The sequence below is a fragment of the Heloderma suspectum genome, chromosome W, assembly GCF_057233095.1.
Source record: "Heloderma suspectum isolate Gila_16-S chromosome W, 16-S_ref, whole genome shotgun sequence".
Taxonomy (NCBI): Eukaryota; Metazoa; Chordata; class Lepidosauria; order Squamata; family Helodermatidae; genus Heloderma; species Heloderma suspectum.
Window position 1 is genome coordinate 56916716 of NC_139475.1, and position 143271 is coordinate 57059986.

Sequence of the window (143271 nt, forward strand, 5' to 3'; positions counted from 1 at the left end):
ATTGGTTGCTGTTTTAAGCTCTTTGGGAAATGGGTGGGGCACAAGTGTTAAACACACACATGCCTATGAGATGTAGCGGAAGTTAAGGAACGCAGGTATAGCTGGGAAGGAGAACCAGCACATCATTAAACCAGCAAGATACAGCAGTACAGGCTCCAGAGCAGCTCCCTGAGGGAACCTAGTTCAGAAATCCCTGAAGCTGGAAAATGAGATTCTAGGTTTGCTTTCCCCCAAAATAAAAATTCCCTTATATTCTGTTTTGAGGCTACAGAAAGGTATAGGGTGGGAACAGCAAGATAAACAGCAATGAGAGGTGCCTGCCTGGTTTGTTTCTCTGGAGATCAACCTCCAGGTGTGAACCACCTTCCTTCATACTAAAATCTAGATTGGAAGGTCCTCTGGGCAGAGACCAGGAACCTGGGTTTGTTCTAGACTGTGGTGGTGCAGTGTAAAGAACCAATAACCGCTAGATAACAGGAGAAGCCATGTCTGGAGATCTATGAGCTCTGTAGAACTGCTGGCAGAACCAAAATCAAAGCTGGCTTGGATAACCTTTCAGGACATTTACAAGTGATGATCAAAACATAAGAGACAGTTGAAGTACCTCAATTAAAGCATGGTAAATGAGCATTTTTGCTCATCTGCTCTCCAGCAAAGCAGATCAACTCCACAAAAGATAAAAACAGTGACCTAAAATCAGGCTGCAGTGTCTGAAACCTCTAGAGCTGGTAACTGCAGGAACTTTGGTTTCAATTGATAGAACTGAACTTACTTAGCATTCCTACTGAACTTTTTTTCTGTAAATGGCAGTTCAACCCTTATTCCTATTGAAGTATATTAATGGAAATGTATTATTAGCCCCATGTTGTATTTTCCTAGAGCAGGGGTGATTTAAGTTTAAAACGAGCTTCTGATCTGAGCCCAGGATACACTCTAGTTATGTCACAGAATGTTCGCAAACATTCAAGGGGAAAGGGTTCAATGCAGAACACAAACTGACTCACTGCAGCTGCTGAGTGGGAACTGGAAGTGAATCATGGCTGAAATGTAATCCTGCTATCTGGCACATGCTGATGTTAAGACAGCTCGCTTGGGTAGCCCTCCCAAGAGATTCTGCCTGGTGTCAGCAATTCCTAATGGAGGCTACTTGGAGAATGCACAATTTTCATTCCCTTGTTAGCAGCAGGGAGTGGTCAACTAGGTGTCAAAATATTTATATTTGCACCATCCCTCCCTTTTAATTCCCTTTTAGTAAACACATTGGGCAAAGTTTCCAGCTAGACAAAAGGACACCCTGAGCTGGTCTGCCAACTTCGTGGTGCTGTGTATGAGCTGGAAAGGGCCCCAACTGGAAGACATCCTGGCGAAAGTTGGGGGGGGGGGAAGCAGGGAGCTTCTCTTTGTTAATAACAAATGAAAGATGAAGGTATGGAAAACACAAGCTTTGTTGTTCCCTCACCACAGACATCCTGGAGGGCCCAAATTGGAAGCCTTCCCTTTAATCTGATCCCTTGTTTTATGCCAGTCCAATGCCGATTTGACCAGTGGAAGCAGGTGGTTCTGATGTCAGTGGGGCAGTTAATCCACTCAGTTTCAAGTTAGAACCAGTCAGAACTCTAAAGGAGCTATCCAAGATGCAGAGCTAGAGTTCTGGCTGGCTCTAACTGAAACCTGGAGCAGATTTACCACTCCACTGACATTGGAGCCACCAGCCTCACTGTCTAGGACCTTTTCCTTCTAGAAGATCCATTCTTTTGCCTGGGGCTTCTGCATCAAGACATTTTGTTTCAAAAACTGAATGGATCATTTTTGTTAAGACTTCTGGCAGGCAAAGCTGGGGGTGGGGTGGGTTCCCCTCTCCAAGAAGAAGGGTTTGGATATGGCAGGCCTGCCATACCCCACCCCGGAAGACGTTCTTCTCATATGCACTACGGAAGTTTGAGAAAAATAAAACTAGTGTTGGATTGGACGAAAGGTCGTGGTGGGGGTATGAAGCTATATATACTGCCTCTCTCAGAATCGCCTGAGTCACTGCAAAGGGCGGGGGGTGGGGTTGCGAGGATGGGTGGAGGCAGGCACGCAGCATCACGCAAAAACACACACCAGCACTTGCAACAACAGGTTTTTAAAAAAGGAGAAAGACTGAGGGGGAGAGATGGACCCCCCCCCCCGCTAAGAGGAAAAATGGACCAACCCTTCTCATTTCTCTCCCTCTCCCATCAGGGGTGAGCAGAATTCTGGTAGGGGTCTTTTGGATCCCATGTCCAGGATACTAGTGCAGGATGCTGAGGGTGGGGTGAAAGAAAATATGAATCCCGCACTGCCACCAACAACAACCAAGATAGACCAAAAATACTGGAACTGAGCCACAGCCAAGATGCCACCACGCAGAAGATGAAATAACAACCCGGATAGATTTGGACACAGAAATGTACGAGACAGATATGAAATCAGAGTCGAGAGGAAAGGGGGGAGGGATAAATAAACATATCTATATACTTACTCCATTTTTCCAGATTCAACGATGCTTCCCTCGGTTCACCCTACGGTTGGGCAACCTTGCATGGTGCAAGGGAGGGGAGGGGGAGAGCCGGTTTGGCTGGATTAATCTTTCTCTCCTTCTCCTACTCTTCAAGATCTGTGATTTCCAGAGGCCGCGAGAGAAGGTGGTGGCCGCTCACGGCTCAACATCCCATCCGTTGGTTATTATTGTCCTATGCTGACGGATTGTGCGAGCTGAGGATGTGAAGGCTTCTGCTTCACCCCGCCGCTGCCTCCCCGTTTTCCAGTATTGCAAGAGCACCTCCTGCTGGCCGCCTCCAGTCATTACCAGTCTTTTCGCCAAAGCCAAAGGCAGCAACGGAGACCGTCTGTGTGAGTGCAAGGCCTGTCCGATAGGAGACGATGTGCAGCCGCTGCGCTGCGCTTTTGCCCGGGCGCAGCTGCGGCCGGACGGACGCTACCTGCTTCGAGACGAATTCATGCATTGTGCGCCCAGACTGGACGCCAGGAGCCAGGCCACGGTTCGCAGGGAGAATCTCACAGGATTTGCGCGAGGCTGCAAAACCAGCTTTGCCCTGAGCCTCTATTCGGGGATCCTGGAAGGGACATGGAAAAGTCTGTTCCTCAGAGGCCCAAATGTCAAACGCTTAGCCAGAAATCTTTAGGCAGGGCCAGGGTAGGGAAGATGTGACCCTCCAGATGTTGTTGGACTGCAAGTCCCATCAGCCCTAGACAGCATAGCCTAGAGTGAGGGATGCTGGGACTTGCAGTACAATTTCAGGCAGTTACATCATCCCTCACTCTGGGCTATGCTGTCTAGGGCTGATGGGACTTGCGGTCCAACATGTGGAGGTCACATCAACCCTCACTCTAGGCTATACTGTCTAGGGCTGATGGGACTTGCAGTCCAACAGCATCTGGAGGGCCACATATCCCCTATCCCTTCCTTCAGCAAATTGCTTGTTTTTTTAAAATGAAGGCCAAATTCTGCCACCATGGGGGAACACCTGTCAGCAGGCACAGAGTACATTTTCCTTGAGTCAGAGGGGGAGGCTGAACCGCCTCACAGCCCCAGGGAGCCTAGAAAGTGCAGGCTCAGGCGGCATCTTGGCAAAGGAGCACACAGCTGAAAGCTCAATGTAAGAGCTCAACACATGAGTAGGGAGCTCCTTGGGTGTAAAAGGTCCTTGGAGAGCAGAATGAAGTGCTTGCAGCTGGAATTAGACAGAGTCCAGGAGACCGAACTTTAGAAGCCAGGGGTAGGCCACCTGGCATCAGCAGAGGCTGATGGCTCCGATGTGAGTGGGGCAGTGAGTCTGCTCTGGGTTTCAGTCAGAAGCTATAGAGTTCTGACTGGTTGTGACTGAAACCTGGAGCAGATCCACCACCCCACTGACATCAGACCCACCAGCCTCCACTGCCTGGTGTCCTCCAGACGTTTTGGGCTACTAACTCCCATGATTCCTAATCATTGGCCATGCTGGTAGGGGCTTATGGGAGTTGCAGGCCAACAAACAGGGAAGGCACCAGGTTGCCTACTCCGATATAAACCCTCAGGAGAGGTCTGGTAGCTGCTGAAACAACACATGTTTTTCAGCTCCCAGACTCTTGCTGATTGGCTTACTTGACTGCCCTAATTGTTTGTTTGTTCATTTAAAGTATTTTTATCCTGTTCCTCAGCCAAAATGTCTTTTGGCCCAGCTTATACGCAATCAGTAAAACAAGGCAGTCCCTGCCCACAGGCCTACAATCAAAAAAGATGTGACATGTAAGGAAAAAGGGATAGGAAGCGAAGAGGAAAAAAGTGACCTCCTGTGCTGATGAGTCCTGGTCTCTTGCTTAAGACCCTGCTTTTGGGACAACTCTTCCTTCTGGATTACTTCTATGTGTGTTTGACCCTGTCTTCACCTAGGATCTTGCTGTTTGCAATACCCTTGGCCTTCTCTCAACCATGTTGTATGGATTTACCCCACCCTCTGAATTTTGACCCTGTTTTGGAAGGACAGCAGGGTGGGGTCAGGCCTCGTCTCATGGCAGGCTCTGGCATAGTGCTGTTAGAGAAGCATCTTCTTACAAAATGGGCAGTACAGGCCATGACTGAGCATATGAAGCTACTTTAGGGTTGGAAGGGACCTCAGAAGTCATCTAGTCCAACCCCCAACCAATGCAGGAAATTCACTGCTAATTAGAGTTCAAAACTCTAATGAAGGAGAGTCCAGTAGGGGCAACCTGTACCATCAGGATGTTCTTTCTAATGTTTAGCTCAGGGGTGCATCAGAGGTGCATTAGATCAGAGGTGCATTAGATCAGACCTGCATTAGATCAGGCCCAGGGGCCAAATTCAGCTCACCTGGGATCCCAATCTAGCCCTCTTGAGTTCCCCAGATGGCCATGCCCACTTCCCTGGCCCCACCCCTTCCCCCAACTGCGGATCATTTGGGGGGGGGGTTCCCAGCTTTTGTGTCATCCCCCCCCCCCTTCTAAAAGGTTGAAATGCCTCTCCTAAGGCTTAGTTACTGGCAGAAAGAGCTGGAAGCAACAATATGCTGGTATATTTTCTTAGTATTTTTGGCTGCACCCTTTTGCCTTTGGCCCTCCCACCAGTGGAGTAGGGCCTCCCAAAGCATCTCTGAAATGGAATGTGGTCCTGGAGTGTGCTCTTTCCCACTAAAATGTGAGCCTAGATCAGGAGGGCTCACTTGACCAAGGGATCCAAACAGGATTCATCATGAACAACAACCTTATCTAAGGACATTTAATCCCAGGGATAGACTTCACACAGCAGGAAGACCCTGCGATGCGCAGGACTTTGCTGTCTGGAGCAAAGTGCAGGTGGTGGTAGCATTCCCGTTCAATCAGCCCAGCCCAGAAAAAGAGCCATTGGGCTCCTGCTCTGATCAAAGCCATCTCTTTTGCACAATGCACATTAATGACCCCAGATGACACTCTATAATAAAAGAGGATGTGTGTCTCTGTCCGTCCACCCGTCCACACCATAGCACTAAGACAGTGGAACCTAGACACCTGAAATTTAGCATGTGTACTACGGGGACCCTGGGGGTGTGAACCTTGGGGTTAATTTATTTTTTAAACGCATTAATTGATTTTAATTCATTTAGGGAGCAGTCCTATGGCCACTAGACAGCCACAGGATATGCTGTTTTCTGGGAACTGACCTCGGAGCCCACACTCTGAGGTTGGTTCCCGGAAAACCAACCTCCCCCCACCTCCGCACTGCCCTGGAAGCAGCGCGGAGAAGCCCTGTTCTCCGCACTTGCAAGAGGAGCACAGAGCAACTGAAAAGGGGTGGGGCTGGGGGCATTTGGGGGCATTGAGAGCAGATCTGCCTGTACGACACATCCTATGTGTTGTACAGCAGCCTCCTCTCCCACTTGGCCCCCCTGCAGCTAGATAGTCGCAATCAGCTGTCTAGCAGAAAAAGCAGGGCAGGAGAGGCACAGAGGGAACGATCCCCTCCGTGCTTCTCCTGCCCTGCTTTGGATAGGCGGTCGCCTCCTCAATCCTATCTAGATAGGATTGCACCCTTAAATGTGCCCATGTGTTTGAAGCCTGCAGTAACATTTTCAGTCACAAGGTGACAGACTTCCCCAACAAGCATATACACAGCCAGGGGAGACCAGTAGGCCAAGGGACTGAGTTATACCCCTCCCCCTCCCCACTGCTGTGGGGCACCCCCCACCACCACTGGGGAATGGAGTGGACAGAACCCTCCTTCAGGGGTACACCATGGCAGGGGCAGTTCCAGCAGGCGTGGCTTCACTCAGACAGGGCGGGCACAATGTGACCAACTCTGACAGCTGTATAAGTTTGGTTGTAGGTTGATTATATCAAACTAAAGGCTATTCCTTTCCTACCCATGCGAAGCCAGGTCCATTTGCTATGTACAAGTAAGGAATTAGACACTTAGAATAACATTTTGTGTCCTGGGTGTGGCCCTGGAAGCTCCAGCCATATACATCTTGGTCCTAGGCTAGGAGGGCTGTTGAAAGAACCTTATTTTAGCTCAGAGTACCTTGAACCTGTCCTTCTTTGACCTGGTGTCTCCTTGGACTGATCTCCCATGCTGATAAGTCCCTGTTTCTTGGATTGTGCTTGTATTGGACTGTTTGCCTGCGCTTCTCATCTCTGCTTGCCTTTTGACCTTTGAGATGGATTTGTCCCATGGACTGCTTCAGGACTGAGGCTGCCACAGGACAATCAAAATGCTGGTTTCAAACACGACTGCGCTCATCCAAATTTGGAACCCTAAGGATGATAGCTATGTTTTTGTTCCTGTAGGCAGGGGAAATGCAAGTAGGTGTCCATGATGGCCACTAGTCTGTTTCTTCTGACTTTGAGCCCAATACAAATGATGAAGAGACGTTTATGAAACATTCAATATTACAGAGAATGCTGTGCACCAAGTTACCTGTTCCAAGAAAAGGTGTATTTGCTGCCTCATGTCCACCATAGTTTAAATCTTTTTAAACTGATGTGAATGGAGAGAGTTATATTCAAGCACATCACAATTCAAACACAAGGGTCTTGTCTCAGTCATTCATGCTCTGGTGACATTCAGGTTGGACTTCTGTAAGGTGCTCTACCTGGGGCTGCCTTTGAAGATGGTTAGGAAACTTCAGTTGGTGTAGAATGCAGCTGCCTGGATATTGGTGGTGGTGGTAGATAGGGATGTCGACGTCAGGGTGGAAACTGAGCCCATAGAACCCCAGAGCAGTTCTGATCCTGAGGAGGATCAGCAATCTGTGGGAGAGGAGCCCGCTCATCCCTCACAGGTACAGCAGCTGGCAGAGATTCCTCCTGCCAGCATTCCTGAGATAGATAGTGACCCTGGCAGTGAGAGAGTGCAGGAGGGGGGCTTGCTAGACGCTCAACACAGATGCAGGGAATGACGAGCGATGGAGGGCGCGGAAAGGAGGCGTAGTGCCCGTTTGGTGCGGAAGCAACGGTCGCGTCCCGTGGACCCAAGAGAAAGAGGGTCCCTCTCTCCCTAGCCCATAAGTTCAGGGTCTTCAAGTGATTCTCCTTCAAACGGGGACCAACTGCCTAACCCGGAGCATAGGCTACTCTGCTGTTCATTTCTTAGTTGCTGGTGATGAGCCTCTGAAAGAGTCATTAAGTTGTAAAAGGATTAAAGCCTTGAAAAGAATCCTTTGTGTCTTAAGTTGGCTATTGGAGTAGACTGAAAGAGGCCGCTAGGGCATTCCTGACAGTTGGAGAAATCCGCAATGGAACCAAATGAGTTTGTATTTTCATGAATCTGACTCCCGGATTCTGCAGCGGACTGGCTTATCCCCTGTTGGGGGGATTGCTCAGACTTGCGGACCGGTTTTCTAACTTTCCTGAATTTGGCACAAATTTTGTCATTGAAAAATACACAAAATAAAAAACCCCAGCCAAAAATGAGCATTTCCCCCACAGGCTAAAGTGTGAAAATGCGCCTTTGGGGGGATTTGCACAAATTTGGAAAACAAAAAAATCTGATTCCGTCGATGGGCAGATGATGGAACAAAAGGCGCCTGACAATCTGTGAAACACAGATGGAACAGATTTTAGACAATCCATACATCCCTAGTGGTGGGGGGGCAGTCTGATCTTATGACACTGATGCTGCCCAACTGCATTAATTGGCAGCGCATTTCCAAACCCAGTTTAAAGTGCTGGTTTTAACCTTTAAAGCCATGAATGGTTTGGACCCAAAATGCTTGAAGGAGTGCCTTTTCTTGTATTGGCCTGCCCGTACTCTGAGGTCATCAACAGAGGCCCTTTTCACTTGCCAGCTGCCGAGGGCAGTTATGCTGGTGAATACAAGGGAGAGGGCCTTCTTAGTGGTGGCCCCCAGGCTCCTTGTTTGCAGATTTTCAAGAAATCTCTGAAGACCTACTTGTTTTTGCTGCCCTTCCCATAAACTGTGGGCTGCAGGTTTTATTGGTGTAATCTATTTTTATGGTGTTTTATAATATTTTATTGTATATTTATTTCCTATTTGTATACTTCCATTTTTTAAAAAATCCTGTACACCACCTTGAGAGAGTTGTACCCTTAAAGGCAGCTGATTTTTTTTTTAAATAAATAAAATTAGGATTGCAGAATGGATGGGCAAGTATATTAACTAAAAAGTTACAGGGGAAAAACTCATGTTCTGTGTGTTTGCCTTTAAATATAATTGAATGTAAAGAAAAAACTTAAAACAGATCAACACTCCATTTTGGCATGGGAAAACAAAATGTAAATTTAAAGGGTTGTTTGGCTACCCAGGACTATTTTAAATCCTAAACTAAGTCCTGGACTCAGTTTAGGGTGCAGGGGCATATAAACTTTATCTCCTTACTCTGTTTACGGATTGAACTCTGTTTTGAATTTTCATGCAAACAAGGAACTAGGAATTAGTAGCCAACTTCAGCATCATCAGAAAGTTGCTGCTGTGGTTGCTTTTGTGTCCTTCCCAAATCCCTTTGATGTTTCAGCAGCTTTGGCAATATCTTTGAGCAGAGTGTTATCTAGTGGGCACAAGACAAAACAATGCCTCACCTTTGCACTCTTCCTTGGATGAGCTTTGTAAAGGTGTCCAAACGGAACCATGATGTTGGGTTTTGTAAATGACTGGTTTTGGCTATTGGTTTTGACTGAGGTAATGAGGAGCTCATCACAAAAAAGGTTCCCAGCCTGGGCTACATGGTCCTTGGGCCTGTTCCAGCAGGACTCTTCTGAAGTTCTGATATGCCTTGGGCTATTCTCAGAATGTCACAATCCCCATGGCAAATTCTGCTTGCATTGCTGCATTCTGTTGATCCATGTGGAGAATCAGCACAGGTTGGTATCTGGGGGCGAAGGGATAGCTATGAATTGGGGGAAGCAGGGCCAGCCCTACCATTAGGCAGGGTGAGGCTGTTGCCTCAGGTGGCTGGGAGGCAGCAGCAAGGTGTTCAAGGAGAGAGTTGTGTGCCTTGCAGCCTACTCTGTGCCCCTTAAGTTAGCCTGCTGCCTTCAGGTTCAGTGGAGGACACTGCTGCATCATTAGTGTTGAGGACAGATTCATCTGCCTGTCCAGACAGATTTTGTACATGGAATAGGAGGGCGCGCCATCTTGTCCTATGCCTCAGGCAGCAAAATGCTTTGGGCTGGCCATGGGGGGAAGCATGTAGGGGAAACAAAACCTGGAGAGAGCAGGGGCAAGAAAGGCAAAGGCTGAAGCATGAGAACCTGAGTAACTGCCTTATACTGAGCTGCACCATTGGTCCATCTAAATCAGTATTGTCTACACCAGGGAAGCAGGACCTATTTCAGCCCAAGGGCTAAATTCCATTTTGGAGAAGTTTTCTGGGGCTGCATTCCAGTGGTGGGCAGGGCCCGAGGCAAAAGGGGTGGAGCCAAAACAAAAAAATACTAGCATATTTATTTTATTATTTATTTGTTTTATTTACAATATTTATATACCGCTCCACATTAAAAGATTTCAGAATGGTGAACAGCAGAGATAGAAGAATAAAACACCATGTTAAAACAATTCAAACATTTTAAAAGGAACAAATTCTGAATTTAATAAACTGCGGCTGGTCACTCAAGGAAGGCTTCCTGAAATAACAATGTCTTCAGGAGGCGCTGGAAGCAACACAACATTGGTGCCTGCCTGACCTCTGAAGGCAGAGAGTATTTTAGGTTGAAGCTCTTACTGCCCAGTCACTAAGCTTTAGGAGAGACATCTCAACCTTTTAGAAGTGGGGGGAAACTGCACAAAAGCTGGGAACCCACCAGACGGTTGGCGGGAAGGTGGTGTGGCCATCTGAGGAATTTCCCCCCAGAACTTCCCCAGGGCTGAGAGTCTGCACACCTGGTGTACACTGACAGGCAGCCGCTCTCCAAGTTTTGAGGCAGGGGTCTTTCCCAGCCCCACCTGGAGATGCTACCAGGGACTGAACCTGGGACCTCTTGCATGTAAAGCAGGGGTCTACCCCTGAGCTATGCCCTTTCCCACAAAGCACCATCCCTTATAGCAGGGCTAGGCAGAACATAGATCTGCATCTCCAGGCAGGTGTCTGGGTTATTTGCAGTAGATAGGTAAGGATTTCTGACTCCCAGTTTTTTAACATTTGCAGCAATGGGATAGCCTTTAAAAACAACAACCTCAAACTCCAGATCAAGTTGGGGGTTGGACTTGATGGCCTTGTAGGCCCCTTCCAACCCTACTACAATTCTATGAAGTTGCCACAAAAAATTAATACAGGTCTCAAACCTCAATACAAGCCTCTCGCAAAAAATTAATACAGTTTATTTTTTAAAAAAAGCAAAACAGATACTTTTGCCAGTCCAGTAAGTTTTTTTTTAAGCTGGGGTAGTGGTGGAGGAAGAATTGCTAGCTGGTTGGGGATTATGGGACTTGTAGTCCAACACATCTGGAAGGCCCCGAGTTGGGGAAAGCTGAAGTACTCTGTTGACCATTACCATTAAAAATGGCTGAGGATGTACAAAGATCCTTTCCCCTCACCTCTTTGCACCTGCAGTCTAGAATAAAGGAACACAGTGTCCTTCCGAGGCAGATGGCAGGGCTCCCATGAAGGCCTGAGCCCCAGTGTGTGTTATTTTAGAAGATTAGCCCTACCCGTACCTCCCTTGGTGGCATTCTAAGAAGAAAAATTCTCAGTCTGATCTTTTTTCTGATTTCTTTTTAAGCCTATAGGTAAAACCCCAGCACATCATTAAAACCTAATGCTGGAACTCAATATTTGATCACAATGACTAACTTTCTCCACTGGCAGCAGTAGTTATTCTTTCATGTAGTCATCTAATCTGGAGGGTGTGGGGAAAGAAGTACAATTTGCCAACATGAGATAGCATTAACTCTAGTCTAAACCCAGCAGGTTTTTTATAATTGAATTTCCCAAGTTTTTAAAAAGGAAATTCATTATTACAGTGTTCTGAAAAAAAGAAAAACACAACCTAAAAAACAAAACAAAAACAAGTCATTAGCTGAATAAATGTGTACAAATGAATAGGTATGTTCAGAATAGCTTAATTCTGAGCAAGCCTGTACAGGATTCCAGCATAGCTTTTTCCTTTCCCTCTCACTCTTCATCCATGAGAGTGATTCCCTCAGCCCTCAAAAGTACCTCACACTTATGTCAATTGACAGTTCCCCGATACCCCTCCCCCACTGTCAGGATGCTTACAGGAAGGGTGGAATTCAAACACTGGAAGGTACTGGCAGCATTCTAGCTTCACAGTGAAACTGAACATGCCCCAAATAACTTGCCAGCAGTTGCTGCCATAGGCTTTCATTAGGCAGAAAAACGTTGATAATTTTTAAACTGTTGCTCAGAATTTCACCAAACCAATGAAAGGCACACCACCTCAACAAGCTTGAATAAAGTACATCAGTAGCTTCCCCCAGAATTTGAAAAAAATATATGATATGCTGAACTGCAGCGTGAATAAAAAATACAAATGTGTCCATTTTCAGCACTTTTTAACTTGCTGTATCTGTGGCAATTTGTATCAGATCAGTTTAAATCTTTGCACAATTGTAGACCTCTTCAGGTAGATTATGGATGCCACGTTTCGTGTGATTAGCTCTACAGGTGTCATTTTTAGAAGCGGTTAAATTTCAAAGCTTACAATGGTGGAACCTTTTTTTTGCAACGTATCTTAACTAAAGGAGTACTCTCATGCTCCTTTTATATATGAAAATAGTGTGTGTGTATGTATGGTCTGCTGTTGCTACCGTTTTCATTTCTTTGTCAAACCCAGACAGACTGCCGAGTTGTGAGTGACACATGCAGCTCTGAAAGCAGAGGCATCAACCCGAGTGAAGGAGCTGGCCCAGCCCTGACCTTTCACGGATGCCTGGGAATTAAACCATCCCCCTTGCCATATGGTATGTAAATCCTTTGGCAGCCTGTCAATGTGGTGTCATTTGCTACTGAAATAATGCTTCCATGTGGTTGGGATGCTATATAATTTAGCTGATCTGTGCTGGGGAGCTGTTTATAGGCGTTATGGCAACCTCTTGCTCCACTGCTGGTTCGGGTGGGTTCTTCTCTATCAGTAGAGCACTGGTGGCTAACATTTCTGGAAAGTGTGCCACAAGGCCACTCTCTAGGACAAGAGAATGCCATTCTAGGGTGCATGGTAGTGCCCACACCCTGTGCCTTGAGGTGGTTTTGCCTCTAATCTGCTGAGCTAGGGAGCAGGCAGCAGTGCAGGAGAGGCAAGAAGAAGTACAGTCCTGATGCTTGTGGGTGGAAAGACACATTCCTTGACATGGGGAAGCTGCCAAAAATGCCATCCTTGTCTTGAGTACACCCGCTCTCTGTTACATTTAGGAACACTTAACCAGTTGCATGATGTCATCACAGTTTGCATCTCCCTACCCCTATTTCATTTTGTTGGCTGCCACTAGCAAGGAGACTATTGCCATGGGTCCTCTTTCACATGGACACATAACTGGTCTAAAGGGGCCTTTAACCAGAGGTGTGGTGTGCACAGAACAGACCTATGCACTATGCTCTTATCAAAATGGGGAAAAGCTACTTCTAAACTGGAGAAATGAGCTCACACTCTTGTTCAAATCCCCAAAACATAGACTTGTTTTTTTTACAAATGTTTGTTCTCATAAACACACACACATTCACATTCATTACAGATGCAAAAATTGGCTTCATAAGTATACTCACCTCATAGCACACAGGCCAGCATACCAGTTCTAAAAGGCCTATCTAGCAAATATATTGAATAGATGATTGGGGAACTTGACGATTACCAAATAAGGAGAGAAAGGTGATGCTATGGAAATGATGGAGCAGGGGATTGGAAGGCTATGCAGCCAAGGAAGCCCTGGTGCTGGTGAAAATGGTCAGCCACTGGGGCCCAAATGGATAGATTCAGGAGGAAAGGAAAATAGATAAAGCAGGAGCAGCTATAATTACCTGAGTTCAGAGGAAGGGGAACCCACTTCCAGGTTGGTTGCCAAGAATTAGCAAAATGCTGTGGGCACACACACCCTGATTTCTCAGCATTAATTCCAAATTCAAAAATGGGGCCTTGGCCTCAAGCCACTTACGACACTATTAAGTACCAAATTTTCAAGAAAGAGCTAAAAGAATGGCTTTATCATCAGTAACTTGCAGTGATGATGGGGTAAAGCCTTCTCTCTGGGTATACGAGGCAAATTGATCTACAGTATCTGGGATGAACAGTGCTGAAAAGCAGTAGGATAGACACCAGCGGACAGCAGAGAATCATGCAAGGAAAGAGTCACAGGGAAGATATTAAAAGTCAATTGAACCCCAGGTTATTACCAGAGTTGAGACATCGTGGGGGATGCCAAAGCAGAAAGAATGAACATCAACTGCCCAAACACCATTGTAAGTTTGAAACACAGAGCTTGATGGACCCAGGATGGGTTAAAACAGAAGAAACAATATGAAGTTGCCATCTGGACTCCTTGTAAAATTCCATGAAATAGGCAGGGCAATGGCAGTATGGCACCATAAAGTCCTTGTCTGAAAGCACCCTGAGCAGTGCAGCAGAATATTGAAAACAAAAGGTGTTGTTAAGGTGAGTGCTTGCCCTAGCTGATCAGTTTGGAAGGTAGGGATGCTTCAGGATTGGACCATTTTTCCCACAAGGGCTTTTGACTGACCAATTGAAAGGTTCTCCTGGGATGGGGAAAAGTACTGTCCAAAATCCTGGACACTACCAGTCAGTATAGACAATACTGGGCTAGATGGACCAAAGGTTCAGTTCATTATAAGGCAGCTTCCTATGTGCCACAGGTTGGCCACTGATGCAATAAGGGCTCATGGAACAATGGGCACACCTTTTTTGCATGCAGAGATTAACCCACCTATGATTGCCTTTTGTAATCTTTTATGTGCTTCAACACATGCCTGTATTGTATCTACTGAGTCTGGTCCTCCATCTACTCACATCTCCATATTATCTGCTATGCTATTTACCTTATCAAGCCACCTCCTTCTCTTCCATTTCAAATGGTCCACCACACCACCTCTGACTCTGTCTCCTCTAATTTCTGCTTGTAAATTCTTTGGTGCATGATGTCAGCCCCACGTCTTCTATTCTCTCCATCCAGTATCTGATCCTTATTGTCGCACCTTAACAGTATCTGTTTCTAATTGCTGTGCCCCCAACAGACTTGGTTGCAATCCTCTACCCACGTACCTGAGAATAAACTCAGTGGGTCTTACTTTTGAGTAGATGTGTATAGGATTGCATAGTGTAGAGGAAACGCCGGAAGACCTTTGTAATCTCGAGGAGATAGGTGTGACATGATGCAACTGCTCCTTACATGACCAAACTTGCTGTGAAGCCTTAAAGTTAGGCCTTTTAGGCTTCCTGGCCTGACTCTTGCTTTCCAGGCTCCTTGGCCTGAAGACATGTTTTTTTCTAAGGTTTCTCAATGTTAGAATCAGGATGATACAACTTTGGGATGCGGGAGGATCGCCCTGGCCGTGGGCCACCTGCCTTAGCTTATCTCATGGGAGGATGCATAAACATCATGAGACTAAGAATCAGACCACCAACACAGGTGTGATTAAGGAGGTGGTGGACAGAGGCACGTAGACACAAGGGATTTGGGGTATATAAGTCCCTCCTCAGTGGCAATCAAATTGAGCTTTGACACAGACCAGGACCATGGAGGTGCTGCATGTCAGCCAACTGGAGTCTCTCCGCTGTCATTATCTGGGACTCCCAACAGCAGAACGGAGGGTGAGATCTTGCTTAGCTTTGCTTTGAGATCACACATGTTCATTTGTAATCTTTTGCCTGCTACTTAATAAATTATTTGACTCTTACCTACTGGCGTGCTTATTGCTCCTGAATCCAAAATAAGAACCTTTCTGCCTTTGGCAAAACACATGGTTAAACTGGTTTAACAATAATTCCCCATAGTTCCTGTTCTCAAGTGTGACAGCCAGTCAGATCCCAAGGATTAGCAAAGTCCATTTGTTGAGCCATTCCAAGGGAAACCTTGCCCAAATGCGGAGAACAGAAAGGACTTGCATATACAAAAAATGCAAGCAGACAATAAAGGATACAAAACAAACAAACCACCTTGAGGTACATATCACTAAAATCATTAAGACCACAAATTTTAAAAAAATCTTTAAACACATCAGAAGCAGGAAACCAGCTAGAGAGGTAGTTGAACTGTTGGAGTACATGGGAGTTTATTTATAACATTTTTTTTACCCTGCTCTTTAGCAAAAAAGGCTCCCAGAGTGGGTTACAATTATCAGTAGTGTCGGGTTCTCCGCTCAATAAGGAATGAGGCTGGAGGTCAAGGCTGAGCTAACACAAATCCTTTATTCATGCATGAAGGTTGGCTGCCAACAAAGGGGAAACAACAACCCTCCTTCCAGAACAATGCATTAATATACCTGAGGAAAAACCGGCCTGAGGACCAATCACAGTATATCACCATATATGGCATCTAATATCCGTTACTCACAACTGTTTCTTAATTATATGATTATTCTAAATTAGGACTGCTTTACTGCAAAGCTTTTACAGACTCAACAATTAGCGAAGTTAGCAAAGCAACAGTTGGCAAAGTGAGCAAATATGTTCCAGGAAATGTCTGGCACATTATGGAAGCATTCCAAGTTTATTTTCTTAGGTTCCCCTTTTCTTAAGGCCCATTGCTGGGGTGCGTCTGACCCTTGCTCTTAGTTATAGCAGACAAGCTAAAAATTATCTTTTAGCAAAATAAAAATGATTCTTATCAGTAGTAAGACACTCCCTGCCCTCAGATGTATAATCTAAAAGACATGACACATAAGGAAAAAAGGATGGGGAGCAGGCAAAAAGCAAGTTTAGGTACAAGTTCTTAAAGTTACATTTCTTATCACACCCAGTTGGGATAGAAACAGTTCAGGTGGCCTGATGGAACTGATGCTGACTGGATGACAGTTGAGGACAGCCAAAGGCAGCTGACCTCTCAGCAGAGGCAATAAAATAGCCTGGCTTCTCTTCTTTTTCTCTGCTGTACAGCCTGCTAGAATAAAGGGTACGCTAAAGGCAGATAAAGAAAAATTGCAGAAAAGTGGAATGACTGCAGAAAAATGAGTAATGGGGTGGGGTGGGAGGACATGATAGAGATGTGTAAAATTATGCATGTTGTGGGGAAAGTGGACATACGTTTTTCTCCCTCTCTCATGATACTAGAACCCAACAGGGCCATCTAATGAAGCAGAAAGGTGGGTGATTCAGGACAATAAAAGGAAATACTTCTTCACAAAGTGTATGGTTAAAGTATGGAATTCACTGCCACAAGATGTAGTGATGGCCACCAATTTAAGACAGCTTTAAAAAGGAATTAGACAAATTCATAGAGGATCAGGCTATCAATGGCTCCAGTATCGAAGGCAGTATGCTTCTGAACACCAGTGGGAGAGGGCTAATGCCCTCATGTCCTGCTTGTGCGTTTTCCAGAGCTATCTGGTTGGCCACTGTGGGAAACAGGATGTTGAACTACATAGGCCTTTGGTCTGATCCAGCACAGCTCTTCTTATGAAATTGTGGTTGGTTGCATCTCTGTGCCACCTTACATCCCGTCTTTGATTGTATCTGTTTCTGGTTGGCATGGAAGTGGTGGTGGGGACACCCAAGATCAGCTTTGTCTCATGTCTTTAAATGTGTAAAGGACCCTGACTGCCATTCCCACACAACGGATAATTGCTCTATCCAAACCAAGGAACGTGCCATCAACTTCAAAGAGTAAGTAATCTGTTTCTACACTTCTCATTAATGATGATATAAGCTTGCTCTTCACAGTAGCCTAGCTCCTCTGGGGAGCTTTTTAGTACATATGGGGTTGGGAGGGGGGTGCTGTGTCACACTGCTCACTAAACAATAACTCTTCTTCCAATTCTTAGATGAGAAACATGGGAATAGAGCTGTACAAACACAAGTGCCTATGTGCCGAAATACAAGAAATTAACAAAAAAATTCATGGGAAGCAAAAGCTCTAACATACTTACTTTTGACTCTCTTTAAAATTATAATCTCCAGCCAAGTTTAGAAAGTCCTCAGTTCCAACTTCCTCTGTCATTAACTCAATAGGTGGCCTTAGGTGAGCTGCTTTCTCAGCCTCGGTAACTTCAGCATAATGCTGACAGGGCTGGTATAAGGACTAGTGAGTATGCAAAGTGTTTATACCCTTGAGATGAACTATCTGCAGGACTGCTTGCCCCCATATGAGACTGTCCACTCTGATGATCTTCAGAGGGGACTCTGCTCAACATACTGCCTTTATCTGAGGTTAGGCTGATGAGTACACAAGAGCCTTTTCCTGCAGCACCATCTAGGCTCTGGAATTCCCTTGAGAGCTATGTCAAACACCCTCCCTTTCTGTTTTCTTCTGTTAGGCATTTTATCCTAGATACTGGGGTAGGCAACATGGCGTCCCTGGACACCAATGCTCTCCCAGACCCTTTCTTGGTGCCTGATTCAGCTATGGCTGAATCAGACTCAGTGTTAGGGCAAGTGACAGGGCTATCCAAAAGGCAAGTCAAGAAAGTAGGCAAATGGTCACGCACATTAATACCAGGCAAGTAGGTGGTTTCCAGAGTGGTCTGAGGCGCAGCCAAGGTCAAAACACAGAGAAGCAGTCAGATACAATACACAGTCCAAGAAGCATAGTCAAGCAGGGGTCCAAGGTTCAATAGCATGAAGGTTCAATCACAAGGCAAGACCAGGGATACAAGGCGCTGGAGCTGGTAGAATGATGTTGTTCCAACACCGTCTAGGCTGAAATGAAGGTTTATATAGCCAGAGCGTCACTCCTGAGAGCATTGTTACCTCTTGAGGTAACAATGCTCTCAGGAGCTAGGTGGTCACCCAACCGCTGCCTCAGAGGCAGAACTCCCCTCCTCCTGTGGGGATGGACTAATGGTGATCTCCCCTGAGGGCTCAGGCTCCCCCAGGTCTCCTGACGTGGGTGGCTCCTTGGTGTTGTCTGTCTCTGGGAGCTCTAGCTCCCCCTCAGAGGAGGATTCCTCCAGCAGGGGCATGACAGGTCAAACCACTGGTTTATCTAGCCCAGTATTGTTGATACTGACTGGCAGTGGCTCCCCATGGTTTCAGGCAGGATTCTTCCCTAGCCCTGCCTGGAGATGCCTGGGACCTTCTGCATGCAAAGCCTGAGCTCTACAACTGCGCTACGGCCCTTCCCAATATGTCTCACAACAGCAGAGTTGCCCCACTCTCCTTCTAACGCTACGTGTGAGATCAATTTATTTATTTATTTATTTATTTCATTTCTATACCACCCAATAGCCGAAGCTCTCTGGGCGGTTCACAAAAACTAAAACCAAACAACACACAATAAAACAATTTAAAATATATAGAACATTAAAACCACAATATAACAATACAACCACAATAAAACCTAGCAGCAGTGCAAGAGTTTAAAATACAGATTTCAAACAGCAAAGATAAAAATTTAGAAAGCTAAAATGCCTGGGAAAATAAAAAGGTCTTCACCTGGCGCCGAAAGGAGTACAATGTAGGCGCCAGGCGAACCTCACTAGGGAGCTCATTCCAGAGCCGGGGTGCCACAGCAGAAAAAGCCCTCCTCCTAGTAGCCACCCGCCTCACTTCCTTTGGCAGGGGCTCACGGAGGAGGGCCGCTGAGGATGATCTTAAGGTCCGGGCAGGCACATATGGGAGGAGGCGATCCTTCAGAGAACCTGGCCCCAAGCCGTTAAGGGCTTTGAATGTTAACACCAGCACTTTGAATCGGGCCCGGAAATGGACTGGCAGCCAGTGCAGCTGGAAAAGTACTGGTGTAATATGAGCTCGCAGGTCAGTCCCTGTTAACCTGTTATCAATAGGAGCATCTTGTTTCTTTCATATGCCCCCAGGTTTTCCATCTACTTGGAAAATTACTACATCTTGTGGTAGCAAATTCTATAGTTTAACCATACACTGTGTGAAGAAGTACTTCTTTAAATTTGTCCTTAATCTCCCACCATTCAACTTCAGGGATGAACATGGGATCTAGTATTATGAGGGTGAAAAACTTCTCCCTATTGATTTTCCTCATCCCATGTATCACTTTATATACATCTATCATTTCCCCCACTCACCTTGCCTTGTTTCTAAGCTAAAAAGCCCCAAACATTGTAACCTTTCCTCATAAGGAAGTTGCTCTACCCCTTGATCATTGTGGTTGCCCCTTTCTGCAACTTTTCCAGCTATCCTTTTTGAGGTGTGGTGACCAAAACTGTACACAGTATTCCTGCAGCCTGGTTATATAAGACATGAACCTTTGGCCTAGGCATAAGAACATAAGAAGAGCCATGCTAGATCAGACCAAGGGTCCATCTAGTCCAGCATTCTGTTCACACAGTGGCCAACCAGCTGTCGACCAGGAACCCACAAGCAGGACATGTGTGAACAGCACCCTCCCACCCATGTTCCCCAGCAACTTGTATACATAGGCTCACTGCTTCTGGTACTGGAGACCAGCACAGAGCCATCAGGACTGGTAGCCATTGATAGCCTTCTCCTCCAGGAATTTGTTTAACCCCCTTTTAAAGCCATCCAGGCTGGTGACCATCACTACTTCCTGTGGTAGCGAATGCCATAGTTTACGTTCTGTGTGAAGAAATACTTCCTTTTATCTGTCCTGAATCTCCCACTAATCAGCTTCATGGGATGACCCCTTTGGGTTTTAGTATTTTGAGACAGGAAGAAAAATGTCTCCCTATCCACATTCTCCACACCACGCATAATTTTGTAGTTCAATCATGTCTCCCCTTACCCTCCTTTTTTCCAAGCTAAACAATCCCAGCTGTAAGCCAGATCAGATTCTGGCTTACAGCTGGGATCAGAAAGCCAGATCAGATTCTGGCTTTCTGTGTGGTTCCCTAGTTTCCTTCTAGGGAACATACAAGTGGCTTGTGTGATAGAACACACAACCATTCCTACCAGTTTATACCTGTGCAATAGGAACATATCGAAATCTTCAGCAAGGTATGTATCGGCAGATTACTATTACAGCCTGATCAAGAGAAGCAACTAAGAAAAAACTACGTTGGGCTGAGAATGTTTCAAAAGCAGCCATTGGATCTTGGGAATCTAAATCCATCATACTGAATTAGAATAACCAAAGCCTACCTCCCTGGGCTATATTCACTTTGGACAGGATAAGAAGCAATGGGACAACCATTGCTTCATATCCTATCCAAAACTATAGCAAAACATTTTCTCCCTCTTCTATCAGAGATATTTTAGAAACTCTGTTAGCATATCTCCCGTTAATCCTATTTTCTCAAAATATATCCTGGCTAAATGTACTCAGTTCTTTCAGGAACTCCCCTTATATTGTTTACTTTCTAGCTTTTTGTCACCTTTATCGCTCCCCTCTAAAAGCTGGCAGCCTGGCACACAGATGCATCATGCTGACTGGCAGACGAATATGTGAACTGATTCCATTGCAAAGCACCCCATATTTGAGGAGATACGAAAGTTCTGTCTGTGGCATTTGATACGTATGTGATGGTTCATATTTACACATGAAAGTCACTTGATTTTATGTGCATGTGTGGAACCAACCCTGATGTTTCCAAGTTGTCAGTATCTTTCCTGAATGGTTGATTCAGTGTTGAGCACAAAGCTGGGACATTTTGTTTCTGCTCCTCCAGACAGGATGCAGAGATGAAATGCCATGCATGTGATCTATGATGTAATGATGCATTTGTGGGGACACTATATAAAAATCCAGAGGACCCATAAGGAACTGCATCTTGAATCGTTTTTCTTTTCTTGCCATCCTGGATCTAAGAAATATAGGATCCATGCCACTGACATGGATTTGCTTTGTGATTCAGCTATGATTTTGAATGCACTGCATATAAAATCCAGATGATACATCAGTATCCGTGCCTTGCATAAATGGTTCACACCATTTGAGGTGAAGCAGCAGATCTGAGATTCTTAGTGTGCATACTTGGACAAAGATGAGTTCTGTGCTTTGATGGGGGGTCGGTGGGCTGGGGGGACCCAATGTAAAAATTCAGAGGATCCATATTGAATTGTGCGTCTTATCCATGGTTTTATAACATCACGGTGCTATGAAGCCCCAAATCTACAGTCAGGGCCAGAAATATTGGAGCAAGGATAACTGTTTTGGCAGTTGGCCTCTGCACACCACCACATTGAAGTTGAAAGGAAACACACCCAGATGGGAGCGAAGTCAGGACTTCCAGCTGTAATTCAAGGGGTTTGACAAAAGTGGGGCACTATCCATTCAGGAAGGACAGCCAGTGGCATATACACACACCCATCGTTGGTGGCTCATAAGTAATGGAATGAATGGCTGACAAGAAGCTGCATGGCCAGGTGTGGCCTGTTTCCTGTATACCCCATGACCAATCCAGCAGATGAAAGGCCTGGAGGTGGTTCTGAGTGTTACATTTGCATTTGGTGGCTGTTCACTGGAACTCCCAATATGAGGTCCAAAGAGGTGTCCATGCGAGTGAAGGAGGCCATCATTAGGCTGAGGAAACAACATAAACCCATCAGAGAGATAGCAGAAACAGTGGGAGTGGCCAACACAACAGTGTGGAACATCCTGAAAAAGAAGGAATTAACTGGCAAGCTCAGCAACAACAACAGGCCTGGAAGACCATGTCATCCACTAAAGTGGATGACCACAGAATTCTGCTCATGGTGAAGAGGAACCCTTTCACAACATCTAGCCAGGTCAAGAATGCTCTTGAGGAGGTAGGCATGTCATGGTCAACATCTACAGTCAAGAGATGGCTTTATGAATGTAAATACAGAGGCTTCACAACAAGGTGCAAACCACTGGTAATGCTCAAGAACAGACAGGCCAGATTATCCTTTGCCAGCAAATACCTAAAGAAGCCTGCCCAGTTCTGGAATAAGATTCTTTGGACTGATGAGACCAAGATTACCTTGTACCAGAATGATGGGAAGAGAAAAGTATGGAGAAGGAAAGGAACAGCTTATGATCCAAAGCATACCACATCATCTGTCAAACAAGGTGGAGGCAGTGTTATGGCATGGGCATGTATGGCTGCCAATGGAACCGGGTCACTGGTGTTTATTGATGATCTGACTGCTGATCAAAGCAGCAGGATGAATTCTGAAGTGTACAGGGCTATACTTTCTGCTCAGATTCGGCTGAATGCTGCCAGATAGAACACCGCTTCATACTGCAGATGGATAATGACCCAAAACATACAGCAAAAGCTACCCCAGAGTTTCTCAAGGCAAATATGTGGGATGTTCTTCAATGGCCAAGTCAGTCACTTGATCTCAACCCAATAGAGCAGGCTTTTCACTTACTGAAGACAAGACTGAGGGCAGAAAGACCCACAAACAAGCAGCTGCTGAAGGCAGCTGCAGTAAAGGCCTGGCAAAGCATCTCGAGGGAGGAGACTCAGCATTTGGTCATGTTCCTTCATGGATCACTGCCTTGTTGTGGCGAAGGGGCTTGCGTAACTCAGTGAAGCCATAAGCTATGCCGTGCAGGGCCAGCCAAGACGGACAGGTCATGGCAGAGAGTTCTGACAAAATGTGGTCCACTGGAGAAGGAAATGGCAACCCACTCCAGTATTCTTGCCAAGAAAACCCCATGGAACATATCACAAGGCTAAAAGAGATAACGCCGGAAGATGAGCCCCTCAGGTCGGAAGGTGTCCAATATACTACTGGGGAAGAGCAGAGGGTATTTCCAAGTAGCGCCAGAAAGAGTGAAGCGGCTGGGCCAAAGCCGAAAGGACAATCAGCTGTGGATGTGTCTGGTGGTGAAAAGAAAATCCGATGCTGTAAAGAACAATATTGTTTAGGAACCTGGAATGTCAGATCAATGAATCAAGGTAAGCTGGAGGTGGTCAAACATGAGATGGCAAGATTGAACATCGACATCTTGGGAATCAGTGAACTAAAATGGACAGGCATGGGCGAATTTAATTCAGGTGACCATCATATCTACTATTGTGGGCAAGAATCCCTTAGAAGAAATGGAGTAGCACTCATAGTCAACAAAAGGGTGGGAAAAGCAGTACTGGGGTACAATCTTAAAAACGATAGCATGATCTCAGTACGAATCCAAGGCAAACCATTCAACATCACAGTAATTCAAGTCTATGCCCCAACCACTGATGCCGAAGAAGCTGAGGTTGATCGGTTCTATGAAGACCTACAACAGCTTCTAGAACTAACCTCCCCCCCCAAAAAATATGTCTTTTTCATCATAGGGGATTGGAATGCTAAAGTAGGAAGTCAAGAAATCACCGGGATAACAGGCAGGCATGGCCTTGGTGTACAAAATGAAGCAGGACAAAAGCTAATAGAGTTTTGCCAAGAGAACACGCTGATCATAGCAAACACTCTTTTCCAACAGCACAAGAGGCGACTCTACACATGGACATCACCAGATGGTCAATATCGAAATCAGATTGATTATGTCCTTTGCAGCCAAAGATGGAGAAGCTCTATACAGTCAGTCAAAACAAGACCTGGAGCTGACTGTGGCTCAGATCATGAGCTTCTTGTTGCAAAATTTCGGCTTAAATGGAAGAACGTAGGGAAAACCACTAAACCATTCAGGTATGACCTCAATCATATCCCTTCTGAATATACAGTGGAGGTGAGGAATAGATTTCAGGGATTAGACCTGATAGACAGAGTGCCTGAGGAACTATGGACGGAGGTCTGTAACACTGGTCAGGAGGCAGCAACTCAATCCATCCCAAAGAAAAAGAAATACAAGAAAGCCAAGTGGCTGTCTGAGGAGGCTTTACAAGTCGCTGAGGAAAGAAGGGAAGCGAAAAGCAAGGGAGAAAGGGGAAGATATATCCAACTGAATGCAGAGTTCCAGAGAATAGCAAGGAGAGACAAGAAGGCCTTCTTAAATGAACAATGCAAAGAAATCGAGGAAAATAACAGAATGGGAAAGACTAGAGATCTCTTCAAGAAAATCGGAGATCTCAAGGGAACGTTTTGTGCAAAGACGGGCATGATAAAGGACCAAGAAGGCAGGGACCTAACAGAAGCAGGTGAGATTAAGAAGAGGTGGCAAGAATACACAGAAGAACTATACAGGAAAGATCTTAATGTCCCTGATAGCCATGGTAGTGCGGTCACTGAACTTGAGCCGGACATCCTAGAGAGTGAAGTCAAGTGGGCCTTAGGAAGCATTACTAACAACAAAGCTAGTGGAGATGACAATATTCCAGCTGAGCTATTTAAAATCCTAAAAGAAGATGTTGTTAAAGTGCTGCATTCAATATGCCAACAAATTTGGAACACTCAACAATGGCCGCAAGATTGGAAAAGGTCAGTTTACATTCCAATTCCAAAGAAGGGCAACGCCAAAGAGTGTTCAAACTACCGCACAACTGCGCTCATTTCACATGCCAGCAAGGTGATGCTCAAAATCCTACAAGCTAGGCTTCAGCAGTATGCGAACCGAGAAGTACCGGAAGTACAAGCGGGGTTTCGAAGAGGCAGAGGAACTAGAGATCAAATCGCCAACATTCGCTGCATCATGGAGAAAGCAAGAGAATTCCAGAAAAACGTCTATTTCTGCTTCATTGACTACGCTAAAGCCTTAGATTGTGTGGATCACAACAAACTGTGGCAAATTCTTAAAATGATGGGAGTACCAGACCACCTTACCTGTCTCCTGAGAAACCTGTACGAGGGTCAAGAAGCAACAGTAAGAACCAGACATGGAACAACCGAGTGGTTCAAAATTGGGAAAGGAGTACGACAAGGCTGCATATTGTCACCCTGCTTATTTAATTTATATGCAGAGTACATCATGAGAAATGCCGGGTTGGATGAATCAGAGGTCGGAATTAAGATTGCTGGGAGAATTATCAACAACCTCCGATATGCAGACGATACCACCCTAATGGCAGAAAGCGAAGAGGATCTCAAGAGCCTCTTGTTGAGGGTGAAAGAGGAGAGTGCAAAAGCTGGTTTGAAACTCAACATTAAAAAAACGAAGAACATGGCATCTGGCCCTATCACTTCCTGGCATATAGAAGGGGAAGAAATGGAAGCAGTGACAGATTTTATTTTCTTGGGCTCCATGATCACCGCAGACGGTGACTGTAGCCATGAAATTAAAAGACGCTTGCTCCTTGGGAGGAAAGCTATGGCAAACCTCGACAGCATAGGAAGAAGCAGAGACATCTCCTTGCCGACAAAGGTCCGTCTAATCAAAGCTATGGTTTTCCCAGTAGTAATGTATGGCTGTGAGAGCTGGACTATAAGGAAGGCTGAGCGCCGAAGAATTGATGCTTTCGAACTGTGGTGCTGGAGAAGACTCTTACGAGTCCCCTGGACTGCAAAGAGGTCAAATCAGTCCATCCTAAAGGAAATCACCCCTGACTGCTCATTGGAAGGACAGATACTGAAGCTGAAGCTCCAATATTTTGGCCACCTAATGCGAAGAGAAAACTCTCTGGAAAAGACCCTGATGCTGGGAAAGACTGAAGGCAAAAGGAGAAGGGGACGGCAGAGGATGAGATGGCTAGATAGCCTCACCGATGCAATGAATATGAACTTGAGCACGCTCCGGGAGAGAGTGCAGGCGTGCTCTGGTCCATGGGGTCACGAAGAGTCGGACACGACTGAACAACAATGGGTTCCAGACTTCAGGCAGCCATTGACTGCGAAGGATTTTCATCCAGGTATTAAAGGCACCCCTTAAGTTTGAAATGATGTTGGTTTGTTCCATTACTTATGAGCACCAGAGATGGGTGTGTGTGCGTACCACTGGCTGTACTTCCCGAATGGTTAGTGCCCCACTTTTGTCAAACCCCTTGAATTACAGCTGGAAGTCCTGACTTCGCTCCCATCTGGGTGTGTTTCCTTTCAACTTCAATGTGATGGTGTACAGAGGCCAACTGCCAAAACAGTTATCCTTGCTCCAATATTTCTGGCCCTGACTGTATGTTATTTGTCACTCATTCCCTGGGCATGGATGTGTTCTGTGATATGAAAGTGTTTTGGGGGCCTTTCTCCTGTAAAAATGATGCGTATCCCTGTTTTTGTGCCACGGCTGTGGCCACGAGTGGCAGATCCATGGTTTTTCTGGTTCAGTCTGTGGAGGGAGTTGTGCCCTGTGATATGATGGTGGTTTGGGGGATCTGCTCTGTAAAAATCCTATGAAATCAAGAGGATCCCTGCCAACGATCCCTGCTTTTGCACCATGGCTGCATCCACAAGTAGCGCATCTGTGATTTTTCTGGTTCAGTCGGTGGAGGCAGATGTGCTCTGTCATATGATGGTGGTGGCTTTGTGGGTCTCCCTGTTAAACATCATATGAAATCATGAGGATCCCTTTTCGATTTCATGGATCCTCGTTTTACCCAGTACCCTCTACCACTTAATTACCCTACATTTCTCGTTTTTTTATCTTGCCTCTTAGAACCATTTCTTTTTACCCTTCCCTAGCTTGTATAGAACCCCCAAGTTCTCCTCAATTCCCCTCATTTTTTACTTTACTGTCAGTTCTCCCCACCCACCTCACATTTCCACCACTCTCATTTCCCATTTTACCTCAGCTCTTTGCACCTACCCCACGTTTCCCCCTTTTACCCTGTCCCTCTCATTTCCCCCCACTTTAGCTCAGCGCTCCCCACCTGCCCCATGTTTCTTTCACATGGCCACTGCTCTCCCCTCCTAACATTTTACTTCAGCGCTCCCCACATTTCCACTTCTGTCCCCCCACATTTTACCTCAGCGCTCCCCACCTGCCCCACGTTTCTCTCATATGGCCACTTCACTCTCCTCCTAACATTTTACCTCAGCGCACCTCACATTTCTCTCACATTCCCACTTCTTTTCCCCCACAACATTTTACTTCAGTTCACCCCACATTTCCACTCCCCCCCCCCACATTTTACCTCAGTACTCCCCACCTGCCCCACGGTTCTCTCACAAGGCCATTTCTTTCCCCTCCTAACATTTTACCTCTGCGCTCCCCCCGCCCCGCTGCCTCTCGTCTATCCCATCTATCCCCTCGCCTCCCCTCCTCCACATTTACCCCACGCCCCTCCTTCCTCTCTTGCCTCCTCCCCCTCCCCTTTAATCTCCCGTGCGTAGCAGCCAATCAGCAGGCGGCTCCACATCCGGGGCTCTCTCCCTCCCCCCCCCCCGGCCCGGCCCGGCCCGGCCCGGCCCGGCCCGGCCATTTGCACTTTCGGCTATGGCGGAGGTGAGTGTGTGCCTGTCCCTGGCAAGGGAGAGGGACGGAAAGTCGCGTCGCTTCTCCGTCCTCTCCCCACAGAGGCGGGGGACGGACATGTCTTTGTTGTTTTGAGGGGGGGGGGTTCTTGGGGAGTAGGAGGGTGGGGGCAGTGAGGGCTTTTGGGGACCCCCAGGTGGGACTTACGGGAAGGATATGAGGTGCATAAACCAGGTGGAGTTTATTCTTCCGGGGGGGCGACTTGGGGGGCTCAGCAAGGGCTAAAGGGGTGCATTGGGGACAAGGATGGAGCACTTGTGACTTTCTGCGGGCGCAGTTGGGACTTTTCTGGAGCTCGGTAAGAATTTAGAGGTGTGGCTGATGGGCATAGAGGGCTGGAGCCTTCTGCGGGGGCTTAATGAGGACTTGGGGTGCAGGGGTGGAGATGTGAGAGCTGTGGGGTTCTGTAGGGTTGAGGACATTTTTCTTAGGGCAGCTATGAGTTAGGGGTGCAGCAGTGGTCCATAAAGCAGCTGGAGTTTGGGGAGGGGACTCAGTGAACCCTAAGGGGGTGCAAGGGTGGCATTGTCACCACTGTGAGTTTTGTAGGGCTGGGGAGATTTTAGGGTGGGCAGCAATGACTTAGAGGTACAGCTAATGCTTAGGAAACAGCTAGGGGGTGTCAGCAAAGTTTTAGGGGTGCCAAGGCAGCTGGAACTCGTGTGTTTTATGGGGACTGTGAGTAGTGTGGTTGAGACTTTTTCAGGGGGCAGGACTTAAGGGAATCAGGTGCTTGGCATGAAGCACATTAAGTTTTGTGGGTTCTGCAAAGATTTAGGGGTGCAAGGACAGGTGGGATAGATGTGGCTTCTGTGGGGTTGGGGAGACTTTTTTGGCGGGGAAGCAGTGACATAGGGGCACATCTGATGGCCACAATTAGCTGGAGCTTTTGTTGGGAGGTTTCCAGAAAGATTTAGGGGTCCAGGGATAGGTGGAAGAATTGTGTGTTTTATAGGGGAACATAAAACACAGCTGGAACTTTTATTGGGGGGAGATCACAAGGATTCAGGTGATTAGCATGAAAGAGCTGGACGTTGCAGAGGAATGCAGTTTAAATCTGCAAGGACTTTGGGGAGCAGGGATGATGTGTCTTTGGAGAGGAGACCACAACTGGGATTTTGGGAGGGGGAATAACAAAGACATAGGAATGCCACCGACAGAGATGATGTAGCAGGGAATTTGGTGGATATGAATAGGGCAAACAAGCACTTGGGGGTGCAGAGGATGACAGTGAGACAATTGGGACTTTAGAAAGGGCACAACTGGGGTGTTTGAGGGGCAAAAGTGTGCAGCTTGGACTTTGGGGTTTGTACGTGAATTGAAGTAGTGTGTAATTAGGGGTGCAACTGTTGGGGGTGAAGTAATTGTCATTTGAAGGGGTTAAGCTAGAACAAACGATGAAGTTGGGGGGATGAAATACAAGTGGAAATGACCAAGAAGGAGCGTCTAGGGACGGGTTGCACCTCACAAAGGATGGGAAGAATGTGTTTGGCCACAGCATGAAGTACTTCATCAGGAGGGCTTTAAACTGAATCCTACGGGGAAGGGAGATGTAATGTTGGGGGTAACAACGGACGTAGGCGCATGCACTGCAACGGAGAGAACAGCTCTGATAGCACCCAATAATAGTCTTCAGACACATGTAGGAAGAAAGCCAGACTATGAAGCACATGGTCTTCGATGTCTATATACTAATGCCCAGAGTACGGGAAACAAACAGAACGAACTTGAACTCGTAATACAAGAGGGAAATTATGACCTGATAGGTATAACTGAGACTTGGTGGGATGACTCTCATGACTGGAATACAGCAATTGAAGGATATAACTTGTTCAAAAAGAACAGGAGGAACAGAAAGGGAGGTGGGGTTGCACTGTATGTGAAAAATACATATCTCTGCACAGAAATAGAGGAGGAGGAGCTTGGTAGCCCCATCGAGAGCATCTGGGTTGAAAGAAATGGAGCAAAGAATAAAAGGAACCTGGTGGTCGGAGTCTACTACCGGCCACCCAATCAAGGAGAAGACAAGGATGAAACTTGAAAAGCAAATAGCCAATGTTTTAAGGAAGCATGATGTAGTAGTAATGGGGGACTTCCATTTCCCCGATATTTGTTGGGAGACAAATTCTGCAAAACATGGCCCCTCCAGGAAAGTCCTGACTTGTGTGGCGGATAACTTCCTCCTACAGGAAGTAGAGGAAGGAACTAGAGGATCGGCTATCCTTGACTTGATCCTAACCAACAGAGATGACTTAGTGGATAAAGTAGCAGTTACAGGAACTCTGGGGGAAAGCGACCATGTTGTACTTGAGTTCTTGGTTCTAAAGGAAGCAAAAGCCGAGTGTAGTCAAACGCGTAGCCTGGATTTTAGGAAAGCTGATTTTCATAAACTCAGAACAATTATCAGGAAGGTCCCATGGCAAGCAACGCTAACGAGAAAAGGAGTCCAAGATGGGTGGGAGCTTTTAAACAAGGAAATTCTCAAGGCACAATCACAAACAATTCCAACAAGAAGAAAAGGTGGAAGACAACAGAAGAAGCCAATGTGGCTTCACAAAAAGTTTAGGGATGACCTGAAAACAAAAAAGGACACATATAGGAAGTGGAAAGAAGGCCAAGTAACAAAGGAAGAGTGCAGGCAGATAGCACAGAATTGCAGGGATGGTGTCAGGAAGGCTAAAGCTGAGAATGAGCTGAGGTTAGCAAGGGATGCTAAAAACAAAAAGGCTTCCTTCAGCTACGTGCATAGTAAAAGGCAGAGGAAAGAAATGGTGGTTCACCTATTAAATAAGGATGGCAAAACGATAACAGATGACAGAGAAAAGGCAAAGGTGCTCAATGCCTACTTTGGCTCAGTCTTCTCCCAAAAGAGGGTCTATGACCCCACTGGCAAAGGCGAAGTCCAGGCTGAAGGGGCAGGATTGCAGCTTGAGAGCGATAGGCATATGGTCAAGGAACACCAAATTACTTTGAATGAGTTCAAATCTCCAGGGCCAGATGAACTGCATCCTAGAGTAAGAAAGGGACTGGCAGAAGAACTCTCAGAACCGCTGTCTATTCTCTTTGAGAAATCATGGAGGACGGGGGAAGTGCCAGATGACTGGAGGAGGGCTAATGTTGTCCCTATCTTCCAAAAGGGCAAAAAGGAGGAACCTGGGAACTACAGACCAGTCAGTCTGACATCAACCCCTGGGAAAATTCTGGAGCAGATGATAAAGCAATCCATCTGGAAGCACCTTGACAACAATGCCGTGATTACTCGAAGCCAACATGGATTTGTCAAAACAAGTCCTGCCAGACAAATCTGATCTCATTTTTTGATCAAGTAACCTCCCTTGTAGATCGTGGGAATGCTGTAGACATCATATCCCTCGACTTCAGCAAAGCTTTCGACAAAGTGCCCCATGATCTCCTGATGAGCAAACTAGCTCAAAGTGGGCTAGATGAAACAACGATCCGGTGGATCCACAGTTGGCTACAGAATCGGACTCAAAAGAGTGCTTATCAATGGGACCTTGATCTAAGCTCAGTTGGGCCTGTTGGTGGGGTTGGGTGGGATCAATTGGAATGATTGGGGGACTGGCTGGAATTTTGGGGTTTACAGATGGAGGCTGCCATGACAGAGGGAGCCAAGTTAAGAGACACAGAAGGGAGAACTGGATGGCAGTGCGGAAAATGGTTACAGGGGCAGCTGTGTGTGAGTGAGAGGTTAAGGACATAGCATGAAGGGAAGGATTGATGAGATGGAGATCCTAGGTCATGCATGTCAGGTTTTAGCATTTAACTTCCAATTGTTGCCTTGGATTTTGTATCCATTTGGTTTCTGATGTCTTGTTCTCCACTTTGCGTTTGGGGTGTGAGGCAGATGGGTAGGATGTCAGCTTAAAGAAATAGATGTCATGTGTTCCAGGAAATGGATTCTGTGGGCATGACTGCTCAACATCTGTCCACACTCCTGATTTTTACTACCAAATCACACAACCAGTGGGGTGCATTTGCAGTGATTCAGTACTGTGGGGGGAAAAGACACACATACAATCCTCTGATTTTGCAGTCTTCCATTGATATCCAAGGAAAAGAGGCTGTGGGTGGGTGGCAATATATTTTATAGAACACCACGCTGACATTTTAAACAGAAGGAAAGCCAGTATAAAAGTGCTTTGAATAAAATAAAGAAACATGGGGGGGGATCAGCTTTGGTTGATGGTTTGATATCCATAAGAAAGTTGGTGGAACAGCATAGTGAGCCAGTTTGGTGTAGCGGCTAGAGTGTTGGACTGGGAGTCAGGAGATCCGAGTTCTAGTCCCCACTTGGCCACGGAAGCTCACGGGGTGACTTTGAGCCAGTTACAGACTCTCAGCCCAACCTACCTCATAGGGTGGTTGTTGTGAGGATAAAATGGAGAGGGGGAGGATTATGTACTCTGCCTTGGGTTTCTTAAGGAGGAAAAAAAGCGGGATATAAATGTAATAAATAAATTAATAAATAGGAAGTGAGAGAAGTGAATATTATTACTATTAGAATATAACAGTACAATATATTACAATCATACTTTGTAATATATTGTTATTTTCTAATAGTAATAATACTTCTCTCACTTGTTATGGGTTCCATTGACTTTGTCTATGGTTTTCTTGCTATTTGGGGGACCCTCTCTTTTTTATTTGTCCATCCTAAGAAAGTTGTGGGAGGCCATATTCTGTACCAGGTGCTTTTCAACAGTGGCCCTCCATGGAGTGCATTACAGCAGTGAAATGGAAGTTGCAAGATAATAGTGGCCAGATCCCCTCTCTCCAGAAAGGGATGTAGCCATCAAACTCAATGAACTTGGTAAAATACCTCTTTAGCAGCAGCCACAACTTGTCTATCCAAAAGCAGGTCAGTCTTGGTTATGCTTACACTGCTTACACTCTGGATGTGATCTTTCAGTGGGGGCCAAGCTTTGCTGGTACACAACTTGCCATTCTGATTTATAGGGCTGGGATGTACCACCCCAACCTGGTGCCCTCCAGATATTTTGGACTACAACTCCCATTGCCCCCAGCCAGAATGGCCAATGGTCAGAGATGATGGGAGTTGTAATCCAAACATCTGAAGGGCACCAAGTTGGGGAAGTCTGCAGTAATGCATCGCTGCTTGTCTCATCTGCAGTCAGCCTCCATCTGTTCACCTTCATCCATTCCACCACTGCTGTCAGACTCGTTAAGCAAAGCGGCTGCTACGTCTGATACAGATCTAAATGGAAAAATGGATTTGGGTGTATTGTCAGTGTATTGACAGTGCCTTGCTCCTCAGCTTTGACCAGTCTCTCCCAGCAGCTTTAGATGTTAAACAGTAAGTGAGGATAAATTTGGATGCTGCAGTACAACAGACGGCAATGAAAAAAATTCCCCAGCAAAATTTCTGGGTACACTGAGAGAAAGGAGTGGAGCCAGTTTAACTCTGGACACCCTCCCATCCACTTCTGCCAATTCCTGAATGTGATCCAGTGTTGTGATCAACTGCACAAACCACTGCTGAGAAACCTACATGAACCAACAGGAAAATGTTTCCCTTGTTCTCATGAGATGAAGATCGTCCACCAGTGCCACAGTGACTGCATTCAGGCGATCCTCCAAACGATGGTTTGGAAGATCAGGACCAAGCCCTGTGCTTGTGCTTTCCCTCCTCCCTTTGTGCGTGGGGCCTGCTTCCTGGTTTGATCAAGCTATAGTTTGCTATTAGCAGTTCCAGTTCCAGGTTTCTGAGTTCTCTTGGTCAACACCCCCCTCCATGGGCCCCCTCCCTCAGTGAGTCCTCCCTCTCACTGCCATTGTCACTAGCTGCTGTTGCACCTCTTCTTTTTCATCATGCTACCGCTTGCTTGACAGGCAAAGAGCCGGGGAGCAAGTAGGCAGTGGCATCTCCTGCTCCTACTCACCACCTCTGCTGTCTGGGCCTGAGTGAGAGGCAGGTGAGCAAGCAGGTTGCATGAAGAAGAGGAGGAGCAACTCCAGAGGGCCGTTGAGCCCCTGTTGAGCTGTGGGCCCTCGGCAGGTGCCCAACCATGCCTACCCTTGATGCTGGCCCTGGCTTTTAAATCCAAACCAGGAAACGGTGGTTTGATCAAATGAGGAAGGAATTGTTTAAGCCACAGGTTAGGGAAGGAGGAATGGAGTGGAGGAAGGAGGGGTTCTCAGACCTCCAAATCGTGGCTTGAAGGATCGTCTAATGCAGCTTAAAGCAGGCTTAGTCCTGTGGCCAGTCTGGAAACTATAGGAGTGGGATGAAGAATTGTTGATCTGATTTCCCCAATATCCATACCACCTTCTCAAGGATATTGTCAGGGGGTTTAGTTGGCAACTCTGATCACCAGTGCTGGGGTCAGGCATTGGCATCTGCCGAGGCCTACACCCCTGCTCCTCTTAGGTTGGATCCAGACTTAGTTATACTTCGAGAAAATCGTTGAAATCAGTGGGCCTTAAATTACTCATGACTAACTCAAGTCCCACTGATTTCAGTGTTGTTGTTGTTGTTCAGTCATTAAGTCATGTCCAACTCTTCGTGACCCCATGGACCATAGCACACCAGGCCTTCCTGTCCTCTGCTCTCTCCCGGAGTGTGCTCAAGTTCATATTCATTGCATCGGTGATGCTATCTAGCCATCTCATCCTCTGCCGTCCCCTTCTCCTTTTGCCTTCAATCTTTCCCAGCATCAGGGTCTTTTCCAGGGGGTTTTCTCTTCGCATTAGGTGGCCAAAATATTTGAGCTTCAGCTTCAGTATCTGTCCTTCCAATGAGCAGTCAGGGTTGATTTCCTTTAGGATTGATGATTTCAGTGGGTCTACTGTAAATATGACGAAGTCTGGATCCAACCCTCTGCATGTTCGCCTGCCTTCTCTGAGCATGCAAGCAAGCAGTGATGAGTGAGGAGATGGGGCAGCGTTCTCCACGTGTGCTCTCCCTCTGAGCAGTTATACAGATTGGGCCCCAAAAAAGAGGTCAGCAGTGATGGTAGTGAGGACGTGGGCCCACTCAAGGAGGGTGGTCCACTGAGAGCATCTTGTGCAAGGCACTGAGGAGCACTGAATGATTGTCATGTAAGACCAACAGCTCATTGTTGTGCTCAGAGCCAACTCATGACCCTATTTTTGGCTGAACCGTGTTTACTTTTTAAACTTCAACAACTGTAATTATGCAGAATGTGTTGAGTAATAGGGATGTGCACCCTGATATATGTCAAGTGTGCTTTTTAAATGTATAGATTTACACAAAAGAGAAAATGGGCTGTAGTATGTAGCGTTTTGATGGAATTTCGCCATCGGTGGTGGTTCTGCAATAGAATCTACAGAATCTTGACTTTTCATTGAAGAAAAAAGGCTGGGTATTATCTTGAGTTTTTAGTTGCGGATTTTCGTGAAATATTGCATGATGTTTGAGGCAATCTTCTCCTTGGACAGAATTTCCCTGAACTCTTATTTCTTGGTAGTCGTTTGCATTTGGTGGCCATCTGGATTGGTGCCACCAGAGGAACTTCCAGAAGAAACTTAAAAGTGTGACCTTTCAGAAGGCAATGGAAGCCACCAATTACATCACCAAAAGGCCACTGAGCACCTCTTATTGAAGGGACATTTTTAGCACCCGTACTTCTGCTGTACTCAGTGAAGCCATAAGCTATGCCGTGCAGGGCCACCCAAGACGGACAGGTCATGGTGGAGAGTTCTGACAAAATGTGGTCCACTGGAGAAGGAAATGGCAACCCACTCCAGTATTCTTGCCAAGAAAACCCCATGGAACGTATCACAAGGCTAAAAAATATGACACCGGAAGATGAGCCCCTCAGGTCGGAAGGTGCCCAGTATACTACTGGGGAAGAGCAGAGGGTATTTCCAAGTAGCGCCAGAAAGAGTGAAGCAGCTGGGCCAAAGCCGAAAGGACAATCAGCTGTGGATGTGTCTGGTGGTGAAAAGAAAATCCAATGCTGTAAAGAACAATATTGTTTAGGAACCTGGAATGCAAGGTCAGTGAATCAAGGTAAGCTGGAGGTGGTCAAACATGAGATGGCAAGATTGAACATCGACATCTTGGGAATCAGCGAACTAAAATGGACAGGCATAGGCAAATTTAATTCAGGTGACCATCATATCTACTACTGTGGGCAACAATCCCTTAGAAGAAATGGAGTAGCACTCATAATCAATAAAAGGGTGGGAAAAGCAGTCCTGGGGTACAATCTCAAAAACGATAGCATGATCTCAGTACGAATCCAAGGCAAACCATTCAAAATCACAGTAACTCAAGTCTATGCCGCAACCACTGATGCCGAAGAAGCTGAGGTTGATCGGTTCTATGAAGACATACAACACCTTCTAGAACTAACCCCCCCCCCCAAAAAAATGTCTTTTTCATCATAGGGGATTGGAATGCTAAAGTAGGAAGTCAAGAAATCACCGGGATAACAGGCAGGCATGGCCTTGGTGTACAAAATGAAGCAGGACAAAAGCTAATAGAGTTTTGCCAAGAGAACACTCTGATCATAGCAAACACTCTTTTCCAACAGCACAAGAGGCGACTCTACACATGGACATCACCAGATGGTCAATATCGAAATCAGATTGATTATGTCCTTTGCAGCCAAAGATGGAGAAGCTCCATACAGTCAGTAAAAACAAGACCTGGAGCTGACTGTGGCTCAGATCATGAGCTGCTTCTTGCAAAATTTCGGCTTAAATGGAAGAACGTAGGGAAAACCACTAAACGATTCAGGTATGACCTCAATCATATCCCTTCTGAATATACAGTGGAGGTGAGGAATAGATTTCAGGGATTAGACCTGATAGACAGAGTGCCTGAGGAACTATGGACGGAGGTCCGTAACATTGGTCAGGAGGCAGCAACTCAATCCATCCCAAAGAAAAAGAAAAGAAAGCCAAGTGGCTGTCTGAGGAGGCTTTACAAGTCGCTGAGGAAAAAAGGGAAGCAAAAAGCAAGGGAGAAAGGGGAAGATATATCCAACTGAATGCAGAGTTCCAGAGAATAGCAAGGAGAGACAAGAAGGCCTTCCTAAATGAACAATGCAATCGAGGAAAGCAACAGAATGGGAAAGACTAGAGATCTCTTCAAGAAAATCGGAGATCTCAAGGGAACGTTTTGTGCAAAGACGGGCATGATAAAGGACAAAGAAGGCAGGGACCTAACAGAAGCAGAGGAGATTAAGAAGAGGTGGCAAGAATACACAGAAGAACTATACAGGAAAGATCTGAATGTCCCTGATAGCCATGATAGTGCACTCACTGAACTTGAGCCGGACATCCTCGAGAGTGAAGTCAAGTGGGCCTTAGGAAGCATTAGTAACAACAAAGCTAGCGGAGATGACAGTATTCCAGCTGAGCTATTTAAAATCCTAAAAAATGATGCTGTTAAAGTGCTGCACTCAATATGCCAACAAATTTGGAACACTCAACAATGGCCACAAGACTGGAAAAGGTCAGTTTACATTCCAATTCCAAAGAAGGGCAACGCCAAAGAGTGTTCAAACTACCGTACAATTGGGCTCATTTCACATGCCAGCAAGGTGATGCTCAAAATCCTACAAGCTAGGCTTCAGCAGCATGAGAACCGAGAACTACCGGAAGTACAAGCTGGGTTTCGAAGAGGCAGAGGAACTAGAGATCAAATCGCCAACTTTCGCTGGATCATGGAGAAAGCAAGATAATTCCAGAAAAACGTCTATTTCTGCTTCATTGACTACGCTAAAGCCTTTGATTGTGTGGATCACAACAAACTGTGGCAAATTCTGAAAGAGATGGGAGTACCAGACCACCTTACCTGTCTCCTGAGAAACCTATACGAGGGTCAAGAAGCAACAGTAAGAACCAGACATGGAACAACCGATTGGTTCCAAATTGGGAAAGGAGTATGACAAGGCTGCATATTGTTGCCCTGCTTATTTGATTATATGCAGAGTATATCATGAGAAACGCCGGGTTGGATGAATCACAGGTCGGAATTAAGATTGCTGGGACAATTATCAACAACCTCAGATACGCAGACGATACCACCCTAATGGCAGAAAGCGAAGAGCCTCTTGTTGAGGGTGAAAGTGGAGAGTGCAAAAGCTGGTTTGAAACTCAACATTAAAAAAACGAAGATCATGGCATCTGGCCCCATCACTTCCTGGCATATGGAAGGGGAAGAAATGGAAGCAGTGACAGATTTTATTTTCTTGGGCTCCAAGATCACCGCAGACGGTGACTGTAGCCATGAAATTAAAAGACGCTTGCTCCTTGGGAGGAAAGCTATGGCAAACCTCGACAGCATAGGAAGAAGCAGAGACATCTCCTTGCCGACAAAGGTCCGTCTAATCAAAGCTATGGTTTTCCCAGTAGCAACGTATGGCTGTGAGAGCTGGACTATAAGGAAGGCTGAGCGCCGAAGAATCAATGCTTTCGAACTGTGGTGCTGGAGAGACTCTTACAAGTCCCCTGGACTGCAAGGAGGTCAAACCAGTCCATCCTAAAGGAAATCAACCCTGAGTGCTCATTGGAAGGACAGATACTGAAGTTGAAGCTCAAATATTTTGGCCAGCTAATGCGAAGAGAAAACTCCCTGGAAAAGACCCTGATGCTGGGAAAGATTGAAGGCAAAAGGAGAAGGGGATGCAGAGGATGAGATGGCTGGATAGCATCACGGATGCAATGAATATGAACTTGAGCACACTCCGGGAGAGAGCGGAGGACAGGAAGGCCTGGCGTGCTATGGTCCATGCGGTTACTAAGAGTCGGACACGACTGAACGACTGAACAACACAACTTCTGCCAACCAAAGACCTTGTCAGGATCAGCAGGAATTTGAACCACTTGGTCTGATTGTGATGGCACTCCTGAGGCTGCAGAGTTTAAGATGAAAGCAGCACATATGGTCCTCCCAGAACACCAGCCCATGGAAGAGGACACTCCCTGTCCAAGTCCAAGCTGATTCTGCTTAGATATACACTTAGTGCATATCTAAGTGTGACTGTTCTCTTGGTGAGTGTTGACCAGATCCTTTCATGTCAGGGTGCCCTAGCCGGCCTCTTTCAGTCTACTCCAGTAGCCAACTCCAGACACAGACAAAGGATTCTTTTCAAGGCTTTATTCCTTTTACAACTTAATAACTCTATCACCAGCGACTAAGCTATGAACAGCAGAGTAACCTATGCCCCGGGTTGGAAACAGTTGGTCCCCGTTTGAATGAGAATCACTTGCAGACCCTGAACTTATGGGCTAGAGAGAGTCCCTCCCCTTTTCCCTTGGGTCCTCTGGATACGACCGTTGCTTGCGCGCCAAACAGGCACTACACTTCCTTTCCGCACCCTCCATAGCTCGTCGTTCTTTGCGTCTGTGTCGAGCAACCAGCAAGCCCTCCTCCCACGCTCTTTCACTCCCAGGACCGCTATCTATCTCTGGAATGCCGGCAGGCGGAATCTCTGCCAGCTGCAGGGCCTGGGAGGGATGAGGGCGCTCCTCTCCCACGGATGGCTGTTCCTCCTCAGAATCAGAACTGCTCTGAGGTTCTATGGGCTCAGTGTCCACCCTGACATCATCCCCGCCCCCATGAGCCCCCCCCCGGGCTTGTGGGGGTACAGCTGGTGGAAACGCCTCAGCAGCAATGGAGCATCTACATATTTGCGGGTTCCCAGGATCGCTCATCTGGCCCGTACCCTTCCAGTGCACCAGATATTGCAGGCATCCGCGAGAAAGGCGGTAATCCAGAATCTTCGCGACCTCAAACTCCTCCTCCCCCTCCACCAGCACCGGCCGCAGGGGGAGGAGGGGAGCCGGTCGAGCGATGAGGGTCGCCAGAAACCAGGGGAGACAGCAAGGACCGATGAAAAACAGGATGGATTTTAATGGAGCGGGGGAGAGCCAGGCAAAAAGCAACAGGGTTAATCTGGGCAGTAATCTGGGCAGTAATCTGGAAAGGCCCCGTTCAACGAGGCGCGAGCTTCCTTGCAGGCGAGTGACAGGGAAGGTAGTGGGTGGACATAGACCCGACTGGAATGGTAAAGCAGGCCACCTCGCAAAGAGAAGGAGGTAGGGTGGGGGGGGGACAGAGGCTAGCCCCAATTCCTCCACTTTTGTGCGAACAAAAGCATCGTGATCCTGTGCAGAGTGAAGGAGCTCCTCCCAAGAGCGAGGCACCACAGGTGCCGCCAGGCTCTGGGGGGGAAGAATTAGAAGGGGGGAAGAATTAGAGGGGGGGGATTTCCCTCACCCATTGGCTGGAGGTCCGGCTTATGAGGAAGTGCATCCGCTTGTAGGTTGTCGGAGGCCTTCACATGGCAAATCTTAAGGTGGAACCGGGGGAAAAAAAGCGACCACCTAATCTGCCTCTGGTTTAAGGCACGGGCTGTCTGAAGATGTTCCAGGTTGCGATGGTCAGTTCTAACTTCGACTGGGTGCTGTGCCCCCTCCAGCAGATGACGCCAGGTCTCCAAAGCGGACTTGATGGCCAAGAGTTCCTTCTCCCAGATGGTATAATTCCTCTCAGACATGTTCAGCTTCCTGGAGTGGTAGGCGCAGGGTTGCAACCCACCGCCTGCCTGATCTGGCTGAAAAAGCACCGCCCCCACCGCAAAGTCAGAGGCATCAGTTTGCACCACAAAAGGCTTCCTCGGGTCGGGATGTAACAGGATCGGCTCAGAACTAAAAAGCTTCTTACGTTCCTCGAAAGCCTGTTGGGCAGATGCCGTCCAATGAAAAGGAGATTTCCTGCCCTTAAGGAGGTCCGTGAGAGGAGATGTCAGCCGAGCAAAGCTGGACAGGAACTTTCTGTAAAAATTTGCAAAACCCAGAAAACGTTGCAAGTCCGTCTTGGTGGATAGAGCCTGCCAGGAGAGGACAGCCTGGACCTTTGCAGGATCCATCCTGATTCCGTCAGCTGAGATAATGTAGCCAAGATAGTCCAAAGAGGTTAGGTCAAATGCACATTTCTCCAGCTTGGCAGACAGATGGTTCTCGTGGAGGCGCTGGAGGACGGCGGAGACATGATGCTGATGGGCGTGGGGGTCCTCAGAGAATATGAGTAAATCATCGAGATATACAATGAGGAAAGAGTCCAAATAGTCCTGGAAGATGGCATTCATAAAACGCGAAAACGTGGGGAAGGGGGCGCAGGCGAGCCCAAATGGCATCACTAGGTATTCATATGCTCTGTACCGGCTTCTGAAAGAGGTCTTCCACTCATCCCCCTCCCGGATGCGAATCAGGTTGTAGGCGCCACGCAGGTCCAACTTTGTGAAAATCTTGGCTCGCCCCAGGCGCTCCAGCATCTCAGGGATCAGGGGGAGGGGGTACTTGTCAGGGATGGAGACCGAATTGAGGGCTCTATAGTCGTGCACTGGGCGGAGTTCTCCAGATCGTTTGGCAACAAAAAAGGTAAGGCTGCAGGTCGGGGAGGAGGAAGGGCGAATGAAGCCACGTTTGAGATTTGTGTCCAAAAACCCATGCAGAGCTCGAACTTCCGGCTCCGACATCGAATACAGTCGGCCAGCGGGGATGGTCACCCCCAGGAATGAGGTTAATGGCACAGTCAAAAGGGCGGTGGGGGGGAGCTGGTCAGCCTCCTTCTTGTCAAAAACATCTCGAAAAGCTGCATACTTCTCTGGGAGGATGACGGTAGCTGAAGAACTGCCAGAAGCAGACAAAGAGGGGGAGGAAAGGGTTAAGGCCTGGACTGAGACAGGCGCCTCCTCTGGCAGGCAATGCTCCCGGCAGTAGGGAGACGCAAACTCCACTTGCTGAAGCCCCCAAGAAATCTGAGGGTTATGCTTAAGAGAGCCAGGAAACACCCAGCACGATTGGGTATAGGGGAACCTTGGCCAAGTGAAACTGAATCTGCTCAACGTGGGACTGGGCGGAATTATAATTCCGAGTGAGTGGAATTGTAATCCGGGTCACAGCGCCCGAAGAGAGAGGACGCCCATCGATGGTCTCCACTGCCAAGGGGGCAGGAAGGGGCAGGGTAGGAATGTTGTGGAGGTGAGCGAACGTTTCATCCATGAAACTGGTCATAGCTCCAGAGTCCACTAAAGCAAGGGCTTACACCCCACCCCACTGGGAGGAGCGTAGCTGAACCGGCAATAGCAGATGGGAGGGTGGGGGGGTTGCAGAAGGCACCCACCCGGTGGGGAACCGACCCCCACACTGGAGGCCCCCTACAGGCTTGGGGGGCAGTCTAGTCAGGCCTGGGGACGAGCAGGAGGAGGAGGGGGAAGGAGAGGAAGGGGAGGCAGAGGAGCTGCGGATCTAACGCGGCAGGTCGGGGCGAAATGGCTCAGTTTTCCACACCGAAAGCAGTGGCGCTCAGCTTGCTGGTGCTGAAGCTTCTCTGGCAGCAGCGGGGTTTGGGTAGCTCCCAGCTGCATCGGGGTCTCCTCCGCCCCCACCGCAGGGGTGGGGTGTGTGGGCGGGGTCAGGAAACATGGAATGGGAGGAGGGAAATCTTGGCCCCCAGTGCCCTGCTGGGTCTGCCGGTGCCCCTCTAGCCGACTATCTATCTGGAGGCAGGTCTGGATGAGGTCCTCCAAAGTCGGCGGGCTGTGCGTGTGCGCCAACTTGTCCAAGATCTCGTTGTTCAAACCGTCCAAAAACTGAGCCACCAGCGCGGCATCATTCCACTGTAAATCCTGCATCAGCAAGCGAAAAGTTGTCTCATAGCTGGAAACTGAGTCCCTGCCCTGCCTGAGGCGGCGAATCTCCCGAGAAGCTGTCTGCGTGCGCAGGGGGTCACCGAAAAAACAGGCCATCGCTGTCATGAAACATTGATAGTCCCCGAGCAGGGGGTCGCTAGCGAGAAGGAGTCCCGAAGCCCATTTAGCGGCCACGCCGGAAAGTAGGTTAATGATGAATCCCACACGAACCTGTTCCGTCAGGAAATCCTCAGGTCGAAGGCACATATACAGCTCCGATTGGGCCCTGGAAATCTGAAAAAGTCCCTTCTCCCCAGAAAATTTCTCTGGCAAGGCCACCGGGCACTTGCGGCGGGGGGGAATCGGAGGTGGTGGGGGTTGAACCGCAGCTTGTAGATTCTGCACGGCAGCCGTCAGTTGAGCCATTTGATCACGGAGAATCTGGTTCTCTTGCGCCAGAGCCTGCACCGTTGGGACTCCGGCATCCTCCATTTGGCAGTAGGAGAGGAGAGAGAGAGAAAAAAAGAGGAACGGGGACCAAGCTGTCAGGGGGACCTAGCGGCCTCTTTCAGTCTACTCCAGTAGCCAACTCCAGACCCAGGCAAAGGATTCTTTTCAAGGCTTTATTCCTTTTACAACTTAATGACTCTTTCAGATGCTAATCACCAGTGACTAAGCTATGAACAGCCGAGTAACCTATGCCCCGTGTTGGAAACAGTTGGTCCCCGTTTGAATGAGAATCACTTGCAGATCCTGAACTTATGGGCTAGGGAGAGTCCCTCCTCTTGTCCCTTGGGTCCTCTGGACGCAACCGTTGCTTGCGCGCCAAACGGGCGCTACGCCTCCTTTCCGCGCCCTACATAGCTCGTCACTCTTTGTGTCTGCATCGAGCATCCAGCAAGCCCTCCTTCCGTGCTCTTTCACTCCCAGGACTGCTATCTATCTCTGGAATGCCGGCAGGAGGAATCTCTGCCAGCCGCTGTGCCTGTGGGGGAGGAGCCGGCTCCTCTCCCACGGACAGCTGTTCCTCCTCAGAATCAGAACTGCTCTGAGGTTCTGTGGGCTCAGTGTCCACCCTGACATTCCAGTTGGACGAGCCAATTTTGGAGGATTGTCATTTGCATTAATTTTTTTTTTTTTTTAATGATGCTGCGGTAGCGGGGCTGGAAAAAAGTTCTCCAATCCATCAAAGAGGGCATCCATATTGTAATGAGCCAGTGTTTACTTTTTGTTACATTCCATCTTTGAAATGAACTTTAAAAGTTGTTTAAAATTTATAGGTATTGTTGTCAACTTTTCAGCCACCCTGGTACTGGGACTTTTCTGCTCCTGTCTGTCAACTGTGTTTGATCTGTTTGGAAGATCCTACCCCTCGTGTTGGAAAAAGAAATCAAAGTAATCTTGAACCCACTTGTTGAAAGTGAGTTCTTTCTTGGATCATGCTGTTCTCCATTCCTAACTTCCATTCCTAGCATCCATTGGATTCTGTCTGCAAGCAGACAAGACTGTCTCTAATGAGACTTCATCCTCAGTTGCTAATAAAACACTAGGGACTAGTGCATTGCAGCACATGTTGTGCTCTTGGCTTTAAGTTGAAGGCATCCTCTTTCAAAGTTTTCCTAGTAGGCAATGAGCTGGTATTCCCATGGCTGTGTCTTGAAATTCAGTGCTCCATTACCACATAACCTTGCTGTTCTTAAGAAGGCTGGCAACATTTTGATTCCTGGTTCTGCTGCCTTCAGTGTTAATGGCTGTTTCTTCCAAGGTATCTGTATGCATAGTGCACTGTGACTGGAAGGCGACTCCATGCCTCTCTTTTAAAGTGTCCAGGTCTAGAGACTATATTAAGAAAGGGAAAGGCAGAGAACTGAATGACAGGAAGGGGCAGAAGAGAAGCTGAAGGACAGATGTGCAGATGGGAGGGGCCATAGCTCAGGGTGGAGCACACCCATTGCATGCACAAATCCCTAGGTGGGAAAATTCCCAGCATCTCCAGGCTGGGAAAGGTTCCTGTCTGACCCTGGAGAGCCGCTGCCTGTCAGTGATGGCAATACTGAGCTGGATGGACCCAGTATAAGGCAATTTCCTATCTGTGTTCCTTTCTAAAGCAGCCCTTTATTCAGACTCATGAGTGCTGGAATCTTACTTTAGCTTTAGGGTAAAGAGCATAGCTCAGCAGTAGAGAACATGCTTTGCATGCACAAGGCTCCAGGTTCAACCCCTAGGACATGACAGGTACCAGCTGTCAGGAGCGACCTGGTGGCCTCTTTCAGTCTACTCCAATAGCCAACTCACGACACAGATGAAAGGATTCTTTTCAAGGCTTTAATCCTTTTACAACTTAATGACTCTTTCAGATGCTAATCACCAGCGACTAAGCAAGGAACAGCAGAGTGGCCTATGCTCTGAATAGGCAGGTGATTCCCGTTTAAAGGAGAGTCACTTGAAGACCCTGAACTTAGGGGCTAGGGAGAGATCCTCCCTCTTTCCCTTGGGTCCATGGGAGGCAGCCATTGCTTGCTTGCCAAACTGGTGCTACGCCTCCTTTCCGCGCCCTCCATCGCTCGTCACTCCCTGCGTCGAGTGTCTAGCAAGCCCCATTCCCATACTTTCTCACTGCTAGGATTGCTATCTATCTCAGGAATGCTGGCAGGAGGAAATGTGAGGGATGAGCTGGCTTCTCTCCCATGGATTGCTGATCCTCCGCAGAAACAGAACTGCTCTAGGCGTCTTGTCGGCTCAATTTCCACCCTGACATCATCCCTGCTCCCATGAGGCCCCCCCCTCATGCTCTTCCCCTGGGGCCCCGGGTTTGGGGGGGTACAGCTGGTGGAAATGCCTCAGCAGCAACGGAGCATGCACATTTTGTGCGGGTTCCCAGGTTCGCTCATCTGGCCCGTACCCCTTCCAGTCCACTAGATATTGCAGGCAGCCGCGAGAAAGGCGGGAGTCCAGAATCTCTGCGACCTCAAACTCCTCCTCCCCCTCCACCAGCACTGGCGGCGGGGGGAAGGAATCAACCGAGCGATGAGGGTCTCCAGAAACCAGGGGGGACAGCAAGGACCAATGAAAAACAGGATGGATCTTAATGGAGCGGGCAAGAGCCAGGTGAAAAGCAACAGGGTTAATCTGGGCTGTAATCTGGAAAGGCCCCGTGCGGTGAGGCGTGAGCTTCTTTGCGGGCGAGTGAGAGGGGAGGTAGTGGGTGGACAACCAAACCCAGTCCCCCAGTCGCAGAGACGGACCTGGCTGGCGCCGCCTGTCTGCAAAGGCCTTGTAGGCTGTCTTGGCTTGTTCGAGGCAGTCCCGTAAGAGGTGGTGTACCGCTCGCAACTCCTCTAAGAAGTCATGGGCCGCTGGCACTGAAGAGGGAGCTAGGATGGACAGGAAAGCCTTGGGGTGGTAACCAAAATTGGCAAAAACTGGAGTTTGGCAGGTGGAAGGAAGCATGGCAGGCATTGTTATAAGCAAATTCTGTGAGAGGCAGCAAGGAAAACCAGTCATCTTGCTGGTAATTGACATAACAGCGCAAATATTGCTCCAGAGTCGCATTGGTGCACTCGGTCTGACCGTCCGTCTGGGGATGGTGGGCGGAGGAAAGACGGAGCGTCACATGGAGAAGCCCAAGTAGCTCCCTCCAGAAATGGGCAGTGAATTGGGGGCCCCTATCCAAAATCAAACCCTCGGGCCATCCGTGGAGCCAGAAAACATGCGCCAAAAACAGCTCCGCCGTCTCCCTGGCTGTGGGCAACCCAGAGCAGGGGATGAAATGGGCCATCTTAGAAAACAAATGCACCACCACCAGAATGGTGGTCTTACCGTGTGAGGGAGGCAAGTCAGTGATGAAGTCAAGGGAGAGCAGTTTCCAAGGTCCTGAGGGGGTAGGCAGGGGGTGAAGCAAGCCTGTGGGCTTGCCGGAGGGGGCCTTCGCCCACTGGCAGGTTGGGCAGGAGGCGACATAGGTCTTAACATCCCGACACATGAGGCCACCAAAAATCCCGCGTCACTCCGTGCAGGGTCTTGGCAGAGCCAAAATGCCCAGTGGTGGGGGAGTGGTGGCACTGACGGAGGACCGTCTCACAGAGGGGTCTAGCAGGCACATAGACCCGGCCAGAATGGTAAAGCAGGCCACCTTGCAAAGAGAAGGGGGTAGACTGGGGGGGCAGAGGCTAGCCCCAATTCCTCCACTTTTGTGCGAACAAAAGCATCGTGATCCTGTGCAGAGTGAAAGAGCTCCTCCCAAGAGCGAAGTACTGCAGCTGCTGCCAGGCTCTGGGGGGGAAGAATCAGAGAGGGGAGGGATTTCCCTCACCCCCTGGCTGGAGGTCCGGCTTATGAGAAAGAACATCTGCTTGTAGGTTGTCGGAGGCCTTCACATGGCACATCTTAAGGTGGAACCGGGGGGAAAAAAGCGACCACCTAATCTGCTGCTGGTTTAAGGCACGGGCTGTCTGAAGAAGTTCCAGGTTGCACTGGTCGGTTCTAACTTCAACTGGGTGCTGTGCCCCCTCCAGCAGATGACGCCAGGTCTCCAAAGCGGACTTGATGGCCAAGAGTTCCTTCTCCCAGATGGTATAATTCCTCTCAGACATGTTCAGCTTCCTGGAGTGGTAGGCGCAGGGTTGCAACCCACCGCCCGCCTGATCTGGCAGAAAAAGCACCGCCCCCACCGCAAAGTCAGAGGCATCAGTTTGCACCACAAAAGGCTTCCTCGGGTCGGGATGTAACAGGATCGGCTCAGAACTAAAAAGCTTCTTAAGTTCCTCGAAAGCCTGTTGGGCAGATGCCGTCCAATGAAAAGGAGATTTCCTGCCCTTAAGGAGGTCTGTGAGAGGAGATGTCAGCTGAGCAAAGCTGGGCAGGAACTTTCTGTAGAAATTAGCAAACCCCAGAAAACATTGCAAGTCCGCCTTGGTGGATGGAGCCTGCCAGGAGAGGACAGCCTGGACCTTTGCAGGATCCATCCTGATTCCGTCACCTGAGATAATGTAGCCAAGATAGTCCAAAGAGGTTAGGTCAAACGCACATTACTCCAGCTTGGCATACAGATGGTGCTCACGGAGGCACGGGAGGACGGTGGAGACATGGTGCTGATGGGTGTGGGGGTCCTCAGAAATTATAAGTAAATCATCGAGATACACAGTGAGGAAAGAGTCCAAATATTCCTGGAAGATGGCATTCATAAAATGCGAAAACGTGGGGGGGGGGGGCGCAGGCGAGCCCAAACGGCATCACTCCGTACTTCATATGCTCCATACCGGGTTCCGAAAGAGGTCTTCCACTCATCCCCCTCCCGGATGCGAATCAGGTTGTAGGCGCCACGCAGGTCCAACTTTGTGAAAATCTTGGCTCGCCCTGGGCGCTCCAGCATCTCAGGGAGGGGGTACTTGTCAGGGATGGAGACTGAACTGTGGGCTCTGTAGTCGTGCACCGGGTGGAGTTCTCCAGATTTCTTGGCCACAAAGATGGTAGGGGCGCAGGCGGGGGTTTAGGAAGGGCGAATGAAGCCACGTCTGAGATTTGTGTCCAAAAACTCCCGCAGAGCTCGAACTTCCGGCTCCGACATCGAATACAGTTGGCCAGTGGGGATGGTCGCCCCCGGAATGAGGTTAATGGCACAGTCAAATGGGCGGTGAGGGGGGAGCTGGTCGGCCTCCTTCTTGTCGAAAACATCCCGAAAAGCCGCATACTTCTCTGGGAGGATCACGGTAGCTGAAGAACTGCCAGAAGCAGACAAAGGGGGGGGGAGGAAAGGGTTAAGGCTGGGACTGGGACTGGCGCCTTGATAGGGAGGCAATGCCCCCCGCAGTACAGAGATGCAAACTCCACTTGCTGAAGCTCCCAAGAAATCTGAGGATTATGCTTAGAGAGCCAGGAAACACCCAGCATGAGTGGGTACTGGGGAACCTTGGCCAAGTGAAACTGGATCTGCTCAACGTGGGACTGGGCGCGCAGAGTGAGCAGAGCTGTAATCCGGGTCACCGCGCCTGAAGAGAGAGGACGCCCATCGATGGTCTCCACTGCCAAGGGGGCAGGAAGAGGCAGGGTAGGAAACTTGAGGAAAAGGGCGAAGGTTTCGTCCATGAAACTGGTCGTAGCCCCCAAGTCCACTAAAGCCAGGGCCCCACCCCACCCCACTGGGAGGAGCAGAGGTGAACATGCAATAGCAGATGGGAGGGTGGGGGGGGTTGCGGAAGGCACCCACCAGGTGTGGAACCGACCCCCACACTGGAGACCCCCAACAGGCTTGGGGGGCAGCCTAGTTAGGCCTGGGGGCGAGAAGGAGGAAGAGGAGCTGCCGGTCTAGCGCAGCAGGTTTTGGCGAAATGTCCCAGTTTTCCACACCGAAAGCATTGGTGCCCAGCCCGCCGCCACTGTAGTTCCTCCGGCGGCAGTGGGGCTCGGGTAGCTCCCAGCTTCATCGGGGTCTCCTCTGCCCCCCTGCAAGGGGGGTGGGGGAGGGGGCAGGAAATGTGGGGGAATGGGAGGAGGGAAATCTCGGCCCCCGGCACCCCACCGGGTCTGCTGGCGCCCCTCCAGCCGACTATCTATCTGGAGGCAGGTCTGGATGAGGTCCTCAAAAGTAGGCGGGCTAGGCATGCGCACCATCTCATCAAAGATCTCGTCGTTCAAACCGTCCAAAAACTGAGCCACCAGCATGGCATCATGCCACTGTAAATCCTGCATCAGCAAGCGAAAAGTTGCCGCGTAGCTGGAAACTGAATCCTTGCCCTGCCTGAGGTGGCGAATCTCCCAAGAAGCTGTCTCCGTGCGCAGGGGGTCACCGAAAAATCTGGCCATTGCTGTCATGAAACATTGATAGTTCCCGAGCAGGGGGTCATTAGCGAGAAGAAGTCCTGAAGCCCATTTAGCTGCTACGCCTGAAAGTAGGTTAATGATGAATCCCACACGAACCTGTTCCGTCAGGAAATCCTCAGGTTGTAGGCGCATGTACAGCTCCGATTGGGCCCGGAAAATCTGAAAAAGTCCTTTCTCCCCAGAAAACTTCTCTGGCAAAGCCACCGGGCACTTGCGGCAGGGGGGGAATTGGAGGTGGTGGGGGTTGAACAACAGCTTGTAGATTCTGTACGGCAGTTGTCAGTTGAGCCACTTGATCACGGAGAATCTGGTTCTCTTGCACCAGAGCTTGCACTGCCGGGTCCCTGGCACCCTCCATTCGGCAGTAGGAGAAGAGAGAGAGAAAAAAAAGAGGAACGGGGATCAAGCTGTCAGGAGCGCCCAAGCAGCCTCTTACAGTAGACTCCAATAGCCAACTCAAGACACAGACGAAAGGATTCTTTTCAAGGCTTTAATCCTTTTACAACTTAATGACTCTTTCAGATGCTAATCACCAGCGGCTAAGCAAGGAACAGCAGAGTGGCCTATGCTCCGAGTAGGCAGTTGGTCCCCGTTTGCAGGAGAGTCACTTGAAAACCCTGAACTTATGGGCTAGGGAGAGATCCTCCCTCTTTTCCTTGGGTCCACGGGAGGCGGCCGTTGCTTGCGTGCCAAACGGACGCTACGCCTCCTTTCCGCGCCCTCCATCGCTCGTCACTCCCTGCGTCGAGCGTCTAGCAAGCCCCGTTCCCGCACTTTCTCACTGCTAGGATCACTGTCTCAGGAACGCCGGCAGGAGGAATCTCTGCCAGCCGCTGTGGTTGTGAGAGATGAGTGAGCTCCTCTCCCACGGATTGCTGATCCTCCTCAGAATCAGAACTGCTCTGGGGCTCTATGGGCTCAGTCTCCACCCTGACACCAACCAGGCCTGGGAAAAACCTCTGCCTGACAAGTTGGACAGCTGCTGTCAATCACAGTATACAATGCTGGCCTAAATAGGCCACTGATCTGACAATAAAAGGCAGTTTAATATCCAGGGATTGAAGTATGTTTTGGGGATGGGCTGTAAAGGGGGGTGGAGTAGGAAACTTGCCTTTTTGCTTTCTTATGAGAGTGAAATACTTAGGTTGCTGGTGGAGCATGTGAGCTTTCAAGCTTTCTGCCAATGAAGAGTTCAGTGATGCTTGGAAGAGTTGCATCACCTTGTATCAACCATTGTGCTGTAGGAAGCTGCCTTATACCAGGTCAGACTGTCCATCTAGCCCATATAATCAGAGAATAGTAGGGTTGGAAGGGGCCTACAAGACCATCGAGTCCAACCCCACCACTAAATGCAGAAATCCAAGTCAGAGCATCCCTGACAGATGGCTGTCCAGCCTCGTCTTGAAAGCCTGCAGTGTGGGAGAGCCCCCCACCTCCCTAGGTCATTGGTTCCATTGTCGTATTGCTCTAACAGTCAGGACGTTTCTCCTGTTGTTCAGCTGGAATCTGGCTTCCTGGAACTTGAGCCCATTATTCCTTGTCCTGCATTCTGGGATGATCGAGAAGAGATCCTGGCCTTCCTCTCTGTGACAACCTTTGAAGTACTTGAAAAGCGCTCTCCTATCTCCCCTCAGTCTTCTCTTCTCAAGGCTCAACATGCCCAGTTCTTTCAGTCTCTCTTCATAGGGCTTTGTTTCCAGTCCCCTGATCATCTTTGTTTCCCTCCTCTGAACCCTCTCCAGCTTTTCTGCATCCTTCTTAAAGTGCAGTGCCCAGAACTGGAGACAGTACTCCAGATGAGGCCTAACCAGTGCTGAGTAGAGGGGAACTAGTACTTCCCGGGATTTGGAAGCGATGCTTCTATGAATGCAGCCCCAAATAGCATTTGCCTTTTTTGCAGCCACATCACATTGCTGGCTCATATTCAGCTTGCGATCTACAACAATGCCAAGATCCTTCTCGCTTGTAGTGCTGTTGAGCCACATATCCCCCATCTTGTAACTGTGCATTTGGTTTCTTTTTCCGAGGTGCAGAATTTGGCATTTCTCCCTATTAAATGTCATTCTGTTGTTTTCTGCCCAGTGCTCCAGTCTATCAAGATCACTTTGAGTTTTGTTTCTGTCTTCCAAAGTATTAGCTATCCCTCCCAATTTTGTGTCATCTGCAAATGTGATCAGCATTCCCTGCACCTCCTCCTCCAAGTCATTAATAAAAATGTGGAAGAGCACTGGGCCCAGGACTGAGCCCTGCGGTATTTTTATTTATTTATTTATTTCTATACCGCCCAATAGCCGAAGCTCTCTTCGGTACCCCACTTGTTACCTCTCCCCAGTTTGAGAAGGTCCCATTGATAAGCGCTCTTTGAGTCCGATTCTGTGGCCAACTGTGGATCCACCGTATCGTTGTTTCATCTAGCCCACTTTGGGCTTGTTTGCTCATCACGATATCATGGGGCACTTCGTCGAAATCTTTCCTGAAGTCAAGGTATATGATGTCTACAGCATTCCCACAGTCCACAAGGGAGGTTACTTGATCCAAAGATGAGAACAGATTCGTCTGGCAGGGTTTGTTCTTGACAATTCCATGTTGGCTTTGAGTAATCGCTGCATTGTTTTCAAGGTGCTTCCAGATGGATTGCTTTATGGTCTGCTCCAGAATTTTCCCAGGGATTGATGTCAGACTGACTGCTCTGTAGTTCCCAGGTTCCTCCTTTTAACCCTTTTTGAATATAGGGACCACATTAGCCCTCCTCCAGTCATCTGGCACTTCATCTGTCCTCCATGATTGCTCAAAGAGAAAAGGCAGTGGCTCAGAGTTCTTCTTCCTGTTCCTTTATGACTCTAGGATGCAGTTCATCTGGCCCTGGAGATTTGAACTCATCCAAAGTAATTCGGTGTTCCTTGACCATATGCCTATCGATCTCAAGCTGCAATCCTGCCCCTTCAGCCTGTACTTTGCCTTTGCCAGGGGGGTCATAGACCCTCTTTTGGGAGAAGACTGAGGCAAAGTATGCATTGAGCAATTCTGCCTTTTCTTTGTCATCGGTTATCGTTTTGCCATCCTTATTTAATAGCTGAACCACCATTTCTTTCCTCTGCCTTTTACTATGCACGTAGCTGAAGAAAGCCTTTTTGTTGCTTTTAGCCTCCCTCGCTAACCTCAGCTCATTCTCAGCTTTAGCCTTCCTGACGCCATCCCTGCAATTCTGTACTCCCTGCCTTTTCTCTTCCTTTGTTGGTTGGCCTTCTTTCCACTTCCTATATGTGTCCTTTTTTTGTTTTCAGGTCATCTCTTAGCTTTTTGTGAAGCTACATTGGCTTTTTCTATTGTCTTACGCCTCTTTTTCTTTTTGGAATGGTTTGTAATTGTGCCTTGAGAATTTCCTTTTTTAAAAGCTCCCACCCATCTTGGACTCCTTTTTTCGTTAGAGTCGCTTGCCATGGGACCTTACTGATCATTGTTCTGAGTTTATGAAAATCAGCTTTCCTAAAATCCAGGGTACACGTTTGACTACACTCGGCTTTTGCTTCCCTTAGAACCAAGAACTCAAGTACAACATGGTCCCTTTCCCCCAGAGTTCCTGTAACTGCTACTTTATCCACTAAGTCATCTCTGTTGGTTAGGATCAAGCCAAGGATAGCTGATCCTCTAGTTCCTTCCTCCACTTTCTGTAAGAGGAAGTTATCCGCCACACAAGTCAGGAATTTCCTGGAGGGGCCATGTTTTGCAGAATTTGTCTCCCAACAAGTATTGGGGAAATGGAAGTCCCCCATTACTACTACATCATGCTTTCTTAAAACATTAGAAACTAATTTAGTTTACTCTGGCTAGCAGCAGCACTCCAGGGTCATCTCAGGCAGAGAAACGTCTTCCCCTTCACCTGCCACCTGATCCTTTTAACTGTAGATGGCAGGGATTGAACCGGGGTGCTCTGCCACTGAGCTATGGTCTGAAAAGAGAATCAAGTCCCCTGTTAGTAAAGTTGGTGTCTACCATGCAGGTGCAGCAATGGGCTCAGAGTGACTGCAAGAGAGAGTCACTCCAAATAGAAGTAGGGGGACCCAGGAGGCTTAGGGGAAAATATCTGGTATTTTGTGGGTGGGAGAAGGAAGGCCTGTAGCGTGAAATAAAGCTCCTAAAAGGAGAAATTTTGGGCTGAAGGGGCAATTGGAGGATTCTGAAGATGAATAATGGCAGGTGAGGGCTATGCACTGCTGTAAGGAGAGGGTGCATGGCTAGTGGGGACAGGGTTATGCTGAGCACTTTGTTCATCTTTAATAAGTGGCAATAGAGGAGGAGGAAAGAGGGGCTTTGGAAAGTGCTCACTTGGGGCACATCCGGGCAAGGTTTTTATTGTGCAGTCCCCTTGCCTCATTGATAGAATCTGATGGGGGGTCCAGGCGTCATCTTCCATTTCCTGCTGTCACATGCTTGTCACACCGCTTGTTCTGTCTTTATCTCTTCCATTAATGAGGAAGAAAGATGGAATAGCTGCGCAATGCATCTTGATTGGTAGCTCTGCTTGATTGGTGTCCATCTGGAGGCACCCATGGTTGCATTCCACTCAGCCCCAGTACAGGTGGTGGAATGAAACTGTGTGGAAAGCAAGCAGAATGTGCCTTCCACTCAGCTGTCCCCAGGAAACAGAGTCCATTCAAATCACGTTGTCATTTGATAATATTACCTGAGGATTTCGGATGGTTTAGAACGGAGAATAGATCACATTATTTGAAAAATGTGGTGTGCACATGGAGAGGAATTAAATGAAAGTGATAGTGTTGGAAACAGAAAAAGGAAACATGAGGACATGCACCGATAGCAAAACCATGGCAGGGAACTTTAGTCAAAGAATAAAAAGTCACCATGTGAAAAACTGCAGGAAAAACTGCAGGTTCATAGCCAGAGTAGACTTTGTGAGAGAATGGGCAGTTACAGCCTGAAATGGCCTGAAACAGAGACAGATTTCTAAGACTGAAGGTTGGGGGTAAATGGACAGAGTGATACTAGATGAGCAACAGGCCATAGCTAAGAAGCAAAAATCATACTGATTGGAGAAAGACAGTGGGTGCACAGTTGCCAAAGGTAGAAAGACACAAACATTTTAGAGAGCCAACATGGTGTAATGGTGAGAGTGCTGAACTGGGAGCCGGGAGATCCGGGTTCTAGTCCCCACTTGGCCATGGAAGCTCCCTGGGTGACTTTGGGCCAGTCACAGACTCTCAGCCCAACCCACCTCACAGGGTTGTTGTTGTGAGGATAAAATGGAGAGGGGGAGAATGTAAGCTGCCTTGGGTTCCTTGCAAGAAGAAAAAAGGCGGGGTATAAATGAAATAAAGAAAATATAGCTAAGGAGGGAGAAAATAAGGCACTGGCAGAGAGAATATCATTGATAAAGTGACTAACTTAAAATAGTAGCTATTAACAGTCACAAAAAAGGAATGGTAGGAACTTAAATAAGGAGAAATGAAAGATATAAATGTGAATTCAAGCATAGCAATTATGTGGGAGGCGGGAAGCTGGTGATGGAAGTGCAAGTCATTCAGAAAAGAAGAAAAAAGCGAACAATTTAGAAAGTTAATAGAATGTGCTCAGTGAAAGAATGAGCAAAGTACCCCCCCATTTGTATTATGGTCCCTATTTTTATTAATTGATCTATCTGGATAATTGTGGCAACAGAAGTCTCATAACTCCGTTTTGGGAAAGAGAAATTATCAGGGCAGGAGGCGGGGGTGGACAGGAGAAGGACAGGGCAGTAGTGAAAGTCAGACAGTGTGCTGCTGATGGTGGTCCAGAAGAACCATCGTAAACTAAGTGGTGGCCCAGAAGAACCATAAGTGGTGGTCCAGAAGAACCATCGTAAACTACGTGCCTTAAAAAGCATTGGGGGTGGGCTCCATTCTCAGAATACTGTCAAGGTGTGGGGGAAGGCTTGATGATTTCTTAAAAAGTGGTGCTGGGGCTCAGGATTGTTTGGCAGCCTGGCCATGAGCCTTGCTCCTTCATTGAAAGTTAGAGTTGGAAGGTGCCCTGGAGACCATCTAGTCCAACCCCTTGCTCAGTAGCTCAGTGGTAGAGCACCTGCTTTGCATGCAGAAGGTCCCAGGTTTGATCCCAGGCATCTCCAGATAGGGCAGAAAAAAACCCTGCCTGAAACATTGGAGAGCCACGGCTGCCAGTCAGTGTTGACAATACTGGGCTAGATGGACCAAGGGTCTGACTCAGTATAAGGCAGCTTCCTATGGTTTGGGGCTAACTACAGCATTTCTGACAGGTGGCCATCCAGCCTCTGCTTAAATCCCTCTAGTGAAGGAGAGCTTGCCACCTCCTGAGGCAGCCCATTCCACTGTTAAAAGTTCTTACCATCTGTCAGGAGCGCCCTAGTGGCCTCTTTCAGTCTACTCCAATAGCCAACTCAAGACACAGACAAAGGATTCTTTTCAAAGCTTTAATCCTTTTACAACTTAATGACTCTTTCAGATGCTAATCACCAGCGACTAAGCAATGAACAGCAGAGTATAGCCTATGCTCCAGGTTAGGCAGTTGGTCCCCGTTTGAAGGAGAATCACTTGCAGACCCTGAACCTATGGTCTAGGGAGAGTTCCTCCCTCTTTTCCTTGGGTCCACGGGACGCAACCGTTGCTTGCACGCCAAACGGGCGCTACGCCTCCTTTCCACGCCCTCCATCGCTCATCGCTCCCTGCGTCTGCGTTGAGCGTCTAGCAAGCCCCCCTCCCGCACTCTCTCACTGCCAGGGTCAATATCTATCCCAGGAATGCTGGCAGGAGGAATCTCTGCCATCTGCTGTGCCTGTGAGGGATGAGCGGGCTCCTCTCCCACGGATGGCTGTTCCTCCTCAGAATCAGAACTGCTCTGGGGCTCTATGGGCTCAGTTTCCACCCTGACACCATCAGGAAGTTTCTCCTAATGTTTAGCTGGAATCTATTTCCTTGCAATTTCCACCCATTGGTTCTAGTCCTGCCCTCTGGAGCAACAGAGAACAACTGTGCTATCTTCTGCATTCAGGTATTGGAAGAGTGCTATCGTGTTTCCCCTCCATCTTTTCTTCCCCAGGCTAAACATACCCAGCTCTTTCAACCATTCCTTATAGGACTTGGTTTCTGGACCCTTCACCATTCTTGTTGCACTGCTTTAGCCTGAATGTACATTTGGGGACCTGCTTCTTGACTGATTGATTTTGGTACGATGATAGTGCTGCTGTTGGGACCCACCTTAGGTCAGGCTGTGTGATGCAGTTGTGGTTCCCAACCATGCACTTAAAGACCAGTGGGTAAGAGCAAGAGATTAGAAGCTGTCTCCATTGTTTTATAGAAAGGCAGGATATAAACCCTATACATCAATAATAATAAAAGAGGATATCTGTCTGTCAGCACCACAGCACCAAGACTGTGAAACATAGACATCTGAAACTTGGCATGCATACTAAGGTGACCCCAGGGGTGTGCACTTGGGGGTTATCTTAAAATGAATTAACTAACTTGCATTGATTTAAATGTGTCTCTGTGTTTGAAGCCTGCAGTATCTATTATAAGGCAGCTTTTTATTTGAAATCAGCCCTTTTCTAACCACCATATAGCTTTGCAATTGAGACAGTTTGAAGCCAGGGCGGAGCAGTCCGAGGGGCAGAGTTAGATGTCTGCCCCTCCCCTTTGCTGTGGGGCAGCCCCCCTGAGGGAAATGGAGTGGATGGATGCCATTGGGTGGGTACCATTCAGACGGGGATGAGAGGTACTGTGTGTCCAGCTCTGAAAGCTGCGTAAGTTTGCTTGAAGGTTTCACGGTATTAAATTAATGGTTATTCCCACCCGTGCAAAGCCAGGTCCGTTCGCTAGCAAATAAATTTGTGTCGTAAGAGTGTGTCTTCTTTTTTTTAAGGCCTCGATCGGGAGGCAAAGTCCAAGGATCATATCCTATCCTGTGCGTAACTTATGTCCTGGGAGACCCAGCCTTCATACCACGGCAGGTACAGAGATCTTGAATCTACTTGCTGGTCTGTTCCACTCCCCCACTGCAGACCTTCGTTTTCCTTTTATGTCACCTCTTTCCCCGACCCCCCCAGCAGTGCGCACACCTGCACACACATGAATAGATGCCAACACACACTACACCAATCCCGTACTACAGGGGTGGGCCACTGGTGGACTTCCAGATGTCTTGGCCTACAACTCCCATCAGTCTTAGTCAACATAGCCAGTGGTGAGGGATGATGGGAGTTGTAGGCCAAAACATCTGGAGGGCCAGCAGTGGCCCATCCCTGCCGTACCAGTTCCACCAGCTACCTGCTTGTTTCCAGAACCAATGTAAAGTGCTGGTTTGGAGTTTTAATGCTGGAATGGTTTGGGACCAGGCTACCTGCCCCTGTATGTACCTACCTGACCTTTGAAATCAGCCTCTGAGGCTTCTCTCTGACCCCTTAGTAAGAGGCATTAGAATGACAGCTACTGGGGAAAGTGCCTTCTTGGAGGTGGCCCCTCACATCTGTGGAATTTCCTCCTTCAGCATCAAGTTGACCTCTCTCTTCCAATGTTTTTATTTTGATCTGCATTTAATTAACTGTTGTGTTTTGATGTGTTACTGCATCTTACGGTTTTAATCTGTTTTATACAGTATTGTACTTTGTTCTGGATTTCTTGTACACCACCTTGTGGGGGCATTTTGCCCTGCAAGGCATATTTAAAAACCAATGCATAAATAAATACCCAGTCAGCAAGTCACCCCACCCCCAGCCCTTGCAGCATGACCCCTAGTGCTGGAGCCTTCTTTGGAATAAACCTTGGTAACTATTCCGATCCTTTCACTGGCCCCTGCTTCCCATCTGTGCAGTGGTGTCTATGGGCTCAGCTGACCACCGGTTCAGCCTGGCTGAGATCCTGTCCCAGAGCTACGGGGTGCGGGAAGAGACAGAGGAAGAGGAGCAGGACCGCACGCAGGGGAAAGCAAAGCCTTTCGAAGAGCTAGAGAAGAGCTTCAATGCCTCCCAGGTAAGGAACTCGGATCCTGAGTTTGCCTGGGCATCATGTCTGGTACTTTAGCATGCAGAGAATCTTGGCTTTGGGGGTGGTTATAAAAAGGTGTTCCTAGCCCTTATGGTGGCAATTCCCAGGCTAGCTGCCAGTGGGCTTTGCCAGGAGAGTTCGTGTGCCAACAGCAATAAACAACGTAGGGATCTGCCTTGAATCACGTTGGACTGTTTGTCCCTCTGGCCCAGTATTTCCTGCTCTGGCTGGCAGCAGCTCTCCAGGGTCTCAGGCTTACAAAGCAGCTATGGTCCCTCCCCATGTTTCGGCTCCTGTCAACCCACATCAAATAAAGGCTGTTGCGAGCCCAAAGTCCCCACAGATGAGTCTGCCCGGTGCGTATTTGGAGGAGATCCTCTGGTCTCCTCTTGCCTCCTTCCTGTCAGCCTTCACTGGGAGCACCGAGTTCTACCGCCTTTCTCCGTTGGGTCTTTTTTAGATAATTTGGCCACTCCTGATGCAGAGATGGAATTGCTGTCCTTTGGAGGAGGCTGCTTCACGTTCCTCTTCCTGAGCCAGCCCTCAGCTTGCTCTCTCCTCCTTCTAGTCACGGGGCTTGCCCACTTCAGTGACTCATGCTGAAACATAGGGGGTGGGTTCCTGTTTCGGATGCAACTTTTCTCTTACACCCTCTAGAAAGACAGACAGATGTTTTCATGTGAAACAGTGGAGAATGCGCCACTTTTAGCCTGAGGGGGTCAAGGGGCAGGGTTATTTATCAGTAGTTTTGGAAAACCTCCTTCTGATGGTTGCAAAAGCAGTTTTGAAAATGTGCAGAAGGGCATGAGAATCGCCTTGTTGGATGGCCAGATCAAGGTAAGGTGCATCGAGCCTAACATCCATGTTCCAGCAGTGGCCAGCCTCTGGAAAGCTCACAAGCAAGCTGTTCTCCTGCTGTGGCTGGGTGGGTGGGTGGGGCTCAGCCCTAGGGCAAAACTAGGAACAAATCTGTTTAGCAAAGTCAGAAGGCAGGCAAAGATCCGAAGCTCAGCACTACCAGTACAGGAAAAAAGAGCAGTCCAAAAGCAGGGTCTTATCAGGAGTCAGCAGCACTAGGAGAAGCTTCAAGGTAATTTGAGATGAAATAACTTGTTGTTCCAGTAGACAGCAGGTCTCAACTGAGAACTTATAAGCTGGAGCTTCCAGAGCCTTACCCAAGACTCAGCAGCTTCTGGGAGAAGTCCTTCTCATGAGGACATCCTTCACTCACAAGGAGTCCTTCCTTTGCAAATGGGCACTCTCCTCACAGGGGTTGTTCTGGCCTACCTCTTGAGATGCCGCCGCTCTTGGGGGTTAGGGGGTCACTCCACCTCTGTCTCAGAGATGACGTTCCCCTTCTCTTGTAGGGAGGGATCTACAGAGATCTCCCCGAAGGGCCCAGGCTCCTCCTGGTCTTTTGGCATGGACTGCCCCTTGGTGCTGCATGTCCCTGGGAGCTCTAGCTCCTCCTCTGCAGAGGATTACCCCAGCAGGGGAATGACAGATAGCAAGAGCCCTCTCTTGCTGTTTGTCTCCAGCACCTGGTACTCAGAGGTAGACTGCTTCTGAATACAGAGGGTCTGCTTGACTGTCTCAGGTACTCACTGTCGACAGACCTCTCCTCCACCATGAATTTGTTGAACCCTTTTTGAATGCCATCCAGGCTGGTGGCTGTTGCCACATCTTGTGACAGCAAGTTCCCTGAGTTAACAATGCAGTTCAGCCTCCCCACCCCACACACTCTTTAGGCCTTGTTTTCCCTGGAGGGAAAACCCTGGAGGGACCATAGCTTAGTGGTGGAGCAGACCATTTGCATGCAAAAGGTCCCATGTTCAATCCCCAGCATGTCCAGGGAGGACTGGAAAATCTGCTGCCTGAAACCCTGGAAAGTCACAGCCAGTCAGTCAGGGATCCACAACCTTTTGGGGTCAGGAAGCATCTTTGGAATTTTGTGAGAACATTGTGGGTGCTTTCACAAAGTGGTTGCCATGGGGGGTGGGTGCTTGCCCTTTCTTAAAATGGCTTCCATGGCAGCCATGGCTGATCACAAAATCACAACACATTCATTTCAAAGAAGGCAAACTAGTGAGATGAAAAGAAAAGTAACTTGTCCAAGAACATAAGTACAAGGCAAAGGTAAAGTCTGAGCACTAAAACACAAGCTCGCTCTTTTGAATTGAATGCGGTTTGAAGCATTCCAGCCTCCCAGTTTAAACGTGGAACAAAAGTGTGATCATAAAATAAAAATCCGGAGGGGCAGGGAGCCTGCTGGGCACCAAGAGAGGTGTCTGTGGGCACACTGGAGCTCGAGGACGACGCTGGAGACCCCAAGTGGACAGTTCTGAGCTAGATAGACAATAGTCTGGCTTGTTAGAAGGTAGCTTCCTATGTTCCAGCTGCGCAGACTGCCCGCTGTGACACCTCCAGGTTTGTCCAGGCTGGTATTGCTCTGGGGGTGCCCTCCATATCTGATGGAGCATTACTCTCGCTTCTTGTTCAGAACAGTGAAATGCCGTTGGAGGAACTGCTGGCACTGTACGGCTATGAGGCCTCTGACCCCATCGCTGAGCAGGAGAGTGAGAGCAATGATGCTACGCCCAACCTTCCAGACATGACCTTGGATAAGGTAAGCATAGTTTTGGGCTGCTTTGTACATTGCCACTTTGGCTGAGACTTGCATGTGTGTGCCTAGGGATTTACAGGGGCACCGTCTTGCTGGGCTGTGGTTTCCAGGAGAGCCTACCAGCTTTCTCTGCTCCTAGTCCTTGTGATTGTCACCATTAGCAAGGGACAGGGATGAGGGTAAAAACTATGGGGTGTCCTATTCCCATATAGCAGGTGTAGTCAACTTGTGGTCCACTAGCTTTTTTTGTGGCCCCCGCGCCACAGACGTTGCTGCCGAAGTTTGGTGCCACAGATGCAGCACCCCTACCTGATGTTTTCTCTTTAAAGCAACATTATGGGGAAGGAGCGCATGCCTTGTTTTAAAATGAAATTGCACTCCAGGATGTGTGTGATCACCAGTGGGTGGGGTGGGGGGTGGATTTTGACCCCTAGAACTTGCTCAGCCCAGCCTTATAGAAAAGAACTTAGAAGCTGAATAACTCCTCTTTGGTCATCTTCTGAAATACTCAGCCTGTATGTACGCTGTAGCCATTCTTTCTCTGGAAACATCATTTGTTTTTGTTTTCTTTGTAAGTGACTGTACAGTCAGGGCCAGAAATATTGGAACAAGGATAACTGTTTTGGCCTCTGCACACCACCGCATTGAAGTTGAAAGGAAACACACCCAGATGGGAGCGAAGTCAGGACTTTCAGCTGTAATTCAAGGGGTGTGACAAAAGTGAGGCACTAACCATTCAGGAAGGACAGCCGGTGGCATGCACACACACACACCCGTCGTTGGGGGCTCATAAGTAATGGAACAAACCAACATCATTTCAAACTTAAGGATCGCCTTTAATAGCTGGATGAAAATCCTTTGCAGTCAATGACTGCCTGAAGTCTGGACCCCATGGACATGACCCAATGCTGCGTTTCCCCCCTCGAGGTGCTTTGCCAGGCCTTTACTGCAGCTGCTTGTTTGTGGGTCTTTCTGCCTTCAGGCTTGTCTTCAGTAAGTGAACAGCATGCTCTATTGGGTTGAGATCAGGTGACTGACTTGGCCATTGAAGAACATCCCACTTCTTTGCCTGGAGAAACCCTTGGGTAGCTTTTGCTGTATGTTTTGGGTCATTATCCATCTGCAATATGAAGCGGTGTCCTATCAGTTTGGCAGCATTCGGCTGAATCTGAGCAGAAAGTATAGCCCTATACACTTCAGAATTCGTCCTGCTGCTTTGATCAGCAGTCAGATCATCAATAAACACTAGTGACCGGGCTCCATTGGCAACCACACATGCCCATGCCATAACATGTTTTCTCCACCATGTTTGACAGATGATGTGGTATGCTTTGGATCATGAGCTGTTCCTTTCCTTCTCCATACTTTTCTCTTCCCCTCATTCTGGCACAAGTTGATCTTGGTTTCATCAGTCCAAAGTATCTTATTCCAGAACTGGGCAGGCTTTCTTAGGTGTTTGCTGGCAAAGGCTAATCTGGCCTGTCTGTTCTTGAGCGTTACCAGTGGTTTGCACCTTGTTGTGAAGCCTCTGTATTTACATTCATAAAGCCATCTCTTGGCTGTAGATGTTGACCATGACATGCCTACCTCCGCAAGAGCATTCTTGACCTGGCTAGATGTTGTGAAAGGGTTCCTCTTCACCATGAGCAGAATTCTGCGGTCATCCGCTTTAGTTGTCTTCCGTGGTCTTCCAGGCCTGTTGCTGTTGCTGAGCTTGCCAGTTAATTCCTTCTTTTTCAGGATGTTCCAAACTGTTGTATTGGCCACTCCCACTGTTTTTACTATCTCTCTGATGGGTTTATTTTGTTTTCTCAGCCTAATGATGGCCTCCTTCACTCGCATGGACACCTCTTTGGCTCTCATGCTGGGAGTTCCAGTGAACAGCCACCAAATGCAAATGTGACACTCAGAACCACCTCCAGGCCTTTTATCTGCTGGATTGGCCATGGGGTACACAGGAAACAGGCCACCCCTGGCTATGCAGCTGCTTGTCAGCCATTCGTTCCATTACTTATGAGCCCCCAATGATGGGTGTGTGTGTATGCCACTGGCTGTCCTTCTTGAATGGTTAGTGCCCCACTTTTGTCAAACCCCTTGAATTACAGCTGAAAGCCCTGACTTCGCTCCCATCTGGGTGTGTTTCCTTTCAACTTCAATGTGGTGGTGTACAGAGGCCAACTGCCAAAACAGTTATCCTTGTTCCAATATTTCTGGCCCTGACTGTCTATCCCACCCTTCTGCCATAATCACAATACTCAGAGCAGCTTTCCACAATTTTAAAAACAATTACAAAAATATCATGATTTTAATTTTTTTTTTAGATACAGTAACAGAGGAGATGGTTACAGCAGATAAAGACAGCTTAAAAGAGACAAAGAAGGATCAGTTCACTTTAAAAAATCCTCCTTGGGTCAAATGACAACCTGGCAGAGGAAAGCCATGGGGTGGGGATGGGGGGGAACAGACCTTCCTTGGCAGGGAGTTCCACAGCCTCAGTGCAGTCATGGAGAAGGCCGTCTCCTGCGTCCCAACACAATCATGTTTGACACTTCCAGGATGTGAAGAAGAGCCTCCCCTCCACATCTTAAAGGTTAGGCAGCCCCAAGCCATTTAGGGCTTTGAAGGTCATAACCACTGGCACTTTGAATAATAAAATACATGTATTAAAAATTATTTTTAAAACTTTTCTCCCCTTCTTTCCGTTTGTTGGTTAAAGGAACAGATAGCAAAGGATCTGCTTTCCGGGGAAGAGGAAGAGGAGACACAGTCTTCAGCTGACGATCTGACTCCTTCAGTCACTTCCCACGATGCATCGGACCTTTTCCCCAATCAGACCCGCTGTAAGTTTGACTGAGAATCTCGCACAGTTCCAGAGGAGAAAGGGAAATCATTGGTCTAGTTCACACTTAATGCTAACCCGTGGTTTGTTTAACCCAGGGTTTGTTGCTGTACCCAGGGTTTGTCTGGCAGACAAACAAACCATAGTTTATTTTCTCAATCCCTAGGTTGTTTGTTTCCCTCCTCTTTCACCCACTCCCTCCCTGTATCCCAAATGCCATTACAGCACTGTAGTACTGGCATGTAGAGAGGCTGGGTTTTTTGACCGCCAGAAAACCACTAAATGATCAGTGGTTGGGGAAAAGGGGGTGGAGCCTTCTGGGGAACCCCAGATAGCCAGATTGGGACCCCAGGCAGGCCACTTTTGGCCCACAGGCCTGAGGTTCAACACCTCTGGTATATCATGTGTGAAGCGTGCTCCAGTGTCATGCCTTGGCAAGAGTCAGCCTCTGGGAGCTGGCTGTTAATCCAAGCATGCCAGAGAGGCAGGTCTGGGGTTCAAAACAAGGAGGGATCGAGGTCCAGAGCAGTGATAGAGGATCAGAGACAGGTGTGTGTAGTCAAGGCTAGGACAGTGGTGTAGCAAACAGGGAAGCAGTTGGTTCAGACTGAGGATGAAGCTCTATGGTTGGGGCTTTTGTAAGGTCTGCTGGGCTGTGATTGGCCTTTGTGGGAGGATCACCTGACATAATGCATAAGCGGGCTGGTACAGCAGCCTAGAGGATGCCCTCAAAGTGGTGAGCTCTGACTGCCAGGTTTGCAGTGGGAGCAGAGTTCTAGTGGAGCAGGAGGTAGGTTGACAGAGCAGGATTGGGGGGCAGGTGTGTGTGTGTGTGTGGTTCAGGTCATACACACATTCCTGCTATGGCTGGGATGGGCTCAGCTCTGGAGCAAACGAGGGGCAAATCCATTTAGCAAAGTCAGTGGGCAAGCAAAAAGTCAAATCACAAAATTACCAGTCCAGGAAAAAAGGGCAGTTCAAAAGCAGGGTCTTATCAGGAGTCAGCAGTGCAAGAGATCAGTACAAGGAGACGCAAGGTTAAGGAAGTACAGTTTCAAGGTACTGGGAGCTGAAATAAGATGTTTCAGCAGCCCTCCCTGCCTATTTATCTACAATATTTCAGAGATGACCTGAAAACAAAAAAGTACACATATAGGAAGTGGAGAGAAGGCCAAGCAACAAAGGAAGAGTACAGGCAGGGAGCACAGAATTGCAGGGATGGCATCAGGAAGGCTAAAGCTGAGAACGAGCTGAGGTTAGCGAGGGAGGCTAAAAGCAACAAAAAGGCTTTCTTCAGCTACGTGCATAGTAAAAGGCAGAGGAAAGAAATGGTGGTTCAGCTATTAAATAAGGATGGCAAAATGATAACAGAGGACAAAGAAAAGGCAGAAGTGCTCAATGCCTACTTTGGCTCAGTCTTCTCCCAAAAGAGGGTCTATGACCCCCCTGGCAAAGGCGAAGTCCAGGCTGAAGGGGCAGGATTGCAGCTTGAGATCGATAGGCATGTGGTCAAGGAACACCTAACTACTTTGAATGAGTTCAAATCGCCAGGGCCAGATGAACTGCGCCCTAGAGTAATAAAGAAACTGGCAGAAGAACTGTCAGAACCACTGTCTATTCTCTTTGAACAATCATGGAGGACAGGTGAAGTGCCAGATGACTGGAGAAGGGCCTTTACTCAAAAAGGGTAAAAAGGAGGAACCTGGGAACTACAGACCAGTCAGTCTAACATCAATCCCTGGGAAAATTCTGGAGCAGATCATAAAGCAATCCATTTGTAAGCACCTTGAAAACAATGCAGTGATTACTCGAAGCCAACATGGATTTGTCAAGAACAAATCCTGCCAGACGAATCTGATCTCATCATTGGATCAAGTCACCTCCCTTGTGGACTGTGGGAATGCTGTAGACATCATATCCCTCGACTTCATCAAAGCTTTCGACAAAGTGCCCCATGATCTCCTGATGAGCAAACTAGCTCAAAGTGGGCTAGATGAAACAATGATCTGGTGGCTCCACAGTTGGCTACAGAATTGGACTCAAAGAGTGCTTATCAATGGGGTCTTCTCAAACTGGGGAGAGGTAACGAGCAGGGTACCTCAGGGCTCAGTCCTGGGCCCAGTACTCTTCCACATTTTTATTAACGACTTGGAGGAGGAGGTGCAGGGAATGCTGATCACATTTGCAGATGACACAAAATTGGGTGGGATAGCTAATACTTTGGAAGACAGAAACAAAACTCAAAGTGATCTTGATAGGCTGGAGCGCTGGGCAGAAAACAACAGAATGACATTTAATAGGGAGAAATGCCAAATTCTGCACCTCGGAAAAAGAAACCAAATGCACAGTTACAAGATGGGGGATATGTGGCTCAACAGCACTACAAGCGAGAAGGATCTTGGCATTGTTGTAGATCGCAAGCTGAATATGAGCCAACAACGTGATGTGGCTGTAAAAAAGGCAAATGCTATTTGGGGCTGCATTAATAGAAGCATCGCTTCCAAATCCTGGGAAGTACTAGTTCCCCTCTACTCAGCACTGGTTAGGCCTCATCTGGAGTACAGTTCTGGGCACCACACTTGAAGAAGGATGCAGACAAACTGGAGAGGGTTCAGAGGAGGGCAACGAGGATGATCAGGGGACTCTGAACAAAGCCCTATGAGGAGAGACTGAAAGAACTGGGCATGTTGAGCCTTGAGAAGAGAAGACTGAGGGGAGATAGGATAGTGCTCTTCAAGGACTTGAAAGGTTGGTCCAGAGAGGAAGGCCAGGATCTCTTCTCCATCATCCCAGAATGCAGGACACGGAATAATGGGCTCAAGTTACAAGAAGCCAGATTCCGGCTGAACGTCAGGAGAAACTTCCTGACTGTCAGAGCAATACGACAATGGCACCAATTCCCTAGGGAGGTGGTGGGCTCTCCCACACTGGAGGCGTTCAAGACGAGGCTGGACAGCCATTTGTCAGGGATGCTCTGACTTGGATTCCTGCACTGAGCAGGGGGTTGGACTCGATGGTCTTGTAGGCCCCTTCCAACCCTACTATTCTATGATTCTATATACTGCTCCACATCAATGATTTTGGAGAGGTGAACAGCAAGATAAAAAAATAAAACCCCATAATTAAAATATTTTAAAAGAACAGATTCTGAACTTAAGAAACGGTGGCTGGTCACTCAGGGAAGGCCTCTCGAAACTGACTTGGATTCCTGCATTGAGCAGGGGGTTGGACTCGATGGCCTTGGAGGCCCCTTCCAACCCTACTATTGTATGATTCTATGAAATAGGCCTCTTCAGGAGGTGCGGGAAGGAACACAACGTTGGCACCTGCCTGACCTCCAACAGCAGGGAGTTCCACAGGAAGGGGGCCACCACGCTGAAGGCTCTTCTCCTGGTGGACTGCAACCAGGCCATGGGTCCATGTGGAACAGCCAGGAGCAAGCCCTCTGATGACCTCAGTGACCGGGCAGGTTGGTAAGGGAGAAGGTGCTCTCTTGGGTATCCTGGTCCCAAGTTGTTTAGGGCTTTGTACATTAGTACTAATACCCAAACCCTGGCCTGGTAGCGAATAGGCAGCCAGTGCAGTTCCCTCAGCAAAGGAGTTACATGCTGGAAAGGGGCAGCTCCTGACCAGAGCCGAGGTGCTGCGTTCTGCACCAACTCCAGCTTCCGGACCAGCCTCAAAGGCAGCCCCACATAGAGCACGTCACAGTAGTCCAGTCCTGAGGTTACTGGTGCCTGTACCACCGTGGCCAAGCTTTCCCTGTCCAGGAGAGGCCGTAGCTGGCGAACCAGCCGAAGCTGGTAAAAGGTACTCCGAGCCGCAGCGACCACTTGGGCCTCCAGCGACAGCAATGGATCTAGGAGTGCCCCCAGACTATGGACCTGATCTTTCAGAGGGAGAGCAGCCCCATCTGGAACAGGCAATGTGCCTGTCTCCCGAACTCAGGAACCACTCACCCGCAGGGCTTCCGCCTTGCCGGGATTCAGTTTCAGTTTATTGGCCCCAATCCAGCCCATTACTGAGTTCAGGCACTGATCCAGGACTTGCACAGACTCTCCTGATAGATGTCACTGGGAGATGGAGCTCATCAGCTGATGATTCATAGTGTCATCAGCATACTCTTGCCTAGGACTGAGGCTTATAACCTGGAGCATTCAGGGCCCCACCCAGGACTCAGCTGCAGCACACCTGAGACTTCTGGAAGAAGTCCTCCTTGTGAGGAGTTCCCTACTTGCTAGGAGTGCTTTACTCATGAGGAGCCTTCCTTTGCAAACAAGCACTCCTTTTCACAGGCATTCTGGCTTGCCTCTTGAGACACCAACACACGGGGGGGCTAGGGGTGGTTGCTCAGCCTTTGTCTTAGAGTTGGAATTCCTCTCCTCTTGTGGGGAGGGACCCACAGACATCTCCCCCGAGGGCCCAGGCTTTCCCCTCAGTGCTGCATGTCTCTGGGAGCTCTAGCTCCTCCTATGAAGAGGATTCCTTCACCAGGGGCTTCGCACACACATGGTACCCTAAGCATAGACAAACACATGCCAGGGAGGAGAGTGAGGCTGAATCCCCTGGATTACAGGGAATTTTATTCAGGTTGTATTCAAACCTATAACCTCCTGCCCCCACCTGAGCCTTGAAGTGATTCAGTCCAGGAAAGTCTTTCACGCTTAAGTCTACTCTTTAGCCTGACCCTTGAAGGGAGCTTCAGCTCTCTGCAGTTCGAAAAATGACTCTGTGTGTGATTTCTGTTCCTCTCACCATCTTGAGTGAGCTGCCAAAAGAATAATATTTTAACTAGGGCAGTCAACCAATCCAAAGAGTTACTTTGATTTATAGTATTTAGATTTACTAATAATACAGTATTTTCAGTATTTAGTAGTATCTGTATTTACAGATTTACAGTACAGATAATATGTCGACTCAGAAATAAACCCCACTGTCTTCAGTAGGGATGTATGAAAGTCATTTACCTTTTAACGAAATTGATTCGAGGTCGGGGGGAGGCGCTCCATCCCTCCCCCCGAAATTCTGGCCGGGGGGGGGGGAGGCTCTACGTCCCTCCCCACCAAAATTCTGGCCGGGGGGGGGGGGGGAGGCTCTACGTCCCTCCCCACCGAAATTCTGGCCGGGGGGGGGAGGCGCTCCGTCCCTCCCCCCCGAAATTCTGGCCGGGGGGGAGGCGCTCTGTCCTCCCCCCCCCCGAATCCTGGCCGGCCGGGTCCGCAAATGGCAGCGGCCGTAGCCAACGCTGCCATTTGCGTCCCTGCAGTCAACTGTGATAGGCTACGTAAATGTTTACGTAGCCTATCACGGCTGGGTAAAAAAACAAAAAACGTGCGTACGCAAATGGCGGCGCCCATGGGCACCGCCATTTGCGTTCCTCACTTTGGCACGTCTTAGTCTACGTAAACTTTTACGTAGACTACGGTGAAAATAAGGGGAATGCAAATAGCGTAGCGTCTACGCTATTTGCGTTCCCCTTATTTTTGCCGTAGTCTACATAAATGTTTATGTAGACTACGACGTGCCAAAATAAGGAACGTAAATGGTGGCGCCCATTTGCGTACGCGTGTTTTTGTTTTTACTCAGCCGTGATAGGCTACGTAAACTTTTACGTAGCCTATCACGGTGTTTTTTAAAATTTAGCCGTGATAGGCTACGTAAATCTTTACGTAGCCTATCACGTTTTTTTTAAACTTGGAAATGGCAGCGGCAGCCAGTCGGAAGACCGGCAGCCAGAGCCGCCGCCGCCAGGAAGATTCACCGAAGGTAAGTCTCGTCCCGGAGTCCTGTCCGCAGACCATTTCGCCACCGATTTCGGGGGGCTGAATGCGCTGGCATTCGGCCTCCCCGAGATTTGTGGCGAAATTCTCTGACATTCCTAGTCTTCAGTGGGGCTTACTCCTAGTTAATTATGCATAGGACTGCAGCCTTAATCCTATACCCTTTAATTCAGGGGTGAAGAACCTGTGGACTTCCCGATGTTGTTGGACTACAACTTCCATCATCCCTGTCCATTGGGCATGCTGGTTGGGGCTAATGGGAGTCAGTCCAACAACTCCAAGAGGATCATGGGTTCTTTAATTGGTGTGCACGGCAATCCTAAGCACATTTACTCACAAGTCCCGTTTGAGTTCCATAGAACTTACTGTCCAGTAAGTATGGTTAGAATTGAAGCCTTAATAGCTTAAGGGTGCAATCTTATGCATGTTTAGACAGAAAAAAAAATCCTACAACTCCCAGCATTCTCCAGTCAGCCATGTTGGCTGGGGAATGCTGGGAATTGTAGGACCTTTTTCTGTGTAAACATGCATAGGATTGCACCCTAATAATATGATTACTTTTAAATGTATTTGCATATTACCAAAATGTCTTGGACCTTTAGAGTGCATTTAAAGCTTCAAGAGGTGGTAAACAACTTGGTTTGTATCCAGGGATGGCTTTGTGTTAGCAGAAAATATTTCTCCACTGAGTAGAGTGTCTCTACTCAGTTTTCTCCAATCCACCTTACCTACTTCACCCCACTCCTTGCTATGCTCCACAATGTTCCCTCAACTCTCAAGAACAGCTTTTCAGGGGACAGGACAGAGGGGGTGCATGGGACCTGGGGTGCGGGGGAGAGGGAGGGAGGGAGAGAGGGAGGGCGAGAGCATGTGGGAGAGGGTGAGAGCGCTCATGGGAGAGCGAGGTCAAGCCCTCTGCGGCTACCAATTCTTTTCACAGCAGGCTCTCTCCCTCCCCACCAAGCGTGCTAGATTTTACAAGTTGTTATTTAAGCACATAAAAGTTGGATCAGACCAAAGGCCTTTCTAGTCTGGCATTCTGCTCCCACAATGGCCAACCAAATTCCCCAATGGAAAGCCCACAAGCAGGACATGAGTGCAGTAGCACCCTCCCACCCATGTTCCTCAACAGCTGGCATTCAAGGGTATACTGCCTCTGAACGTGTTGAGTAGCCACATGATAGATTTATCCTCCAGTGGTTGGTTGGTTGGTTGGTTGACTTTTGTTGTGTTTCCACCCCATCCCTGGAAGCCAAGGATAACACATGTGTGTGTAAAATTATGCATGGTGTGGAGAAACTGGAAAGGGAGACCCCTCTCTCATAATACTAGAACCCCATGGGGTCATTCAGGGAAGCTAAGTCATGGGAGATTCAGGATGGACAAAAGCACATTGGTAAAACAATGGAATTCACTGCCACAAGATGTAGTGATGGCCACCAACTAGCTACTTTCAGTATTTTAGAAGTTGTTATTTAAGCACATAAGCAGAGCCATGCTGGATCAGACCAAGGGCCTATCTAGTCCATCATGCTGTTCTCACAATGGCCAAGCAGATGCCCCTATGGGAGGCCTACAAGCGGAACATGAGTGCAATAGCACCCTCCTGCTCTTTGTTCCCCATCAAACTGGTATTAAAAGACATACTGCCTCTGATACTGGAGGTAGCATATAGTCAACATGGCTATAGTAGCCACTGATAACCTTAATCCTCCAGGAATTTCTTAAAGAGAGCAATCCTATGGCCCCTAGACAGCATCGGGGGGGGGGGGGGATAGGATTTTCAGATTCCTGGATCCGAGGCCAGAGACAGCACTCCAGCCTCAGACCCAGGAGTTTGAGCTTCCCTCCCTGTCAACAGCCAGTGCATAGAGAACAACACCAGCTGCCTCTACAAGCTCACAAATGCAAGCTTGGAAAGGAGGGAAAGGGGGTGTGCTAGTGGGTGGGGACGGCTTACGCCATATCCCCAGCTCCCCCCAGCCTTCCCCCCCACACAAAAATGCCTGTCTAGCTAAATTGCAGAGCGGGAGGTGCAGTGCGCCTCCCGCTTTGCTTTGGATACTCGTAAGCCTCCGAGTTCAGAAGTTTACAAGTATCGAGGGCAGATCCAGCAGCATTGCACCCTAAATCCTCTTTTCAAGCAGTCCGTGGAAAGCTGGGTCCATTCGTTATTTGAAAACCCCCCACACACACCCCTTTATAAATTTCACTGCGCTAACTCATCAGCTGGGTAATGTAATTCTGTTAATTGTACTCTCTGAGTACTGTCTGTTTTCTGCTGTCATTGTTGACAAAATTAATTTTCAACGTAAGATTTTTACAAATGAAAGAGAATAAAGCTCTGTTCCATCTTTCCAAAAGCCAACTTGCTTGCTGACGAAGACAAGGACCCCTGCCTCTCTCCCTGTGCTTCCTCCTCAGCTGAGGACTCCGAAGAAGACTCCATTCCCACCAACGACTGCAAGAAGGTGTGTCTTCGGAGCCTGTGATCGTCTCCCCATTGCAGGGGGAGGGGAGGGGCTGAGGCTGAGAGGATTATGCCTTCGCTACGGCTGCCCAGGCCTGAAACGGAAGGCTGGGACTCCTCACATCACCTTCGCCAGAGGGCCATGATGCATTCGCTGCGGCAGTCGGAAACATGGGCCCCTGAGCGTGGTAGAACAGCCTCTTCCAACCTGGTGTCTTCCAGATGTGTTGGACTACAATTCCCAACCATGGGAATTTAGTCCAGCATATTTGGAGGGGGCCAGGTTGTGGCCAGCTGTACTACAAGTTCCCTGGGGAGAGAGAGTGCACCCCTTTCAGCAATAGAATCTGAATAATCGGGTCTTCCCAGATCCTGTCCTGTTCTCTCTCTTTCTCTCTCTATTTTATTCTTAATATTTATTTGCAGGAGATCATGGTTGGGCCTCAGTATCAGGCAGCTGTCCCCCTCCTCCATTTGAACAGGCACAGCGAAAAAGGTGGGAGGCCTTCCTCATTATGGGAGGCTGTAATACTCCAAGCAGCATTTGCATTTGCCAGCAGTGTCCATGTGTGTGTGTTCCAGGGAAATATCCTTTAAGTGCAGAAAGTGTTATTAGAGGAGCCCAAGTTCACCTTCCTGAGTAACTCTGATTTCATCTTTTAAAAGATGAACCATAAAGCAGCTTTGTACTCCTTGCCCTGGTGGCCATAGGCGACTAAGAATCCCATACAGGTGAGTACATAGAATTCCAGGCAGGTGAGTGAGTGGGCTGGTGGAGGAGGGACAGATCTTTCCATTACTCTGCCAGTTGGCTTGGCTTTGCTGCTGGCAGAGGAAGAAAAACCCATGCCTTGTCTTCTTTGCCAACCTCTTTGGTAGAAGGCAATTTTTACTAGCCTGCTAAGAGGCTAGTATCCTGCATTTCCATGCTGGCAGAGGAGGAGGTGGCTTCCCATCCTGTGTAGCCAGTGTGGAAATACAGGCTATTCTTAAGTGTGCTAATAAAAAAACATATTGCATGCTAGTGATTTTTCTGTACAAGGCTGTGTTAAAAAATTCAGGGAAGGCAGTGTGTAACAGCCTTAATTGAGCTATGTGGCATGCACTGCTCTAAAGGTCCAGGGGAGGTCTTCTTTAGTGTTTCATTCTCACAAGAACCCTTATAACAATCAATTTAAGTTGCTGCTGTTCCCATTTCATTTAAAGCCCTAAGTGGCTTGGGACCTCGCTATTTGAGGGAGCACCTCCCCCTGTATGCCTGCCTGAGGACTGAGATCTGTTGGAGGGGCCCTTCTCTGTGTCCCACCAGTGTGAGACATACTATGGTGGGACGTGGGAGAGGGCCTTCTCTGCTGTGGCCCCCCGGCTGTGGAATGCCCTCCCCTTGGAGACCCGATTGGTGCAGACGTTGGTCTCATTTCGGTGCCAAGTAAACACATGGCTTTTTACCAAAGGCTTTGAGGGCTAAAATGCATTCCCTAAAGTAGCACACTGTTTTAACTATTTTATTGTTTTAGATTTTAATTGGTATTAGCTTGTTTAATGGTTGAATATGTTTTTAGCTGTTTAAATGATGCATTGTTTTATACTGTTTAAATTGATTTTATCTGTAAGCCGCCCTGAGAACTTAATGATATAGGGTGGGATACAAATGTTTTAAATAAATAAATTTCACAGGTGGGAACTGAGGGTGACTTTCCTCAAGACGAGCAATTAGGAGAACTGTGTATATATTCCACAATAAAAGCAGATAAATACAATTCTGTTGCCTGGACAATGCAAATTGTGCACTGGAAAAGCTGAATTCAGTGTAGTCTGTGTAAAATTTGCAAATTGAGCACTCTTGCATAATTTGTCTTGCCTTTGTATAATTAATTCTGATTTTGTTTTCATGATTTTCACAGTTCTTCTTTTGCTAAGAATAGGAAGGGGTAAGGGCATTAGAAGTGCCATCCCACAACTCCTGGAAATTTTATTCAGCCACTTTGTGCTGGCTTCTGATGTCTCAGTTCATGCTTTAGCAGCACAGGAAGCTGCCTTAGACCAGCTCAGACACTTTATCCATCTGGGCTATTATTGCCACTCTGACTGGCAGCAGCTCTCCAAGGTTCAGGCAGAGAAGGTTCTTTCCCATCACGTGCTACCTGAACCTTTTACTTGGGAGTGGCAGGGATTGAACCTTCTGCATGCAAACAGGACTCTACCCACTGAGCTATGGTTCCCCGTCCCCCGTCCCCTTATACCAGGCCAGGCTGGTCATCCATCTAAACCAGCATTGTCTAGTCTTGCACATAGGCCTTTCCCCAAACCTCCTACCAGGGATTCCTTTTAACTGGAAATGCTGGCATTCAACCTGGGACCTTCCATGTGCAAAACAGATGCTCTTCTGCTGAGCTTCTGTCTCTCCTTTTTCAAGCGTATCTTTGCAATCATAAGGACCACTGGCTTGCCCTTTCATTGACATGAAAACAGAGGTTCTCGCAAAGCTTTTCACATGATCCCACAGAATCACAACATGCGTGTGCAAGCCCTAGTGCTGAGTCAGGGTGGATCTTGAGCTCCAATGTCCCAGATCTGCATCCAGCTTCATGGTTGCAGGAATGCAAAGTGTTCATCTCAGCTCTCACCTCAGATGTACCTGCTGATGTTTTCTCTTCCAGTGTACGAAAATGACGACCAGTTGCTTTGGGACCCAAACATCCTGCCTGAGAGAGAGGTGGAAGAGTTCCTTTACCAAGCCATCAAGAGAAGGTGGGATGAAGTCTCCATCGCCAGCCTTCCAGAAGGAGAGATGGTGAAGGATAATGAGCAGGTGAGTGTGGCCGTCATTCCCAAACGGGGAGAGGTCCTTGATGCCACTGGGAGTCAGCTGGTGTACCCTGGGGAATAGATTAATTTAAAAGCTCTGGTGAGACCCGAAATCCCCTCCCATGGAGGAGGCTGGCAGTGGCTCGTAGGGGTCTTGTGCAGAGAAGGCTCTTCCCCATCACCTGCTACCTGATCCTTCTACCTGGAGATGCCAGGGATGGAATGTGGGACCTTCTGCATACAAAGTAGGGACTCGGCCACAGAGCTAGAGACCCTGCCAACAATCATTGTTTTGTTGTCCCTCTGTGAAATGAGGTGGTCTGAGCATGACTCTGCTCCTTTGTGTGTCCCCACCCCCAAATTCCTGTTCCCTCACCGTCTCACTCTCACCCCCCCCACACCTCAGCTGCCTAATGAGCCGACCCCCATGTGTGCGCGCGCGTGTGCTCCACAGGCACTGTATGAACTGGTGAAGTGCAACTTCAGCACGCAAGAGGCATTGCGGCGACTCCGGTTCAACGTGAAGGTCATTCGAGGTGAGGGGGCGGGGGAGTCCAGCGCTCCATAGCAGAGGCCCTCTGGCCCTGTCGGAACTGCCTGGGCCAGGGGTGGGGAACCTCTTTCACCCCAGGGCTGAATTCCATTTTGGAGAAGCTCTCAGAGGTCACATTCCAGTGGTGGGCGGGGCCAAAGGCAATACGGGCAGGGCCGAAACACCCAATATGCCAGCATATTGTAGCTTCAAGCTGTTCCTGCCAGTCACTAAGCCTTAGGAGAGGGATTTAAACCTTTTAGAAGGGGTGAGGGGGAGGCACAAAAGCTGGGAAACCACTGAACGGTTGTGGGAAAGGGGTGGGGCTAAGGGAAGGGGGCATGGCCATCTGGGGAACCCCAGGAGGCCAGTTTGGGACCCCAGGCAGGCCGGATTTGGCTTGGAGGCCTGAGGTTCCCCACCCCTGGCCTCAACTCTCCACACTTCTTTTTTAAAATCCTGCCCTGCATCAGGGAGGTGCAGGAGGTATCCATCATTTGTCATTGCCCACCCTCCCCCTTTTATCGTCTTAAAGAACCCTGCAAGGCTTATGCTGAAAGGCTACAACTGGCCTAAGTTGAGCTGTGAACTTCATGGCTGAGCAGGGATTTGAACCCACGCACCTCCAGCCCAAGTTGAACACTCTTATTGTGAGGAGAGCCCTGCTGGATTTTACCAAAGGTCCATCTTGTGCAGCACCCTGCTTCCTGCAGTGGCCAACCAGATGCCTTCGGGAAGCCCGTAAAGCAGGATGTGAAGGCAACAGCCCTCTTTTGCATTCTTTGTTCCCCCCACATTTAGTAATGTGAGGTAGACTGCCCCTGTGCCGTGAGATTCCAAAGACTTAAGTACAAGGCTCTGAGCTCCAAAACACAAAACCGCTCTTTTGAACCCAAATAAAAATGGCAATGGAGGCACTTTGTTTTGCAGCATGCTGGCCTCCCCCAGTTTTTTTAAAAAAAGGTTTTTAATTTTAAAAAAATTCTGAGGAAATAAAAACCAGGAAGGGCAGGGAGCCTGGCAGCCACCAAGAATAGTGTCTGTAGGCACACACACCATGTTGCAGACCCCAGAACTAGATAATGCATGGGAAGTGTTTTGAACACTTAAATGCTAAGCAGTTTTTTATACTTTATATAATGTATTTTAATGGTTTTTAATTTTTGTGAACCACCCAGAGAGCTTTGGCCATGGGGCAGTATAGAAATATAAGAAATGAAATGAAATGAAGCAAGTGGTGGTGATTGTTGTTATTATTAAATAAGGACAAAGACATGCTAAGCTTGTATAAGGGAGGCTGTGGTGTCATCAGCCCCAGCTAAACAGAGCGTCTGTAATGTTGGTGGGCACTAGAGAAAGACCCTTCTCAGTGGTGGCCCCTGACCTATGGAACTCCTTCCTAGGAGATAGAAAGCTGGCTCCATCTGTTGTAGGTTTTTAAAGAGGGTTTTAAAAACTTACTTGTTTGCTTTGGCATTTAAATGAAAATTTTTATTATATATGCTACTTTTGTTACTGGTTCATTTTTAATTTGGTTTTAAAGTTAATTTATGATTTCATGAACTTGTTATACTGATCTAGTCAGTATATTATGTCTTGCGTTGTAAGCCTCATTGGGAAAATGGCAGTCTTGAAAGGTGGATAAGAAATGCTTTAAATAAATAAATGTTTGGGGCAGGTGATAATCTCTAGGGGAGCAAGTCAGGGATGCTGCATTAGACTTGGTTCAGACAACACGACAATGCAGAGTTTGAGTTGATTATGGGTTGAATGTGGATTGTTGTTGAATTGTGGTTTGTTGTGTTGTGTGAACCCAGCTGTGCTAACAAATCATGGTTTGTTGACCACAAATAACCCAGGTTCAATCGATGACAACCCATACTCTTGGTTGTCATGTTGAGTGAACAACCTCTATGTCATTCTGATCAGATTTTGCCGCTAGTCAGGGCTATTTGCAAGTAGGAAGACGTTAAACTACAGAATATAGCAATCACTGCAGAAGTTCAGCTTCCTAACAGCATGGGTTTTCACTTAAAAGTTTTTAAAAATCTATCCCATTTCTAGCCTTTATGAATGCCAGATATGTCAAGGAGGGCAATGCCTGGTTAATCTCAACATCCAGAATTACCTGAAGGCAGGTAACACTCTTGCACTCCCTAAAAGTAAATCTTAAGAGTAAGATTTACTCACCTTCAAATGTTTCTGCACATGTCGCCAGTGTGAGCATGCCCCCTAACTAGGAGGAGGAAAGCCCAGATCAGCGAGTCATGCAGAGGTTTGATGGGCCAGTCTCCTCCAAGGGCAGGGTCATTCTCCTGCGCCTCCTGCACTAAATGATCCAGCAAGATCCAAGAGAGGGAGAAAGGCAGCAGGACTTGGTAGTGAGAGAGAATCTTGTCTCTTCCATTTTAGTTGACAATATTAACCAAAAATGTGCCTCGGCTCTTGAAGAAGTTTAGAAAATGCTAAATGGATGTCTCTTGAAAATAATTCCTGTCTCCGTTTTTGTTGCCTGCCTTTCAGATGAGCTCTGTGCCTGGAGTGAGGAGGAATGCAGGAACTTTGAACATGGGTTTCGGGTCCATGGGAAAAACTTCCACCTTATTCAAGCGAACAAGGTAAATCGGCAGCAGCCGTAGCGCATGCGTTAGCTCGGATGAATTACATGCAGAGCTTGTGGGAGGGCTGCCAGCTTGCAGAAGCACAGACAAAGCCACAGAATGCTGTATTGGCCACCTGTTTGCCTTTGTAACCTGCATGTAGGCTTCTTGTTGGAAGCCATCTGGTTGGCCACTGTTGGGAAACAGGACACTGGACGAGATGGACATTTGTCTGATCCAGCAAGGCTCTCCTTATGCTTTTACAATAGCTAAAAAGGACCCTCCATATTCAGGGGCCATCTACCTCTGAGTAACAAAGGCCAGGGACCTAAAGTGGGGGTGGGTGGGCTGCATCCTTCATGTCCTGCTTGTGGGCTTCCCAAAGGCATCTGGTTGCTTGCTTATGTACAATCAATAAAAACAAAGCACTCCCTGCCCCCCCAGGCTTACAGTCCACAACAGCCTTTCCCCAACTGGCTGCCCTCCAGGTGTAGAATCATAGAATCGTAGAATAGTAGGGCTGGAAGGGGCCCACAAGGCCATCGAGTCCAACCCCCTGCTCAATGCAGGACTACAACTCCCACCATCCCCATTCAGTGTGGCCAGGGTTCTGCAGGCTCTGTGTAAAGAATTTGGGGAGGGAGCTTGCCAGAAAGATTCTGAGATGGAGACATATATTTACAGATATAGGCAACTACATCAGTTTCTAAAACAGCATCGTTGTAAAAGAATTTCCCTTGCGCTCCTTTTGTTCGACCATTATTTAGGGCACAATCCTATGCATGTTTAGACAGAAAAAAGTCGTACAAGTCCCAGCATTCCCAAGCCAGCATGGAGAGCTTTGCTAGATCAGACCAAAAGGTCCATCTCGACCAGCATGGCTGGCTGGGGAATGCTGAGAGTTGTAGGACTGCTTTCTGTCTAAACATGCATAGGATTGCACCCTCAGAGAGACAGGATGGCCTTTACTAAAGCTTGGTTAAACTGGATGCCCTCAGCTGTGTTAGAAGGAAGAATGGGCCATATTCTGAGTGTACCTGTCCTTGTGGTTTAAAACAGGTGGAAGAACTTGTACATATTATTATATATTGCCCCCTGTATAATGTGCTTTGGCCAACAACTCCCATCAGCCTAGCCATTAAAGCCAGTGGTGAGGGATCATGGGAATTGTGGGCCAAAACAGCAGGGTGGCCACAGGTTGCCCACCCCTGTAAGAGAACAATATTTGGGGAAGTCCACCCACGAGACTGTAATCTCTTGTGGGCAATGTAGATATCTGACTGCAAAGGCTGCATGTTTTCAATCTATAGTAATTGATGCTAGAGAAACATTCTTAAAGGAGAATGCTGTGCCTTGTGAGGCAGATTCAGAACTTTAAAGTTGATGAGTTTATATCTGATTATATATCAGTTTGTGTAATTTTACCTATTTTAGCTAGAGGTCCAGAATTTGAAGGTTATTCTATATGTTTTGGGCTTGTGTTAACTTGATGTACATATGTTATCTTTGTATTGATCTCTAGTAACTTTTGTTAAATGTTTGTGTTGTGATGGTCTGATGACTATATGCAAATAAACAAATCTGATCTGCTGGCCCTGGATGATAGGAGCTGTAGTCCAATACATCTGGAGAGCACCCAGTTTGGGAAGGCGGATCTAGAAGATATGATGCAAAAGGGATGGTGAGGGAACAAAAGCCAACTCGGGCACCAATTCTTAACGTTAAATAGTAGTTCCTGTGAGCACCTGGAAAGGAAACCATTCGGGGAGAGGAGGTCTTTCAGCAGAGCAGAGTAAGTGGCCCTGCTTCCTATCTCCCTCTCCCTCCATCTGCTACTGGCTGATGGGATGGCTGCTGCCAGGTGATGGAGGAGCCCAGTGAAGCCATGGGAGATCAATAGTGGCTGGCCTACCTTGCAGGGTTGTTGTAAGGATTCCAACTAGATAATGCATGTGAAGCATTTTGAACCCTTGGAAGTAGTCTACTAGATGGTGAATATATGTGTTATTTATTGTTGCTGTTATTTGTTGTTACTTATTACTATTACTACTGTGGGCTACTACTACTGTTGAGTCATCTGTCAAGGCTCCCCCTGAATGATTCGTATGGAAACCCAGTGCATTGCAAAGGATTCTGGGACGTGCACCCTGCTCATGTAGGTTTGATTCCAGGCAGGTTGTCCCCCCAAATCCCGTCCTTTCTAAGCTTCGCCTCACCTTCTCCTCCTCTTCGTCCACAGGTCCGCACCCGGTCGGTGGGCGAGTGCGTGGAGTACTATTACATGTGGAAGAAGTCTGAACGCTATGACTACTTCACCCAGCAGACGCGGTTTGGAAGGAAGAAGTATGTCTTCCACCCTGGAGCCACGTGCGTGGACTACGATCAGTAATGTTTGGCAGTGCTGGGCCGCAGGCAGCCAAGCACATGGGAAGCTGGAGCACAAGTCCCAGAGAGATCTAGCCATGCTGGATTATGGGAGGATACCACTGCCTCTTCTTTGTCCCCACTTGTTGCCAACCAGGGCCCAGGACACGTGGGGCTCCCACCTTGTCGACTAGGAGGCAGGCCCTCTGTAGAAAGCTTAACCTTGGGGCACTTCCCACTTCTCTGAAGCCAGGTTTCTCCAGCCTCCATCTTGCAGCCCCATCAGTGCACAGAGTGGGAGGCTCCTGGTTAACATCACAGGTGGTCCATGTGGGGTGCTGACACACCCTGCTACACACACACACACACACACACACACACACACACTTTAATACGGTCATTCAGAAATTATCATCTACACGTCTGTTTGGGTTTGTTTTGTTTCCCCCCTGTAGGGACTACGTGGAAAATTTTTTAGACAGCGGAGAAGTAGAAAGTTCCAGCCGCTCACGTGGTTCCCCACCCATCCTGTTGAACACTGGTTGCCTGGACCCTTGTTTCAGGACAGATCACCTGACTATGGAAAGCACAGGTAACACCTTCTGGCTTGCCCTCGGGGTCCTAAACGTCTTCCTGATTATTCCCAAATACACATATATGTGTCTGTGTATGAGTTTTGCACTTATTCAGATGCAAGAGGAAGGTACTCTGCACATACTTAGGAAGCTTCCAGGTCCAGCCTCAGTATGCAGAGAAAAAAGACAATCCCAGCACATCCATTTCATGAAAAAAAAACCCACAATAATATAGGAAGCAGCCATATGCCACATCAGACTGTTTGGCTCAATATTCTCTACTCCAGCCTCTCCCATCCTGGTGCCTTCCAGGTATTTTGGACAACAACTCCCATCATTCCTGACCAATTTATTTATTTATTACAGTCAGATAATTTTCATAGTCAAATGTAATGTTGGTCTTTGCAAACCAGGGTGCTATGTTATTGCTTGAAACCAGAGAGACAGAGAGATTTAAAAGCAACAACAGTAATTCAGAATAATTTTAAAAGAAGAGAGAAATATCCAAGCAGCTACTCAAGCATGGCTGAGGCTGATGGGAGTTGAAGAAGTCCAAAACATCTGGAGGGCACCAGGTCAGGGAAAGCTAGTCTAGTCTGCTCTGCTCTTGCCAACAGAAAGTGTCCATCAGTAATTTCCAGATAGGTAGACAGATCAAGACAGGGTCATGGAAAGCTGCCTTGTAGCATAGCCCAGTGGTAGACCCCCTGCTTTGCGTGCAGAAGGTCCCTGGTTCAATCCCCAGCATCTCCAGGTAGGCCTGGGAAAAACTCCCTGGAAAGCTACCGCCAGTCAGTGTAGACCAGCGCTCCACAACCTGGTGCCCTCCCTACAGCTTGTAGTACAACTCCCAGCATTCCTGAGCATTGGCCATGCTGGCTGGGGCTGATGGGTGTTGAAGTCCAAGACATCTGGAGGACACCAGGTGATCTGGACTGGTGATCTGGTTTTGTATAACGTAGCTTCCTATATTCCTGACTAGGTCAGAATATTTGTCCATCTAGTTCACGGTAATCTACACAGACTGGCAGTGGCTCTCCAGGGTCTTGGCCACAGATTGGGATGTACAGATTTTGTAAAATACATTCTGTCTGGCTTTCGTGGATTGTCAGGTGCCTTTGTTTCTGTCGTCTGCTTGTTGGCAGAAATGGATTTTTCCCTACTTCCCAAATTTGCACAGATCATGTTTGCACAAATTCGCACTTGCGAAAACGTGCAAATCGCCCCATGTGCATTTTCATGCTTCAGCCTATGGGGGAAATGCGCATTTTCAGCCAGTTTTTTTTTTTAAATTTTACGCATTTTTCTGCAACTAAGTTGGTGTAAAATGCCAGAAAGTAAAAAACAAACAAACAGTCCACAAGTCCATGGATTCCATGTGACTCTGGAAAAGCCAGTCTGGTGTGGAATCTGGAGGTTGGATTCATAGAAATCTGCACTCCTTTGATTCCGTTGTGGATTTCTCTGACATCCTTAGGCACAGAAGGGTCTTTCCCATCAGCTCCTAGCTAAGATCCTTTGTCAGGGGCTGAGTCCGCGATCTTCAGCATATAACGCAGGTACTCTGCCACTGGGCTATGGACCTTCCTTCCTCTCAAAAGCAGTTCTTCATAGGGCTACAGTCCCTGTGCATCACCTTCCTTCCTCTCCAAAGCCGTGCTTCTTCATATAGTTCGTATATCTTTAGCCGCCATCCATCCACAGTGTGCAGTGGTTCCAATCCAGTGGCATGTGACGTGTGAACCAGGCCTTTTGTCCCTGTTTTCCCCTCCCTTCCCCCGGACAGAGCCTTTGAGCAATGAGAGCATGGCCTGCAGTTTGGGCAGCACGAGCGAGTCGGGCCACGGCTACGAGTGCAGCACCCCTTCGGAAACAAACTGTTCCTTCGACCCTGCCGAGGAGGCACCTGCGGGGAGCCGCGCACCAGCCTACCTGCAGCATCCACCAAATCCCCCTGATGCTGGGTTCTACCCAATGGGCATGGCAGACAAACAGGAGTCACTGCAGTGCTCCAGGGAGGCCATCGCCGTGGGCTTCACCCTCCCTGGGAATGTTGCGGAGGGGCTGCCTTTAATTTCTGGCCACATGGGACTGGACAGGGATCCAGAGACGTTGGTGGCCCCTACTCAAGTGTCCTTATCCGTCCCCGATTTCAGCATCCTTGGCATCGGAGATGTAAATAGCTTTCTGGCCACTCAGCAGGCCTGTCCGGCACCAACAGCCCAGTTGGACTCTTTGTCTCAGTGACCGTGGCTGTTGAGGGGTCCTTTGTAGGCCGAAAGCTGACTCTGGCAGGACTGGATCGAGTTCCCTTTGGGGGCATGGAGATGGGCTGAAGCAGGTGGTCAGTTGTCTCCATTTCCTGGGCCACGAAGGATGGGTCAGAGTCGTCGATCTCTCGGTCCTTGCCTTCCCAGACTACAGGAGCATCCACCAGCCTTCCTGCCCTGCCCTTGACATTTCAATCTCTGCCCAGCAAAACCAAACACCTCTGTCGGAACTCTCTTCGCAAAAAGCTGATGGAGAAGAACCGGTGACCCCTATGGGGTCAGCATGGACGGGGCGGCCAAAGCCATGCGAGGCAGACCGAGTCTTCCCCCACCTGCCCAGCGACCCACCCAAGCCCCTTGTTAAGCTGAGCATCAACAGCCCAGGACACTCTGGCACAAGGAGGGGCGCCCTGAGAGAGGAAGGGTTACCATGAGCACTTTTAAGAGGGGAGGCTGGAGCAGGATGGGGGAGGGGTCTTCTGGCAAGTGGGAATGGGCATCAGATGCAGTTGGCCATAGAGATGAAGAGCAGGCAGGGTGGGAGGATACTCCAGGTTTTTCACTGCAGTGGCGGAAACTGGTCCCTCCCTTTGGTTTTGGGTTTTCCCTGTAAATTTTGGGGGCTGACTTCTTACCAGATCTTGTGGCAGCAGCACCCTGTCCTGGCAGAATGAGTGGAAACATCGTTGAGTCCTATTTTTCTACCTCCCCTGTCTCTGGTCATCTGGGGCTTCCCAGAACAGAGCTGCTGCTCCTGGACAGAAAGAAGCCACCACGGGACGATTGGGTCCTGGACTGCGAGCACAGCAGTCTGCAGCATGGCCTTTCAAGGTAAAAGGCCAAGCCGTGTGTCCTGAAGGATTTGCCATCTCATAGATGTGGAGGGAGCTTGGAAAGGATGGCACGCGTGCAGGAAAGAGTGGCTGGGGTAGGGGGGGACTCTGGGGAACGGGCAGGGACAAAGGCTCTGTACACCCTTTACCAAAGCTGCTTAGTCCTCAGCAACCCCAGGCTGGCATTCCAAACCGAGCGTCTCACGGGCACAGACACCTCTGCCTGCTAGGAAGGGACAGTAGCAATGAAAATAGCATTCCTCTCCATCATTCAGCTCAGTGGCATCCACATGTGGTGTGGGCCATCTCTGGGCATTCGGCAGCCAGTCCCCCACCCCAGTGGCTTACATTCTGTGGTAGGAGGCAATGTTGGCATGGGTGAAGTTCAAAAGATGCATTTACTTTTGCCAGAGAAACGCTTTTTTGATGACACAGTTTGACAGCAGCAGGGATAGAACTCCTGCTTCAGAGTGCCAAACTTAGACTCAGGGCAGGGGGAGTGTGAACATGAAAAATGGGCACCCCATCCCCTCTCAGCTGCTTTGGCCAGCTGGGAATATTGCAAAAAGGGCAAGGGTGAGATTCATGCCATACACACCTACTTTCTACCTATATATCTGGTTTCTCATCTCTCTCTCCCCACCCCCAGAGGAAGTTTTTGCTGTTGCTAGATTTGTTGCTGGTAATATGGGATGTCCGTGTTCTTTTCTATTTAAAATTGTGGACCTATTTAAATTCCCAGCCAATTGTTTTATTAGCATTAGCATTAGTAATTACATTTCTATACCACCCCACAGCTGAAGCTCTCTGGGCGGTTTACAGAAGTTAACACATTAAAATACAATATGCAAAGTTTAAAAGCCATTTACATGAAAGCACACAGACAATATACACAAACAACATATAACTAAAAACAACTTTGAACAGTCAGTCATGACTAAAGATACATCCAGGACCGATTAAAAACTCATCAGGTTCTGCCAAATGCCTGGGAGAAGAGAGAGGTCTTACCCTGGCTCCAAGAAGATACCAATGTTGGCGCCAGGCGGACCTCATCGGGGAGCTCATTCCACAGATGGGGGGCCAGTACTGAGAAGGCCCCCTCATTGCTGCCTTCTGAGCTTCCCTCGGAGGAGGCACCTGGCTGAGGACCTTAGATACTGAATGTAGAGTACATGTAGGTTCATTTCGGGGGAGGCATGCCATCAGGTATTGAATGCTGAACATCACTACACCAGTGATAAATGACTGGCTTGATTCCCCAATTCCTTCCATCAGGTGCTGTGACTCTAGGTAACGGGTGGGCAGAAGGTGGAGCAGGATCTACTATATCAGGTGGGCAGAAAGTAGATTTCTAGATGTTTTGGACTTCAACTCCCAGCATTCCTGACCATTGGCCATACTGGCAGGGGCTTCTGGGAGTTGAAGCCCCAAACAGCTGGAGATCTACCGTCTTCCCAGACCTCTACTAGATGATCTCTGAATGATTTGCAGTAGATCATCCAAAAAATTATGGCTCCCTATTGTTAAACAATAGCAACAACTCTTTCAACCCCCTCCTCCAAATTAAGTCAGCTGAAACAAAGGAAGAGGGGAGGGGGGGACCAGGAATTGATTATTGTGTGAAAGGACTGGGAGTTGGGTCTGGTATGAAGGTAGATTCCTGGGCTGAGATGCACTGAGACCTGCCCTCTTCCTTGATTCTAAGTGTTACACTTGCCTCTCCTGTTCCAGGTAGAACCAAGGAAGGAGAATGAGCTGCCAGGAAAGGTTAGGTTCCAAGGCATGGTCAGAAGGCAGTCCAGGTTTGAGCAGGCAGGGTCCAAGCAGAGAGCAAGGTAGCCAGGCAGGGTTGAATCCAAAGGCAATGTCTGAAAACAGTCAAGCACAATATGGTCAAGTGAAGACAGCTGTGCAGTCTGTGAATACACACATAGGAGTTATGCACATATGTTGTTCCAGCAACTCTCTGCCTGAGGCTGGGGCTTTTAAGGCTGACCCCCATGCAGGGTTTAACCACACTCTGGAAGAGGCCCTACTCATGAGAGCCTGGTGCACAACTTGCCCTTTACTCATGAGGAGCTCTCTTGTGTAAGCAGGTATGTCTTCACCTGGCTGCCATCTTTGCCAGTATTGCTAGACAGCAGCATTTCCTGGGGCTCAGCGGTAGCTCGACATCCACCGCCAAATCGGAGGCAGTGCCCCTCCACCTCTCGAGGAGGCAGACCCAATGCTGTTTGCCTCACTGTCCCAGGATCTTCTTGGTCAGCCCCATGGTCCCCTCAAGTGGCTTGTCTCCAGTGACATCTGACTCAGGGGGTTCTATATCACCCTCCAAAAAGGATTCCGCTGGGGAGACTGCATGACACCACCCTTCTGTCTAAGCCATGTTTTTGCACTTGAGTCCAAACAGAGATCCCACAAGCTTGACGTCTGACCCACATGCCAGGTTGAGGTCATGCGGTAACAACCCCATACACCAAGTTAACTGCTATTTGCAAGTACGCATCTTCACCTGAGTTACTGGAGATCAAATATTCTAACACAAAACTCTCTAAATTTGGCCAGAAGAGCTGCAGAAAGACCTGATCCAAGGCAACCAGTGAATACTCCTATATATTTATTTAGAGGTAAGGAACACAGAAGGATAAGGTATTCGTACAAGGTGAACCATAGCAGATTTTTAAAAAATGTTCTATTGTTAAACTATTGGGAGTCAGAAAGCCTACTACAAATCACCCAGAGTTCTTCCAGCAGATTTCAATTTTACCTTCTTCCCACCCTAGGCATTCATAGAGACTCTGGGACTCCTCCGCCATTCCTCTGATTGGCCAGGGGGCACAGGTCACACCCCTTCAGCATGCAGCTTATGAACACACCTTTATTACTCTCATTCACCTGTTCCTGTCGTCCTTGGATGCTTCTGGATGGGGTGATCTTATTCTGCATAGCTGCCCCTCCCCTTAAATGGGAGAAAAGCATCTCTCTTGTCCTGGGGTGGGGTTTGAGTGGGGCCAGGCTTCTTCCATGCCAGGGCTCAGCCCTGGTTATCCATTTTTCAGTGCCTGGGGCTTGATCTTGAGTAATGCCAAGTAAGACCAGATGGATTATCAAGTAGATGTACAGGCGAGATGTAAAGACAAAACTGAAGCACTTCGGCCACATCATGAGAAGACAGGACACCCTGGAAAAGATGCTGATGCTAGGGACAGTGGAAGGCCAAAGGAAAAGGGGCCGACCAAGGGCAAGAGGGATGGATGACATTCTGGAAGTGACGGACTCGACCTTGGGGGAGCTGGGGGTGGCAATGGCCGACAGGAAGCTCTGGCATGGGCTGGTCCATGAAGTCACGAAGAGTCGGAAGCGACTGACCGAATAAACAACAGATGTACAGTTAAATTCCCTTGCTGTTGAATAGCTAGAGAGGGACCCTGCACATCAGGGATTAAAAGTACAGTCCCAAGGCTTGGCGCTCCTTTTGTCTAGAAAAGAAGCACTTTTGTGTGTAAGGGGAGTAAGCGATGTCTCCTGCAGAACACAGCAGTGCAAGCTCAGCTCGGAGGTAAGTGCTGCCTTTCGAACTGTTGATGTTTAGTAGAGAAAGTAGACCAAACAGCAGGAGAGAGCAGAAAGTGGAGACAGATGTTGTCTAAAGCGGCACGATAAGAGGCATGGGTTTCTGAGGCCTAATCCTCACACAAGTTTTTGGTCTGGGTCACACAGGTGGTGTGGGCTTGTTTTTGTTTCTCCATAATTGCAAGAGGGCTGTCCAAAGCCAGAGGGGGACCGGTGTGCATAGATGGATGGGGCTGCTGTGTGTATATCAAGAATATATGTAGGGATAAAAGAGACAGTGGGGAGGATTCCATGCCTGAAGACTGCAACCCACAGAGCAGTGGAGGTTGGTGGCTCCAATGTCAGTGGGGTGGTGAATTCGCTCTGGGTTTTAGTCAGAACTCTAAAGGAGCCATCCAAGGCACAGACTCTGTGGTAGGGTTCCTATTTGCCTCTAATTAAAAGCTCATTTCAGCTTGCTGAAGAAGATATTTTGTTAAAGCTCAATGTGTTTTACAAGTGGGACTGATACAGTCCGAAGTATGCACCACTGAGCTCAAGGGAGCCTACTCCCAGTTATAGGACTGCAGTAATTAATAAACTGGGTATTATGCAGTGGAGGCTGGAGACTCCGATGTCAGTGGGGCAGTGAATCCACTCCACCTTTCAGTCAGAACTCTAAAGGAGCTACCTGCTTCATCCCTCCACACCTTGGATAACTCCTTTAGAGTTCTGACTGAAACCCGGGGTGGATGCACCGCCCCACTGACATTGGAGCCACCAGCCTCCACTGCCACAAAGTATCAATTTCCTCTTTTTAAAAACCAGCCATAGACTCTTCCAGTTGGAAGGGACCTTGGAGACTATAAAGTCCAACCCCCTGCTCAGTTGCAGGATCTTGCTGACAGATTGCCGGTTCAGCCTCTGTTTAAATACCTCCAGCAAAGGAGAGCCCATCACCTCCAGAGGCAGCTGTCAGTCACCTTGTATTGTTAGGAAGTTTCTCCCAATATTTAACTGAAATCAGCTTCATTGCAATTTCCTGCCTTCTGGAGCAACAGAGAACAAGTCAGCTCTGTCTTTTGCAGAGCAACCCTTCCAGATATCTGAAGACAACTTCAAATAGCAGTACTGTTGACAGACAGGCAGAGGTTCAGCTGGTGATGTTTCACCTGCTTCACCATTTGAATTTCTCATCTGTCGTGCAGTTGTTCAAGGGACCAGAGCTGAGGGGGAGGGGGTGGAACAAAATGGGGTAAGCCTAGAAGAGCAGAGAGGGGTATGTGTCAGAAGAAGAAGTAAAGCATGGATGACTAAAGGAAATTTCCCTGAGTATAATTTGAGGGATCCAGTGTAGGAGATATGGAATGTCTGAGCATAGAATCAAGCCCATAAGAACGTAATTAGAGGTGTGCTGGATCTATCTATACCAGCATCCTCGTTCCCACAGTGGCCAACCAGATGTCCTAATGGGAAGCCCACAAGCAGGGCATGATTGTAATAGGACCCTCCTGCCCATGCTCCCCAGCAACTGGCACTGAGAGGTACACTGCCTCTGATCCTGTATAGTCATCATGACCAGTAGCTATCAATGCTCCATGAATGTGTCCAATCCCCTATTAAAGCCTGCCTAACCTGGCTGCATTGCCACATCTTATAGCAGTGAGTTCCACAGTTGAACTCTGTGCTGTATTAGGAAGCCCTTCCTTTTCTCTCCTGCTTTTGTTCAGTTTTTTCCCCTCATTCTAAAGGCTTGAAATACTCTCCTAAGGCTTAGTTACTAGCAGCAAGAGCTTTAAGCTAAAATATGCTGCTTATCATTATCAATATTTATATACTACTTCTCATTTGAAACAAATCCTGAAGCAGTGTACAAAAGAATACAAAGAATACACACACGCACATATCCTCAGGGGACACTACCTGTCCTTCCTGGTGTGGACATGCAGAGGGTCCCCAGTTCAATCTTTGGCATCTCTAGTTGAAAGGAGGGAGAGATGCATCTGACAGTTTATGTTTCTCTCATTCCTCATTCTCTTCCAATCTTAAATTCAGTTTGTCCCAAATGCTGAGAATTTTTAAAAGAAGTTCACATAAACATTTGTATGCATTTTTAGTGCATTCCTCCTAATTTTGTAGACAATTTTGCCTAATATACACATTTTGAAATGTGTATATTTTTCTTAATATAATGAGAAACGTGCAAAATTAGGTACCTTTGCATTAAAAAGCAAACCAAATGGATTTGTCCCCCATTCCTAGTTAAAATTTATTTATTTATTACATTTAATTCTTGCCTTTCCTCCAAGAAGCCCAGGCCAGCACACATGATCCTCCTCTCCATTTTATAATTGCAGCAACCCTGTGAGGTAGGTTAGTATGAGAGTCCAGGACTGCTCCAAAGTCACCCAGTGAGTTCATGGCTGAGTGGGGTTTAGTCCAACACTCTAACCATTACACCACACTGTTTCTAGCTAAAAGGATCTCCGCAGCCGAAGACCTCTTTCTGCTTGAAACTATGAAGGCTCACTGCCAAAGGGGTCCCCAATACTGGACTAGATGGATTGATGGTCTAACTCAGGATAAAGCAGCATCCTATGTACACATTAGGAATTTGGCAGAATGGAAATTATTTGTCTCTGACACCTGGATTCCCACACAAAGAAGGGGGGGCAGATTTGGAGCAGATATGCAACAGCTGGGGAAAGTGTTAGCCATTATTCTCTTCCCCCACTTCCTACTTCTCTGCTTTAAAACCCACACCCAGACGCATGCTAGTTTGCAGGGAAGAAATTGCTTTTTATTGGATGCATGTAGTGTAATGCGTAGTTGAACACAATTACTTAAAAGGAAAAAAACCCACAGAAGACTTAAAAAAGAATCTCTCTATTATAATCTCTCTGAAGCTGGTCTGCATCGTGACCTTCAGGATGCAGCCGAGTCTGGTGTGGATCGTGGCTCTCCTTATCTGTATTTCCTGCTCAGGTAAGAGCGGAGGAGTAAAGCATTTTCACCAGATTGAACAGGCCTGGCTGTGTCAATGCTGTGAAACTTTTAAGCAGGAGTCATCCTCTATCGGACCAGGTCAAAGGCCAATGAGAAACCAATAAAGGCCACTGTAAGCTGTTACCTCATTTTTGGGTGCATTTAGGTTTTTTTTTCAATTTCCCCCCATAATTTTATTTGGAAATAGAAAAAGAAATAACCAAATGACAGCATCAGTTCATAATACCATTAGCAAAAGTTCAGCACTCCTGTCTTAAATATATGCATTAATATAAGCAGTCCATGTATCTGAGTAGGTATCCAAATGAGACTGATAACTAAAGGGTATACATTCAAGTGTTGAGAGAGCAGAAAGATCCTCCAACCATTACATGAGAGATGGGGGTGTTTAGCTTTGCAAGCTTGCAATATAAGTCTCTAAGGCCTCTCAGAATCCACTTTCACTGTTCATCTGTTAGTCCTCACATTGCAGGAGTATAACTTAATTAAAAGTATGTGGTCTGGTTGCTATCAGTTTAAATGAGCTCACAAGATTGTTGTGAAGATAAAAATGGGTTGGTGAGAACCATGCTGGGCTCTTTGGAGGAAATAGTAAATAACAGGTATAAAGGAACTCTGAGAATTATTTATCTATAAAAGACTTTGGGGGACCACTAACAAAGGGTTTCACCAAACTACATTACCCAGGAGCCTTTGAGGGGGAAAAACACTGACAGTTCAATCTGAATTCAAACCTGTTTACATTTGTAATACACCGCAAATGTAAACTGGTTTGAAACTGGATCAGACTGTCAATGGTATATCAGTTTTAGCAGATTGGTGAATCATTTCACACATTTTTCTGTTATCTGGAACAGTCCAATCCAGATTTAAACCAGTTTACATTCCACTAGCTCCAACTCTCAGTTTTCACTGTTGCAATTCTACATTTTTGACACCTTGTTCCATTTCTCTCTCACCTTCCTTATTCTTCCCAGGAAATCCAAATCCAGAAAGCTGTGTAATGTGGCAGCAGCCCTGACTAATATAGGTGTGTGTGTTTCTACCCAGTGTGAATTTTACAAAAGCTAACAAGCACATCTTTCCATTTTAAAGCTTATCCACATGTAACCCCCTGCTTTTTTTTTAATGGTAGTGATTTGAGTTTCACAGAATTCTTCAAGGTTTGTGATGAAGGATTTGGTGAGATCCAGAAGATCTGTGACCATTCTAAACTAATCCCTGAACCAGCGGGTGGGTGGGGTGATGTAGCAAATCATCAGGTGGTGGTGGTATTCTAGGCCTGCAGCATGATCACATACCCATGCAAACTGCTAGCCATTACTTGCAAAAAAAACCCCAACAACCCAGACCTATTCTATTTAACTACACCCTAGGCTGGATAAACAGCCTCTGAGCCCAGCCCAGCCCAGCCAAATCTAACACATCCCTTTGTGACAAAACACATTTCCTGGCTGGAGAAATCTTGCAAGCATGGGCAATTTTTAAAAAAAAACTTTTTTTCTTTTTTTGCTTAAAGCTGAAACAGCAAATAGACCTGGAAACAATCCTGAGTTTTTGTTTTTCCAATGAAGTCTGATTCTGCTGTTTAATTTCTGGAAACAAAACTCAAACAAAACAAAAACCTCAACAACAAAACACCACCACCCTGGCTAACCAGCCAGGTCACTCTTTGGAGATGTGAGGGTGGGCCATTGATTTGCAGAATGTTTTAGGCCTGGGGTGGGCAGAAAACACATGTGGATCTACTGGTAGATCTCTGAGCGATTTGCACCAGATCACAAGAGTTTCTGATTCCCAGTGTTATAGCAATAGCAACAGCTAGAAGGCTCACCACCACCACCACCCACCTGGCCACCCTAAATTAGATAGGCAAAGATTTCTGACTCCCAACTGTTTACCAACGGCAGCAACAAAGTGATTCCCTCCTGGCTTAGATTATACTGCTGAAATGAAGAAAGCCTGGGGTAAGCAGGGATGGATTTTTGTGTGAAAGGGCTGTGAGCTTTGCTCAGTTGCAGGAATCAAAACAAATTCCTGGGCTCAGAATTCTTTAATTCTCAGTGTAGGTCTGTTACTGGATCCTAGGATTCCAGTAGATCCTGTTTTAGGCCACAGTGCGCTTATGTTTGTAGGCCCAGCTAAAGTATAAGAGGCTGTTGTTATGTACAATTAACCATGGGCCTGTGCTCAGGGTGTTGCACAAATTGCTAGTGTCGCCCCCTGGAGGCTAGTCCAATTTGCCCCAAAGAGGAGAGTCAACTGCAGGCTGGGTCCAGCTCGATTTCATTGTTTGCAAACAGTTCGACAGAGAAGCTCACGCTCAAAAGCAGTCGGCCCCTGACAACCCCCGCGCTACAGTTTTATCACTTAGCTTGCATTCCTCAGCCAGCCTGTCACTTTGATTGGTTGCTAGCAGTTTGCTTGGCAACCTTATCTTAGGGTTACTGTCTGCTCATTCCAGGCATGCGCAGCTCTTACAATACTACGTGCTGCTGAAGGCACATGCAATGGCTTTTAGGTTACATTTTTACAATTCCCCCCTCAAAAGGCTTTTCTCAAATTTATACTCTCTTTGGTTCAGCGGTGGACTGCGCACTTAAATGTGCAAACTATTATTGCTGTGGCATTGACGGTTTTCTCTAAACAGCAAGTGAGGCCTAGGATGCCTTTGTTCTAGCTACTAGAATGTTGACAACAAAACCACATTTTTTTTTAACTTTTGGAACTCAGTTTTGTTCCGTTCATCAGGAACTCTTGAAACGAGAGCGCCCTCTTTCTGTAGAGCTACCTGAGTTTTTCTAATTAAGGCAGGCAACAAAGTAAAGTTTCTGACAGTTGATGGGTGTTTGTAATAGACAGCAAAATTATCTCTATTCTGCTTAAACATAAACTGAACATGTCTCTTAAACTAATGTTTTTGTTGTTTTTACTTGAGTGGGGAGTGTTGAGGCAACTAAACTTAAGAAGGAGAGAATAATGCGCATGAGTAAGCGTTCGGAGAAAGCTCTCTCATGAACAAATACTTGAGTCCCTCTGTGGTTTGCTACTCCAATGGCTGCCTTCAGGTGGGTCAGCTTCCGGTGTGACCCTCTCTGGTGCAGGTGATGCCTTTATTCAGTGTGATGAATCCACTTCTTCCCTTTGGTGACTTTTATAGCAATGGGAGTGGTAAGTAGGATCTGAAACAGACCCTTCCGCTTCTCGGTAGGTGGTTCATCTTTCTAGGACTGGATTAGCACCCGATCGCTGGGATTGAGATTATGCACTGGAGCGTCTAAAGTCCAGGATTGGTGAGGTGTCACAAACCTGTGAAAACAAAACAGACTGCAAGGCAGTAACATAATCTTGAATCTTAAAACTTTTACTTCTAAATTCACATTTAAGCTATCAGCCATAGGTAATATCCGAGGTGGGTGCTTATGGAACGTTTAAAGGGTGTTAATTTAATCCTTCCCTTGGGGGTGCACCGTACTAGAGTCAAGGTGATGGGCAAGCCCTGTGGCCTTTCAACTTAATCTTTAAACAAATTCTAGTGAGCATTGTCTTTAAGGTGTGGTTCATCTTCTCGACTTATGGATTGAGGTTTCCAAGGGGGGTGTAGCTTCTAGTTAGTTTGTTATGCCTGGGCCACTATTTGCGTCACTTGTCCAACAAAATAGGGCCCCTGATTTGATTCACTCTCTTTAGTAACAAGAGCCTAGGGATTACTTTTTAACAGGATCTTGGCTACTGTTTGTGCGGTGCAGTCAATTGGTTTTATCATTCCTAGCAGGTACCGATAGCCATGAGTCTGGGGCAACTTTGAAAAGCCAATTTGAAATCTCTGAAAAGGATATGGGCGACTTCTCATTTGAGCTGGGGGCTCAAACATTTTTGAATTATTTTTGAGGCACAAAGGGCAGTCAGCCACTGCTCTCAGGTCGGGGTGTTAAAGGGGGATGATCCCTTTATTAGCTAACCATAATTTTTAACTTCTCAATGAGCGGCTTCAAGCCTGCACGGGTGGCTTTCTTCAGAGGATACTGCCTCACGCACACAGGGCTCTCCCTTTTTAAAGAAGATTTTAACTGGTGTTATGCATTTGCTCAGGCAGGGGTTCTGTCTGCCCACACACACGGATAAACATTCTCTAAAATCTCAGTCCCTTTGGCCTCTGACACAATCTCGATTGCTTGAAGGGCCATCTGATAATTTGAGCCCTGCATTATTGGCAGCTGTACTACAATCTGATTATCAGGAAGAAGATTTTAGCTTGCAGTTTTGTTAACAAGTCCGGCTCCAAGAGGGCAACCAGGTGTGCAGATGAAACTACAAAGGCATGTTCCAGTATGTTATTTCCAGTCTTCGTGAGGAGGGGCTTACACACGGGCAATTTAGTTTTTTTCCCCCTTTAATTCCTTTTACAATTACATGCTTTCCACTTTCTCTCGCTGGGGGGGGGCTTCACAGGGATCATAGAAAATGTGGCTCCAGTATCTACTAGGGCTTTACAGTCCTTGCCACCAACCCTTACTTTTATCTTGGGATTCTCCAGAGCATTTGTTCGTAGGGTGGTGGCCTTTCAGCTAGACTCCCCCCCAGCCCCGGAGGACCCTGCCCACGTTTGGCAGCTTTCAGGTTGAGTCACTTTTCTCTTCTCTTTCAACTTTGGAAAATCTTTCTTTCAGTGTCTCTTCTCTTGACAATACGCACATTTATTGAGCCCCGGTCGGCCCTTTCCTTTTCACTCCCCCCCCCACCCGGTCGCTTCTGTGCTCTCAAGCCGCGGCTGCCAGCATTGCCTTTTCCTTTTTCCAGGAATGGCACTCTTTTCATGTGCTCTCATGTGCACCATAGCTCTAAAAACTTCATGATCTGGGGTCTGATAAGGCTAAAGCAGGCGGTGATATTAAGGCTTACTTCAATTTAAGAAAAGCCTTTTTTATTTTAATTGTCCACTTTGTTAGAAAAAGAGATTCCATAACCGTTGGCGCCTCAGTTACGTAGGAGCCCGAGTGGTGGGAAAAATGTGGGCGGAGCCAAAAGGAGAACCATAATGACGCGCTCATGACTAATGGCTTGGTAAGCTGATACTGACTGTTTATTGGCTATTGACTTGGTAAGCTGATGTACTGACTGTTTCATTGGTTACTGGCAAGAACAATAGAAGTGATATGGTATAAAAGGCTTTTGCACACGTGTCTCGGGGTCCAGACTGCTCTGCACCCGTTTTGCAAAACGTTTCAATAAAATAGTGTTGGATCCACTGCTGCCTGCCTGGCATCCTTTTCTTCTAAACCGGAAGCAAGAACTTTTTATCTAACAACTTCTAGTGGGTAATATTTTTGTTAAAGCTTCATACGGGGGCTTCACCCCTTTTTATGGCTACTATAGCCTCCCTCTTGTAACAGGCACACTTATCTTTTGGCTTGCCTGTTCTGCAGATCATGTTTCAAATTCTCTGTGCCATGCACCAGTTTTAACTCTTTGTCTTCTCTGCAAGTTAGGCTGTTTGCCATTGCTTCGACAGAGACTCGCTTGCTTAGATCTTCTTACTAATCTCAACGACACACATTTGGGATAAGCTCTCTTTCTTTTTTAAGCCTTTTTGTCTGCTACTTTCTTCTGCCTTCTTTTATACCTTTTTCATATCATTAAAATCTAACACCATGACTGGAAAGCATTTGTTTTGCATCGTAGGGCATGGTGGAGCAGATCTAACCATTATACTGCTCCTCTGAATGCATGGTCAGGGCCCATCAAAATCAAGGGAAGGGCGTTCTCATACATGCAAAGAGTTCCAAGCCACCATTTTTGCATCGGCAACTCCACACTGCATGAGTTTTGGCAGAGTGTCAGGTTTGCCTTTGAGCAAATGGAACGTCAGAACAGTTCAGATTTTGAGAAAGAGCTGGAACACATGGGGCAGGAACTTTCTCAGGCTTCAGAAGCACAGCTGGGCTTAGAAGTATCACGGGAGAGTGGGGGACTCTTTCCCTCTCACCTCTTAAGTTAAGAGAATTTGGCCCCCCTTTTTAAAGGGAAACTAACTTTCGTAGTTTCTCTTTGAACGTTTTGAAGGCTGTTTCCTTTGTAGTCTGTGAATCTCTAGAAATTTGTATCTGTATGCTTCATTAGGGTAAATGAAATCAAAGCCTTGGAAATCATAGAATCATAGAATAGTAGGGTTGGAAGGGGCCTACAAGGCCATCGAGTCCAACCCCCTGCTCAGTGCAGGAATCCAAGTCAGAGCATCCCTGACAGATGGCTGTCCAGCCTTGTCTTGAATGCCTCCAGTGTGGGAGAGCCCACCATCTCCTTAGGTAATGGGTTCCCTTGTCATATTGCTCTAACAGTCAGGACGTTTCTCCTGACGTTCAGCCGGAATCCAGCTTCCTGTCACTTGAGCCTATTATTCCGTGTCCTGCACTCTGGGATGATTGAGAAAAGATCCTGGCCTTCCTCTCTGGGACAACCTTTCAAGGACTTGAAGAGCGCTATCCTGTCTCCCCTCAGTCTTCTCTTCTCAAGGCTAAATATGCCCAGTTCTTTCAGTCAAATGCAGCTTTTTATCTGAGTGTTGAAATCACAAATCAAACTGTACACTGAGCTGATCACAAACAAACACACAATCTACAACAACGGGAGTTTAAGGCTATGACAAGCCTCACAGTACTTTTTACGGCAAGTCTTTAACTGTCTAAAGTTCCAGTCCATGTGCAGAGTGCCTCTAACAAAGAAGGCTTTGGGCCATAAAGAAGGGATGTTTTTAACAAAAGCTCTCTGTCTCTTCATCAGTTCGAATGGGGAAGGTGTAACCTTACACCTCTTCTAGATTCCTCCACAGATAAGAACAGAGCAGTGCTGCTCAGCTTTCCAGCTGTGATGCTTTTCTTGTTTTTTTGCAAACCTCACTCTTTTGTCAGGTCCTCACAGACACCTTCCAGCCTCTCTGCTTGCCAAGGCTAAACCAGCCACGGGCGAAGGGGGGTTAGGCAAGTCCCCCTTGGCTCTGCTCTGAGCAGGCTGACAGAGATAAGCTCACACAGACCCTGATATTTCAAGAACGTGCTCTGTCTTTGTTTCTTGATTTTGCCAGAGTCTTTAAGACTTCAGACAAATCTCTTTCTTCAGAAGTTGCAACGTTTTTCAACTGCTTTGCTTCTTCTAACAAACGTGGATACGGTGGCAGACAAACTGTCTCTGGAGGGCCCCCTCCCTCCCCCGACAACCTCTCCCCCCAACCTAACAGACCGAATCAGACCGGGGGGAGCTCAGGGCACCTTGGGCAGGGTCTCCCAGCCTTCAAGCTCCTCCTGCGGGGCTTGAATCGGGGGGAACAGGGGCTTTGGGCTTCACCTCGGAGCATACCATCATGACTTTACAATATTGAACTTTATATTCAACCTTTTCTCACCTTCAGTGGATTTTGGTCGGCACTCATCCAAATGCTGATAACCTCACTTTCCCTGAGGCAAATCTATCTCACTATTGATTCAGACACCACCCAGGGTCTCTTGCCCCTGCGGTCCTTTGCCAGTAACACATTTACACTTCTGTAACTAAGGGGGATTCTTTCCGCACCAATTCAACCAACCATCAATATAGGCGAATTGATCCCATTGCCCATTATTCACCACATTTTTATATACAGCATTTACAAGATTTACATCAAAGGATCCTATGTCTGGCCAACTAATTCCAAACGCTGGCCAGTCCAGTTGGCAAAAGAAGGTCAATTTACCCTTGGCCATCTTAATTCTAAAATCTCTTTTGAACTTCCTAAAGTTCCTGAGCATGCATCCCAAGGGAGTGGCAGAGCTTTCTAAACGGGAGCTACCCGCCCCCATTGTGCCTACCTCTATTTGAAACCATACACGGAGCCTGACAAACCTCAGACGCTCCGAAGGCAACTCAAACAGAAAGTCACAAGGGAAATCAAGTACTTACTCTGCCCAGCACCCCAGTGCCGTCTCTTCAGACCCGTTCAGCCTGGTTGACTCAATCAATGGAGTCCACGCCTTTAATCTCCTGGGTGTCCCGACCCCCGTTCTCTGGTGCCGTGGCAGACCTCAAAGGCGGTCCAGCGCGCCCCACAGGCACCTTCGCCGGTTCTGTCGTTTCACCCCAGGGTGGTCCAAGGGACTCCTGCCAGCTCGCCAGATTGTTGCACAAAATGCTAGTGTCGCCCCCTGGAGGCTAGTCCAATTTGCCCCAAAGAGGAGAGTCAACTGCAGGCTGGGTCCAGCTCGATTTCATTGTTTGCAAACAGTTCGACAGAGGAGCTCACGCTCAAAAGCAGAGTCGACCCCCGGCAACCCCCGTGCTACAGTTTTATCACTTCGCTTGCATTCCTCAGCCAGCGTGTCACTTTTGATGGGTTGCCAGCGGTTTGCCTAGCAACCTTATCTTAGGGTTACTGTCTGCTCATTCCAGGCATGCGCAGCTCTTACAATACTACGTGCTGCTGAAGGCACATGCAATGGCTTTTAGGTTACATTTTTACTACAAGGGTGGGCATGTCAAAAGTGCAAAACCCTTTCTTCCTGGTCACCTGGAACTGAAGAATGTGAAAGTGGAACAACGAACAGGGTGTCCAGCTGTTTTTGTTATTGCCTCCTTTTGACAGCATGGGGTGGGGGGGAGGCTTTGTTCTCCATAGGCTGCAACCCTATGCATGCTAACTTGAGAGTAAGCCCTGCTGATGAGCACAGTGTCAGAAGGGAAAGGCACTCTACGCATGCTCCACAGTGCTGGAATTGTGGTGCTGGCTTGGATTGCCACTTGGCCATAATTTTATTGGCCTGATTAAAATTTCCAGCTGCCTGAAACAGAGGGGTATAAACTGAAAACACCTTGTGTGTTCAATCGCCTCCCCACCTCCCATCTGCTTATTTCCCTAGTTTCTAGAAGAAGAGGTGTTTTTTAAAAAGATGGCACCAAGGGCTGCATTTTGCTCATGCTCAGAGTTACTCTCCCCTTGACATTGATATTTACAGCAACTCCACCCGCTGCCCCACCCCTGCCATGAAAATGCATTTCTATACATGCTCAAAAACACTTTGCCCTGGATTTTGTTGATGATGATAAGACCTTTCTTCCACTCAGGTAAACAGAATTTTAAAAAACAAAAGATCAAAGGATGATATCAAAAGCATTCTCTCCACACTAGTGTGTGTGTTTTCTAAAGCAAATGCTATCAGAAACAATAGGACATATGCTCACAGACACTTTACATTTTAGGTCCTTTTTAGAGAGAAAGAGAGAAAAAGAATTCTGCCCATGTCCCAAGACCCACTGTCATGATGATGATGATGATAAAATAAAGCTTCTTCCTCCCATTGGAATGGAAGGTCACTCTACACATGCTTAGAAGCACCTTGCCCTTACGTCTAAGAAAGAAAGAAAAAGATATCTAGGGTGGGAAATGCATTTTGCACATTTATTTTATTTATTAAATCTCTTAATTGCCTATCTGGCCAGTCACCCATGCATATGTTCTAAGGCACACTGTCCTTCGTCTAAAATGCTGCTTCCTCACTTTGGAAGGCAGGGCACTCTTCACATGCTCAAAAGTACTTTGCCCTTAAGCTCTTTTTGAAAGACAGAGACCTCGTTCTGGATGGAGGTGTGGGGAGGAAGGCACTCTGCATTTGCTCGAAGAGCGAATTATATGTTGACTGCAAGGCGCTTCCTGTCGGGAGAGGAAGACACTCTGCACGTGCTCGGAGACACCGCTTGACACACGCACGACAGCGTAAACTGGAAAGGAAGAAGGGCGGAGGGCGGCGCGCTTCCAGAGCGATTCGGCCCCTTGGCTTCCCGGCCACCCCGGTCGAACTTTCACTCCCGGGGCGGCGGCGGAGGGACGGAGCTCGCCGTTTTCTCCGTACCACCCGCAGCCGCGTCCCGCCGTGCCCGGTTCGCTCGCGCCATGTGAAGCGCGGCCGCCCCGCCGGCGCTGGAGCGCAGCAGGATCTTCGTCGCGCTCGATGTTCTCTGTTTGCTGGTTGGTAAGGAGGACTCTTCGCCCCTCCCCCCCCTTCCCGCCTCCCGTCTGTGGGGAAAGTTTGTTTTCCACCACCAAAGGGGCAGCTCCTGACCCGAGCCGAGGTGCTGCGTTCTGCACCAGCTCCAGCTTCCGGACCAGCCTCAAGGGCAGCCCCACGTAGAGCGCGTCGCAGTAGACCAGTCCTGAGGTTACTGGCGCCTGTACCACCGTGGCCAAGCTTTCCCTGTCCAGGAGAGGCCGGAGCTGGCGAACCAGCCGAGAGTAAGCCCCATTGAAATCAATAGAACTTAATCCTGAGTAAATATGCATAGGGTTGTGCTCCAAGCCTGTACCCACTTATTTGGGAGTAAACGCCATTGAACCTGCTGGGACTTCTGCGTCGACATGGATACGATTACAGTGTAAGTGAGGCCAGCAGGTTGGGGAAGGAAGAAAGGAGCAGATGAATTGGTACCAGCCTTAATGGATGTTTGCCCCTTTGCTTATTGGTGCTATGCATTTTGGGCAGTCCACTTTAGTATGGCTGTTCTTGGGGGCACAGCTGGCTATATCGTGGCCTCCTAGCTATTAGATTAGAAGATCTTCTGGCTGGAGGATGCTGGGAGTTGTTTCTTTTTTCTGTTCCACACCCTAAATACATTAGAGCAGGCCAGGGGTGGGCAGACTTCAGGCTTGTGAGATCTACTTTTTACTAGAACCCCCAAATCCACCCAAATGGACATTAATTAAAATCCATATCTAGCAGCTACATCTTTTTTTCCCCTTCATTTTTACTCCACAGGGCCCCTGAGCTGGATCTTAAAAGCCCCCCTACACACACACTCCATGCTATGGTACTGATCCAGATCAGGCCCCCTGCACCTCCTCTAGAGTAAAAATAGAAACAAAAGACATAGCTGCTAGATATAGATTTAATACAATGTCTGTCTTAGCCCTTGGAATGAAAGAATTCTGAGTCCAGGAATTGGTTCTGAGTACCCAAACAGTACAGAACTCACAGTCCTTCCACATACACACACATGCACACACTCCTGGTTACCCCAAGTTTTCTTCATTTCAGTAGTATAATTTGGGTGGCAGGAGGCAACCTGGTGCCTTCCAGGTGTTTTTGGACTACAACTCCCATAAGCCCTAGCAAGCATGCCCGATAGTCAGGGATGATTGGAGTTGTAGGAGCAGAATATCTCAAAACCAGATGCGGAGCTGTTGCTTTCGTGCCTTGCTTGTAAGATGCTGCAGTAGATGGATCTCCTTCTGATCCAGCAAGGTTCTTCTTAGGTTCTGTTGTTCTTGGGCAAAATTGAATGTTAGGTCAGATAAATATATTCCTGAGAGTTAAGTGTATGGGGGAAGTTAGGGTGTGTGGTTCTATAAATACTCACCAGATGCGTGGGCCATTAAGAGAGCTCTGTGCTCAGAATACCTTCTCCCAATCAAAGGTGCATGCATGCATGTGTGTGTGTGAACTGGGTTCGTTTTGCAGAAGTCTACCACCTTTACTTGGAACCGGATTGTTCAGTTTTCTGTTTTGTTTTTCTACAAAGAGTCGGTGGAAGGGGAGCAGAGCTGGCGAAAGGAGAGATTAGTTGAAATTCACAGAGTGGCTGCTCTAAGGAAATACATATGTGTGCACTAACATGCTAAAATATTCTGTGACCTGTATGGATGATGTAAACTTGCGTATATTTGTGATATGCACGTGTGCTTTCTCAGTATAATTTATTCTGCGTTCCCTAGTTATGAGAAGGAGCCAAAGAATTATGCAGAGAACAGACGCTCCTGCTCTAGTTACTGAACATCTTGATTAGCCTCTCACCCAGCTTTTAAGATTTTTAGCCAGCTTTGCCTATCCCACTCCCATAGCCATGAGGACTAGAGGATTGCTGAGTTTTACCAGTTTGTGTATTGGCAGGGAGCATTCACTTGCACCTAGGAAGAAATGTGGTGGGGCAATGAAGATCCCTGCTGGGTGACCATGCACAGGTCACTCTTTCTTCAACTGACCTGCCTCCTTATTAATTTTTTTTAAGAGACTTAAATGGTTCATTTCAAAACAACAATTTTTTCCAAGGTGCCTCACAGTAAAAAAAAAAAAATCTTAGGTTTATTGTGAAGTTAATGTTGTGGGGGAAGAAAGTCAAGCTCCTTGGAGAAAGGGTGAGACACAAATTTTAGTAAATAGTAACAATAATAAGGCTGCAATCTTTAATTGCACTTACTTCCCGTGGCAGGGGAAAGGGATGCTCCGTAGGACATAGTGGGGCTTACTTCCAAGTGAGTATGCATTGTAGGGCAATGTAAAAAAATGAATATTTTAAAGCCGCTAAAAGACATCCCTGATGGATCAGGCCTTTAAAAAAGTGAATTATTTTTTAATGTAGATCCTTAATGTAGATCCTCGTATTATCTGGGTTTGGGCCTTATGTGGGGCTGGCTGTCATAAAGGTGGCCAGTCCTGTGCCAGGGCGTGGTTTATTTTGCGCTAAGGTTAAGAGGCTTGATATAGGCAGCTTTTGCAATTACTTTGCGGCTTTGCTCTTAATGGCAGTAATGAGAACTTTGGCTGGGCAGGTATGGAATGAAGAAATTCCACCGGGATTGAGTAATGTTTACAGCCCCTGAGCTCACTCTCCTTCCCTCTGTGATGTGATTTATTTTTTAAAGCTAGTGAAAGTTGTCTTGCTTTAAGAACTGGTTTATGCCCTGACTGTTACAAGAGAGACAGTCTGAAGTCCCAGCTGCCTGTTTATTATCCTTATCCTTTAGGCCAAGGTCAGCCACTGGGCAGCCCAGATGCCAGATCTGGCCACACACAGCAATATAATTTGGCCCTGTCAAATTTTATTCAATTTTTTGTTTTTTAAAAATTGCTCACTTTTTTTTCTAGTAGGAAAACAATTTTCTACATGAATTTTATAGATGCTTTTTATTGTGTTACTATTTCCTGTTCCCTGAAATCTGAGGTGGACTTGAGGGCCAAATTGCAAAAATGGGAAAGATATCAGGGACCACATTCCATCTGTCAGTAGGGCTAAAGGCAGAGTGGGGGGTGGCCAAATGTGAGTATTACCATTTTAGGCATATTCGGGTGTAAATAGGACAAGGCTGCTGCATGTCTGCTCAAAGGTAAGCAGGACTGAATCACTCAGCAGCACTTTCCATTAGCATCCTAAATACCCGGCCACTGCATGTCTACTCACAAGTAAGCAGGTCTCCTGCCTGTAAATGCACACCTCAAAATGACTTTTCCCTTATACCTCGACCTCTTCCTCAAGGCCCCCATAGAACCCTCCCATGCCCCAAAATTTTATTTATTTTATTCATTCATTACATTTCTAATCTTCCTGATAACAAATGTTCCCAATAACAAAATGACTCTATGCTTTCTCTCTTGCTGTCTTTTATGCTGGAAATCCCCAGAATATCTACATTGCACCAACTTTTCCTTCTTTCCTATTCTTCTAATGCAGGGGTGGACAACATTTTCTTACCAGCAGCTGGAGTTGCTGTGAAATATGACTTGAAAGGTATAACTGAAACTTGGTGGGATGACTCCCATGACTGGAATACCGCAATTGAAGGATAGAACTTGTTGAAGAAGAACAGGAGGAACAGAAAGGGAGGTGGGTTTGCACTGTATGTGAAAAATGCATATCTCTGCACAGGAATACAGGAGGATGAGCTTGGTGGCCCCATCGAGAGCATCTGGATCAAAATAAATGGAGCAAAGAATAAAAGGAACCTGGTGGTTGGAGTCTACTACCGGCCACCCAACCAAAGAGAAGACGAGGATGAAACTTTTGAAAAGCAAATAGCCAGTGTTTTAAGGAAGCATGATGTAGTAGTAATGGGGGACTTCAATTTCCCCGATATTTGTTGGGAGACAAATTCCGCAAAACACGGCCCCTCCAGGAAATTCCTGACTTGTGTGGCGGATAACTTCCTCCTACAGAAAGTAGAGGAAGGAACTAGAGGATCGGCTATCCTTGACTTGATCCTAACCAACGGAGATGACTTAGTGGATGAAGTAGCAGTTACAGGAACTCTGGGGGAAAGCGACCATGTTGTACTTGAGTTCTTGGTTCTAAGGGAAGCAGAAGCCGAGTGTAGTGAAATGCGTAGCCTGGATTTTAGGAAAGCTGATTTTAATAAACTCAGAACAATGATCAGTAAAGTCCCACTTTATCAGTAAAGTCCCACAGCAAGTCCCACGGCAACAAAAAAATTCTGTTTTGCAGAATTGTCTCCCAACAAATATCGGGGAAATTGAAGTTCCCATTACTACTACATCATGCTTCCTTGAAACATTGGCTATTTGCTTTTCAAAAGTTTCATCCTCGTCTTCTCCTTGATTGGGTGGCCAGTAGTAGACTCCGACCACCAGGTTCCTTTTATTCTTTGCTCCATTTATTTTGATCCAGATGCTCTCGATGGGGCTACCAAGCTCCTCCTCCTGTATTTCTGTGCAGAGATATGTATTTTTCGCATACAGTGCAACCCCACCCCCCTTTCTGTTCCTCCTGTTCTTTTTGAACAAGTGATATCCTTCAATTGCTGTATTCCAGTCATGAGAGTCATCCCACCAAGTAGTACGAAACTCACTTACCTTTCCGCAGATTATGTTGATGGTGGGGGGGGAGGCGTTCCGTACCTCCCCCCGGAATCCTCGACGGGGGGGAGGCGATACGGTCCTCCCCCTGGAATCCTCCACAGCCGGCTGTGCTCCACGGCAGCTCCGCGGAGCAGCCGGCCAGGCCCAGCCAGGCCAGAGCCGTCCACAGCCGGATTTCTGGCCACGGAGGGCTCTGGGGGGGAAAAAAGAAACGGCGTACGCAAATGGTGGTGGCTACGTAAATATTTACGTAGGCTAAAACGGCTAATCAAAAAGGGACGCAAATAGCGCCTGCTACGCTATTTGCATTCCCCTTTATTTTCGCCGTCATAGTCTACGTAAATATTTACGTAGACTAAGACGGCCAAAAATAAGGAACGCAAATGGCGGCGGCTGTAGCCGCCATTTGCGTACGCGGTTTGTTTGTTTTTTAAACCGAGCCATGATAGGCTACATAAATCTTTACGTAGCCTATCACATCGTTTGTTGTTGTTGTTTTTTTAACCCAGCCATGATAGGCTACGTAAATCTTTACGTAGCCTATCACGTCGGGGGTTTTTTGGGTTTTTTTACAAGACTGCAAATGGCGGCGGCGGCAGCCAGTCAGAAGACCAGCCGCCGCCGCCGAAGCTGCTGCCCGGAAGATGCGCCCCAGGTAAGTCTCGTCCCGGGGGGGATCCGTGGGGGGGTGGCAGGCCATTCCGCCACGGCGTTCGGGGGGCCGAATGCACTGGCATTCGGCCTCACCGAGATCTGTGACGGAATTCTCTGACATCCCTACCACCAAGTCTCAGTTATACCTATCAAGTCATAATTTCCCTCCTGTATTGAGAGTTCAAGTTTATTCTGTCTGTTTCTCATACTCTGGGCATTTGTGTATAGACATCGAAGACCATGTGCTTCATAGTCTGGCTTTCTTCCTACATGTGTCTGAAGACTATTATTGGGCGCTCTTAGAGCTGTTCTCTCCGTTGCGGTGCATGCGCCTTCATCCCTTGTTTCCCCCAATTTTACGACTCGCTTCCCCGTAGCATTCAGTTTAAAGCCCTTCTGATGAAGTTCTTCATGCTGTGGCCAAACACATCCTTCCCAGCCTTTGTGAGGTGCAACCCGTCCCTTGCCAACTGCCCATCTTCCAGGAAGTATAGTCCGTGGTCCCAGAATCCAAATCTCTCTCGTCGGCACCACCTTCGTAGCCAGTCATTCACCCGGAGTATTTTTCGTTCCCTTTCTATCCCCCTTCTAACTACTGGAAGGATGGATGAGAAAACTATCTGGGCCCCAAAGTTCTTGAGTTTCCTTCCCGAAGCTTCGAAGTCTGATGTGATTTCTTGGTAGCTCCGCTTGGCAGTATCATTGTTCCCACATGGATGAGAAGGAAGGGATACCTGTCAGTGGGCTTTATGAGTGCAGGCAAACCTCCAGTCACATCTCTAATCCGTCCTCCCAGGAGACAACATACCTGGCGAGTGCACGGGTCTTCGTGACATACTTGGGTCTCGATCCCACGCAGCAAAGAGTCTCCCACTACTACCACTCTTCTCTTCTTGTAGCTGTAGTCCTGGGTTTCATCGCCTCTGTTTGACTGACCTTCAGCCTCTTGCTCACTCACATGTAGGTTCCCCTGTGATTCTTCCTCTGCAGGCTGCCCTCCAGTCTCATCCTCAAGTACCTTGAATCGGTTCCACAGCTCCACTGCTTCCACAGGTGCCGAGTGGCGTCTAGTTCTTCTTCTCTTAACTTTTACTCGAAGCCAACATGGATATGTCAAGAACAAATCCTCCCAGACGAATCTCATCTCATCTCAAGGGAGTCACCTCCCTTGTGGACCGTGGGAATGCTGTAGACATAATCTACCTCGACTTTAGCAAAGCTTTCGACGAAGTGCCCCATGATATCCTGATGAGCCAACTAGCTCAAAGTGGGCTAGATGAGACAACGATCCGGTGGATCCGCAGTTGGCTACCGAATCGGACTCAAAGAGTACTTATCAATAGGATCTCCTCAAACTGGGGAGTGGGAACGAGCGGGGTACCGCAGGGCTCAGTCCTGGGCCCAGTGCTCTTCCACATTGTTATTAATGACTTGGAGGAGGAGGTGCAGGGAATGCTGATCACATTTGCAGTTGACACAACACTGGGCAGGATAGCTAATACCCTGGAAGACAGAAACAAAATTCAAAGTGATCTGGATAGACTGGAGCGCTGGGCAGAAAACAACAGAATGACATTGAATAGGGAGAAATGCCAAGTTCTGCACCTAGGAAAAAGAAACCAAATGCACAGTTACAAGATGGGGGATACGTGGCTCAACAACACTGCAAGCGAGAAGGATCTTGGAATTGTTGTCAATCACAAGCTGAATATGAGCCAACAATGTGATGTGGCTGCAAAAAAGGCCAATGCCATTTTGGGCTGCATTCATAGAAGCATCGCTTCCAAATCCCGGGAAGTACTAGTTCCCCTCTACTCAGCACTGGTTAGGCCTCATCTGGAGTCCTGCGTCCAGTTCTGGGCACCACACTTTAAGAGGGATGCTGACAAGCTGGAGAGGGTTCAGAGGAGGGCAACAAAGATGATCAGGGGACTGGAAACAAAGCCCTATGAGGAGAGACTGAAAGAACTGGGCATGTTTAGCCTTGAGAAGAGAAGACTGAGGGGAGATAGGATGGCGCTCTTCAAGTACTTGAAGGTTGTCACAGAGAGGAAGGCCAGGATCTCTTCTCAATCCTCCCAGAGTGCAGGACACGGAATCATGGGCTCAAGTTCCAGGAAGCCAGATTCCGGCTGAACGTCAGGAGAAACTTCCTGACTGTCAGAGCAATACGACAATGGCACCAATTCCCTAGGGAGGTGGTGGGCTCTCCCACACTGGAGGCCTTCAAGACGAGGCTGGACAGCCATTTGTCAGGGATGCTCTGACTTGGATTCCTGCATTGAGCTGGGGGTTGGACTCGATGGCCTTGTAGGCCCTTTCCAACCCTACTATTCTATGATTCTATGAAATACATTTTTGTTGGTGCTGAAAACTGTCTTCAAATGAGTTATTTAGTGTGTGTGAGGCAGGCGACTTGTCCTTTGCTAGCCGTTTTGTCATAAGAACCTAAGAAGAGCCCTGCTGGATCAGGCCAAGGGTCCATCTTGTCCAGCATTCTGTTCATACAGGGGCCAACCAGCTCTTGACCAGGAACCCACCAGCAGGGCATGAGCGCTACAGCACCCTCCCAGAGCCATCAGGACTAGTAGCCATGGATAGCCTACTCCTCCAGGAATTTGTCCAACCCCCTTTTAAAGCCATCCAAATTGGTAGCCGTCACTACACCCTGTGGTAGCAAATTCCATAGTTTTAACTTTGTGCTGTGTCTTTCCTTTGATCTGTCCTGAATCTCCCACCAATCAGCTTCATGGGGTGACCCTGTCAGGTTCTAGTGTTTTGAGAGAGGGAGGAAAACGTCCACATTCTCCACACCAGGCGTAATTTTGCAGACTTCTCTTGTGTCTCCCCCGACCCTCCCTTTTTCCAAGCTGAACAATCCTGGCTGTTGCAGCCTTCCCTCACAGGGGAGATGCTCTGGCCCCCTGATCATTTGAGTTGCCCTGTTCTGCGCTTTTCCCAGCTCTTCAATATCTCTTTTCAGGTGTGGTGACCAGGACTGGGCACAGTATTCCAAGTGTGGCCGCACCATAGATTTGTAAAGGGGCAGGATGATATTGGCAGTTTTGTTCTCAATTCCTTTTCTAATTATGCCTAACATGGAGGCTTTTTTACAGTCTTGCCCAAGTGAGGAAAATGAAAGGGAGCACAAGCTGGCACAACGGTGACGCAAGCAGACAGTAAGAGATGCAAAAGAGCATTCTGGAGAGCACATTGCTAACAACATTTTCTGAAGGAAGCTCTCTTTTCTCTAACGCTGCTTGTGAACCATGCCGGCGGCCTCTTGGACCTGGTGCTGCCTCTCCTAACCTGTGGTATGCATTTTAGCTGGGCTTCCGTTATTGTGGTTTTGAGTACACTCCAAGCATTCTGAAGGGATTGAATCCTCTTGAATGCCCCTTTTGACTTCCTTTTGACCAGTTCCCTCATTTCAGAGAAGTTTCCACTTTTGAAGGCAAATGTGACTGTGTTGGACTTCCTGGGCAATTTCCCACTTAAATAGATATCAAATCTGATAGAACTGCGATCACTGTTTCCGAGTGGTTCGACAGCAATTACATCTCGTACTAGGTCCCGGGCGACACCATTTAGGATTAAATCCACGTTGGCCTCCCCTCCGGTCAGTTCTATGACCAACTGTTCTAGGGCACAGTTGTTTAGGGCATTGAGAAATTTACCCGCCTCGTCATGGCTGGAACACGCATTTACCCAGTCTGTGTGGGGGTAGTTGAAGCCGCCCATCCTTACAGCACTTCCTCGTTTGGCGGCCCCCCTGATTTCCTTTCCATCTCAAGGTCGCTCTGAGCATTCTGGTCTGGGGGACGATAGCACGTTCCCAGCACTAAAGTAGTTTTGGAGCCTGGTACTGGCGCCCACAGCGCTTCTCTGGAAGAGCCTACCCCTTTTAGGTGCGCTGGTCCGCTCGACACTGTCCCCTCTCTGACGTACAGGGCAACACCTCCCCCAGTACGCCCTTCCCTGTCCTTCCTACAGAGTTTATATCCAGGGATGACTGTATCCCACTGGTTCTCTCCGCTCCACCAGGTTTCTGCAGTGCCCACTATAGCCAGGTTTTCCTTTAAAATCAGGCACTCCAACTCCCCCATTTTGGTGCGGAGGCGTCTCGCATTTGCATAAAGACACCTCGACAGGGTGTCCCTCCCCAGAGGCCTCTGGCATGTGCCTCTTTTGCAATGGGACGTTGGCACCTTTGATTGGCTATTATGTTCTACCATGTGCTCCCGCCCCATTTCCTCCCCTTCTACATTTGGGCAATCAAAGACATCTTCATCCCTTTGGGATGATTTATAACGTGAACCAGATGCTTCCCAGCTCCTGTCGGCTTCTCCCACGGTTGAGTTTAAAAGCTGCTCAGCCCCCCCCTTCTATGTTTAGCGCCAGCAGTCCGGTTCCATTTGGGTTCAAGTGGAGCCCGTCCCTCTTGTACAGGCCTGGCTTGTCCCAAAACGTTCCCCAGTGCCTAACAAGTCGGAACCCCTCCTCCCGGCACCACCGTCTCATCCAGGCATCGAGGCTCCTCGGCTTCGCCCGTCTAGCTGGCCCTGCGTGTGGAACAGGTAGCATTTCCGAGAAAGCCACCTGGGTGGCCCTGGATTTCAGCCTCCTACCTAGCAGCCTAAATTTGGCTTCCAGGACCTCACGACTGCATTTCCCCATATCACTGGCACCAACATGGACCTCGACCGCCGACTCCACCCCAGCACTATCCGCTAGGCTATCTAGACGGCGCGTGATATCCGCAACCGTCGCAGCAGGCAGGCCATTCACCATGCGGGCTACACGCCCATCACAGACCCAGCTGTCTGTGTGTCTAATGATCGCATCTCCCACTACCACAAGCCCCCCTGCCTCCGGAGGCACATCCTCGGTGCGAGAGGATGTTTGTTTGTCTTCCGAGGAATGGGTCCCTTCTAAGGGACCATTTCCCTCTTCCTCAGAACAACGCCCTCCTTCCCTGGTATGCCTAACGGTATGCCTAAGAGAGTGTTCTTGGTTGAAGGGCTGCAGCTCAGTGGTAGAACACACACTTCGCATGCAGAAGTTCCCTGGTTCCGTCCCCGGTATCTCTGGGTAGGGCTGGGAAGGACCCCTCTCTGAAACTCTGCCGATCATCACAGACAGACCCGAGCTGAATGGACCAATGGTTTGACTCCAGGTAAGGCAGCTTTCTGTGTTCCCATTTAGATCAGCCCTGTATGCCGAACCATGAGGACTGGAACCTTACACTATTTTCAGGGGAATGCCCACAGCTCAGTAGCAGAGTGCCTACTTTGCATATAGAAGGTTGTAGGTTCAACCCCTGGCATCTCTGGGCAGGACTGAGAGAGTGACTCCTGTCTGAGATCCCACCGCAGCTGAGTTGTTGAACTGCAGCTCCCATCATTGTTTACTGCTGGTGATGCTGGCTGGGGCTGATGGGAGTTGGGAGTCCAGTAGCACAGTGGAGGCTGCTGAGCACCTTGGATAGCTCCTTTAGAGTTCTGACTGAAACCCGGAGTGGATTCACTGCCACACTGATATCGGAGCCACCAGCCTCCACTGGCAATCACATCTGGAGGGCTGCAGATTCCTCATGCCTGATGCACACAATGCTCTGTGAGATGGAGCAATGCTCTGTCTTGGAATAAGGCATCTTTCTGGATTCCTGTGGCCTTACGATGAAAGACAAGGGTGCAGACCGTTTAGGACTTGGTGGATGGTGGGTTTCTGTGGCTTTAAACTGTGGCTTTGAAGTTCTTGGCTTCTTCACTGTGGCTCACTAGCATGCTGTGAGAGATCTAGTGTGTCAAAAAGCATTAAATTTTGAAGTGTGGATTTACCCAAAACTCCTAGGTACAGAGGGAGCTGCCCACTGCATCTCTGTATGATCCTCTGCTCTGGCCATACCTCTTTCAACGGAACCTTTGCTTGAGCCCAGCTCATTCTGCCATGTTTCTGCGACTTTAAAGTGCTAAAAGGGCTGTATCGGCGGGTGTGCATTCGTTGTCAGAAGTGAGCGAACGCAACGCGGAGGGTGAAGAGATGAAATCCAGAGGGGGAAACCAGATTGTGGTAATGTGGGTTAACTGATGAGGGGAGGCGTCAGCACGCTATTGGTTGCCTTTTTGATAGCTGCTCTTCTTTTTCTTCTTCCCCTTTCAGAGCATGAGTGGTGATATTTAATTTAAAAGGCTGGGGAAGGGAAAAGCTGACCCAGTTTCTTGGGCTCTGTCAAAACCCATGTACCTAAAAAATAAAATTAAAATTAAAAAAAAAACCTGGGGAGCTGAGGGAATGGAAAAGAAATAAGCCATCCTTCCTACAAGAGGATTTTCTCCTTGGTCAGCCTGTGTTCCATGTTGAACTGCACCCCATCTCCCCACCCCACCAGAAGCAGTTGTGGAAACCACCACACTGACTGAGGTGAGGGTATTCTTGGGTGGCAGAGAGAGGTGGGCGCCTCATTTAAAAATAAATAAATCCATGCCTGGGAGATGAAGAGGCCTCTTTCTGTTAATCAACATGCATGTAACAGTCTGCAAATGGTCTGGCGCTAGTGTTTATGTATGTAGGCAATTTAGATTCCACTTGTGTTCTGCCAGTGGAGACGGACCATCTTGGCTGCTAGGGTACCACCCTGTCTGCTGTGAGGAATTCCCACATCCACAGCCTGCAGTGGGGCATCAGTCAACAGAATCCGCCCCCTCCCCAATATGTGGTTTTGTGTTCTGTACTGAAGGCACTGGCCTCCATTACGAGGTGAATTGACCATTAAGATGTACAAAATGTCCTTTATCCAGGCATTGATCAGCCTTTGGCTGTGGCGGTGCCAAATCTGAGATCTCCAGATTGTGTGGAAGGCCCCTCCTGCCCCTGAGAGTGAACAAGGGCCCAGCCCAGATATGCTGATAATATATGCAGATATATTGAGAAAGGGACTTGGGAGTTACTGAGTGTCTGACCCACTCAAAACATATGTCCAGATGGACCTAGAAATCCCAAATGTGTCGCACATACAGGCCAGGGGAGGGAGGTACAATTTGGCTAAGATTGGAGGGAGTCAGTGGGTGGGTTTTGTGGACTTAATCGAGGTCCCCCCCACATCTTTCCCCGAAATTTGAGCACTGCCACCTACTGTTTAGTTTCCCACTGCCCTGCCAGTAGTAATAGAACAGAGCTTTGATATAACACTTTAGGGAGAGTTTAAAATGCTTTCCACCCATTGTCTTCAAAATCCTCATAACAGCCCTGTAAGGGAGACAAGTATTCTTATTATCTTCATCCGGCTGTTGTGGGTGGTGGCTGAGACTGAGAAAATACGGAGTTTGAGGCACGGGCAAGTTTTGAACGCTTTAGGGCAGCCTCCCGAACCCGGAGCCCCCCACATGAGTTGAGCTACCACTCCCGGCATGCCCCAGCCAGCAGAGTGTAAAGTTCTGATTTGTAGCTCGGTCTTTTAACCATGATGCTTCTGTTTCTTGTTAGCTCTGTGGCTAACACAGATCAAGATCTCATGCTTGGTGGTTGCTTTCCCTGAATCACATGTGCCAGTGGCAGAATACAGCTCTTCTTAGCCTACAGACTTTTTATTTATTTTCACGATGGGCATGCTGAGCTTAGAGCTCTTTAGTTTGTGAATTTGCCACAGAGTTCCGTGCCCCTCTCTGCACAGAGAAGAGTTTCATGGCTGGAGCTTGGAGGAGCCGTTCCTCCCAGCACTGTGCAGAGAAAGCCATGGAGCTCCAAGCCTCTCTGCAGAGAAAAATGTAAACGTGGGTGGAGATGACATTGGGGGAGGGGGCTGAGGGAGGGGTGGGAGAGGGAGAGGGCTGCACCAAATCATTTCTGTAACGTTTTGGCAGAGGGGTAGCAGATTTGTGCTGTTGAATCCTTTTCCCCTTGGTGCCGTGTGGGTTTTTTTTTGGGGGGGGGGGGCTAGGAACCCCAGTGAGCAGGAAGCTGCAGGCAGGGAAGCCTGTGTCCCCATCATGTTTGGGTGGATAGAATACAAACAGAGCCAGTGAGGTGTTGTAGTCCTACCTCAACAGGTTGTTAGGAGGATAAGTCATGTGAGGAATGGTAGAAATTGCTGGGTACATTTAGCCTGGAGAAAAGAAGCAAGCCAACAAAAAAGCAAACCTTATGGCATTGTGCTCAGATGCCAAAGGAACCCAATTTTAGCGCACCATCCAAAGGAGATGGCAGCTTAAAGCGTGGACAGGAGTTGAGCAGTGAGTTGAACCTAAGATCTAGTCCATTGTTCTCTGGGGCAGCAGCAGGAACATGTCCTTGCCCTCTTCTACATAACAGCCCTGCTCTCATGTCCTCTCTCAGTCTTCTCTTCTGCAGGCTAAACATCCACAGTTCCTTCAGCCCTTCTTCATAGGACTTGTTTTCCATACCCCTGACCATCTCTGTTGGTCTCCTCTAAGCCCCTTCCACCTTATCTACATCCTTCTTAAAGTGTGGTACCCACAACTGGACACAGTGCTCCAAGTGGAACAAAGACATTTTGTGACCTGGACGCTATGCTATTGTTAATGTGGCCCCAAATCACATTCACCTTTTTTGCCGCCACCTTGCACTGCTGGCTCATGCTTTCAGCTTCTCTTCCCTCCTGCAGAGTTCCTTAGTGCTATCAAATGGAGAAAGGATGCGGGCCATTCCAGAGTACTTGAATAGTAGCAAAAAGAGGAAAACAGAAGACAAAGAATACAGCACAGACTATGTAAGTTGTTCCATCGGACACAGGGGGTGTAGGTGAACAGGCTGTAGACCAGGAATGGGAGCTGAGCCCTGGAATCTTAGTGGTGGGGAGGTGGAGTTGTGTGGTGCTCAGCTCTAGAAGAGTGCCTTTCCAGGTGTGAGTAGCCACAACTGGAATTCTCCCACCCTCTCAGAAAACCTGTATTTGTTTATTTTATTGTATTGTATTGATTTTTAGACCACCTTTAAGGGTAGAACCCTCTCAAGGTGGCATACAGGAGAAAAGCAATACAAAACTATGCAAAATACAATAAATGAGCAATGGATATATGTTCAATAAGAAGCCTATTAAAAGCAGATACAACCAATAAAACCTGCAGCCCACAGACTTCAGAGCCTTCCTGAAGACCTGCAGAGAAAGGGCCTGATGAACCCCTGATGGAAGCTGATTCCAGAAGTGCTTCAGCTTGGGGCAAGGTCAATCCTGTCTTCTTAACAAGCTGCTCCCTTCAACTGTGTGCTGTGTTTTGATGTGGCCCTTTTAGAGCGCAATCCTGTGGCCCCTAGACAAAGCCTGGGGAGCCATAGAATACTTGGGATTCCTGGGTCTGAGGCTGGAGACAGTGTTCTGCCCTCAGACCCAGGAGTCCGAGCTCCCCTCCCAATTGCAGATGGGGCGGAGAGAATCCCACCGGCTGCCTCTACAAGCTTGCAAATGCGAACTCGGAGAGGAGGGGAAATGGGGCAGTTCTGTGGGCAGGGAGGGGAGGAGACTGGGGCAGCCAGTTTACAAAAAATCCTCCGGCTGCCCTAGCCTCCTTCCCTCCTGCTCCACAGAGCCCCAGCTAGACGGACAAAATCACCCATCTAACGAAAATGTCAGGCAAGAGCAACACAGAGGCGGTGATAGGACTGTGTGCTTTAAAAAAACAAACACACCTTCTATAAATCTTTTCCTTACTTTTCTTACATGTTTTCAGGGGAGTGATGGAGACAAAAGTGAGGACAACCTGGTAGTTGATGAGGTCTGTATGTGTCTGTATTTAGTGGCTCGTGGCCCTGTGAGCAAACATGGTTGTGTGTGTGTGTGGGGGGGGTGTTATGAGAAGGCCAATGAGGCCTTTCTGGCGACAAAGCTGACGCTCTCAACACTGAGGCTGGGCGGAGGTGAAATTTACAAGTTGCGAGGGGTGGGGGGACTGTGGGGGGCTTATAGCTCTCATGCAAAATTTTGAATTGGGATGTGAAACCCAGCTGGGTTCTTGTGCATCAAAGGAGAGGAGAGTTTGACATTAGAGATACAGAGAAACACACACACGCCCCCCCCCCTCTGAATTCTGCAACCTGTAGTGTTTAAACATCTATCAGTCCAGATATTATCAGTCTGCCTCTATAACTGGAGAGATCGGAGGCTTCCCATCAGACCTGACAGCTCCTAATGGTACTGCATAACACACTTGTGAACTTTTCTGACTTTTTCGGAACCTCCACTGAATGCATAAGGTCTGAGAAACACCCCCCCACACACACACAACACCCCCACAGATGGCCAGTCTAGCAAGCAAGAAAGTTTCACCTGCTTCCTGTCCCAACCGTCACTGCCCCAGGTGCCAAGTTGAGAAGAGAGGCTGCCTGTTGGCTACCTGTTGTATATAAGAAATGGTCAGTGGTCAGGCTGTTGGTCTGGTGGCTACTGCCCAGGAAGCTTGGACAAAGTTTTATTTTCCCTCTGCTTCCTGCCACCCTTTTAAAAGATTGAACCTGGGACCTTCTGCATGCAAAGTGAGGGCTCTACCACAGAGCTGTGGCCCTTTCCCTAAAAATGGAGAGGAAGATTCTACTCCTCAGGGTTCTGATTTAAATAAGGGCTGAAGCTGATGTATACTGAGTCAGAGCATTGGTCCATCTATCCCAGTATTGTCTGCACTGGGCATACTTGACTGGCATACAAAGCAGGGGCTCTACCAACAAACTGCGGCTCTTGCAGGCTTGTGCTCCTCTTCCTGCAATAATCCCCCCCCCCCCCCGCAATAAACCCTTTTAGGCATCAGGATAGCACAGAGGAATCCTTGTTCTCCTCAATCCAGTTATGGGCTGGTCGCTCTATAGAGAGGTGCTATAGCAGAGTGTATGCATTTACCTGGAAGTCAATCCCAGTGAACTTAGTCAGACTTAGAGTTGCACTGTGAGTAACGAACTGGGAACCCCCTGTATTGAAACTCCCTCTGCCATGGATTCATTTAGTTTGAGACTTTTGGTTCAATTGGAGGGCGGTGGGTGATTTCACAGGGAGAGTAGTGAAATACTCTCTGATTGGCAGCACAGGGCAACTTACTGGTGGGTGGCACTTTCCTTTTTACCAGTTTTTGAGGGGAGGTGGGTGGTGGCAATGTTGAAACTGCTCTTGGCAGCCTCCATTTACCCTTGGATGTTGCATTATTCAGGGCGGTGGGGGAGAAAAAGATTGCAAAGCGGCCAAGGGATAAGGCACAACTCCCCCCAAAATTGTTGAAATGCCTGCCCCTATCTCACCACCTGCAAATGGGGTGGGGAAATGGGGGTCACTGGGGAAAGCACCAGTGAAAGCACCATTTTTAGAGCTCAGCTCTAAAAATGTATTATTGTTCAGGTTCCATAGCAAATTCATTTTTTAGGGCACAATCCTATGCATGTTTAGACAGGAAAAAGTCCTACAACTCCCAGCATTCCCCAGCCAGCATGGCTGTCCAAGTATATAAGGAGGAGACACTCCTTCAGGTTACCAGTCCCCAAGCCCCATAGGCTAGCTTATATTTATTAGAGAATAAGTGTTCCCTCTGATACCGATCTCTCTCCCTCCCTCTCTCTCTCTCTGTCTTCATTTCCCCCTCCCAGGACCCTCTTCTCCTCACAGCGTCCACTCCTCCTCATCTCAGGAGAACAGGGTCAATAAAGTCCCCCTGCAGAGGAAAGAGGTGGTGCAGCTCAGCCCCACGTCCATGGCTTCCTCTAGCAGTGCCTCCCCGACCCAGACGGTCAAGGATGTGGCCACGGTATGTAGCAGCATCAGGGCTGTGTGTGTTGGGGGACCAGAAAGCTTTTTGGGGGAGCTGGGCAGTTACAATTACTTTTTGAAAAAAAGACTGTTCTTGCTCAGCTTCCCACAAGGTTTGACTTTCAGGGTTTCAATTTTTCAAGGTGGTTTTTAGCCCCACCCCACTGATCCCAAACCTGGCACCCTGAATTCTTTTACATACAGGTGAAACCAATGGGACTTTTCCAAGCTGGAGGCAGTGTGGTGTAGTGGTGAGAATATCAGACTAAGAACGGGGAGACCCAGGTTTAAGTCTCCACTGGCTGATCTTGAACCAGGCCCCAAATGGGGGTGGGTTGGAGAACCACAGCTGCTGCTGTTCGCTCATTGGAAGAAAGGCAGAGAATGAATGAATGTGCCTTGGGGCGTTGGCATTGGCATTGGGCGATAAGAATGTTTTGTCTGCAGGAGGGCCGTTCCTCCGTGGTGGAGCCTTGCCTGCAGAAGGTTGCAGGTTCAATCCCCAGCACATCCAGTGGAAAAACTGATTAGGTAGCAGGTGACGGAGAAAGAAATCTACTACAGAGCAACTGCCAGTCACAGCCCAGGTGTTTTGAACTACACCTCCCAGCATAGCTAATGGCCAGGGATTATGGGAATTGTAGTCCAAAACGTCTGGAGGGCACCCTGGAGAAGACCATACTGGCCTAGATGCAGTGGAGGGTGGTGGCTCCGATGTCAGTGGGGTGGTGAATCTGCTCTGGGTTTCAGTCAGAACCAGTTAGAACTCTAAAAGAGCTACCCAAAGTGCCATCCGCACCTTGGATAGCTCCTTCAGAGTGCTGACCGACACCTGGAGCACATTCACTACCCCACTGACATTGGAGCCACCAGCCTCTACTGGCTAGATGAATCAGTTTTCCACCCTTGTTTGAGCCAGCTTGCTGGTTCTGTGGTGTTAGATCTGTCATTGACTGGGTCCCTTTTACTCACTCAGTCCTGCACAGATGATGATCCATTGATGAGCCAGCCAAAATGACTGGTAGCAGTGGTGGCCAACTGGAAGCCATGGGTTCCTTCTATTGGCCGAGCTCAACATTCTAAGAGCTGGGAGGGTAGAACAGGCAGTCATGGAATGTGGACAGCTGGTCTCCCTCTGCCACAAAACCCCCTCTTGTGCATGGAGATATGGACTAGGGCTGCTGTTGTGGTCTGTCTTGTGTACTGTAGCCCAGAAAGAGGAAAGGAAGGGAGGTGCCTTGAAGCAGGGCTGGAGAGAGGAACCCCTCAAATTGCTCTCTTGGGGAAGTGAGGTTTTTCTGTTTTTCTTTCTTTTCTTCTCCCCTTTTCTACTTCTGACACCAGTTGTGGAAGCTGCAACAAGAGGCCCATGAGAAGGGCAGCAGTCAGGTTTTCCAGAATGTTCACATTTTGGAGGTTGCAGCGGAGGGAGGGAGGTGTTTTGTTCACTGGGATCTCTTCTTTAATCTTTTCTGATCTCATCTTGTTCCATAACATCACAATATACTCTACTGTTCATTCCCCAGCCCCCACAATATGTGATCTACTATGTCAGCTTTCCCCAACCTGGCACCCTCCAGATGTGTTGGACTACAACTCTCATCTTCCCCAGCCAGTGGCCATGCTGGTTGGGGTTGATAGAAGGTATAGTCCAACACATGTGGAGGATGCTAGGTTGGGGAAAGCTGTACCTCGCATTGTTATTAGCTGTAATCTTGGGTTTCTTTATGTGTTGGGTTACAACAACACAGGCTTAGAGATTAGCCTGTAATAAGAACCTGAGACAAGCCGTGCTGGATCAGACCAAAGGGTCCACCCAGTCCAGCATCCTGCTTCCCTGCAGTGTCCGACCAGATGGCCAAGGCAGGGCACAAAGGCAATAGCCCCCTCTCACTGAAGGCCCCCCAGCAACTGGCATACACTGGTATACTGCCTCTGGACATGGAGGTTTTGTTCCATTTTGCCATCAGGACTAATGAACTTGGTGAATTGGTTTGCGCTCTCCTTCTTAGTAGCCATCGTCACATCTTGGGGAAGCAGGTTCCACAGGTTAATTATGTCTTTGTGTGAAGAACTCCTTCCTCTTGTCTGTCCTGAACCTATTGCCTCTCCATTTCTTTTCCTTTAAAGGAAGTTGCTCCAGCTGTCTGATAATTGTCTGGAACTTTCCTGGCTCTAAATCAGGGGTAGGGATAGGGGTGAAATTTGTTCGGGGTGCATTTTAATGTGAACAGACCTGTGTCACGCTTCCTGAATCAATACGCAAATAAAAGTGCAGTCCAGTTTCAGTATCCATACGTTTCAGAATTTCCCGATGCAGTTCTCTGATCAAAAAATCCATGGGGGCGGGCTGCACACAAAAATAGGTATGTTCATTAAAATAACGCACAGAAATGCATTCCACTGGGCGACATTGCTCGCAGAAAACGTGGAGATTACAAAGAGTTTGCAGGAAAGTGTATAATGGGAGACCTGCACAAAAAGGTGTACATGGTTTTTTTTTTAAAAAAATACTTTTTATTCTACTGTTATCTTTATAAATGAAATTAAGAACACCAACAACATAATCATCTTCTACAGTTCCCAACATTGCAGTATTCTTAAGAGAATATTAATTCAGTATTCATCAATAATAAAATAGAAAAAAAAAGAGAGAAAGAAAAGAGAAAATATAAAAAGAGAGAAGGACAAAGGGGAAAGAAACAGGAAAAAACAAAACAAAGCAAAATATAAACTACATTACACATAAACTTCAAATATCACTCTACTTAGAAATTATACCCATAATATTACCAATCTTATAAATCAATACAGCATAAGAAATCAATTTCAATATTATATCTTCAGGTTTATAACTAGGAAGCCAGCTTACAATTCATTTCCATTGGCCATATAATGCCTTTTAGCTAATATAAAAGCTTAAAATCAACTAGCCAGAAATATTACTAATCCTAGTATCATAATATTGATAATATTAATAATAATAACTAAAAAGAAAAGAACTATAAAGGATAAAAAAATACAACAATCACTAATGTATCTTGTGCTATCTATATTTTAGATAGTATCATTTCCAAATATATAAATTGAGTGTGCACATTTCTATACACCCTCACACAGTAGATTTAAGTACAGTATATCATATCCATTTTTTTAAAAAAATGAGAGAAAAAAGACGGATATATATATAAGCAGTTATCTCTGGCCTAGCCTGGATCTGACAGACTAAACATAGCCAGTTAACAAAACATGTTTATAAATTCCAGTTCATGGGGCTGGAACAGAAGTCTCGCATGTTTTTCCGATTAGCCACCCCTCTGCCATGTCGTGATTTAGAAACGTCTTCGTCTGACCTTCAGAAGAAATGCAAAATGTAGCAGGATATTTTAAATGATATTTTAAGCTCATTTGTCTTCCCAGGTTTCTCGCCTTGGTAAATTGCCTTCTTTTATCAGCAACTTCTTTGGTGTAATCCGGAAATAACATAACTCTATCTTGTTTTGATCCCCAAAAAAGATTTCCCCCCCTCTTGCCAAACGCAGGATGTAATTTTTTGTGGAGATACTTGCAAATTGAACTATAATCGTACAATCAGTCCCTTTGGCATTTGGCACACGGAATGCATGCTCGATGTCAAGTAAATAATCAGATGGCACAGGGAGTATCTCATGCAGGAACTTACCTACAAAAGTCGACAGATTTACATCAGTAGGTAAATATTTAATGCCAATAATACGCACATTTGCCCTGCACGTGAAAGCCTCAAGTTGGGAGATTCTGACAGAGAGGTTGTTGTAAAAAGCTTGTGATGCAGTCTTGTTCGCTGCCACCCAATCTTGCAGCTTGTTAACCTTCGCCTCCGTCTTTTGCCAAGAAGTGTTAATTAAGTCCACAGCCCCTTGCAGGGTGGTGATGGAATTTTGAATTGTATCCAGCCTCTTAGCCTGTTCAGCAAATTGCAAGGACTGGATCATGTCCTTAGTGTGTCTAGCTCTGAATAGCCTGCACCTGCCTTCCCAAAACTGTTCCCCTCCAGATGTGTTGGCCTACAAGTCCCATCAGCCCCAGCCAGCATGGCCAGTGGTCAGGGACAATGGGTGGGAATAACCAGGGTCGGCTGCCCCCTGAGCTCTCTGGAGGAATGGGTGGGAGATGAAATGAGTAAACGGCAATACCTTGCAGGTCGAGAAAATGGTCACCCCTGGCTTGCAGTCCAGTACCCTGACTTTGCAAGGTGAAGGGATGGCACCAGGATCCTCCAGCAGCAGCAGCAACTCGCCGCAGTTCCATCCAGGAGTTGCAAAGCAGATGGTGGAGTCACTCGGTAACGGGCAGGGGAGGGCCAGTGGGGATTTGTGGCTTATTGTAGGTGGGGAGGTGTGAACTGGGGAAGAGCTGCCCCTCGACCCATTTCTCCTGTTCTGTTCTGTGTATACGATGGGCAGCATGAAAGCTCTTCCTGCGCTGTTTGTTTGTTTATTATTTGATTTGTATCCTGCCTTTCCACCCAAAAATGGTACTCAGGGTGGCTAGCAATAATAAGACCAAGACTAAAACAAATACATACTTAAAGCTCACTACCAGCTTGTAAAAAAAACACAACAACCCACCTTCTACCAAGCAGGCAAGGGATGGAGCAGAAAGTCCCTCCTCTGCCTGCTGCTCCTCACCTGCATAGAATTCCTGGTCATCTCTGGCGATCAGGCAACAAATTAAATACAAGGCCACTTTGGAACATGAGCTTGAAGCAGCTGTGGAAACACAGAACGCTTCCAGCGTCAGCGTGGTCTACTGCCTCCCTGTCACGGCAAACTTTCTAAACCTCTTCTTCAACTTCAGCCTTGAGTCTGCGCAATCCGGTCACCGTCCAGAGCTCCTACCAAGCCGCCTTCAACACGCATCTGTCAACAGCGACATGGTGGGTGCCGGGACCTACACTGGGCTGCACCTCGTGACTCCGCAGCTCAGCAGGGCAGCTGTCGTTGGGGCTGCTGGTTATGGCCACGCCCCTCTGGTGAGCAGCTGGGATATGTATACATATATATTATTTGTATACTGCTAGGGTCTCCAGTGTGGTGCCCGTGAGCACTCATATGCCCACAGACACCTCTCTTGGCTCCCTACCCCTCCTGGTTTTTATTTTATTTCTTAAGATTTTTTTTTAAATTAGCACTATTTTTTCTTAACTGTGAGGCTGGCATGCTGCAAAGCAAAGTGCTGTCCTCCAGCACTTTCTGTATTGGGCACCGAAAGGCCGTTTTTGTGTTTTGGAGCTGTACTTAGGTTCTTGGGTAAGTTACTTTTCTGTTAGTCTCACCAGTGTGCTTCCTGGGAAAGGAGTGTTTTGTGGCTGGCCGTGGCAGCCATTTTGTGAGAACACCCACAACACTCAAAATTCCAGATGTGCCCACTGACCCAAGAGGCCTGGGGACCCCTTATACCACCACCTTTGCTAAAAAGCCAATAACCCCCCCCACACACACACACACACACATACACACACACACCAACAAATAAACCAAAGCTTCCCCTCTCTTCCGGTTTGACTAGGTTGCCTACAATCCTCACTCGCACTTGCGCATTCCAGGACTCTCAACGGGGATGCAGACGGGCGTTCTTTCTGCCAAGCTGTGAGTGATGGGGGAAGCCATGGAGGCATGTTTGGGGAGGGAGAGCAAGTGGTCCCTTTGGAGGTGATCTCCCTTGTTCTAAAACTAGCGTGGTGTAGTGGCTGGACTGTTGGACTGGGAGCCGGGAGATCCAGGTTCTAGAACACACTCGGCCATGGAGGCTCACTGGGTGACTTTGGGCCAGTCACAGACTCTCAGCCCAACCCACCTCGCAGGGCTGTTGTTGTGAGAGGATAAAATGGAGAGGAGGAGGATAATGTACTCCACCTTGGGTTCCTTGAGGAGGAAAAACAGTTGCCCTCCTCTGAACCCTCTCCATCTTGTCTGCATCCTTCTTAAAATGTGGAGCCCAGAACTGGACACAGTACTCCAGATGAGGCCTGACCAGTGCTGAGTAGAGGGAAACTAGCACTTCCCGGGATTTGGAAGCTATGCTTCTATTAACGTAGCCCCAAAGAGCATTGGCCTTTTTTGCAGCCACATCACATTGTTGGCTCATCTTCAGCTTGTGATCTACAAGAATTCCAAGATCGTTCTCGCTTGTAGTGTGGTTGAGCCACATATCCCCCATCTTGTAACTGTGCATTTGGTTTCTTTTTTCTAGGCGCAGAACTTGGCATTTCTCCCTATTAAATGTCATTGTGTTGTTTTCTGCCCAGCGCTCCAGTCTATCCAGATCACTTTGAACTTTGTTTCTGTCTTCCAGGGTATTAGCTATCCCACCCAGTGTTGTGTCATCTGCAAATGTGATCAGCATTCCCTGCACCTCCTCCTCCAAGTCATTAATAACAATGTGGAAGAGCGCTGGGCCCAGGACTGAGCCCTGCGGTACCCCGCTTGTTACCTCTCCCCAGTTTGAGGAGATCCCATTGATAAGCACTCTGTGAGTCCGATTCTGTAGCCACCTGTGGATCCACCGGATCGCTGTTTCATCTAGCCCACTTTGAGCTAGTTTGCTGATCAGGACATCATGGGGCACTTTGTCGAAAGCTTTGCTGAAGTCGAGGTATATTATGTCCACAGCATTCCCACTGTCCACAAGGGAGGTGACGTGATCCAAAGATGAGATCAGATTCGTCTGGCAGGACTTGTTCTTGACAAATCCATGTTGGCTTCGAGTAATCGCTGCATTGTTTTCAAGGTGCTTCCAGATGGATTGCTTTATCATCTGCTCCAGAATTTTCCCAGGGATTGATGTCAGACTGACTGGTCTGTAGTTGCCAAGTTCCTCCTTTTTACCCTTTTTGAAGAGAGGGACAACATTAGCCCTCCTCCAGTCATCTGGCACTTCCCCCGTCCTCCATGATTGCTCAAAGATTTCTCAAAGACAGTGGTTCCGAGAGATCTTTTGCCGGTTCCTTTCTTACTCTAGGATGCAGTTCATCTGGCCCTGGAGATTTGAACTCATTCAAAGTAATGAGGTGTTCCTTGACCATATGCCTATCGCTCTCAAGCTGCAATCCTGCCCCTTCCGCCTGTACTTCGCCTTTGCCAGGGGGGTCATAGACCCTCTTTTGGGAGAAGACTGAGCCAAAGTAGGCATTGAGCAGCTCTGCCTTTTCTTTGTCCTCTGTTATCATTTTGCCATCCTTATTTAAGGATGAACCACCATTTCTTTCCTCTGCCTTTTACTATGCACGTAGCTGAAGGAAGCCTTTTTCTTGCTTTTAGCCTCCCTCACTAACCTCAGCTTGTTCTCAGCTTTAGCCTTCCTGACGCCATCCCTGCAATTCTGTGCTACCTCCCTGTACCCTTCCTTTGAAGCTTGACCTTCCTTCCACTTCCTATATGCATCCTTTTTTGTTTTCAGGTCATCTCTAAGCTTTTTGTGAAGCCACATTGGCTTCTTCTGTTGTCTCCCGCCTTTTCTCCTTGTTGGAATTGTTTGTAAGTGTGCCTTGAGAATTTCCTTTTTTAAAAGCTCCCACCCACCTTGGACTCCTTTTCTCGTTAGAGTTGCTTGCCATGGGACCTTCCTGATCATTGTTCTGAGTTTATTAAAACTGGCTTTCCTAAAATCCAGGGTATGCGTTTGGCTACACTCGGCTTTTGCTTCCTTTAGAACCAAGAGCTCAAGTATCACATGTTCACTTTCCCCCAGAGTTCCCATAACTGCTACTGTATCCACTAAGTCATCCCTGTTGGGTAGGATCAAGTCAAGGATAGCTGATCCTGTAGTTCCTTCCTCCTCTTTCTGTCGGAGGAAGTTATCAGCAACACAAGTTAGGAATTCCTTGGAGGGGCCACGTTTTGCAGAATTTGTCTCCCAACAAATATTGGGGAAATTGAAGTCCCCCGTTACTACCACATCATGCTTCCTTGAAACATTGGCTATTTAGTTTTCAAAAGTTTCATCCTCGTCTTCTCCTTGGTTGGGTGGCCAGTAGTAGACTCCGACCACCAGGTTCCTTTTATTCTTTGCTCCATTTATTTGATCCGGATGCTCTCGATGGGGCTACCAAGCTCATCCTCCTGTATTCCTGTGCAGAGATACGTATTTTTCACATACAGTGCAACCCCACCTCCCTTTCTGTTCCTCCTGTTCTTTTTGAGCAACTTATATCCTTCAATTGCTGCATTCCAGTCATGAGAGTCATCCCATCAAGTCTCAGTCATACCTATTAAGTCATAATTTCCCTCCTGTATTGAGAGTTCAAGTTCCTTCTGTTTGTTTCCCGTACTCTACACATTAGTATATAGCCATCGAAGACCATGTGCTTCATAGTCTGGCTTTCTTCCTACATGTTTCTGAAGACTATTATTGGGCACTCTTAGAGCTGTTCTCTCCGTTGCGGTGCATCAGCCTTCGTCCCTTGTTACCCCCAACTTTATGTCTCCCTCCCCTGCAGGATTCAGTTTAAAGCCCTCCCGATGAAGTTCTTCATGCTGTGGCCAAACACATTCTTCCCATCCTTTGTGAGGTGCACCCTGTCCCTTGCCAACAGTCCATCTTCCGGAAGTATAGCCTGTGATCCCAGACTCCAAATCTCTCTCGTTGGCACCACCTTCGTAGCCAGTAGCTTCGTAGCCACCTGGAGTATTTTCCTTTCCCTTGCTATCCCTCTTCTAACTAGTGGAAGAATGGATGAGAAAACTACCTGGGCCTCGAAGTTCTTGAGTTTCCTTCCCAAAGCGTCGAAGTCTGTCGTGATTTCTTGGTAGCTCCGCTTGGCGGTATCATTTGTTCCCACATGGATGAGAAGAAAGGGATACCTGTCAGTGGGCTTTATGAGTGTAGGCGACCCTTCCGTCACGTCTCTAATCTGTCCTTCTGGGAGACAGCATACCTGGAGTGTCCATGGGTCTTTCACGGCTGTAATGGACATCCAGCTTTGGCCAACGAGACTCCATTTGACGTTATCAGCCATAATAAGATTAAAGCAAGGATGCCAAGCAAGGACACGGATTGAAGGCTTAGCTTCATGCAAAGGTAGACAATAACAGGATGTAGTTTGAGGGTTTCTGCAGTTTCCTACAGAGCTTGCGGTTAAGCTAGTGTTTTCCTGTTATTTATCATAACCTTTATGACCTTACAGCTAAGCTCTTAGAACAACAGAGTAACACACGGATGCTTTATATGAGAAACCGCAATGATGAATAGCAAATAAGGGGGGGAGCACGGAGGAATGTGGTTTGGCGCAAGTTATTTACCACTGCCTATATGAGGGAGCTGGAAGCGCCACTTGGGGTCGCTCAGTTGTAGAGGAGTGACCCATCGCGATGACTCAATATTCCGTCTTGAATAAAGCTTTGGCGAGTGCAGGCCGTGTCGGTGTGGCCCTTGAAAGTCCAGCTGAGCCGCTGCCCTGACACCACCATGGCAGCCATTTTGTGAACAGGCAAGCCCCCCATGGCAGCCATTTTGTAAGGCTGCCTACAACACACTTTCAAAATTACAAATGTGCCCTCTGGTCCATAAAGGTTGGGGACCCCTGGTTTAGGCATACTTGTTCATGAGGGAAATGTCCTTTATAGTTGCTCAGTACAACTCTCTTTATTATTCCTTCCCAAGTTCTAGGACAGAGAACTAGCACAGACTGTATTTCAGGCTGGGGGGAAGGGGGAAGAAAACAAGCATCTGTAAAGTTCCTTCTTATCCCCTAGGAATACTCATAATTTTTATTTTTAAGAAGGGGGCCTAAAGGCAAAGTGCACTTGAGCGTGTAGAGAATGTTTTGCATTTGTGAAGTCAATGCTTTCTTCAGAGACTGCTCTGCTATGAAATTGGTCTTGTTTTGTGCCTTTCTTGGAAACTTTTCTACCCAAGACTATTAATCGGCTCTTAATCTGCTGTATCTACTTTCAGTTTCATCACAGAATTGAGATTTCAGCATTACATGAGGAGGAGTTTCTTTCCTGCTTTTCTGGTACATTTCCCCCCCACCCAATTTTTTATTGTAAATTTTAAGAAAACAAAACTAACCGAAATCATAACAAAACTGCAAAAAAGAACAAAACAAAAAGAAAAAATAGGAAAAATAAAGCAACATATTCTTATATCCTCAGTTTCAAATATTACAATATTCGAGAAAGAAAAAAAGGAAAAAATAGGTTTCACATAAACGTCAGTGAAAGCAGACCAAATATCTGCATGTAAGTCCATCTGCAAGTTACGCCTATGTATCACTCTTCCGAATGTATCACTCTTTCGACAAAGTGCCCCATGATACCCTGATGAGCAAACTAGCTCAAAGTGGGCTAGATGAAGCAACGATCCGGTGGATCCACAGTTGGCTACAGAATCGGACTCAAAGAGTGCTTCTCAATGGGACCTTCTCAAACTGGGGAGAGGGAACGAGTGGGGTACCGCAGGGCTCAGTCCTGGGCCCAGTGCTCTTCCACATTTGTATTAATGACTTGGAGGAGGAGGTGCAGGGAATGCTGATCACATTTGCAGATGACACAAAATTGGGCGGGAGAGCTAATACCCTGGCTGGAAGACAGAAACAAAATTCAAAGTGATCTGGATAGACTGGAGCGCTGGGCAGAAAACAACAGAATTACATTGAGTAGGGATCAATGCCAAGTTCTGCACCTCGGAAAAAGAAACCAAATGCACAGTTACAAGATGGGGGATACGTGGCTCAACAACACGACAAGCGAGAAGGATCTTGGCATTGTTGTCGATCACAAGCTGAATATGAGCCAACAATGTGATGTGGCCACAAAAAAGGCAAATGCTGTTTTGGGCTGCATTCATAGAAACAGAGCTTCCAAATCCCAGGAAGTACTAGTTCTCCTCTACTCAACACTGGTTAGGCCTCATCTGGAGTACTGTGTCCAGTTCTGGGCACCACACTTGAAGAAGGATGCAGACAAACTGGAGAGGGTTCAGAGGAGGGCAACAAAGATGATCAGGGGACTGGAAACAAAGCCCTATGAGGAGAGACTGAAAGAACTGGGCATGTTTAGCCTTGAGGAGAGAAAACTGAGGGGGGATAGGATAGCGCTCTTCAAGTCCTTGAAAGGTTGTCACAGAGAGGAAGGCCAGGATCTCTTCTTGATCATCCCAGAGTGCAGGACACGGAATCATGGGCTCAAGTTACAGGAAGCTAGATTCAGGCTGAACATCAGGAAAAATGTCCTGACTGTTAGAGCAATACGACAATGGAACCAATTACCTGGGGAGGCGGTGGGCTCTCCCACACTGGAGGTGTTCAAGACGAGGCTGGACAGCCATCTGTCAGGGATGCTCTGACTTGGATTCCTGCATTGAGCTGGGGGTTGGACTCGATGGCCTTGTAGGCCCCTTCCAACCCTACTATTCTATGATTCTGTGTTGCTGGTGTTGTTAAGTCTTCAGTCCATTGTGTTATAGGCAGTGAGCATTTATCCTCCCAATAGCATAATACCAGTCTTTTAGCAACCAAAAGGGCGTGAAAAATCCATTTACACTGACCATGTGTTACATTCCAAGAAGCAGGTAAGTAATTTAAAAGAACATTTACATCAGTGAATATTAAAGAGCTTTCCAATACAAAATTTATCCGTATAGTAACTTCCTCCCAAAAGGAGGCAGCCATTGGCATTTCCAAAACATATGAATAAGAGAAGCATTGACTGCATTACACCTCCAACAATTAGCTGAGTTTGACAAGCCTTTACTAAAAAGACGTTGTGGCGTCAAATAGACCCAAAACAAGAGCTTTTGCTGAATAAGGCGTAACCGAAGATCCATGGAAATGTCCGACACAGACGCCAAAACGGCAGTCCATTGATAAAGCAAAATAGGACGTTCCAATTCCCTGTTCCATTCCTGCTGTAAACCACTTGTGTCATATTTATTCATTGATAATAAATGTTTGTAAACATGAATGTAGGTCGAAACGTCTGATCAGCTTCAGTAAGTATTTCCAGTAGCAAAGGAGACTCCGAGGCAGTGAAAGCAGCAGGACCGAATCTAGATACCAACAAATGGTTCAATTGCAAGCCCTGCCATTCCGCTGAAGCCGGCAGATCAAACTGATCTCGCAAAGTTGAAAATACCAAAAACTCATCATCAGCCCCCACTGATTGATCGAAAGTCAAGGTCATCTTATCTGTCCAGGTCCGCCATAAAAACATGTTCTTGCCCATTCTGAAATCTGGATTTCCCCGCAAAGTCAGTTTAGCATGGGAAAATGGATCAAACTGTAATTGATGTGGCGTTATACGCCAGACTTCCCTAACTGCCCAAATTGTGAGAGGAGCTCTGTCTGCCTTGATATGCCAAGAAGCTAATGCCATCCATTTAAAGAGAGGCTCCAGACAAGAAGATTCCAACACTGACCACGGAGGAAAACCTAATTTGAGTGGAAAAGACCAAAATTTAGTAGAGGTCAGCAAATAGGCCCAATGGTACGTAGATAGATCCGGAAAACCAAACTCACCTTCATTAATTAGAAGTTGCATCCTTTTTAAAGATATTCTTGGTGGAGAGGAACCCCAAAAGAATGTACGAGACAAAGCATTGAGTTTTTGGAAATATTTGCCAGGTTATACATAGGGATCCCGCGTATAACATAAATCATTCAAGGTATCGTTTTCATTTTAAGTGTATTCTCCTTACCCCATAAACTCAACTTTCAAGATGCCCATCTATCTATATCTCATGAAATAGCATTAATCAACTTGTTTAAATTTAAACTAATCATCTGAGATATATCTCTAGGAATAATTATTCCCAATAAGTAATAAACTCTGGGCACCGTCAAAATTGCCAATTGGCTAATACATTAGAGTATATCCTATGTCCAATCGGCATTATTTCCGACTTTGACCAATTAACTGAATAGCCCGACAGTTCACCAAAGGTATTAATCAGTTTCATCAAAGCCGGAACCGACGACTGGAGTCTTGAGATAAACAACAAAAGATCATCAGCATGAAGGCTAATTTAAAATTCTAATCCAAAATGGACAAATCCATGAATACTATTATTTTGTCTAATAGCGCATGCCAGGGGTTCCAAACATAAATTGAATATCAATGGGGACAGTGGGCAACCTTGTCTGGTGCCCTGCCAAATAAGTAAAAAAAAAAAAAAAAAGCTGAGAATAAACAGTTGAAAAAGTTACTCTCGCTCTAGGAGCTTAGTATAAAATTTTAACCCATTTCAAAAATTCTATAGGAAAACCAAAAGTAGTCAATGTAGTAAAAATAAATTTCCAATGACTTTTGTCAAATGCCTTTTCTGCATCCACGGAAATGATGGCCACCTGGTCAGTTCTTTCAGAGTTTAAAGCAACCAGATAAACAACTAATCTGAGATTATCAGCCCCCTGTCTATTTTTAATAAATCCCACCTGGTCTGATCTAACCAATGCAGCCATGACCTGTTGTAATCTATCGGCCAAGATTGCTGTTAATATTTTGATCTCTTCATTAAGCAATGATACAGGTCAATAGTTTGCGCAATAGGTATGGTCCTTGCCTGTCTTAGGAATCACAGTAATGTAAGCATCATTTAACAAGGAAGAAAGGGAGCCCACTTCAAAAATACGATTATAGAGGCGATACGACTTCGGAGCTAAAAAACTAGAGAATGTTTTATACCATTCAATTGGAAAACTATCTGTTCCAGGTGATTTCCCAGTATTAATTTTCATTATTGCATTCATAATTTCCTCCAAATGCAGAGGAGCTAAAAGGAGCTGTTGTTGTGAAGAATCTAAACCTGGAAGATTAATCTGAGAAAAAAAGCGTCCATATCTTGCTCTAATATATTATGATCGGTACTATACAGATCAGAATAAACTTTTAAAATTGTGAATTTATATCTGTAGGAGAAGTATATACTTTGCCACTCTCATCGTTAATAGCGGGAATGACATTTTGATGTCGGCGCTGTTTAAGACGATGTGCAAGGATCTTACTAGGACGTTCACCATTTTCCTAATATTTCTGTCATAGACAAGTCAGAGCAAATTCCGCCTGTTGTGAAAGGATATTCTTCAACTCATGCTTAGTATTCTGCAGCTCTTGATGAAGTTGTGCTGTGGGGGAAGTGGCAAGCTGAGTTATGAGAGATTTCAGCTTCTTATTGAAGTGCGTCTGTTGAGTTTTTTAAGCTTCTTTTGATAGGAAGCATAAGAGATCGTTTGGCCCCTTATAAAAGCTTGACTAGCCTCCCACTCAATGGCGGACGAACCTGCTGTACCCTCATTAGTATTGAAATACTCTGTTAGTGCAGCCAACAGAGGGTTTTGGGTTTTGAACTTCTCATCATTAAGAAGTGAAACATTCTCATCATTAAGAAGTGAAACATTACGCCAAAGACCAGGGGCCCAAGGAGTGTCAGAAAATCGCAATTCCAAACGTACTGGGGTATGATCCGACACTACCAATGTGTCAATCTTGCAATCTTTGGTTTGACATACTAAAGTTGTAGAAATCTAAAGAAGTTATGGTGAACTGGTGAAATAAAAGTATACTCTCTATCAGCAGGATGTAAAACTCCCCAAGCATCAATTAAACCATATTCTATCATATAAACCTGGAGTGTCAATCTCACAGCAGATTGAGTTTTAGGAGAAGGTGTACTCTAACAAAGGATCTAAGACCTTATTAAAATCCCCACCCAGAATCAAATAATCATAGGTAATATCAACCAATTAAGCAAAACAATCATGAAACATAGCTGGAGAATCAATATTTGACCCATATACATTGATCATAACAATTAATTTGCCCATATATTTATTTATTTATTAAATGTCTTAATCGCCCATCTGGCTGGACACTCGGCCACTCTGGGCAATGTATATCAATACAAACAGTTTTAAAACAATAAAATTTTACATTAAAACATAGTATTTCTAAAATTACCATGTTGTTGTTGTTCAGTCGTGTCCGACTCTCCGTGACCCCATGGACCATAGCACGCCAGGCCTTCCTGTCCTGCGCTCTCTCCCGGAGTGTGCTCAAGTTCATATTCATTGCATTGGTGATGCTATCCAGCCATCTCATCCTCTGCCGCCCCCTTCTCCTTTTGCCTTCAGTCTTTCCCAGCATCAGGGTCTTTTCCAGAGAGTTTTCTCTTCGCATTAGGTGGCCAAAATATTTGAGCTTCAGCTTCAGTCTCTGTCCTTCCAGTGAGCAGTCAGGGCTGATTTCCTTTAGGATGGACTGATTTGACTTCCTTGCAGTCCAGGGGACTCGTAAGAGTCTTCTCCAGCACCACAGTTCGAAGGCATCGATTCTTCGGCACTCAGCCTTCCTTATAGTCCAGCTCTCACAGCCATACATTACTACTGGGAAAACCATAGCTTTGATTAGACGGACCTTTGTCGGCAAGGTGATGTCTCTGCTTCTTACTATGCTGTCTAGGTTTGCCATAGCTTTCCTCCCAAGGAGCAAGCGTCTTTTAATTTCATGGCTACAGTCACTGTCAAAGCCTGCCTGAACAACCATGTTTTTAATGCATGGCAGAAACTCATATACTTTCCTACCAAGATAAAAAAAGCCTCTCAATGTCAAAAATCACCTGTTGAACTGAAAAAGAAAGTCGCTTATAAATTAAAATTGCAACCCCTTTACACCGTGTTGAAGTATCTGTGACATAGGCCTCTCCAACCCAGTCCTTTTGCAACATCTGTCGATCTGCAGCCATCAAATGGGTTTCTTGTAAGAAGGCCATGTCAACATGAAGCTCTTTTAGGGCACAGTCCTAACTAGATAGGCGGCCGCCTCTGAACTCAGAGGCGACAAACTATCCAAAGCAAGGCAGGAGAGGCACGGGGGGATCATTTTCAGCTGTCTAGTGGTGGGGAGGCCAACCAGGAGAGGAAGCTACCGTACAACACATTGGATGTGTCGTATGTGCAGCTCTGCTCTTCCCGCCCTGGAACGCCCCCTGCCCCGCCCCTTTTCAGTCGCTCCGTGCTCATCTTCCATGGAGGCAGCGCAGACGAGAGGGGTAGTCAGTTTTCCAGGAACCGACCTCGGGGCTCCGAGGTCAGTTCCCAGATATCCGATGTGTCTAGCGGCCATCGGATTGGTCTCTTAGCTTAGTAAGAACTCTTTTCTGTTTGTTTACATTTCACAGCCCCTTGACGTTCCATGAAGTCACATTAAACGTTGAAAAAACAAAAGCAAATGATTTGCTCCTCCGCCTAAACAGATCTTTCCAAATTTGCAAACAATAACTGAATTTATATACCATAAATGGCAAAACAAATATATCCTTGGTTTAGATTTAAGACTAAGGATTTCAAACATCAAAGTTGTTCTTGTTACGTAGAAACTGAGAAGAAATTTAAAATTATTCAGAAGTATGAACAGTAGTTGAAAGTTTTAAAAAAACAAAAATAAATATAAAACTCAAATAATCCAGTTTGTTTCCACATAACATAAAACAGTGCCAATCCTCCCCCAAGAGACCAAAACAAATAAACAACTTTAACAAAAGCAAAAACAAAAAATAAAAACTTTGGCCCATTTGATCCATTTGGCCGAACGTGCAACTGCAATGCTCAGCTAGGCCCCGCCCACAAATTAGTAATAATAATAATGATAAAAAAATGAAAAAGCCAATTGGGTATTTTAACTAATATTTTATCTGGAGATATATTCATATATATATACATATACACACATGCACACATACACACATAGGTACAGACATGTATGTACCTGTCAGGAGCGCCCTAGCGGCCTCTTTCAGTAGACTCCAATAGCCAACCCAAGACACAGACGAAAGGATTCTTTTCAAGGCTTTAATCCTTTTACAACTTAACGACTCTTTCAGATGCTAATCACCAGCGACTAAGCAGTGAACAGCAGAGTAGCATATGCTCCGGGTAGGCAGTTGGTCCCCGTTTGAAGGAGAATCACTTGAAGACCCTAAACGTAGGGGCTGGGGAGAGATCCTCCTTCTTTCCCTTGGGTCCACGGGACACGGCCGTTGCTTGCATGCCAAACGGGCGCTATGCCTCCTTTCCACACCCTCCATAGCTCATCGCTCTCTGCGTCTGTGTTGAGCGTCTAGCAAGCCCCCCTCCCACACTCCCTCACTGCCAGGGTCACTATCTATCTCAGGAATGCCGGCAGGAGGAATCTCTGCCAGGTGCTGAGCCTGTGAGGGATGAGCTGGCTCCTCTCCCACGGATTGCTGATCCTCCTCAGAATCAGAACTGCTCTGGGGTTCTTTCGGCTCAGTTTCCACCCTGACAGTGCCTACATAACCTTATTAAGCTAAATTTAATATAGTAGTTACATGTAACCTGCATTTATTATTATTATATTTATATCCTGCCTTTTTCCCAATACTGGGACTCAAGGTGGCTTTGCATTTACTCAAAATGACACTTTCGACCCTGCATCTATATCGAGCATCTAACAAGCCTCGTTCCTGCACTCTCTCACTGCTAGGGTCACTATCTCAGGAATGCCGGCAGGAGGAATCTCTGCCAGCTGCTGTGCCTGAGGGAGGAGCGGGCTCCTCTCCGGATTGCTGATCCTCCTCAGAAGGATATATTCATATATAATGAATCGGTTGTTGTTTTATCCATAACATTGTGCATGCAAAACGTACTGCTGCTTTCAGCAGTTCCTTTGTATCCTTCCCCGCATATCTCTATTGATGATGCATATGTATGCATGAGTGATGCACACATTTCCACAGGCGATGTGGACATCTGCATTGATGGGGAAAATGCAAAACTGCATGCCCCATGTCTGTGTGTGGTTTCCAGCGGGTTTCCATTCCTTCCTGGCTTTCCCCTTTAATGATGTGCAGATTGATAAATCATTACAAAACATTAATCCTGATACGATGGGAATGTTATGGGTGGCCCCAGCAGTGACCTGGCGCACAATTGCTCGCTAATGGCCTGCTGTATTGAAGTGACCTTTCTGGGTGGGAGCTAAGGGTGAGGCAGTTGCTCCTTGAGACAGAGAATATTCTGATAGGGATGTACGAAACCCCCCTTACCTGGCTCCGCCAGGTTCCGCTGGGGGGGGGAGGTGCTCCATCCCCCCCCCCCAGAATCCTGGCTGGCTGCTCCGCTCTGCGGGGATTCTGCAGAGCCGCCGGCCGGCTCCACCAGCAGCCGGACATCCGGCCGCTGGCTAGCAGGGATGCAAATGGCGGCGGCCCCAGCCACTGCCGTTTGCATCCCTGTATTCAGCCGTGATAGGCTACGTAAAGACTTACGTAGCCTATCACGTCTGGGTTAAAAAAAAAAACGCGTATGCAAATGGTGGCGGCTATGGCCGCCGCCATTTACGTTCCCTATTTTTGGTTGTCTTAGTCTATGTAAATATTTACGTAGACTAAGACAGCGAAACTAAGGGGGAACGCAAATAGCGTCCGCTACACTATTTGTGTTCCCCCTTAGTTTCGCCGTCATCGTCTACGTAAATAATTACATAGACTAAGACAACCAAAAATAGGGAACGCAAATGGTGGCAGCCGTAGCCGCCGCCATTTGCATACGCAGTTTTTTTTTTTTAACCCAGACATGATAGGCTACGTAAGTCTTTACGTAGCCTATCATGAGTGGGGTAAAAAAAAAAGACTGCAAATGGCGGCGGCGGCAGCGGGTTGGAAGACCGGCCGGCGCAGCCGGATCCGCCGCCGTCCAGAACATCCACCCCAGGTAAGTCTCATCCCAGGGGGGATCCGTGGGGGGCGGGGGGGTGGCAGGCCGTTCTGCCATGGAGTTCGGGGGGCCGAATGCACTGGCATTCGGCCTCACCGAGGTCTGTGGCAGAATTCTCTGACATCCCTATATTCTGAATGGTGAGAGAGCCATTTTGGAGAAGCTTCAAATTTTGGAGAAGGTGACTCCTTTTCCCCCTCCACTTCCAGGTGGAGTAGGAGAGGGGTGTGTGTGTGTGTGTAAAGCTGCAATTTTGAGATGAGGCTGAGAGAAAACATCAGACCAAGGGTCCATCTCCAGCATTCTGTTCACACAGCGGCCAACCAGCTGCACACAGGACACCCACAAGCAGGGCATGAGCACAACAGCACCCTCCCGCCCATGTTCCCCAGCAACTGGTGTACAGAGGCTCACTGCCTATGGTACTGGAGGTGGCACAGAGCCATCAGGACTAGTAGCCATGGATAGCCTCCTCTTCCAGGAATTTGTCCAGCCCCCTTCTAAAGCCATCCAAGTTGGTGGCCATCACTACGTCCTGTGGTAGTGAGTTCCAGTTTTAACTCTGCATTGTGTCTTTCCTTTTATCTGTCCTGAATCTCCCACCATTCATTATGACAGAGGGAGAAAAATGTCTCCCTCTTCACTTTTCCCCACCACACATAATTTTGTACACTTCTATCATGTCCCCCCACTCACTATTTTTCAACTCTAAACAATCCCATTCATTACCTTTCCTCTCAGGGGAGTTGCTCCAATGTGCCCCCCCCCCAATCATTTTGGTTGCCCTTCTGTGCCTTTTCCAGTTCTACAATATCCTTTTTGAGGTGCAGCAACCAGAAGTGTACACAGCATTCCAAGAGTGGCTGCACCATCAATTTATATATAAAGCCATCACAACATTGACAGTTTTATTTTAGATCCCCAGTGTAGAATTTGCTTTTCTCACAAGCTATCCACCACCAGCAGCACACACAAATAATCTTGACGTGATCATAGATATTGTTATGTGCACCCCATTTTCCCAAGCAGTGGTAAGTTCCAGGGGAGTGAATACCTGGGTTTGGTTTCCTTTGGGGAAAGAGGCTTGTGGAGTTTGGGTTTTTTTAAATCAATATTTGGACTTATTTACAAATATAATTCCTTATGGTGCATCCCTAATGTTCTGGAGCATGTGCTTTCATAAAATGTCGCTCAAAAGGAATGTGGGTGGAATTGTGCATACAAACATGCCCAGCTTCCTCTTGTGCAATGTCTCATCAGTGCGCATGTGTGAGCATTAATAATATGGGGGGGGGGAGATAAATTAACCAAAAGCTACGACAAAACTGCAGATGGCCCAAGTCCAGAATTCATTTTTGACATTCAGTTTAATTAGAATGAAGGAGGAAGTGGAATGAAGCAGAGAACAAAACCCTGAAACAAAGGGGGGAAATCTACTAATTTCTAGAAGGCAGGCAGCAGTGTGGGGGAGGGTCGCACTGAGGTCTCTAGCTTGGTGCCCGTGGGATTGGTGGTGTAGTAAAAATGTAACCTTAAAAGCCATTGTATGTGCCTTAAGCAGCACGTAGTATTGTAAGAGCTGCACATGCCTAGAATAAGCGAGCAGTAACCCTAAGATAATTTAGCTAGGCAAATGGCTAGCAACCAATCAAAGTGACATGCTGGCTAAGGAATGCAAGCTGAAGTGATAAAACTGTAGCGAGGGAGTTGCCCAGGGTCAACTCTGCTTTTGAGCGTGAGCTCCTTTGTCCAACTGTTTGCAAACAATAAAATCGAGCTGGACCCAGCCTGAAGTTGACTCTCCTCTTTGGGGCAAATTGGACTAGCTTCCAGGGGGCGACACTAGCATTTTGTGCAACAATCTGGTGAGCTGGCAGGAGTCCCCTTGGACCACCCCGGGGTCGAACGGAAGACCGGCGAAGGTGCCCGTGGGGCATGCCAGACCGCCTTTGAGGTCTGCCACGGCACCAGAGAACGGGGGTTGGGACACCTGGGAGGTTAAAGGCATGGACTCCATTGATTGAGTCAACCAGGCTGAACGGGTCCGAAGGGACAGCGCCAGGGTGCTGGGCGGAGTAAGTATTTGATTTCCCTTGTGCCTTTCTGTTTGAGTTGCCTTCGGAGCGTCTGAGGTTTGTCAGGCTCCATGTATGGTTTTGAATAGCGGTAGGCACAATGGGGTCGGGTAGCTCCCATTTAGAAAACTCCGCAACCACACTGGGATGCATGCTCAGGAACTTTAGGAAGTTCAAATGAGATTTTAGAATTAAGATGGCCAAGGGTAAATTGACCTTCTTTTGCCAACTGGACTGGCCAGCATTTGGAATTAGTTGGCCAGACATAGGATCCTTCGATGTAAATCTTGTAAATGCTGTATATAAAAATGTGGTGAATAATGGGCAATGGGATCAATTCGCCTATATTGATTGTTGGTTGAATTGGTGTGGAAAGAATCCCCCTTAGTTACGGAAGTGTAAATGTGTTACTGGCAAAGGACCGCAGGGGAAAGAGACCCCGGGTGCTGTCTGAATCAAGTAGCGAGATAGATTTGCCTCGGGGAAAGTGAGGTTATTGGCATTTGGATAAGTGCCAACCAAAATCCACTGAAGGCGAGAAAAGGTTGAATATAAAGTTCAATATTGTAAAGTCATGATGGTATGCTCCGAGGTGAAGCCCAAAGCCCCTGTTCTCCCCGATTCAAGCCCCATGGAAGGAACTTGAGGATTGGGAGACCCTGCCCAAGGTGCCCTGAGCTCCCCCCGGTCTTATTTGGTCTGTTAGGTTGGGAGGAGAGGTTGTTGGGGGAGGGAGGGGGCCCTCCAGAGACAGTTTGTCTGCCACCGTATCCACGTTTGTTAGAAGAAACAAAAGCAGTTGAAAAAGTTGCAACTTCTGAAGAAAGAGATTTGTCTGAAGTCTTAAAGACTCTGGCAAAATCAAGAAACAAAGACAGAGCAAGTTCTTAAAATATCAGCGTCTGTGTAAGCTTATCTCTGTCAGCCTGCTCAGAGCAGAGCCAAGGGGGAGTTACCTAACCCCCCTCGCCGCCGCTGGTTTAGCCTTAGCAAGCAGAGAGGCTGGAAGGTGTCTGTGAGGACCTGACAAAAGAGTGAGGTTTGCAAAAAAACAAGAAAAGCATCACAGCTGGAAAGCTGAGCAGCACTGCTCTGTTCTTATCTGTGGAGGAATCTAGAGAGGTGTAAGGTTACACCGTCCCCATCTGAACTGATGAAGAGGCAGAGAGCTTTTGCTAAAAACATCCCGTCTTTATGGCCCAAAGCCTTCTTTGTTTAGATCTATCATTGTTCAGACTTTTGAGAGGCACTCTGCACATGGACTGGAACTTTGGATAGTTAAAGACTGCCATAAAAAGTACTGTGAGGCTTGTCATAGCCTTAAGCTCCCGTTGTTGTAGATTGTGTGTTTGTGATCAGCTCAGTGTACAGTTTGATTTGTGATTTCAACACTCAGCTAAAAAGCTGCCTTTGACTGAAAGAACTGGGCATGTTTAGCCTTGAGAAGACTGAGGGGAGATAGGATAGCGCTCTTCAAGGACTTGGAAGGCTGTCACAGAGAGGAAGGCCAGGATCTCTTCTCAATCATCCCAGAGCGCAGGACACGGAATCATGGGCTCAAGTGACAGGAAGCCAGATTCCGGCTGAACATCAGGAAAAACTTCCTGACTGTTAGAGCAATACGACAATGGAATCAATTACCCAGGGAGGTGGGGGGCTCTCCCACACTGGAGGTGTTCAAGACAAGGCTGGACAGCCACCTGTCAGGGATGCTCTGACTTGGATTCCTGCAGTGAGCAGGGGGTTGGACTCGATGGCCTTGTAGGCCCCTTCCAACCCTACTATTCTATGATTCTATGATTTCCAAGGCTTTGATTTCATTTACCCTAATGAAGCATACAGATGCAAATTGCTAGAGATTCACAGACTACAAAGGAAACAGCCTTCAAAACGTTCAAAGAGAAACTATAAATGTTAGTTTCCCTTTAAAAAGGGGGGCAGCAAATTCTCTTAACTTAAGAGGTGAGAGGAAAAGATCCCCCCCGCTCCCGTGATACCTCTAAGCCCAGCTGTGCTTCTGAAGCCTGAGAAAGTTCCTGCCCCACGTGTTCCAGCTCTTTCTCAAAATCTCAACTGTTCTGACGTTCCATTTGCTCAGAGGCAAACCTGACACTCTGCCAAAACTCATGCAGTGTGGAGTTGCCGATGCAAAAATGGTGGCTTGGAACTCTTTCCACATATGAGAACGCCCTTCCCTTGATTTTGATGGGCCCTGACCATGCAGTCAGAGGAGCAGTATAATGGTTAGATCTGCTCCACCATGCCCTACGATGCAAAAAAAATGTTTTCCAGTCATGGTGTTAGATTTTAATGATATAAAAAAGGTATAAAAGAAGGCAGAAGAAAGTAGCAGACGAAAAGGCTTAAAGAAGAAAGAGAGCTTATCCCAAATGTGTGTCGTTGAGATTAGTAAGAAGGTCTAAGCAAGTGAGTCTCTGTCGAAGCAATGGCAAACACCCTAACTTGCAGAGAAGACAAAGAGTTAAAACTGGCGCATGGCACAGAGAATTTGAAACATGATCTGCAGAACAGGCAAGCCAAAAGATAAGTGTGCCTGTTACAAAAGGGGGGCTATAGTAGCCATAAAAAGGGGCGAAGCCCCCGTGAGAAGCTTTAACAAAAATATTACCTACTAGAAGTGGACAATTAAAATTAAAAAAGGCTTTTCTTAAATTGAAGCAAGCCTTAATATCACTGCCTGCTTTAGCCTTATCAGACCCCAGATCATGAAATTTTTAGATGCTTTGATGAAGCCAAAAGAAGTAGCTATGGTGCACATGAGAGCACATGAAAAGAGTGCCATTCCTGAAAAAAGGAAAAGGCAATGCTGGCAGCCGCCATGGGCGGAAATATAAACAGCGGCTTGAGAACACAAAATCGACCGGGGTGGGGGGTGGGGTGGCAAAGGAAAGGGCCAACCGGGGCTCAATAAATGTGCGTATTGCCGAGAGAAGAGACATTGAAAGATTGTCCAGACTTGAAAGAGAAGAGAAAAGAGACTCACCCTGAAGGCTGCCAAATGCTGGCAGAGTCCTCCAGGCGGGAGTCTAGCTGAAGGGGACTGGGATCTAAGGTCACCACCCTACGAACAAACACTCGGGAGAATCCCAAGGTAAAAGTAAGGGTTGGTGGCAGGACTGTGAGGCCCTAGTAGATACTGGAGCCATGTTTTCTATGATCCCTATGAAGCCCCCCCCCTGGCGAGAGAAAGTGAAAAATACGTAGCTGTAGAAGGAATTGAAGGGAAAAAAAACTAAATTGCCCGTGTGTAAGCCCCTCCTCACGAAGACTGGAAATAACATACTGGAACATGCCTTTGTAGTTTCATCTGCATACCTGGTTGCCCTCTTGGGGTGGGTCTTGTTAACAAAACTTAACAAAACTTCTTCTGTGATAATCAGATTGTAGTACAGCTGCCAATAATGCAGGGCTCAAATTATCAGATGGCCCTTCAAGCAATCGAGATTGTGTCAGAGGCCAAAGGGACTGAGATTTTAGAGAATGTTGATCCATGTGTGTGGGCAGACAGAACCCCTGCCCGAGCAAATGCATAACACCAGTTAAAATCTTCTTTAAAAAGGGAGAGCCCTGTGTGCGTGAGGCAGTATCCTCTGAAGAAAGCCACCCGTGCAGGCTTGAAGCCGCTCATTGAGAAGTTCAAAAATAATGGTTAGCTAATAAAGGGATCATCCCGCTTTAACACCCCGATTTTGGGTGTGCCCGAAGCAGACAGCACCTCCTTCAGGTTGCTGCAAGACCTGAGAGCAGTGGCTAACTGCCCTTTGTGCCTCAAAAATGATTCAAAAATGTTTGAGCCCCCAGCTCAAATGAGAAGTCTCTCATGGGCTTACTATCCTTTTCAGAGATTTCAAATTGACTTTTCAGAGTTGCCCCAGACTCATGGCTATCAGTGCCTGCTAGTAATAGGGGTGGACGAAAGTCCCTTACCTTTCGCCAAAGCTTGTTCGCGGTGGGGGGGAGGCGCTTCGCTGCTCCCCCCGCGAAGTTCAGGCCGGGGAGGAGGCTTCCCGCCTCACCCGGCCTCGAAGGCGAAAGTTAAAAAAAAAAAACGAACGCCCCCTGATAGGCTACGTGACGATTAACGTAGCCTATCACGGCTAGATTTGCAAAGTCAGCTGTGATAGGCTACGTCAATCGTCACGTAGCCTTTCAAGGGTGACTTAAAAAAAAAAGCGCATACGCTAATGGCGGCCCCCATAGGGAGCCGCCATTCGCGTTCCTTATTTGGTCGCTGTAGTCTACGTAAAGATTTACGTAGACTACGGCGAAAATAAGGGCAACGCAAATAGCGTTGCCCTTATTTTCGCCGTAGTCTACGTAAATCTTTACGTAGACTACAGCGACCAAATAAGGAACGCAAATGGCGGCTCCCTATGGGGGCCGCCATTATCCGTACGCGTTTTTTTTTTTAAGTCACCCGTGATAGGCTACGTGACGATTGACGTAGCCTATCATGGCTGACTTTGCAAATCTAGCCGTGATAGGCTACGTTAATCGTCACGTAGCCTATCAGGGGGCTTTCTTTTTTCTTTTATTGCAATGGCGGCGGCGGTGGCAGCCGGTCAAAAGACCGGCTGCCGCTCCCGCCCCGCTTGAACACCCGCCGAACCGCCGGCCGGACCTGCCGCCGGGAGGGACATTCGGCGAAGGTAAGTCCCGTCCCGGGGGGGGGGGTGCGGGGGGGTTCGGAGGATTTCTCCCCGAAACTTGTTCGGGGGGCCGAACACGTTGGCGCTCGGCCCCCCGAAGTTTCGGGGAGAAATTCTCCACCATCCCTAGCTAGTAATAATAAAACCAATTGACTGCACCGCTCAGACAGTAGCCAAGATCCTGTTAAAAAGTAATCCCTAGGCTCTTGTTACCTAAAGAGAGTGAATCAAATCAGGGGCCCCATTTTGTTGGACAAGTGACACAAGTAGTGGCCCAGGCTTAACAAACTAGAAGCTACA

The 143271-nt window shown here is 47.5% G+C and overlaps 2 protein-coding genes across 4 annotated transcripts; both read left to right on the forward strand.

Moving 5' to 3' along the window:
- Positions 1 to 27679: 27679 nt before the first annotated feature.
- LOC146334045 (mesoderm induction early response protein 2-like) lies at positions 27680 to 94970 on the forward strand. 2 transcript variants are annotated; one of them, XM_084825086.1, is made up of 13 exons: positions 27680 to 27745; positions 57139 to 57226; positions 58087 to 58244; positions 60760 to 60885; positions 63599 to 63722; positions 71866 to 71972; positions 72398 to 72467; positions 74632 to 74783; positions 75234 to 75315; positions 77835 to 77929; positions 80151 to 80278; positions 80731 to 80867; positions 82598 to 94970. In XM_084825086.1, exons 1-13 carry the CDS (start codon positions 27737 to 27739, stop codon positions 83095 to 83097), a joined length of 1776 nt encoding a protein of 591 aa, XP_084681212.1. In that variant the 5' UTR covers positions 27680 to 27736; the 3' UTR covers positions 83098 to 94970. The 2 variants fall into 2 exon arrangements, with proteins under 2 accessions (XP_084681212.1, XP_084681213.1); XM_084825087.1 differs by having other exon boundaries at positions 80151 to 80254; positions 82637 to 94970.
- Positions 94971 to 114310: 19340 nt separating this feature from the next.
- Positions 114311 to 123290, forward strand: LOC146334046 (transducin-like enhancer protein 1). 2 transcript variants are annotated; one of them, XM_084825088.1, is made up of 5 exons: positions 114311 to 114502; positions 115461 to 115505; positions 117355 to 117512; positions 121697 to 121838; positions 123065 to 123290. In XM_084825088.1, the coding sequence occupies exons 3-5, from the start codon at positions 117459 to 117461 to the stop codon at positions 123283 to 123285; spliced, it is 417 nt and encodes a 138-aa protein (XP_084681214.1). In that variant the 5' UTR covers positions 114311 to 114502; positions 115461 to 115505; positions 117355 to 117458; the 3' UTR covers positions 123286 to 123290. The 2 variants fall into 2 exon arrangements, with proteins under 2 accessions (XP_084681214.1, XP_084681216.1); XM_084825090.1 differs by lacking the exon at positions 123065 to 123290 and adding an exon at positions 122354 to 122383.
- Positions 123291 to 143271: the final 19981 nt, after the last annotated feature.

What these genes read in the sequence shown, in the direction of transcription:
- LOC146334046 (XM_084825088.1), top strand. Translation starts at nt 117,459, where the DNA reads ATGGCTTCCTCTAGCAGTGCCTCCCCGACCCAGACGGTCAAGGATGTG. An exon ending in CGGTCAAGGATGTGGCCACG is followed by an intron (nt 117,513 to 121,696) that starts GTATGTAGCAGC and finishes AATACCTTGCAG; the next exon opens with GTCGAGAAAATGGTCACCCC. An exon ending in GCAGATGGTGGAGTCACTCG is followed by an intron (nt 121,839 to 123,064) that starts GTAACGGGCAGG and finishes CGGTTTGACTAG; the next exon opens with GTTGCCTACAATCCTCACTC.
- LOC146334045 (XM_084825086.1), top strand. An exon ending in CAGACATGACCTTGGATAAG is followed by an intron (nt 60,886 to 63,598) that starts GTAAGCATAGTT and finishes TGTTGGTTAAAG; the next exon opens with GAACAGATAGCAAAGGATCT. An exon ending in GTCTTCCACCCTGGAGCCAC is followed by an intron (nt 80,279 to 80,730) that starts GTGCGTGGACTA and finishes TCCCCCCTGTAG; the next exon opens with GGACTACGTGGAAAATTTTT.